Genomic DNA, 144,179 nt, shown 5'->3' with positions numbered 1-144,179 from the left:
TTTAGTAGTTTCTCAAGGGTTACAATATGCATCTTTAACTTATCACAGTCTGTTAGAGTTAATATTTACCATGTCTCATAAATGTAATAAATTTAAAACATTATAATTCTATTCTCCCCTCGCCATTGTGTGATCATGGTCATGTATTTTATTTCAACAATTATTATAGACCCCATAATTAAATTTTTTGCTTTAAATAATTAGTACTTTTTATAATTATTGGAAAATAAAAGATAGTCTTGCTGGGATTAAAAACTGAAGCATTAGTGGTTGTGCAGAACAATAGGTCACCAAAAACTAGGGGTTCAAGTAACCCTGAGGCAGCCTTGGGACCTCTCCTGTCATTCAATTACAGATTAAAAAGTAGCTTAGATTATCTAAGAGCCAGGTGCAATGGAGATGGAAAGAGATGAGGACATGGACTCAGTCCTCATCTATTATATACACTGTTCTGCAGGGAACTGATGTCACCTGCCTGGTACCTTGACTTATTTTTGTTTACTCCTTCGTATACCAACACCACTCGCAGAGGATTTAGGAGCGTCAAGGAAACACAAAAGATTAGAAATACAGCAAGACCAGAAGAAATTCACATGAGAACTGTCAAAGGGAATGTTGCTTGCCATTTCAATAAACAAAGGATGTTTCCTATCATTTCAGTTCTACAAGGATCAAGTCATCAGTCGCTGCAGCTGCCTCCTCACCCGTGACTGTAGGCCTTGAGAGGAATTCAGGATCTGGCCCTAGATATTCAAGATGAATATCTAAGGAATAATTTCAGTAAGCCCAGACTTTTGCATCTTCTCATACATAGAAAAGTGTTAAAATCATTAACTTGAGATGTCTGTTTTTGTGATTAGCAGTAATCTTTTGATGTTTGACTACAAGGGATTTTTTTGTTTGTTTGTTTGTTTTTAGCAAAATATCCTATATATTCTGGTTCCTCACTTACCTCTTTGGGGCAGTTCCTCAGAGATATCTAAGAGGCTGTCTCCCAGGCTATAGTCCTCAGTAAGGTCCCCAAATAAAACTTAACTCATAGCTTTTAGGTTGTGGGTTTTCTTCAATGGACAGAATAGAAGAATCAGCCTGGGAGGCTTTTATCTTGGAAGGTTCCTGATAAAGTCTTCCATTATTGGGGGTGTTCCAATGTGTACAGTTTCTCCAAAGTGAGAATATTTAAGACAAGAGATATAATGTTTCTGAAGAGAAGGTTTACTTACACAATAAAGTAAGGAAAAGTTCTATTGCTGTGAAATAAAATTCATATTTTATGGCAAGACAAGACAAATTTAAACATAAAAAGATTTTCTCTGCCCTTTGGCCTCGTCTCTCCCCTCTACTGTTTGCTGTGTATCTGCGTTATGCATCGACCAAACTTTCCCCAATGGCAGAAATATCTGCTCAGCCATAAAGATCAACATTCTTCTAGTACCAAGAAGTCAACTCCTTAAAAGATAACATTCTTTTTTGATCTTGTAAGGGGTCATAATGACCCACCACTTTGTACTTGCAGATCTGGATTGTGTAAACTGTCAATAATATGTCATTTGATGTACAGTTGTGCATCTCGAAAAAAAAAAACTTATATAACTGTGCTTTGACTTCTAATGGGCAGAACAGTTTTCAGAGCTTTCTGAGAGGCTGTTCCTGGGTTATAATCCTCAATTTGGCTCAAATAAAATTTTCCATTTCTTTCTTAGATTGATTGATTAATCAATCACGTGTATGTGATTGATCAATTCGTTGACGTGTACTTGATACAGCTGGCAGGATATCAGAGACACCCACCAGAGCACACCAAGCATGGGTCCATTGAGCCACCGGCTTCTTGGTATTCCTCAGGTGTTCTGGTGAGTTCTGATATCCAGATCGCATCATCTGAGTGATGATACTGAAAATTTTATTCCAGCTTCTTTACTCAAGACTTGGAGTCTTAAGGGGCACTGGTATATTTCCTAGTCAGGGAACTAGAGGGATCTGGGCAAGAAGCCCAGGGAAACATAGATGGTTGGGTTTTTGTTAAATTATACTTAAATTTTTAAAAGTGAGTTGATATATGCTCTGAACAAAACTTTTGCTAGTGAAATGAGAGACTGAATTATTCAGCGCTGAAGAATAAAGGAGACCCACTACAACAATTAGGTAAATACTGCTCATCCAGTGAGCATAACAGAGGCTGATAACCTAGTGCTCTGAGCACCCATGGTGGTTTTAGATTGTTGCAGGGAAAAACCAAGACACGTTAAAGAGTTGAACCAACCCAAGGGTAACTCCTTGGGGCGCTAGACTCAGAAGAAGCACACATTTGATCCACCACACTGCCTTCAGAAATTTGTTCAGATCATATTTTATATCTCATATTTTAATTAGGCTATGAAGTTAATAATGGGGAACTATTCCTCAAAGACGAAATAGCTCCTGTGCAAACAGCCACCTGTGGGAATACCAGCTGGGTTTGTGTATACTTGCAAGTACCTAATTGGGAATTAAAGGAAATCAGGCACTGAAATGGTCAAGATGGTGTTCTTTTGGCACTCCAAAACTGATTTTTTGTGTGTAAAGCCAGCAGCCTTCTGGATCTGTGCCTGCAGGGTCTATTGGAAACAACAGTGGTAAGAGTTTTCCTCTTTTCTAAAATTAGATTAGCAGGGAAAATATTTGTAGGGCTAGCTCCTTGGATCCTTTGAATTAGAAAACTTTTAAATTGTTAAAATTTTAGAGATCTCTCATCTTAAACTATTGTATCTATTTTAATTGATATGCAGAAGTCCCAACAGTCTACAAAATTTCCAAAATAACCTCATTGAAAGATTTGTTGTAGAAGGCTAATTAAAGATTAGTCATATAAAAGGTACCTGAAACTTTAACTACTGCTCCCCTCTATCCTCCTTATTTGAGTATTCATTCTAGTAATCTTCCGCCTGAATTACCTTTCCACTCTGAAGACATTATTAGATGGTTACCTTTAGAAATGGGAGCACCTGAAGCTGTAGGTGAGCCTCTTCAGATCAAAGGCTGAACTGAGGACCATAATTAAAGAATTTCTTAAGCCCAGGGAGGATCCACAAAAGTGTTTGTAAATGGATTACCAAGATGGGAGGGCATGGTCTGACTAACTTGACCATAGCTGATACTTGGAGCCTGATAGGAATATTGGGGGGGGGGGGGGCTTCTACACCTATGCTAAATGAGGGAAAGTAAAACATTCCAACATAGGCAAATGGGTATGTCAGTCCTTTGATATCATTGAGGTGGCCACCCAATTCTTCAAGGAAAAAACCAACTGTCCTTGTTTTATAAATCTAGGCTTTACAGGACGATTTCTGTGGCTCCAGAAATAATCAAAATCCACCAATCCTTTTACCACTCCCAAAACCTCCCCTATTTATCTTAAGAGGCTTGTAAATATTGAGGGAAAAAAATTCTGGCCTTAAGGAAACAAAGTTCTCCTAGAAGGAACTTGCCTTTCTTCTATGCCTTTGAGATGCAAATGTTCTACCTAGTATTCTCCAGAAAACTTTATGGCTGCCATCTTTTTAAAATGTAAATTTCAGGAAAGGGGATAAGTAATTTGGCACTTGACTTGTCAAGGACAAATAGAAATCATAAGGGTCTTCTCCATAAATATTAGTAAAAAGGGTTTAGCCATCTAGACAGGTGATCTTGATTTGTTCCATCTGCCAGAAACCCAATTTGAATCCAACTTCTTTTGAAACTGATGGGGTTTATATTATTGAACCTGATTCATGGCTGAAATTTTGGAATGGGAACTATGGGGTGTCTGTGTGTTTGTATGTATCTATATATGTGTGTTGTAGATGTGTGGTATTTGCAAAATTAATTTGTAAAACTCTTGAATTGGCTTAAAGAAAATTAAGTGCTCTAAAAAAAATGGTACTGATGAACCTAGTTGCAGGTCAGGAATAATGAGATAGACATAGAAAATGGACTTGAGGACATGGGGTTGGAGGCAAAGCTGGGGTGAAGTGAGAGTAGCATCGACATACATACACTACCGAATGTAAAATATTTGGCTGGTGGGAAGCAGCAGCATAGCACAGAGAGATCAGCTCGGTGCTTTGCAATGACCTAGAGGAGTGGGATAGGGAGGATGGGAGGGAGGCTCAAGAGGGAGGTGATATGGGGACATGTGTATGCATATGGCTGATTCGCTTTGCTGTGCAACAGAAACTAACACAGTATTGTGAAGCAACTATACTCCAATAAAGATCTATTGTAAAAAAATAAGCACTTATATAAGTACTCAGAAATATAGAAGAAACTGGCCAGAATGAATATTGGGTTCACGTGGTCTGGGAAATATTCAGTATTGAATTAATCTCTGGTATTAAATTTAGCCTAAGCTTGTTGATTTAATTAATACAGACATGTCTTTAGAGTCATCAACTTTAAGTATAATACTTTTATTGTACCTAGGTTTACTAGAAATCAAATAAGACTTTATTATTCCTGTTACAAAGTTTGTCAGCAAGAAAAGAATGATATGATGAAATTTTAAGTAAGTAAAATAGAGGTAAATGAGATAAGAGCTTTTAGGAAAACTCTTTAGGAATAATTATGCTTGGGGAATGTCTATCTAAAATAGTCTCTCCGGATTTTAGTAACTTGAAACTTTAGAGTTTTGCTAAATTAAGCTAAATGATGGAATCCACTGAATATCCAGATCATTTCCAAATAGGATACTGGAACATTAATTACTGAACATAGGCTTTCTTTTACAGAGAAGATATTTAGGACTATTAATGTTTTGTGCCATACTAAGACATTTTCTGCAAGAAAGCACCTGTTTTCTAGAAACCATAAATAGTATTTATAAGCTTGCCAATCTACAGAATGCTAATGTAAAGTACAGTTAACAAGTACTTACTTCCTAGTTTTTGCTAGAAACTAGGTTTTAAGATTAATAATTATAATATGTAACTAAAGCTACTAAGTAATAAAGGAAACATTTCAGTATGCAAGGAAAACAAGAAGCGTGTTTTCAGTAAAAGAATGTATGAGGAATGGAAATGCATTTTGCTAAAGGGGAGAAAAAGGGTGGTTTTATCGTAGAGTTGGTGGTTTCTGAATGGAGAAGAAAGTGAGGGACAGAATAATATAGATATGGAAAGTTATGGAAGGTTTGTGGAGGAGGAAAACAGAGAAGAGTTTTATGCATGGCTAAGATTGGCTAAAATTAGGTTGAATTTAATTAGGTAAATAAATCTCATTATTAAGAGTAGGCTGATGCAAGCCTGGAGTTTGTTTTTCTCTCTCTGCTGGGAAAACAGCATCCTTAAAATATTGAGCTGCTTTGGTAGTAGATTGTGTGATGTTCTTCGTCTTTAAGTGATTTATTACAACCTTTGAGATCTTTTATTGTCACATTGATTAAGTGAATGAGTATTATTTCACAGTGACCGATGATATAATTTGACCAGGTGTTTTAAAATTTTTGATATTTTTTACAAACTTTCCAAAGATCAAATTCTGAGTGAAATTCATTTGACCTCTAGCTAACTTTGAGGTTTTCCAAAGGGTCCATGGAACACCTCAAAATATTTGTTTTCTCTCCATCTCACAGAGAGAAATATTAAACCAGTTAGGCTTATTTGGTATGTCATTATCAATACATGGGAAGCATTTTCAAATGAGTGGTGATAAAACTTCTTAGGTTGTATCATATGGGTAAATGTTATTAATATAGATAGTCTAGAAATTATATGGAACTCCTAAAAATCTGGTATGTCCTGGTAAATTGTTATCAGTCATAATTCTAGTAATTATCTTAAATTGTTGTATGTCACATCAGTAACAAAATTTATTTGTCAATCGCATTGTAATTGACAAAGGTCTTTAACCTTGCATTTTTAAGTCTTTTGTTATTTATAGACAGTTATTGTTGTACTCTGATGCTTTTTCAAAAAATGCTTCATCTTCAAGAAGATTCATAGAAAGGACTTTTTGATAAGTATAGGTTTCTGATAACTCAGATCATACAGCTGAACTGGATAAGAAATTAAAGAATTCTAATGGAAAACCTGATAGCTTTATAAAACTGTTAACAGAAGATTAAGATCAAGGATTAGCCACATAGGACTGAGCAAACTGATGAGTATGGTTATAATTTTGGGGTTTTGTCTGAAATATTATTGGTTTTTAATCTGTGTTTTCCAGATATAAGGAAACCTTTCCCCTGCAGCTAATTATGACTTGTAGGAATTTGGTAAATTATACCTTTGTAAGTAAAATTGAGCATTTATTTTTTCTCTCTACCTGATCCCTCCAGAATTTGGAAATTCTTAGGTTTCCCGTTGCTTTATCAGGTAAATAAAGAAGGCCACCTCCTAACATGTGCATGAATCTAAAGGTATTTTGGGGGCCACAAGAAGAGAGGAATTCACCCAAACCTATAGATATCACAGGTGGAATCTGTGACACACCTTTGGCGTGGCCTTCCTGGCCTTGAGAGGTCTTTAAAAGTTCAATCTGAGATTCCTTATGAAGGGTTCCAGCAAAGACAATTTAAAAGAGCCTATGTGATCAATTAACCAGATTTATTTTGCAAACAAATTATCTTAATTTTGTTATATTTGGTAGAAACTAGTGTAATTTTAGACAGAAAAAGATTATGTTTCTGTGGATATAAATTCTAGTTTTTTTAATTGAGGTCTGTATTTACTGCTGAATACTTACTTCCCAGATAGGTCCTTGTTGTTATGCTATTATTGTAAAGTTTAATTAAATTATTAAAAGGACATTCTAAGTTTGTTTCCGATGTTTATCACAGTAATCTATCTTTGGATGAAGATCAGATTCGGCATGACCTGCAACCAGGAGATTATGCGTACTGGAAACAACATCAAATAAAGGACTTTTTACAGCCACATTGGAAGGGACCATATCAGGCCTCACCTGGATGGACTTCAGCTCCTGCTTCTGACACCTGACTATGACTAAATAAGGTCAGCACTACCAGAGTGGGACAAGAAGACAACAAACATCTGAAGTAGACAGATGACCCAAGATACTAGACCAGGCTTATATACTGATTACTTTGACAATTTGCTCACACTTTTGCTTATGAACCAAATGTATTGCTTCCTTGGGCTCAAACATTTCCAAGTTTCAAAAATCAATCCAATTGCTGGGTTTGTGGCCAATTACCTATGTCCAGTACTCCCAGGTTACCTTGGTAGATTTTTCCTCTCCAAGCAGAAATCTCTTAGAAATTTTATTTTAAAAGAAAGAAACTCTAGCAGTGTGCAAGCTAATGTTACCACCAATATCACAAACTGAGACGCCCTTACCCGGCCAGTTAATGATGCTTGTTCTGAACCTATCCATAAATACTTTCTTTTCACTAAATGTTAAATATTGGGTAGCTCTTAATGGGGCCCAATGGATTTGTGCAAAAAATTTTGGCCTTAGCTTCTCCCAGATTGGTTAGGGAGACGCACAATTGGTTTCCCTTGGGCCCAGGGTCACTTTTTAAAATTTTTATTTTATTTCATTTTAATTTTACCCTTTAAATGTTGCTGAATCCAAGGTTAACACACCAAAATCAATACCAGTCTGTAGTAAGCTTAATAATGGCCCCCAGTTATATCAGGTCCTAATCCCTGGAATCTAATAAAGGTTGCCTTATTTGAAAAAAGGATCTTTGCAGATGCGATTAAGTTAAGGATCTTGTGATGAGGGGACGATCCTGAATTATCCAGGTGGATCATTTTTTTATGTTTATTTTTTATTTATTTTTCCTTATTAGTCATCAATTTTATACACATCAGTGTATACATGTCAATGCCAATCTCCCAATTCATCACACCACAACCCCCACCCCCACCACTTTCCCTGCCTTGGTGTCCACACATTTTTTCTCTACTTCTGTGTCTCAATTTCTGCTCTGCAAACCGGTTCATCTGTACCATTTTCTAGGTTCCACATATATGCATTAACATACAATATTTGTTTTTCTCTTTCTGACTTACTTCACTTTGTATGACAGTCTCTAGATGCATCCACGTCTCTACAAATGACCCAATTTCGTTCCTTTTTATGGCTGAGTAATATTCCATTGTATATATGTACCACATCTTCTTTATCCATTTGTCTGTCGATGGGCATTTAGGTTGCGTCCATGACCTGACTATTGTAAATAGCGCTGCAGTGAACGTCAGGGTACATGTGTCTTTAAGAATTATGGTTTTCTCTGGGTATATGCCCAGTAGTGGGATTGCTGGGTCATATGGTAATTCTACTTTTAGTTCTTTAAGGAACCTCTATACAGTTCTCCATAGTGGCTGTATCAATTTACATTCCCACCAACAGTGCAAGAGGGTCCCCTTTTCTCCACACCCTCTCCAGCATTTGTTGTTTGTAGATTTTCTGATGATGGCCATTCTAACTGGTGTGAGGTGATACCTCACTGTAGTTTTGATTTGCATTTCTCTCATAATTAGTGATGTTGAGGAGCTTTTCATGTGCTTCTTGGCCATCTCTATGTCTTCTTTGGGAAAATGTCTATTTAGGCCTTCTGACCATTTTTGGAGTGGGTTGTTTGTTTTTTTAATATTGAGCTGCATGAGCTGTTTACATATTCTGGAGACTAATCTTTGTCTGATGATTCATTTGCAAACATTTTCTCCCATTCTGAGGGTTGCCTTTTTGTCTTGTTTATGGTTTCCTTTGCTGTGCAAAAGCTTTTAAGCTTCATTAGGTCCCATTTGGTTATTTTTGTTTTTATTTCCATTACTCTAGGAGGTGGATCAAAAAAGATCTTGCTGTGATTTATGTCAAAGAGTGTTCTTCCTATGTTTTCCTCTAAGAGTTTTATAGTGTCCAGTCTTACATTTAGGTCTCTAATCCCTTTTGAGTTTATTTTTGTGTATGGTGTTAGGGAGTGTTCTAATTTCATTCTTTTCCATGTAGCTGTCCAGTTTTACCAGTACCACTTATTGAAGAGACTGTCTTTTCTTCATTGTATATCCTTGCCTCCTTTTCATAGATTAGTTGACCATAGGTGTGTGGGTTTATCTCTGGGCTTTGTATCCTGTTCCATTGATCTATATTTCTGTTTTTGTGCCAGTACCATATTGTCTTGATTACTGTAGCTTTGTAGTACAGTCTGAAGTCAGGGAGCCTGATTCCTCCAGCTCCGTTTTTTTCCCTCACTACTGCTTTGGCTATTCGGGGTCTTTTGTGTCTCCATACAAATTTAAGATTTTTTGTTCTAGTTCTGTAAAAAATGCCATTGGTAGTTTGATAGGGATTGCATTGAATCTTTAGATTGCTTTGGGTAGTAGAGTCATTTTCACAATGTTGATTCTTCCAATCCAAGAACATGGTATATCTCTCCATCTGTTTGTATCATCTTTAATTTCTTTCATCAGTGTCTTATAGTTTTCTGCATACAGGTCTTTTGTCTCCCTAGGTAGATTTATTCCTAGGTATTTTATTCTCTTTGTTGCAATGGTAAATGGGAGTGTTTCCTTAATTTCTCTTTCAGATTTTTCATCATTAGTGTATAGGAATGCGAGAGATTTCTGTGCATTAATTTTGTATCCTGCTATTTTACCAAATTCATTGATTAGTTCTAGTAGTTTTCTGGTAGCATCTTTAGGATTCTCTATGTATAGTATCATGTCATCTGCAAACAGTGACAGTTTTACTTCTTCTTTTCCAATTTGTATTCATTTTATTTCTTTTTCTTCTCTGATTGCTGTGGCTAGGACTTCCAAAACTATGTTGAATAATAATGGTGATAGTGGACATCCTTGTCTTGTTCCTGATCTCAGAGGAACTGCTTTCAGTTTTTCACCATGGAGAATGATGTTTGCTGTGGGTTTGTCGTATATGGCCTTTATTATGTTGAAGTAACTTCCCTCTATGCCCACTTTCAGGAGAGTTTTTATCATAAATGTGTGTTGAATTTTGTCAAAAGCTTTTTCTTCATCTATTGAGATGAACGTATGTTTTTTCTTCTTCAATTTGTTAATATGGTGTATCACATTGATTGATTTGCATATATTGAAGAATCCTTGCATCTCTGGGGTAAATCTCACTTGATCATGGTGTATGATCCTTGTAATGTGTTGCTGGATTTTGTTTGCTAGTATTTTGTTGAGGAGTTTTGCATCTATATTCATCAGTGATATTGGTGTGTAATTTTCTTTCTTTGTGACATCTTTGGTTTTGGTATCAGAGTGATTGTGGCCTCATAGAATGAGTTTGGGAGTGTTCCTCCCTCTTGTATATTTTGGAAGAGTTTGAGAAGGATAGGTGTTACCTCTTATCTAAATGTTTGATAGAATTCACCTGTGAAGCCATCTGGTCCTGGACTTTTGTTTTGGAAGATTTTTAATCATAGTTTCAGTTTCATTACTTTTTATGGTCTGTTCATATTTTCTATTTCTTCCTGGTTCAGTCTTGGAAGGTTAGACCTTTCTAAGAATTTGTCCATTTCTTCCAGGTTGTCCATTTTATTGGCATAGAGTTGCTTGTAGTAGTCTCTTAGGATGCTTTGTATTTCTGCCATGTCTGTTGTAACTTCTCTTTTTTCATTTCTAATTTTATTGATTTGAGTCGTCTCTCTCTTTTTCTTGATGAGTCTGGCGAATGGTTTATCAATTTTTTTTATCTTCTCAAAGAACCAGATTTTAGTTTTATTGATCTTTGCTATTGTTTTCTTTGTTTCTATTTCATTTATTTCTGCTCTGATCTTTATGATTTCTTTCCTTCTGCTAACTTTGGGTTTTGTTTGTTCTTCTTTTTCTAGTTCCTTTAGGTGTAACATTAGATTTTTTATTTGAGATTTTTCTTGTTTCTTGAGGTAGGCTTGTATAGCTATAAACTTCCCTCTTACAACACTTCTGCTGCATCCCATAGGTTTTGGATCGTCGTGTTTTCATTGTCATTTGTCTCTAGATATTTTTTTTGATTTACTCTTTGATTTCTTCAGTGATCTCTTGGTTATTTAGGAATGTATTGTTTAGCCTCCCTGTGTTTGTGTTTTTTATGGTTTTTTCCCTGTAATTGATTTCTAATCTCATAGCATTGTGGTCAGAAAAGATGCTTGATATGACTTCAATTTTCTTAAGTTTACTGAGGCTTGATTTGTGGCCCAAGATGTGATCTACCCTGGAGAATGTTCCGTGTGCACTTGAGAAGAAAGTGTAATCTGCTGTTTTTGGATAGAATGTCCTGTAAATATCAATTAAATCTATCTTGTTTATTGTGTCATTTAAACTTGTGTTTCCTTATTAATATTCTGTTTGGATGATCTGTCCATTGGTGTAAGTGAGGTGTTAAAGTCCTCCACTATTATTGTGTTACTGTCAATTTCTTCTTTTATAGCTGTTAGCAGTTGCCTTATGTATTGAGGTGCTCCTATGTTGGGTGCATATATATTTATAATTGTTATATCTTCTTCTTGGATTGATCATTACATAGTGTCCTTCCTTGTCTCTTGTAACATTCTTTATTTTAAAGTCTATTTTATCTGATATGAGTATTGCTACTCCAGCTTTCTTTTGATTTCCGTTTGCATGGAATATCTTTTTCCATCCCCTCACTTTCAGTATGTATGTGTCCCTAGGCCTGAAGTGGGTCTCTTGTAGACAGCATATATATGGGTCTTGTTTTTGTATCCATTCAGCCAGTCTTTGCCTTTTGGTTGGAGCATTTAATCCATTCACATTTAAGATAATTATTGATATATATGTTCCTATTACCATTTTCTTAATTGTTTTCAGTTTGTTTTTGTAGGTCCTTTTCTTCTCTTGTGTTTCCCACTTAGAGAAGTTCCTTTATCATTTGTTGTAGAGCTGGTTTGGTGGTGCTGAATTCTCTTAGCTTTTGCTTGTCTGTAAAGCTTTTGATTTCTCCATTGAATCTGAATTAGATCCTTGCTGGGTAGAGTAATCTTTGTTGTAGGTTCTTCCCTTTCATCACTTTAATTATATCATGCCACTGCCTTTTGGCTTGTAGAGTTTCTGCTGAGAAATCAGCTGTTAACCTTATGGGAGTTCCCTTATGTTATTTGTCGTTTCTCCCTTGCTGCTTTCAATAATTTTTCTTTCTCTTTAATTTTTGCCAATTCGATTACTATGTGTCTTGGCATGTTTCTCCTTGGGTTTATCCTGTATGGGACTCTCAGCGCTTCCTGGACTTGGGTGGTTATTTCCTTTGCCATGTTAGGGAACTTTTTGACTATAATCTCTTCAAATATTTTCTTGGGTCCTTTCTCTCTGTCTTCTCCGTCTGGGACCCCTATTATGTGAATGTTGTTGCATTTAATGTTGTCCCAGAGGTCTCTTAGGCTGTCTTCATTTCTTTTCATTCTGTTTTCTGTATTCTGTTCCACAGCAGTGAAGTCCACCATTCTGCCTTCCAGGTCACTTATCTGTTCTTCTGCCTCAGTTATTCTGCGATTGATTTCTTCTAGTGTATTTTTCTTTTCAGTTATTGTATTGGTCATCTCTGTTTGTTTGTTCTTTAATTCTTCTAGATCTTTGTTAAACATTTCTTGCATCTTCTTCATCTTTGCCTCCATTCTTTTTCCGAGGTCCTGGATCATCTTCACTATCATTATTCTGAATTCTTTTTCTGGAAGATTGCCCATCTCCATTTCATTTAGTTGTTTTCCTGGGGTTTTTTTCTTGTTCCTTTATCTGGTACATAGCCCTCTGCTTTTTCATCTTGTCTATCTTTCTTTGAAAGTGGGTTTTTTTCCACAGGCTGCAGGATTGTAGTTCTTCTTGCTTCTCCTGTCTGCCCTCTCCCCAAGGTCACTTTTTAGTGATCTTGGAAACAGCCCCTGCCAAACTGCCTTTAATGTGGGCACATTGGATTTGATCAGTTTTCCAATGCTATGATCATTTGATCTGGATATCTGTTCCTCCACTTGGATAAAAAGGTTATTACTAACATAGAGGGTTTAACAAAATTCACTCAGCAAGCTTTGAATGATAGTAAGCCATTAGCTTGCAGAATTCAGAAGTCTCCATGATGTGAAAACCATTCCTACAGAATCGCATGGCCCTCAATATTTTAACTGCTTCCCATGGGGAACCTTGTGCTGTAATACGTACTTAATGTTATGTCTTTATACCTGATGAGTTTTCAAATGTAATCAATCTTATGACCCATGTGAAGAGTCAGATTATTGCTCTGAACAATCCTCTTCCCAGTTTAGGGGAAATACTAGGAAAACTATTTGGTTCAGTAGGATATTGGATTAAATCTTTGCTGATGATGTTGTTTGTCCTACTAGAAATTTTAATTATTTTTTGGAACTTCTAAGGTGATAGTTTCTTGCCTTTAATGCTGCGTGTCACCTGCTTGTAGTAAGATAATTATGTCTAAATGACTTGAAACTATAAATCAGATCTATAACTCTCTAGAAGATAATGGGCACACACAATGCACATGCAAGGAAAATTGTCTTATGTATCTTACTGGATAACCTAGAATTGACTGTCAGTTCTTGCCAAGCATTCTGCTAATATAATCCACCCAAAAAGAGAGACCTCGGGTATTAGGACCCAGCACTGAGTGTCATGATGCACCTAGAGGAGGCAAGCAACCACCCTGGCATTGGGGGATCAAGTATTTGATTTCTTAATGCTTTCTATAGAAAGATTAATAATCAAAAGTGGGAAATCATGGAATAAAATTCATATTTTATGGAAAAACAAGAAAAATTTAAACATAAAAAAATTTTCTCTGCCCTTTGGCCTTTTCTCTTCCCTCTACTGTGCATTGTATATCTGCACTGTGCATCCACCAAACCTCCCCCATCAGCAGAAATATCTGCTCAACCATAAAAAGCAACATTCTCCAAACATCAACAAGATAACTGCTTAAAAGATTACATTCCTTCTTGATCTTGTAAGAGGTCACAATTACCCACCACTTTGTACTTGCAGATCTGGATTGTGTAAACTCTCAATAATACATCATTTAATGTACAACCCTCTGTCTCAAAAATACTTACACAGTTGTGCTTTGACTTCTAATGGGTGGAAGAGTTTTCCGAGCTTTTTGAGAGGCCGTTCCCAAGTTATAACCCTCAATTTCGCTCAAATAAAATTTTCCATTTCATTCTTAGAGTGACTAATTAATTTTTTCATAAACATTGCTTAGCCCTCAACCCTTCCCAGAGCAGCACTACTTAGAGGGCTACCTTTCCTTCCTGACTCAAGAACAGCATCATTCTTCCCCCACAGGTTCCAGAGCAAATAACCATGGAGCACTGACAATTTAGCATAGACAAGCACCAAACTGTAGCAGCTGCAGGGAAGACAGAGCCATCAAATATAAGGCATGGCCCAGGACACTTAGGGGAGAAGGCATCAGTGACTTAGAGAAGGACAGAGAGTTCTGTGTTGCTGTGGGTGCCAAGTAAGAGGGGGTGGTGACTCTCAGGAGAATGGTGAGACAGGTGGGGCTGCTAGCGCAGTTTGGTCAAAACATAGAATGTTAAAAGTCACACGCCAAGGAGTTTTAACTTTATCCCACAGGTGATCATTGAAAGAATTTTAACAGCAGTGTAGTTTTACAAAACTCATGCTAATAGCAGTTGTAGGGAATGGGCAAGAGTGGTGGATGCCTCATCTCTCACATAGTGAGTAGCAAAAACTGCTGCATTTGTTATTGCTAAAATGTTTCTCTTGAGAATCTTTTGAATATTTCAGGATGAAGTATCCATACCCCTTTCTGAGACACTGGGATGTTATCTAGACCTTTCTATTAGCAAAATACTCACACTGGTATTCTTAATTCATTAGATAAAAATAAGTCTACTAAATAGGGAACTTACATTCAAGAGCCATGAACATGTTAGTCCTCTGGTATATATAAATATTATCAACTATGGCAATTAAACACCAAGGCAATCTTGGTGCAAGCTGTAAGATTGTGTTATATATTTCTCAAGTTATATGTTGGTTATAATTCACTATGAGCCAGTATTATTTTTTTTACTGGAGTATGGTTGCTTTACAATGTTGTAAAGTTTAGTTAGTTTCTACTCTACAGCGAAGTGAATCAACTATATGTATACATATATCCCCTTCCTCTTGGACCTCCCTCCCACTCCTCTCCATCCCACCCATCTAGGTCATCACAGAGCACCGAGCTGAGCTCCCTGTTGCTGTACAGCAGGTTCCCACTAGCTATTTTACACATGGTAGTGCATATATGTCAATCAATTAACACAGGATAATAAGAAGTCTTTTAGCCAAGATTTTCAGTATGCAGATAAACTGAAAGGCAAAAGTGCCTCCCATTCTGAAACCACTTTACTGCATCGAGCTTAGCTTCATCATTACATGTTCCATTCCCTTTCCTGAACATGTGTTAGGGAACACTTAGTTGATGATCATTCCATTAGGGCTGAATTTGAGTGACGGCACCATGTGATATGGGTGCGATCTCAGTGGTGGATTTATTTTGGGACACAGAGGAATGTAACTTTACCGGAGCCTATGGGAACAGAGAATTGATTTTCTAGTGGTGGGGAAACTGTTGTGTAATGGCAGTTTAGGGTGGATTATAGGGACTATACAGTAGACTCCACCTGCTTATGTGAAGGCATATTTGAAACCTGATCACCAAAGAAAATTTTATCTCATCCCATTTTGACTATGCTTATATTAATAGCTGGTATCAGCCTGTAAGTGTGAGACTTTTGTTCAAGGGAAATATATATTTGAAAGTGGTAGTGATGCTGCAGGACAAAATTTAAAATATATAATAGTGATAGCTAAAATGCATTTCTCATTATGTATTATCTATTTCAAGGCAATTGTAAAATGTGAGGTACATAAAGCAATAATTAGTTAGCTATGTGGACATAGTTACTGAAGATGAACTGATGTGTCTAATTTTTACTGTAATTAAGACAACTGAGAAACAGCAGAAACTAGTAAGTTGGCCTGGGATATGTTTTGCCAGTTTGAACAACTTAAATGTCAAGGTCAAACTACTGAGAGATGAAATGATGTCCAAATAAGGACAATCTGCTTATTGTGAAAACAGTTTAAGAACCAGAGCTCAGGAGGCCTTGACCAGTCCTCCTATCAACAGTCCTCCCACTCAGGTTATTGGTAGACCTGTCTTTATATTACCATCAGCCCTAGGAAGGCAGAAGGGTACTGAAGACATCCTGATATGAACCCAGAAAATGAAAGCAGGTGACAAAAAGGCCACATAGAATAGAATCACCAAAAGCATGAATGGGTAAAAAGCAGAAGAACAGGGAGGAAATAATGACTCTGCAAATCGTTGAAATAACTAAGAACTGCAGAAACTTACCTTGTCTTTTTATACATGGGGTCCACCAGCCATATCTGCAAACACCATGTGCTGGCCTCTGGATGAGAGCATGGCAACACCTGAGGGCATGTCTATTTGAATGTGTACCTGTGACATTTCAATGTGGGTTATGACTTTTGGGTGGATGTTTTCATGATCTGCAATAGAGTGTGAGGTTCCTAGTGAGAATCTGACTATATGAGGCTAGTATTTGTCCAGGGGACACAAGAATGCCTCACTCCCACCCTACATTGCCACTCTGCCCTCACCCATCTGCTCCCTAATGTGCAAGGTTGACAGAGCCCAAAATCTCCAGTGAGAAGAAAAGAGGAGAGAGTGACGTGGCAGCACCCAGCCTTTGCTAGTAGGCACTGGCTCAGCTTACCTACTGCTTAGTATCATGAGAGAGAGAAGGGCATAGACATGTCCTCCATATATGGGTGTCCCCTCACAGTGCACGGTGGTACTGCTCACAGTGCTCCAGAATCTAGCCCATCACATCAGTCTTCCCTCTAAGGGAGGAGTGAGGAAAGGGCTTGAAAGAAGGGGAGTTTCCCTGGGCTACGGAGCAGTTGTAAGAGAAATCCACCCCAACCCAGGGACATAGATCACTAATGCTTGAATAGAAAATAATCCGATCATAAACATATTAGGCTATGCATAAAAATTGATTGTGCTGTTAAAATTTCAAATGTACCAAACCTGGAAACTGTTAAAATGTGGACCTATTTACAAAAACAAATGTGAATTTTCAAAAGTAGAGACAAAGTGGGACACTACATAATGATAAAGTGTCAATCACCTGGAAGAAATTGTGAACTTAAATATGTGTGTATCAAACAGAGCTTCAAAATATATGAAGGAAAAACTGATATAAATGAAAAGAGAAGTAGACAAATCCAAAAATATAATACTATAAAACTTCAACAGCACACTCTCAGCAATTGATAAAACTATGAGACAGAATATCTGTAAGGATATAGAAGAACTGAATAATATAATAAACAAAAATAATGTAATGGATGTATATACAGAGAACTTTCCACTTAACAGCAGCAGAAAACACATTCTTTTCAAGTACCCGTGGAATTTTCAACAAGATGGCTCATACCTTGGAGACAAACCTCAACAACATTAAAAGAATTGACTTTATACAGAGTATGTTCACCAACCATAAAGGAATAAAATAATAATCAATAAAAGAAAAAGCAACAGAAAATGTATGCATACTTAGAAATCAAACAATATACTTCTACATAATCTGTGGATCAAAGAAGTCTCAAAGGAAAAATTTTAAATACATAGATGTGAAAGAAAATAAAAATGCAACATATCAACATTATGTGGGATACAACTAAAGTGATGATGAGAGGGAAATTTATAGCACTAAATGCTTACATTAGAAAGAGTGAAGGTCTAAAATCAGTGACCTAAGTTTCTATCTCCAGAAACTAGGAAAAGAAGAACAAAGTTAACACAAATAAGTGGAAGGAAGGAAATAATAAAGAAGAAAGTAGAAAACAGTAACAGTGAAAAGAGGGAAATTATACAGAAAATCAATGCAACAAGAAGTTGATTCATTGAAAATATCAATAAAATTGACAAAACTTTAGCAAAAGTGACACATATAAAAGGAGAGAAGATATGAATTTCTTATATCAAGAATAAAATAAGGGATAACACTATAGATCCTGCAAGCTTTATAAGGATAACAGGGAATGTGACAACTTAACACTCATAAAATCCACAACTTAGAAGAAATAGATCAATTCCTCAAAACTACAAGATGTCAAAATTAAACCAAGATTAAGGAGATATATAACTATTAAAGAACATTATTTGTAATGTAAAAGCTCCTGAAGAAGAAAACTATAAGCCCAGAGGGCTTCACATAAGAACATAACCAAATATTTAAACAATTAGTATTGATTTTATACAATCTCTTACAGAAAATGGAAGAAACAGTTCCAAACTAATTTTATGAGGCCAGTATTACTCTGGTACTAAATTCAGGCAAAAATATTACAAAACCAGAAAACTCTACATAAATAACTTTCATGAGAGTAGAGGCAAAAATTCTCCATGAAATAGTAGCAAATCAATTTCAGAGATGTATAAAGAGAATTCTACATTATAACCAAGTAGGATTTATTTCAAGTATTCAAGGTTGGTGCAGCATTCTGAAATCAACCAATAAAATCCACCATATCAAAAGCCTAAAGAAGAGAGAGTGATGTCAGCAAAAAGATTAACTAAGAAGCTCTAAGCATTCAGTCTTCCACAGAAACACTGAGTAAACCAAAATATATAAACCAAAATAACTTTGAGAACTCTAGAAACCAGGTGAGAAGCAGCAGCAACCAAACAAACATCTAAATAAGGAAAAGCCACAATTAAGATGGTAAGAAATTTCATGACATTTTGTTCACTCTTGCCCCATCTCCTCCTTAGCTCAGCACAGCATGGTCGGAAAGAAACTTCCCAATTCCCAGTTCCTCCCTCAGGAGGGAAGGAAAAGAGGTGTAACTTGCTTGCAGTGGTCTCTGTTCAGAGATGTCAAAGAGACTAGTTTTTGTGTCCTGTGACTGAGGGCACTAATATCTATTATGACATGGTTTGGAAAGTAATTTGGGAGACAGAGAGTAGTGATGTATGCAACAGAGCTTAGGGGACCCGCAGAACCACAGGCATCAGGGGGTAGATGTTATGAGCAGAGGAATACAATAGAAAACCAAGGCTTCTGAAAAGAAGCAGGGGTGAAACTCTTAAGGAAATCAAGCCATTTAAAAGCAGCTGTATACACTGAGAACTGGAATAAAAGTAAAACATAAGCCCAGTGTAGAAACATATCAAAAAAGACTTATCCCGGACTTCAGACTATACTACAAAGCTACAGTAATCAAGACAGTATGGTACTGGCACAAAAACAGAAATAGAGATCAATGGAACAGGATAGAAAGCCCAGAGATAAGCCCACGCACATATGGTCACCTTATCTTTGATAAAGGAGGCAAGCATATACAGTGGAGAAAAGACAGCCTCTTCAATAAGTGGTGCTGGGAAAACTGGACAGCTACATGTAAAAGAATGAAATTAGAACACTCCCTAACACCATACACAAATATAAACTCAAAATGGATTAAAGACCTAAATGTAAGACCAGACACTATCAAACTCTTGGAGGAAAATATAGGCAGAACACTCTATGACATAAATCACAGCAAGATCCTTTTTCACCCAGCTCCTAGAGAAATGGAAATAAAAACAAAAATAAACAAACAGGACCTAATGAAACTTAAAAGCTTTTGCACAGCAAAGGAAACCATAAACAAGATGAAAAGACAACCCTCAGAATGGGAGAAAATATTTGCAAATGAAGCAACTGACAAAGGATTAATCTCCAAAATTTACAAGCAACTCATGCAGCTCAATATCAAAAAAACAAACAACCCAATCCAAAAATGGGCAGAAGACCTAAATAGACATTTCTCCAAAGAAGATATACAGATTGCCCACAAACACATGAAAGAATGCTCAACATCATTAATCATTAGAGAAATGCAAATCAAAACAACAATGTGATATCATCGCACACTGGTCAGAATGGCCATCATCAAAAAATCTACAAACAGTAAATGCTGGAGAGGGTGTGGAGAAAAGGGAACCCTCTTGCACTGTTGGTAGGAATGTAAATTGATACAGCCACTATGGAGAACACTATGGAGGTTCCTTAAAAAACTAAAAATAGAACTACCATACGACCCAGCAATCCCACTACTGGGCATATATGTTGAGAGAACCATAATTCAATAAGAGTCATGTACCAAAATGTTCTCTGCAGCTCTATTTACAATAGCCAGGACATGGAAGCAACCTTAGTGTCCATCATCAGATGAATGGATAAAGAAGATGTGGCACATATATACAATGGAATATTACTCAGCCATAAAAAGAAATGAAATGGAGGTATTTGTAATGAGGTGGATGGAGTTAGAGTCTGTCATACAGAGTGAAGTAAGTCAGAAAGAGAAAAACAAATACAGTATGCTAACACATATATATGGAATCTAAGGGGAAAAAAAAGGTCATGAAGAACCTAGTGGCAAGACGGGAATAAAGACACAGACCTTCTAGAGAATGGACTTGAGGATATGGGGAGGGGGAGAGGTGAGATGTGACAGGTTGAGATAGTGGCATGGACATATATACACTACCAAACGTAAAATAGATAGCTAGTTGGAAGCAGCCGCATAGCACAGGGAGATCAGTTCAGTGCTTTGTGACCACCTAGAGGGGTGGGATAGGAGGGTAGGAGGGAGGGAGATGCAAGAGGGAAGAGATATGGGAACATATGTATATGTATAGCTGATTCATTTTGTTATAAAGCAGAATGTAACACATCATTGTAAAGCAATTATACTGCAATAAAGATGTTTAAAAAAAAATCTACAAACAATAAACGCTGGAGAGGGTGTGGAGAAAAGGGAACCCTCTTGCACTGTTGGTGAGAATGTAAATTGATACAGCCACTATGGAGAACAATATGGAGGTTCCTTAAAAAACTAAAAATAGAACTACCATACGACCCAGCAATCCCACTACTGGGCATATACCCAGAGAAAACCATAATTCAAAAAGAGTCAGGTACCACAATGTTCATTGCAGCACTATTTACAATAGCCAGGACATGAAGGCAACCTAAGTGTCCATCAACAGATGAATGGATAAAGAAGATGTGGCACATATATACAATGGAATATTACTCAGCCATACAAAGAAACGAAATTTAGTTATTTGTAGTGAGGTGGATGGACCTAGAGTCTCTCATACAGAGTGAAGTAAGTCAGAAAGAGAAAAACAAATACCGTATGCTAACATATATATACGGAATCTAAAAAAAAAAAAAAAGTTCATGAAGAACCTAGGGGCAAGACGGGAATAAAGATGCAGACTTACTAGAGAATGGACTTGAGGACATGGGGAGGGGGAAGGGTAAGCGGGGACAAAGTGAGAGAGTGGTAGTGTATATATGGACATATATACACTACCAAATGTAAAATAGATAGCTAGTGGGAAGCAGTCACATAGCACAGGGAGATCAGCTCAGTGCTTTGTGACCAGCTAGAATGGTGGGATAGGGAGGGTGGGAGGGAGGGAGACGCAAGAGGCAAGAAATATGGGGATATATGTATATGTATAACTGATTCACTTTGTTATAAAGCAGAAAATAACACACCATTGTAAAGCAATTATACTCCAATAAAAATGTTTTTAAAAAAAAGGCTTAAAAGAACATTGAGCCTTTAAGATGGACTGGTTAGTGAAGCTCTTCCCTTCCACAAAACTAGTCCATAAAGGTTTGGAGAGGTGGCAATTTTTTCAAATGCCAAAATCTCAACAAAATATCACAAAGCATTCAAAGAAACAGAAAAAGATGGCCCATTCAAAGGAACAAAGTTTCTAGAAATCAGCCTAAAGAAATGTAGGCCTCTGACTTACTTGACAAAAAATTTAAAACAACTGTTTAAAAAATACTCAATGAGGTAAAAGAGAACTCAGATAACTAAACAAAATCAGGAAAATGACACCAACAAAATGAGAATATCTATAAGGAGGTTAAAATTATTAAGAAGAACGAAACAGAAAATTTAGAAAAGAAGAATACAATAACTGAGTTGAAAAATCCACTAGAGGTGTTCAACAGCAGATTTGATCAGGTAGAAAAAAAATCAGTGAAGACAGGTCATTTGAAATTATTGAGTCAGAAGAGCAAAAGAAAAAAGAATGAAGAAAAGCAAATAGAGCCTAAAAAACTTATAAGAAACTATTGAATGGATCAGTATATGCTTTATGTGCATCCCAGCAGGAGAAGAGAGAGAAAAAGGAGCTGAGAGCTTTTTTAAAAAAATAATTGGTTAAAAACTTTCCAAATCTCAGGAAGGAAAAGGATATCCAAATACAAGAAGCTAAGTGAACTCTAAGTAGGATAAACTCAAAAAGACTCAATTGAGGCATATTATAATTAAACAGTCAAAATTCAAAGACAAAGAGAGAATCTTAAAAACAGCAAGAAAAAACTGACTCATCACATACAATGAAGCCTCTGTAAGATTATCAATGCAAATCTCAGCAGAAGCCTTGCAGACTAGAAGGAAGTGAGTTAATACATTCAAAGTGCTGAAAGGAAAAAACTATCAACCAAGAATACTATATACAGGGCTTCCCTGGTGGTGCAGTGGTTGAGAGTCTGCCTGCCAATGCAGGGGACACGGGTTCGAGCCCTGGTCTGGGAGGATCCCACATGCCGCGGAGCAACTGGGCCCGTGAGCCACAGTTGCTGAGCCTGCGCGGCTGGAGCCTGTGCTCCGCAACGGGAGAGGCCGCGATGGTGAGAGGCCCACACACCGCGATGAAGAGTGGCCCCCACTTGCCACAATTAGAGAAAGCCCTCGCACAGAAACGAAGACCCAACACTGCCATAAATAAATATCCCTGAGCAAATCTTGTCCTCACAGTGAATATAGATGAGGACCTCTATTTGTTTGGAGGCAGCCTGAGTGTCTGACACTAGTGGACAAACACTGTGAAAGACTAGGTAGTATGGATGGATCTTGAAAACACACGCTTCACAAAACAGAAAGAGTCCAACTAACTGTATGACCAACACCATTTGCATTAATCTTTTAATTAATAAACTTTTTTTTTGCAGTTTTACGTTTGTAGAAAATTGATCACATCATACAGAGTTCCCATATACCTTGTCTCTCCATGGCTCACGGTTTCCCCTGTCGACAAAAATTCAATTAACAGCTAAGTTAAAAAGAAAAAAGGGGCTTCCCTGGTGGCGCAGTGGTTGAGAGTCTGCCTGCCAATGCAGGGGACACGGGTTCGAGCCCTGGTCTGGGAGGATCCCACATGCCGCGGAGCAACTAGGCCCGTGCGCCACAACTACTGAGCCTGTGCGTCTGGAGCCTGTGCCCCGCAACGAGAGAGGCCGCGATGGTGAGAGGCCTGCGCACCGCGATGAGGAGTGGCCCCCGCTTGCCGCAACTGGAGAGGGCTCTCGCACAGAAACGAAGACCCAACACAGCCATAAATAAATAAATTAATTAATTAATTAAAACAGTTGTTTAAAAAAAAAAGAATACTGTATACAGCAACTCCGTCCTTCAAAAATGAAGGACTAATTAAGACTTTCTCACATAAACAAAAACTGAGGGATTTCATTACCACTAGAAATGACCTACAAGAAATGCCAAAAGGAGTCCTTTAAAGTAGAAATGAAAAGAGGCTAGACAGTAACCTGAAGCCATACAAAAACATAAAGTGCTCCATCAAGGATATATATATATATATACACACACACACAAATACAAAAATGCATATATATGCAAATATAAAAATCTGTAATGCTGTAATTTTGGTTCATAAATCCAGTATTAATTCTTTTATAAGATTTAAAAGATTAAAGTATAAAAAGCAACTATATATCTATGTTAATGGGTTCCCAACATGTACAGATGTAAATTTTGACATGAATAACATAAAGTGGGGATGGAGTTGTAAAGGAGTAGAGTTTTTTATACCACTGAAGTTAAGTTGTTATCAGCTTAGATAGTTATAACTTTAAGATGTTTATATAATCCCTACGGTAATCACAAAGAAAATATCTATAGAATATACACAAAAGGAAATGAAGGTAATGCAAGCATGTCACTACAAAAACAGAAACTAGTCAAGTGGTTGCCAGGGTACAAAGGAAATGGGGAATGGGAAATGACTGCTGATGGCTTTCTTTTTGGGGTGATGAAAATTTTTTGGAAAAGTTAGTGGTGATGAATACATAACTTTGTGAATATACTAAAAACTACTCAACTGTACACTATAAAATGAAATCTATTATATGTGAGTGTAACTCAGTGAATATATCTAAATCTGCAACTATCATATGACTCAGAAATTCCACACTTGGGCATTTATCCAAGGGAATTGGAAATTTAGGATAATGCAAAAACCTGTACATGCATGTTCATAGAAACTTTATTCATAGTAGCTAAAAATTGGACATGACTCTGATGTCCTTCAATGGGTGAATGGGTAAACAAATGGTGGTACATCCATACCATGCAATACTACTCAGCAATAAAAACGAGCTAACAATTTATAAGCAACGACATGTATGAATCTTAAAAGCATTATGCTGAAAGAAAAAAAAGCATTATGCTGAATTTTTAAAAAGCAAATCTAAAAATCTTACTTTATGAGCATCTACAGTCACCTCAAAATTAAAAGTTTAATTTAAAAAATTCACTGATACATATTTCTTTTCACGTGTGAAATAAAAGTATAGATTAATATGTGGATAGCTAGAAAGAAAGATAACTTGACAGAAATGAATTTGACAACAATAGGCTTATAGCCTACATAGCCTACATTCTATTTAGAATCAAATGTATTAAAGTAACATTTTAAGACTATAATAAAATAAATGGAAGTGAAACAAGAAAGAGAAGAAATTTGTTTAAATATTTTTTAACTTGGGAGATATTAGATCCTGAAATAGCCCTCTAAGTTTTTAAAACAATAGATTTTCAGAAACATTATGGGTTTAGAGTCATTGGATATGAATTTGTATGCTAGCGTTCAAAGTTTCTCAACTTATTGTGCATAAAAATCTTGGACTTGGGCTATAGAACATTGTGCATACTTTGACAGCATTTTGCACCTTCTGGTTTGCCCCTCTGATTATTGTTATTATATATTTAGACCAGTATTGAATAGCTCCCATCTGCTTTATTTGGGGCTACAACTCAGGTGGTATAACATTTTTAATTTATTTTATTTTAAAAATCATCATACATTGAAATTGATCTCTTCCCTTTGTCCTATGAATTTTAAAACATGCACTCATTTACATAACCACTGCCACAGTCAGAATAGACAACTGTGCCATCATTTCCAAAACTTCCTTGTGCCATTTCTTCATAGCAGAATTTCTCAATCTTGGCACTATTGATATATTGGGCTGGATACTTCTTTGTTGTGGAGAGTTTTTCTGTGCACTGTAGGATGCTTAGAAGCATCCTTGGCCTATGCCCACGAAGTGCGAGTAGCAGCCACCACCTCCCCCCTGCACCGGGTTGTGACAATCAAAATTGTCTGGAGTCATTGCCAAATAAGTGTTCCCTTTCCATCACCACAGAAATCTCTATCATACAGTGTACGAGAGAACCATTTTCTCCACATCCTTGACATTCAGGCAAGTAGTAGTAGTTCATCGCGGTTTTAATTTGCATTTACCTAATGATGTTGTATATCTTTTCACATTCTTATTTGTCTTTGTTGAAGTGTCTGTTCAAGTCTCTTGCCCATTTTCAAATGTTCTTGTTTGTTTTAGTATTGAATTTTGAGGGTTTTAAAAATATATTCTGGATACAAGCTCTTTGTTAAATATGTGATTTGTATATTTTCTCTCAGTCTGTAGCCTGTGTTTTAATTCTCTTAAGAGTGGCTTTTGCAAAGCATAATTTTAAAATTTTAATGAAGTTCAATTTATCAAATGATGCTTTTGCTGTTATATCTAAGAACTCTTTGCCTAATTCAAGCAACAATTTATTCTATGTTCTCTCCTTTTTATAATATTACATTGATATTTAGATTTATAATCTATATTAACTTAAATATTGTATAAGGTGAGTGGTTTAATTCAAGGTTCAATTTTTTTTTTGCACATGGATGTCTAATTGCTCCAACAACATTTTTTGAAAATACTGTCCTCTCTTATTTATTTGTTTTGCACTGTTGTTAAAATCAGATGCCCATATTTGTGTGGATCTGTTTCTCAGCTTATCAAATCTCTATTCTCTTCCATTGGTCTATATGTCTATATATTTGCCAATACCACACTGTCTTTATTACTATACTAAGTGGTTCTTGATGAGAGATAATATTGCTCCTAAGAGACATTTAGCAATAGCTGGAGATATTTTGGTTGTCACAATTGGAGGTGGTGGTGGGGTTGCTAAACATCAGTTGGCCTAAATGTCAATGGTACTGAGATTGAGAAACACTTCATAGTCATTCTTAAAATCAGATTGTCTTATTCCTCAAACTTTATTCTTTGTTCAAAATTATTTTTGATATTCTAATGCCTTTCCATATTAATTTAGAATCTGCTTGTCTATATCTACAAAATATCCTGCTGAGATTTTTATAGGAATTGCATTAAACCTATAGACCGACATGAGAAGAAATGCTATCTTTATCATATTGAGTCTTTGTTGGCATATAACTGTTCATAGTATTCTCTTATGATTTTTTGTATCTCTGTAGTATCAGTTGTTATTTCTTCTCTTTCCTTTCTTATTTTGTTTATTTGGGTGCTCTCTTTTCTTCTTGGTGATCCTGGCTAGAAGTTTGTTGATTTTGTTTATCCTTTCAAAAAAATACCTCTTTGCAGGTGGGGTGGTGGTGGTGTGATGAACTGGGAGATTGGGATTGACATATATACACTAATATGTATAAAATGGATAACTAATAAGAACCTGCTGTATAAAAAAAATAAATTAAATTAAATTTAAAAAACCCCTTAAATCCATTGTAGTTGAAGAACCCCTCCTGTTCAATATCAACCTTTGGAAATTTGTTGAAATTTTTCTAATAGACAAGTTGTTTGCAATTGTTATGTATATGCATCATGGAAGAATATGTGTTTTGCGTTTGTTGGATGCAAGATTTAGAGACATCTATTAGTACAAAATTTAAAACAAATTTATAAAATGTTTATTAAAAATATCTCTTGGTTTCATCAATCTTTTCTGTTTTTTAAATTTCTATTGTATTTATTTTCTCTCTGAGCTTTATTATTTCTTTCCTTCTGCTGACTTTGGGGTTTGTTTGTTCTTCTTTTTCTAATTCTTTTAGGTGGTAGTTTAGGTTGTTTATTTGAGATTTTTCTTGTTTCTTGAGGAAGGCCTATATCTCTATGAACTTCCCTCCTAGAACTGCTTTTGCTGCATTCCAGAAATTTTGGAAAGTTGTGTTTCAATTTTCATTTGTCTTGAGGTATTTTCTGATTTCTTCTTTCATTTCATCATTGACTGTTGGTTTTTTAGTAGCGTGTATTTTAGTCTCCACATGTTTGTTCTTCTCCCATTTTTCTTTCTGTAATTGATTTCTAGTTTTATACTGTCATGGTCAGAAATAATGCTTGATATAATTTCTATCCTCTTAAATTTGTTGAGGCTTGTTTTGAGACCTAGTATGTGATCTATCTTGGAGAACATTCCATGTGCGTTTGAAAAGATTATGTATTCTGCTTTTTGTTTTTAGATGTAATGTCTTGATATAAATTAAGTCCAAATGGTCTACTGTGTCATTTAAGACCACTGTTGCCTTATGGATTTTCTGTCTGGGCGATCTGTCCATTAGTGTCAGTGGGATGTTCAATTTTCCTACTATTATTGTATTATTGTCAGTTTCTCCCTTTACGTCTGTTAGTATTTGCTTTATATATTTAGGTGCTCCTTATTGGGTGTGTATATGTTAACAAGTGTAATATTCTCTTCTTGTATTTATCCCTTTATCATTATATAATGCCCTTCTTTGTCTTTCATTATAGCCTTTGTTTTAAAGTCTATTTTGTCTGAGTATTGGTACCTCTGCTTCCTTGTCATTTGTTTGCATAAAATATGTTTTTCCATCCCCTTTTAGTCTGTGTGTCTTTCACCTTGAAGTGAGTTTCTTGTAGGCAGCATATTGAAGGGTCTAGTTTTCTTATCCAATCAGCCCACTCTATGTCTTTTGATCAGAGTATTTAGTCCACTGACATTTAAAGTAATTATTGATAGTTATGTACTTATTGCCATTTTATTACTTGTTTTCCAGTTGTTTTTGTAGTTCCTCTCTTCATTTCTTCATCTTTTTCTCCTCCCATTGTGGTTTAATGCTTTTCTTTTGTAGTATGATTGAGTTTCTTTCTTTGTGGTTATTGTGTATCTATTGTAAGTTTCTGATTTGTGGTTACCATGGGGTTCACATATGTTGACCCATAATTATAGGTACTTGCTTTAAACTGATAGTATTTAAGTTCAAACACAGTCTAAAAGATCTACACTTTTTACTCCCCTCCACCACATTTTGTGTTTTTGATGTCATATTTTACATCTTCATGCTTATACCTTTACTTTTTGTTATAGTTATATTTACTTTTGCAATTTTTTTGTCTTTTAATCTATGTTCTGGTTTAAGTGATCTTCTATTCTTACTATATATTTGCCTTTCCTACTGGGATTTTCCCTTTTCTATAGATTCTTACTTCTTTTCCATTTAGAGAAGATCCTGCAATATTTATTTTAGGGTAGATTTAGTATTGCTGAATTCTTTAATTGTTGCTTGTCTGAGAAGTTCTTTATCTCTCCTTCTATTCTAACTGATCATCTTGCTAAGTAGGGTATCCTAGGTTGTAAGTTTTTCCATTTCAGGAATTTGAATATATCATGCCACTCCCTTCTGCTCTGCAAAGTTTCTGCAGAGAAATCAGCTGATAGCCTTATGGGGATTCCCTTGTATATGACTCTTTGTTCTTCTCTTGCTACCTTCAGAACCTCTCTTTATCTTTAAATTTTGCCATTCTAATTATGATATGACTTGGTGTAGGTTTGTTTGGGTTCACCTTTTTTTGAAACCCTCTGTGCTTCCTGTATCTGGGTATCTGTTTCCTTCTTTAAGTTTGGGAAGTTTTCAGCCATAATTTCTTCAAATACATTTTTGATCCCCTTCTCTCTTCTCCTTTGGAACTCTTATGATGCAAACGTTGGCACGTTTTATGTTATCCCATAGATGTCATATGTTGCTTTCATTTTTTAAAATTTGTCTTTCTGTCTGCTGTTCTGATTGGGTGATTCCCATTATTCTATCTTCCAGATCACTTATGCATTCTTCTGTGTCATTTAGTCTGCCATTCATTGCTTCTAGTGTGCTTTTTATCTCAGAAATTGAATTATCTATTTTTGATTGGGTCTTCTTTATAGTTTCTAGTTGTTTGTTAAAATGACCTGTGCTCAGATCAATTCTCTTTCTTAATTCACTTAGCATTTTTATTATCAGTGTTTTCAATATATTGTCTGGTAGGCAGATTATCTCTATTTCACTATTTATTTTTTCAAGGATTTTCTCTTGCTCTTTCAATTGAGAGTAGTTCCTCTGACTTTTTATTCTACTTAACTTTCTCTGTCTCTAAGAATTTAGCTGAAAGAGTTATCTATTGTGGTCTTGAAGGGTTGTTCTTAGGTGGACATGTCCCTATGTAGACTGTATATGCCCAATGCCCCTGGTGTGAGGGATGGATTTGATGTGGACACCAGTCATGTCTTTCCTCATCATGTCCTGGCCACCACCACTTTGGTAGGGGGTGTGGCTTTTGATGGAGGAGCTAGAGTCTGTGCAGGGTGTGAGGCAGGATTTCCTCTCTGCTCAGTGGCCATTACCACCCTGTCAGGGGCAGGGTCTGCTCCCAAATTGCTAGAGTGGAAGCCTTGAGGATCAGGCTCAAACTGGCTCTGTTTCCTTTGTGTGTTTTTCCTTCTTCCTGCACTGTGGCCTTTGCCCCAAAGGAGGGGAGTGCTTACTGAGGTCTGATGGTCTGCCTGTATAGGCATCTGTAGCTATGCTCAGACACAGCCTTCTCCCCTGTTGTGGTCATCCTAGCTCTAGTGTTAGGTTGCGGCATGGAGTGGCCTTGACTGGAGCACTTGCTTGGCTGGGGCTGGGGAACGGGCATGGTGATTGTGGGAATTCAAGTGGCAGTCAGAAGTCTGGGCTGCTTCTGTAATGCTGTCTGAGCTAGTGCCAACAATGGCCACTGATGCCTCACTTGGACCACACCTTGGTCCCCCAGGTTACCTCTGTTCCTAGATTGAGTATTTTCCCAGGTCCTGGCCACCATAGATTCAGTTCCAACCTATGGCATGGAGTGAGTGTTCGCTCAGTTTGGATTGAGGAGTGCAGTGAGGTGGCAGCCACTAGGACACACCTTTCTCCATCCTGTCTGGTGGCAAGCCAGCACCTACACACTCCTCATAAGTGGAGTCTACGCATCTCCAGCTTTTCTACCTATCCCAGTGATTCTACAAGCAGCCAAGAGGGCTTGTCTCCTATGCATAGGTCCCCAGGACTGGGACACCCAGTCTGTGGCTTAACCCACTCACTCTCCAGGGTGAGTGTCCACCTGTGCAATCTCCCTTTTCCTCTTAGTCCCCTCCCAGGGGCATAGGTCCTGACCCAATGTTTTTCTTTTCATCCTACCCAATTACGTGTGTATCTTTCTTATAGCCTTGGTTGTATAAGAGTTACTTTTCCAGTTTCCAGTTAGTTTCTCATAAGAATTGTTACACATGTAAATGTATTTTTGATGTGTTCGTGGAGGGAGGTGAGTCCCACATCCTCTTACTCTGCCATCTTAATCCCCCTCTTAGTGTCCAGTTTTTAAGTCTGCCACTCAAATCACCTAGCTCTGAAATCCAATAGGGCTCAGCATTTATGAGTCTCATAGGATCATAGCAAAGAAAAAAGAAGTTGTTAAATGGGCATATGAACACATCCTGCAGCTATCGCCTCCCCAAACTCAGTGCAGATTGAGCAGGAAAAAAAATGCCAATCTCCTAGTTTTTCCCTGGAAGAGTTATGACTGCGTCTTTTCCCAGCTGCAGCCTGAGGATCCAGCTTCTTCTCAGCCTGTATCTGACAGCTGACTGAGATCCTCCCTGAAGCCTGAAAGAGCTGGTGAGCATATCCGCTACCTTCTCTCTCCAGTTCATTCCAACAAAACTAAGTCACTAGCTTTTTCCTGGAAGGAGCTTGTGCACACAGCAAGCATCCCCACTTTTACAGCTTCCACCCAATGGATGAGTCTTCTTAGCTTTGATAGCCAATGGGGCTTGGTACTCACTAGTGCCACAGGACCATATTAATCATATTAAACAAAGAATCAGTTTTTAAGTGGGTGCATAAGCACTTCCTGAAGCTATATCCCCAGGCTCAGCACAGAAGGAACAACAAAAACACCCATTTCCCAAGTTCTCCCTGGAAGAAGTTTGACTGCATACTTTCCCAGCTGTTGCCTGAAGGTCTGGCTTCTCATCAGCCTGCATGTGAGAGCTGATTGTGATCCTCCCAGGAGCCAGAAAGAGCTGGTGGCCATGTTCCCCACCTTCTCCCACTGGCTCACTCCAACAGTACAATCAAATATCCAGCTTCTTTTTGGAAGGAATTTTCCCATAAATCTAGCACCCTAACTGTTATGGCTGCCACCTGGGGAATGAGCTCCCAAATTACTTATTTCTGGGAGATGATGGGGCTTGGCATTCACGAATCCCCTAGGAATACACACAAAAAGAGGTGGTTCTATAAGAGTGCATAAGCACTCCAATGTCTATTCCCTCTGGCTCAAGACTAAGTGAGTAGGTACAAACACCCAGCTCTTGGTTTCTCCCTGACAGAGGCCAAACTGCATATCTAAGTTTCTGACATTCCCACCTGCATCCTAAAAGTTGAACTTCTAATTAATCTGCATCAGGAAGCTGAAGGGGTAGTCAATTAGTAGTCCTTTAGGAGCCTGAACAAGAATGTAGGCATTCCCAAGCATTTGGGACCCTGAAAGGTCTTGGTAATCTTAATCTACTGGGAGCCACTAAGAACAAAGATGGCAGCTTGGACAAACAGAAAGGTTTGAAAAGCAACCAGGAGCTCAGGCTGGGCTGATTGATGAAGTTCATCACCTACATGAGGCCAGTCTGTCAAAATTAGGAGATATCGCTGTTTCACCTAATGTGCAAAACCCAACACAGTCAAGGAAAATAAAGAAGTGGGAGAGTATGTTCCAAACAAAAGAACAAGATAAATCTCCAGAAACCAACCTTAATGAAATAGAAATAAGTGATTTACTTGACAGAGAGTTCAAAATAATGGTCATAAATATACTCACCAGGTCAGGAGAACAATGCATGAACAAAGTGAGAATTTCAACAAAGAGAAAATATTTAAAAGTACCAAACAGAAATCATAGAGTTGAAAACAGTAACTAAACTGAAAATTTCAATTGAAGGATTCAAAATCAGATTAGATCAAGTGGAAGAAAAGATCAGAGAACTAAAAGACAGGCCAGGAGAAATCTTCCAATCAGAGGAGCAAAAAGAAAAAAGAATGAAAATAGTGAAGATAGTTTAAGGGACTTATGAGACACTATCAAGTGGATCAATATATGAATTATAAGTGTCTCAGAAGAGAAGAGAGAGACAGAAAGGGTTATGAAGCTTATTCAATCCTGGGGAAAGAAACAAAAATCCAGATGCAGGAAACCCAAATGATAACAAAAATATAAATCAAACGAGACCCATGCTGAGACATATTGAAATTGTCCAAAGTTAAAGACACAGGTAATCTTAGAAGCAACAAGAGAAAACTGACTTGTTATATACAAGGGAACCCCCTTAAGGACATCAGTGGATTTTTCAGCAGAAATCTTGCAGGTCAAAAGGGAGTACTGAAAGAAAAAAAAAAGCCAAACAAGAATACTTTACCCGGCAAAGCTGTCTTTGGAATTGAAGAAGAGATAAAAATTTTGCCAAACAAAGTATGAAAGAGTTCACCATAACTAAACCAGCCTTATAAGAAAGGTTAAAGGGAGTTTTTCCAGCTGAAATGAAAGGAAGTTAATAAGTGTCATGAAAATATATGAAAGTATAAACTCACTGGTAAAGGTAGATGTATAGTTAAATTCAGAATACTCTAATATTCTAATGGTGGTGTGTAAATTAGTTATAATTGTAGTATAAAACTTATAAGGCAGAAGTATTCAATACAGCTTTAATAACTTCTTAATGAATATACTATATTAAAGATTTAAATGGTGACATCAAATGCAGAAAATGTGGGGAGGGAGACTAAAATGTAGAACTTTAGGGTGTGTTCAAATTTAAGTTTTTTGTTTTGTTTTGTTTTTCTGTTTTTTTTTAACATCTTTATTGGAGTATAATTGTTTTAAAATGGTGTGTTAGTTTCTGCTTTATAACAAAGTGAATCAGCTATACATATACATATATTCCCATATCTCGTGCCTCTTGCATCTCCCTCCCACTCTCCTTATCCCACCCCTCTATGTGATCACAAAGCCCTGAGCTGATCTCCCTGTGCTATCCGGCTGCTTCCCACTAGCTGGCTATTTTATAATTAAAAAGTAGTAGTACATATAAGTAGTACATATAAGTCCATGCCACTCTCTCACTTCGTCCCAGCTTACCCTTCCCCCTCCCTGTGTCCACAGCCCATTCTCTAGGTCTGCATCGTTATTCCTATCCTTCCCCTACGTTCTTCAGAAACTTTTATTTTTTTTTAAGATTCCATATATATGTGTTAGCATACGGTATTTGATTTTCTCTTTCTGACTTACTTCACTCTGTATGACAGACTCTAGGTCCATCCACATCACTACAAATAACTCAATTTCGTTTCATTGTATGGCTGAGTAATATTCCATTGTATATATGTGCCACATCCTCTTTATCCATTCATCTGATGATGGACACTTAGGTTGCTTCCATGTCCTGGCTATTGTAAATAGAGCTGCAGAGAACATTGTGGTACATGACTCTTTTTGAATTACGCTTTTCTCAGGGTATATGCCCAGTAGTGGGATTGTTGGGTGGTATGGTAGTTCTATTTTTAGTTTTTAAGGAACCTCCATACTGTTCTCCATAATGGCTGTATCAATTTACATTCCCACCAACAGTGCAAGAGGGTTCCCTTTTCTCCACACCCTCTCCAGCATTTATTGTTTGTAGATATTATGAGGATGGCCATTCTGACTGGTGTGAGGTCATACCTCACTGTTGTTTTGATTTGCATTTCTCTAATGATTAGGGATGTTGAGCATCCTTTCATGTGTTTGCTGGCAATCTGTATATCTTCTTTGGAGAAATGTCTATTTAGGTCTTTTGCCCATTTTTGGATTGGGTTGTTTGTTTGTTTGTTTGATTTTTAAACATGTTTATTGGAGTATAATTGCTTTACAATGGTGGTTAGTTTCTGCTTTATAACAAAGTGAATCAGTTATACATACACATATGTCCCCATATCTCTTCTCTCTTGAATCTCCCTCCTTCCCACTCTCCCTATCCCACCCCTCCAGGCGGTCACAAGGAACCGAGCTGATCTCCCTGTGCTATCCGGCTGCTTCCCACTAGCTATCTATTTTACGTTTGGTAGTGTATGTATGTCCATGCCACTCTCTCACTTTGTCCCAGCTTACCCTTCCCCCTCCACGTATCCTCAAGTCCATTCTCTAGTAGGTCTGGGTCTTTGCTCCCATCTTGCCCCTAGGTTCTTCACGACCATTTTTTTTCTAGATTCCATATATATGTGTTAGCATACGATATTTTTTTCTCTTTCTGAATTACTTCACTCTGTATGACAGACTCTAGGTCCACCAACCTCACTACAAATAACTCAATTTCGTTTCTTTGCATGGCTGAGTAATATTCCATTGTACATATGTGCCACATCTTCTTTATCCATTCATCTGTCGATGGACACTTAGGTTGCTTCCATATCCTGGCTACTGTAAATAGAGCTGCAGTGAACATTGTGGTATGTGACTCTTTTTGAATTATGGTTTTCTCAAGGTATATGCCCAGTAGTGGGATTCCTGGGTCATATAGTAGTTCTATTTTTAACTTTTTAAGGAATCTCCATACTGTTCTCCATAGTGGCTGTATCAATTTACATTCCCACCAACAGTGCAAGAGGGTTGCCTTTTCTCCACACCCTCTCCAGCATTTACTGTTTGTAGATTTTTTGATGATGACCATTCTGACCGGTGTGAGATGATATCTCATTGTAGTTTTGATTTTCATTTCTGTAATGATTAATGATGTTGAGCATTCTTTCATGTGTTTGTTGGCAATCTGTATATCTTCTTTGGAGAAATGTCTATTTAGGTCATCTGCCCATTTTTGGATTGGGTTGTTTGTTTATTTGATATTGAGCTGCATGTGCTGCTTGTATATTTTGGAGACTAACCCTTTGTCAGTCGCTTCATTTGCAAATATTTTCTCCCATTCTGAGGGTTGTCTTTTCATCTTGTTTATGGTTTCCTTTGCTATGCAAAAGTTTTGAAGTTTCATTAGGTCCCATTTGTTTATTTTTGGTTTTATTTCCATTTCTCTAGGAGATGGGTCAAAAAGGATCTTGCTGTGATTTATGTCATAGAGTGTTCTGCCTATGTTTTCCTCTAAGACTTTTATAGTGTCTGGCCTTACACTTAGGTCTTTAATCCATTTTGAGTTTATTTTCTGTATGGTGTTAGGGAGTGTTCTAATTTCATTCTTTTCCATGTAGCTGTGCAGTTTTCCTGGCAACAATTATTGAAGAGACTGTCTTTTCTCCATTGTATATTCTTGCCTCCTTTATCAAACATAAGGTGACCATATGTGCGTGGGTTTATCTCTGGGCTTTCTATCCTGTTCCTTTGATCTCTATTTCTGTTTTTGTGCCAGTACCCTACTGTGTTGATTACTGTAGCTTTGCAGCATACTCTGAAGTCTGGGAGCCTGATTCGTCCAGCTCCGTTTCTCTTTCTCAAGATTGCTTTGGCTATTCAGAGTCTTTTGTGCTTCCATACAAATTGTGAACTTTTTTGTTCTAGTTCTGTGAAAAATGCCATTGGTAGTTTGATAGGGATTTCATTGCATCCATAGATTGCTTTGGGTAGTATAGTCATTTTCACAATGTTGATTCTTCCAATCCATGAACATGGTAAATCTCTCCATCTGTTTGTTTCATCTTTAATTTCTTTAATCAGTGTATTATACTTTTCTGCATACAGTTCTTTCGTCTCCTTAGGTAGGTTTATTCCTAGGTATTTTATTCTTTTTGTTGCAATGGTAAATGGGAGTGTTTCCTTCATATCTGTTTCAGATTTTTCATCATTAGGGTATAGGAATGCAAGAGATTTCTGTGCATTAATTTTGTATCCTGCAACTTTACCAAACTCATTGATTAGTTCTAGCAGTTTTCTGGTAGCATCTTTAGGATTCTCTACGTATAGTATCATGACATCTGCAAACAGTGACAGCTTTACTCCTTCTTTTCTGATTTGGATTACTTTTATTTCTGTTTTTTCTCTGATTGCTGCAGCTAAAACTTCCAAGACTATGTTGAATAATAGTGGTGAGAGTGGGCAATCCTGTCTTGTTCCTGATCTTAGTGGAAATGGTTTCAGTTTTTCACCATTGAGAACAATGTGGGCTCTGGGTTTGTCATATATGGCCTTTATTATGTTGAGGTTAGTTCCCTGTATCCCTAATTTCTGGAGGATTTTTTTCGTAAATTGGTGTTGAATATTGTCCAAAGCTTTTTCTGCATCTTTTGAGAAGATCATATGGTTTTTATCCTTCAATTTGTTAATATGGTGTATCACATTGATTGATTTGCGTATATTGAAGATTCCTTGCATTCCTGGGATAAACCCCACGTGAGCATGGTGCATAATCCTTTTAATGTGTTATTGGATTGTGTTTGCTAGTATTTTGTTGAGGATTTCTGCATCTATGTTCATCAGTGATATTGGCCGGTAATTTTCTTTCTTTGTGACATCTTTGTCTGGTTTTGGTATCAGGGTGATGGAAGCCTCGTAAAATGCGTTTGGGAGTGTTCCTCCCTCTGCTATATTTCGGAAGAGATTAAGAAGGATAGGTGTTAGCTCTTTTCTAAATGATTGATAGAATTCAACTGTGAAGCCATCTGGTCCTGGGCTTTTGTTTGTTGGAAGATTTTAAATCACAGTCTCAATTTCAGTGCTTGTGATTGGTCTGTTTATTTTTTCTATTTCTTCCTGGTTCAGTCTCGGAAGGTTGTGCTTTTCTAAGAATTTGTGCATTTCCTCCATGTTGTCCATTTTACTGGCATATAGTTGCTTGTAGTAAACTCTCATGATTCTTTGTATTTCTGCAGTGTCAGTTGTTACATCTCCCTTTTCATTTCTACTTCTATTGATCTGTGTCTCCTCCTTTTTTTTCCTGATGAGGCTGGTTAATGGTTTATCAATTTTGTTTATCTTCTCAAAGAATCACCTTTTAGTGTTACTGATCTTTGTTATTGTTTCCTTCATTTCTTTTTCATTTATTTCTGATCTGATCTTTATGATTTCTTTCCTTCTGCTAACTTTGGGGCTTTTTTGTTCTTCTGTCTGTAATTGCTGTAGGTGTAAGTTTCGGTTGTTTATTTGAGATGTTTCTTGTGTCTTGAGGTAGGATTGTATTGCAATAAACTTCCCTCTTAGAAGTGCTTTTGCTGCCTCCCAAACGTTTTGGGTCGTTGTGTTTTCATTGTCATTTATTTCTAGGTATTTTTTGATTTCCTCTGATTTCTTCAGTGATCTCTTGGTTATTAAGTAGTATATTGTTTAGCCTCCATGTTTTTGTATATTTTACAGATATTTTCTTGTAGTTGATATCTAGTCTCATAGCGTTGTAGTTGGAAAAGTTACTTGATACAATTTCAAATTTCGTAAATATACCAAGGCTTGATTTGTGACCCAAGATGTGATATATCCTGGAGAATGTCCATGAGCACTTGAGAAGAAAGTGTATTCTGTTGATTTTGGATGGAATGTCCTATAAATATCAATTAAGTCCATCTTCTTTAATGTATCATTTAAATGCTGAATTCTCTTAGCTTTTGCTTGGCTGCCAAGGTTTTAACTTCTCTGTCAAATCTGAATGAGATCCTTGCTGAGTAGAGTAATCTTGGTTGTAGCTTTTTCCCTTTCATCAGTTTAAATATGTCCTGCCACTCCCTTCTGCCTTACAGAGTTTCTGCTGAAAGATGAACTGTTAAGCTTATGGGGATTCCCTTGTATGTTATTTGCTGTTTTTCCATTTGTTTTTTTAATATTTTTTCTTTTTTCATAATTCTTGATAGTTTGATTAATATGTGTCTTGGCGTGTTTCTCCTTGGATTTACCCTGTATGGGACTCTCTGCACTTCCTGGACTTGGTAGACTATTTCCTTTCCCATGTTAGGGAAGTTTTCAACTATAACCTCTTCAAATATTTTCTCAGACCCTTTCTTTTTCTCTTCTTCTTCTGAGACCCCTATAATTCCAATGTTGGTGTTGTCCCAGATGTCTCTGAGACTGTCCTCAATTCTTTTCATTCTTTTTTCTTTATTCTACCCTGTGGTAGTTATTTCCACTATTTTGTCTTCCATGTCACTTACCCGTTCTTCTGCCTCAGTTATTCTGCTATTGATTACTTTGAGAGAATTTTTAATTTTAGTTATTGTGTTGTACATCATTGTTTCTTCATGCTTTAGTTCTTCTAGGTCCTGGTTAAACGTTTCTTGTATTTTCTCCATTCTATTTCAAAGATTTTGGATCATCTTTACTATCATTGCTCTGAATTCTTTTTCAGGTAGACTGCCTATTTCCTCTTAATTTGTTTGGTCTGGTGAGTTTTTACCTTGCTCCTTCATCTGCTGTGTGTTTCTCTGTCTTCTCATTTTGCTTAACGTACTGTGTTAACTTAGTATGACTTTAGACAGCCTCTCTGCTAATGGGTGGAATTGTGTTCATATCTTGCTCGTTGTTTGGCATGGGGCATCCAGTATTTGAGCTTGCTGGCCGTTGGGTGTAGCTGGGTCTTAATGTTGAGATGGAGATCTCTGGGAGAGCTCTCGCTAATTGATATTATGTGTGGCTGGGAAGTCTCTGGTGGGCCAATGTCTTGGACTCGCCTCTCCCACCTCCGAGGCTCAGGCCTGACACCAGGCTGGAGCACCAAGACCCTGCCAGCCACCAGGCTCAGAAGTAAAGGCAGAAAGTAAAGGCAAAATTGTAATAATAAAGTTTAAAAAATTAAAAAAAGAAGAGAGTAACCAAACCAGTAAACAAATCCACCAATGATAACAAGCGCTAAAAACTAAACTAAGATAAATGTAAAACTCAGAAACAAATCCATCGCAGAAAGCAAACCCCAAGTCTACTGTTGCCGCCAAAGTCCACTGCTTCAATTTTTGAAACATTCCTTGTCTGTTCAGTTATTCCACAGATGCAGGGTTTATCAAGTTGATTGCAGAGATTTAATCCACTGCTCCTGAGACTGCACGGAGAAATATCCCTTTCTCTTCTTTGTTTGCCCAGCTCCTAGGGTTCAGCTTCGATTTTGGTCCTGCCTCTGCATGTAGGTCCCCTTCAGGCATCTGTTCCCCAACCAGACAGGAAGGTGTTAAGGCAGCGTCTAATTAGGGCTCTCTTGCTCACTCAGGCTGTGGAATGGGAGGGGTACAGTAGTCATAATTGAGAAGCGGGGCAAGCCTGCGGTGACAGAGGCTGGCGTGACATTGCCACAGCCTGAGATGTGCTGTGTATTCTCCCCAGGACCCAGGCAGCAGTGTGCTACACAGGCTCCCGGAGGGGTGTGGGTAGTGACCTGTGCTTGCACACAGGATTATTGGTGGCAGTGGCAGCAGCATTAGCGTTTCATGCCTGTTTCTGTGATCTGAGCTGATAGCTGTGGCTCATGCCCGTCTGTGAAGCTCACTTAGGCGGTACTCTGCCTTCTGTGGGCACATGTGGAAGGAATCCCTTTTTTTTGTGCACCCCAGAACAATGGTCTCTTGCCTCTTCAGCAGGTCCAGACTTTTTTCCGGTCTCCCTCCAGCTAGTTGTGGCACACTGGCCCCCTTCAGGCTGTCTTCACACAGCGAACCCCAGTAGTCTCCCTGGGATCTGACTTCCAAAGCTGGACCCTCAGCACCCATCGCTCACCCACCACAGTGGGTGAGCAGACAAGTGTCTCAGTTTGATGAGTGCTGGTTGACACTGATCCTCTGTGCAGGAATCTCTCCACTTTGCCCTCTGCACCCCTGTTGCTGAGTCCCAGGGAGACTACTGGGGTTGGCTGTGTGATGACAGCCTGAAGGGGGCTAGTGTGCCACAACTACCTGGGAGGGAGTCCCGAGATCCAGGGACAACTTCCCTGGGAGAATACCTGGCACACCTCAGGCTGTGGCAATGTCACGCCAGCCTCTGTCACTGCAGGCTTGCCCCGCATCTCAATTATGACTACTGTACCCCTCCCTCTCCACAGCCTGATTGAGCAAGAGAGCCCTAATTAGACGCTGCTTTAAACCCTTCCTGTCTGGGTGGGGAACAGATGCCTGAAGGGGACCTACATGCAGAGGCAGGACCAAAATCGAAGCTGAACCCTAGGAGCTGGGCAAACAAAGAAGAGAAAGGGATATTTCTCCGTGCAGTCTCAGGAGCAGTGGATTAAATCTCTGCAATCAACTTGATAAACCCTGCATCTGTGGAATAACTGAACAGACAAGGAATGTTTCAAAAATTGAAGCAGTGGACTTTGGCGGCAACAGTAGACTTGGGGCTTGCTTTCTGTGATGAATTTGTTTCTGAGTTTTACATTTATCTTAGTTTAGATTTTAGTGCTTGTTATCATTGGTGGATTTGTTTATTGGTTTGGTTGCTCTCTTTTTTTATTTTATTATTACTATTTTGCCATTTCTTTCTTCCCTTTCTTCTGAGCCTGGTGGCTGGTAGGGTCTTGGTGCTCCAACCAGGTGTCAGGCCTGAGCCTCAGAGGTGGGAGAGCCGAGTCCAGGACATTGGACCACCAGAGACCTCCCCGCCAAACATAATATCAATCGGTGACAGCTCTCCCAGAGATCTCCATCTCAACACTAAGACCCAGCTCCACCCAGCGGCCAACAAGTTCCAATGCTGGATGCCCCATACCAAAAAACTAGCAAGATATGAACACAATCCCACCCATTAGCAGAGAGGCTGCCTAAATTCACACTAAGTTCACAGACAGCCCAAAACACCACTGGACACGTCCTTGCCCACCAGAAAGACAAGATCCAGCCCCACCTACCAGAACACAGGCACTAGTCCCCTCCACCAGGAAGCCTACACAACCCAGTGAACCAACCTCAGCCACTGGGCGCAGATGCCTAAAACAACGGGAACTACGAACCTGCAGCCTGCGAAAAGGAGACCTCAAACACAGTAAGTTAAGCAAAATGAGAAGACAGAGAAAAACACAGCAGATGAAGGAGCAAGGTAAAAACCCACCAGACCAAACAAATGAAGAGGAAATTGGCAGTCTACCTGAAAATAATTCAGAATAATGATAGTAAAGATGATCCAAAATCTTGGAAATAGAATGGAGAAAATACAAGAAATGATTAACCAGGACCTAGACGAACTAAAGCGCAAACAAACAATGATGAACAACACAATAAATGAAATTAAAAATTCTCTAGAAGGAATCAATAGCAGAATAACTGAGGCAGAAGAAAGGATAAGTGACATGGAAGAAAAATAGTGGAAATAACTACCACAGAGCAGAATAAAGAAAAAAGAATGAAAAGAATTGAGGACACTTTCAGACACCTCTAGGACAACATTAAATGCACCAACATTCGAATTATAGGGGTCCCAGAAGAAGAAGAGAAAAAGAAAGGGACTGAGAAAATATTTGAAGAGATTATAGTGGAAAACTTCCCTAATATGGGAAAGGAACTAGTTAATCAAGTCCAAGAATCACAGAGAGTCCCATACAGGATAAATCCCAGGAGAAACACGCCAAGACACATATTAATGAAACTATCAAAAATTAAATACAAAGAACAAATATTAAAAGCAGCAAGGGAAAAACAACAAATAACACATAAGCGAACCTCCATAAGGTTAACAGCTGATCTTTCAGCAGAAACTCTGCAAGCCAGAAGGGAGTGGCAGGAAATATATAAAATGATGAAGGAGAAAAACCTACAACCAAGATTACTCTACCCAGCAAGGATCTCATTCAGATTTGATAGAGAAATTAAAACCTTTACAGATAAGCAAAAGCTAAGAGAATTCAGCATTTAAGAGACACATTAAACAAGATGGACTTAATTGATATTTATAGGACATTCCATCCAAAATCAACAGAATACACTTTCTTCTCAAGTGCTCATGGTATATTCTCCAGAATATATCACATCTTGGGTCACAAATCAAGCCTTGGTATATTTAAGAAAATTGAAACCATATCAAGTATCTTTTCTGACCACAATGCTATGAGACTAGATATCAATTACAGGAAGAAATCTGTAAACAATACAAACACATGGAGGCTAAACAATACACTATTTACTAATCAAGAGATCACTGAAGAAATCAAAGAGGAAATCAAAAAATACCTAGAAACAATTGACAGTGAAATCACGATGACCCAAAACCTATGGGATGCAGCAAAAGCAATTCTAAGAGGGAAGTATATAGCAATACAATCCTATGTCGAGAAACAAGAAACATCTGAAATAAACAACCTAACCTTACACCTAAAGCAATAAGAGAAAGAAGAACAAAAAAACCCCAAAGCTAGCAGAAGGCAAGAAATCATAAATATCATATCAGAAGTAAATGAAAAAGAAATGAAGGAAACAAGAGCAAAAATCAATATAACTAAAAGGTGATTCTTTGAGAAGATAAACAAAATTGATAAACTATTAGCCAGACTTATCAAGAAAAAAAGGGAGAAGACTCAAATCAATAGAATTAGAAACGAAAAAGGAGAAGTAAGAACTGACACTTCAGAAATATAAAGGATCATGAGAGATTACTACAAGCAAGTATATGCCAATAAAATGGACAACCTGGAAGAAATGGACAAATTCTTAGAAAAGAACAACCTTCTGAGACTGAAGCAGAAAGAAATAGAAAAAAAAAAAAAAAGACCCATCACAAGCACTGAAATTGAGACTGTGATTAACAATTTTCCAACAAAAAAAAAGCCCAGGACTAGATGGCTTCACAGGCAAATTCTATCAAACATTTAAGAAGAGCTAACACCTATCCTTCTCAAACTCTTCCAAAATATAGCACAGGGAGGAACACTCCCAAACTCATTCTACAAGGCCACCATCAGCCTGATACCAAAACCAGACAAAGATATCACAAAGAGAGAAAGCTACAGGTCAATATCACTGATGAACATAGATGCAAAAATCCTCAGCAAACTACTAGCAAACAGAATCCAACAACACATTAAAAGGATCATGCACCATGATCAAGTGTTGTTTATCCCAGGAATGCAAGGATTCTTCAATATATGCAAATCAATCAATGTGATACACCATATTAACCAATTGAAGGATAAAATCCATATGATCTTCTCAATAGATGCAGAAAAAGTTTTCGACAAAATTCAACGCCGATTTATGAAAAAAACCCTCCAGAAAGTAGGCGTAGAGGGAACTTACCTCAACATAATAAAGACCATATATGACAAACCCACAGCCAACATCGTTCTCTATGGTGAAAAATTGAAACCATTTCCACTGAGATCAGGAACAAGACAAGGTTTCCCACATTCACGAATATTATTCAACATAGTTTTGGAAGTTTTAGCCACAGCAATCAGAGAAGAAAAAGACATAAAATGAATCCAAATTGGAAAAGAAGGACTAAAGCTGTCACTGTTTGCAGATGACATGATAACTATACATAGAGAATCCTAAAGATGTTACCAGAAAACTACTAAAGCTAATCAGTGAGTTTGGTAAAGTCGCAGAATACAAATTTAATGCATACAAATCTCTTGCGTTCCTATATACTTTTAACGAAAAATCTGAAAGAGAAATTAAGGAAACACTCCCATTTACCATTGCAACAAAAAGAATAGAATACCTAGGAATAAACCTACCTAGGGAGACAAAAGACCTGTATGCAGTAAACTATAAGACACTGATGAAAGAAATTAAAGATGAAACAAATAGATAGATTGATATACCATGTTCTTGGATTTGAAGAATCAACATTGTGAAAATGACTATACTACCCAAAGCAATTGACAGATTCAATGCAGTACCTATCAAACTACCGCTGGCATTTTTCACAGATCTAGAACAAAATGTTTCACAACTTGTTTGGAAACACAGAAGACCCCGAATAGCCAAAGCAATCTTGAGAAAGAAAAATGGAGGTGGAGGAATCAGGCTCCCTGACATCAGACTATACTACAAAGCTACAGTAATCAAGACAGTGTGGCACTGGCACAAAAACAAAAATATAGATCAATGCAACAGGATAGAAAGACCAGAGATAAACCCATACACATATGGTCACCTTATCTTTGATAAAGGAGGCAAGAATATACAATGGAGAAAAGACAACCTCTTCAGTAAGTGGTGCTGGGAAAATTAGATAGCTACATGTAAAGGAATGAAATTAGAAGACTTCCTAACACCATACACAAAAATAAACTTGAAATGGATTAAAGCACTAAATGAAAGGTCAGACACTATAAAACTATTAGAGGAAAACATAGTCACACCACTCTATGACATAAATCACAGCAAGATGCCTTTTGACTCACCTCCTAGAGAAATGGAAATAAATACAAAAATAAACAAGTGGGACCTAATGAAACTTAAAAGCTTTTACACAGCAAAGGAATCCATAAACAAGACGAAAAGACAGCCCTCAGAATGGGGGAAAATATTTGCACACGAAGCAACTGACAAAGGATTAATCTCCAAAATATAGAAGCAGCTCATGCAGCTCAAAATAAAAAAAAAACCCAATCCAAAAATGGGCAGAAGACCTAAATAGACATTTCTCCAAAGTAGATATACAGATTGCCAACAAACACACAAAAGGTTGCTCAACATCTCTAATCATTAGAGAAATACAAGTCAAAACAACAGTGAGGTATCACCTCACACTGGTCAGAATGACCATCATCAAAATATCTACAAATAATAACTGCTGGAGAGAGTGTGGAGAAAAGGGAACCCTCTTGCACTGTTGGTGGGAATGTAAATTGATACAGCCACTATGGAGAACATTATGGATGTTCCTTAAAAAACTAAAAACAGAACTACCATATGACCCAGAAATCCCACTACTGGGCATATACCCTGAGAAAACCATAGTTCAAAAAGAGACATGTACCACAATGTTCATTGCAGCAGTATTTACAGTAGCCAGGACTTGGAATCAACCTAAGTGTCCGTCAACAGATAAATGGATAAAGAAGATCTGGCACATATATACAATGGAAGATTACTCAGCCATAAAAAACAAAATTGAGTTATTTGTAGTGAGGTGGATGGACCTAGAGTCTGTCATACAGAGTGAAGTAGGTTAGAAAGAGAAAAACAAATACCATATGCTAACACATATATGGAATATTAAAAAAAATTTTCTGATGAAACTATGGGCAGGACAGGAATAAAGTTGCAGACGTAGAAAATGGACTTGAGGACACAGGGAGGGGTAAGTGTAAGCTGGGACGAAGAGAGAGAGTAGTATTCACATATATACACTACCATATATAAAGTAGATAGCTAGTGGGAAGCAGCTGAATAGCACAGGGAGATCAGCTCGGTGCTTTAGACCACTTAGAAGGGTGGCATAGTAAGGGTGGGAGGGAGGTGCAATAGGGAGTGGATATGGGGATATATGTATACATATAGCTGATTCACTTTGTTATACAGCAGAAACTAATACAACATTGTAAAGCAATTATACTCCAATAAAGATGTTTTTTTTAAAAAAAAGATGAATGAGGTACTTCTCTGGTGGTCCAGTGGGTAGGACTGTGCGCTCCCTATGCTGCGGGCCTGGGTTCGATCCCTCTTCAGGGAACTAGATCCTGCATGCATGCTGCAACTGAGAGTTCACATGCCACAACTAAAGTTCCTGCATGTCACAGTGGATATCCTGTGTGCCACAACTATGACCCAGCACAGCCTAAGTAAATAAATAAATATTTTTTAAAAAACTTAAGATGGATGAAATCATATCATGTATTTTGTCAGACCACAGTGGTATGACACTAAATAACAGAAGGAAAACAGAAAAATTTAAAAATATGTAGAGATTAAACAACATATTTATGAACAACCAATAGATCAAAGAAGAAATTAAAAGCAAACAAAAAATATGTATAAAAAAAAACACTAATGGAAGCACAACATTCCAAATTTTATAGGATGCAGCAAAAGCCGTTCTAAGAGGGACTTAGGAAAAAAGAAAATCTGAAATAAACAACCTAACTTTACACCTCAATGAAATAGAAAAAGAATAAACTAAGCCCAAAGTTATCAGAAGGAAGAAGATAACAAAGATCAGAACACAAATAAATGAAAAAGAGACCAAAAAACACAATATAAAAGATGAATGAAACTGAGTCTTTTTTTTTCACACCTCCTCTTCTTTTCCAGCAATACACAAGTTAACACTGATTTACCATCATCTTTAGCTGTGTTCATGATGAGTCTCATTGTAGTCCAGGACACAGAGACGTCCAACATTGTCCAGGTGTGGGGGAGATGGGTGCAGGCCATCTAGATTCAGGGGAGTCTTGGTTTCCATACCTGAATCTTTGCCCAGCTCTGTCTTTAGGGTCTCAGAAAGGCTACTGATGATCATGCGATCCTCATTGCATTGGCTCTCACTCTTATTATGAAATAACTCCCGAGCCTTCATGCCCAGGAAGCTTTCTGAACTGGGACCAAGAGTTGGTTTTTTTGAAAACATAAACAAAACTGACAAACTTTTAATTATACTAAGAAAAAAAGAGAGAACACTTTTATGCCATCATATTAGATATTCTAAAAGAAATGGATAAATTTATGGAAACATACAACCTACCAAGTCTGCATCATGAAGAAATAAAAAAGCTGACCAGACCAATGACTAAGAAGATTGAATCAGTAATTAAAACCAAACAAAAAAAACTCCCACAAAAGAAAAGCCCATGATCAGATGACTTCACAGGTGAATTCTACCAAACATTCAATGAAGAATTAATACCAATCCTTCTCAAGCTCTTCCAAAAAAATTGAAGAGAAGGAAACACTCCCAAACTCACTTTATGAGGCCAGCATTACCCTAAGAGCAAAGCCAGATAAAGACATACAAGAAAAAAAAACCATAGGCCAATATCCCTGATGAATATATTTATAAAAATTCCCAGCAAAATACTAGCAAACCAAATTTAACAGCAGATTCAAAGGATCATACACCATGATCAAGTGGGATTTATCCCTGTGATGCAAGGATGGGTCTAAATATGCAAATCAACAAATGTAACACACATTAATAGAATGAAATACAAAAATCATATCATAATCTCAATGTATGCAGAAGAATCATTTAACAAGATTCAGCATCCTTTCATAATAAAAACTTTCAACAACTTGGCTGTAGTAGGAATGTACCTCAACATAATAAAGGCCATATATGACAAATTCACAGCTAACCTCATAATGGTGAAACTATGAAAGCTTTTCTGCTAAGGCCAGGAATAAGAAAAGGTTGCCCACTCTCACCATTCCCATTAAACATAGTACTGGAAGTTCTTGTAGCAATTAGGCAAGAAAAAAGAAATAAAAGGCACACAAATCAGAATGGAAGAATAAAATTGTCTCCGTTTGCAGATGACATGATAGAAAACCCTAAAGACTCCACAAAAAATCTTTTAGAACTGATAAACAAACTCACTAAATTTGCAGGATACAAAGTCAACATACAAAAATCACTTGTGTTTCTAACAACAAATTATCTGAAAAGATGAAGAAAATAATCCCATTTACAATACCATAAAAACAATAAAATACTTAGGAATAAATTTAATGAAAGAGGTGAAAGATGTGTACACTGAATCCTATGAAACATTGATGAAAGACATTGAGGAAGACACAAACAAGTGGAAAGATATTCCACGTTCATGTATGGGAAGAATTTATATTGTTAAAATATCCATACTACCCAAAACCATCTATAGATTCAGTGAAATCCATATCAATATGCCAATGGTATTTTTCACAGATGAAGAAAAAATAATCCTAAAACTTGTATGGAACCACAAAAGACCCCGAATAGTCAAAGCAATCCCTGAGATAGAAGAACAAAGCAGAGGCATCACACTTCCTGAATTCAAATTTTATTACAAATTTATAGTAATCAGAACCATACGGTACTGGCATAAAAACAGACACATAGGCCAAAGGAATAGAATCAAGAGCCCAGAAATAAACCCATGCGTATATGGTCAACTAATATTTGATAAGAGAGCCAAGAATATTCAATGGGGAAAAGATAGTCTCTTCAGCAAATGGTGTTGGGAAAACTGTATATTCACATGCAAAAGAATGAAATCAGACCTCTATCTTACATCACTCACAAAAAGTTTACTCAAAGTGGATAAAGACTTAAACATAGGACTCAAAACTGTAAAATTACTAAAAGAAAACATAGGTAAAAACCTCCTTGAAACTGGTCTTAGCAATGATTTTTTTGGATATGACAACAAAAGCACAAGTAAGAAAAGCAAAAGTAAACAAGTGGCATTGCATGGAACAAAAAAAGCTTCTGCACAGAAAAAGAAGCAATCCATACAATAAAAAGGTACACTACAGACTGGGAGAAAATACTTACAAACCATCTATCTGATAAGAGGTTAATATCCAAACGTATGAAGAATGCATACAACTGAATAGCGAAAAAATAAACAATCCTATTAAAAAATGGGCAAAGGACTTGAACAGACATTTCCCCAAAGACATACAAATGGCCTGCAGGCAGATGAAAAGATGCTCAACTTCACTAATTATCAAGGAAATACAAATCAAAACTACAATGTGCTATCACCTCACACCTGTTTGAATGGCTATCATCAAAAAGACAAGCAACAACAAGTGTTGGAGAGACTGTGAAGAAAAGGGAACTTTTACGCACTCTTGGTGGGAAAGTAAACTGGTACAGCCACTATGGAAAACAGTATGAACATTCCTCAAGAAACTAAAAATAGAATTAACATATGATTCAGCAATCCCACTTCTAGGTATATATCTGAAGAAAATGCAATCAACTATCTCAAAGAGATCAGCACCCCCATGTTCATTACAGCATTATTCACGATAGCCAATTATATATGATGGAATATTACTCAGTCATAAAAAGAAGGTAATCCTGCCATTTGTGACAATATGGATGGACCTTAAGGGCATTATGCTAAGTGAAATAAGTCAGAGAAAGACAAATACTACATGATTTCACTTATATGTAGAATATAATAAAAACAAACGAACAAAAAACCTGAACTTGTAGTAACAAAGAGTAGAGCGGTGATTACCAGAGGCTGGGTCATGTGGAGTTATCATTTAATGGTACAGAGTTTCAGTTTTGCAAGATGAAGAATTCTGGAGATGGATGATGGTGGTGGTTGCACAATATGGATGTACTTAATACCACTGAACTGTACACTTTAAAATGCTTGATAGTAAGTTTTATGTTATGTGTATTTTGCCATAATAAAAAAAAAATTGAACTAAGATATTTAAAACACAAATTGAGTTTTACTATGATGAGTGATTTCATATTGAAATTTGGAAATTTGGTGTATTTTGTGATGGGACTCGATATCTTATTTAAATTTATGTTTTAGCAAGCATCTTCTGGCACTGCTCCAGCTGTTGAAAGGTGGCATTGCCTCATTCCTGTTAGGTAGGAGTTGAAGTGCAGGTTCTCCACTTGGCCTCTGTTGATACCCAGAGTGCAAGAGGTACTCCTTATTACCACTGTGCAGGGGCAGGCATTCAGGCTCCTCTTTAGGCTTCTGCTGATATCACCCTGGCTGGTAGAGGCAGAAGTGTTTTGTTACTGCACCCCATGTGGTTTCTACTGACACAGTGGTATGGTGGCCTTGTTAAGGATAAGGGGTAGTGATAGTCATGGCTCTCTACAGACCTTCTCTGTCACCATCCCAGTGGGGATGGAGGAGTCCTTCATTATTTCTGGGTAGGTGTAGAAGTCCAGGCTCCTCACATTGCCTTCACTGACGCTTCCAGAGACGATGGTAGACTCCTTACCCTAGAGGTGGTGAAATTTCTGACTCTCTACTTAGGTATTCTCTGACAGCACCACAATCAGAAGGGGGAAGGACTACTCATTACTGCTGCACATGGTCTTGACATCTGAGGTGAGGAGTGGAACTAGTTGCCACCCAGACAGGACAAAAGTTCTGGATCCCCATTTACCTTTCTCTGACACCATCCTGGCAAGGTCAGAGTCTGGAGTGCCTGTCTACACCCATGCGAAGGTAGACATCTAGGCTCTCCATTTGACCTTCACTGGGGGTGAGGGTGTTGGAGTGCACTGCAGTTTTTTCATGATGTTTTGCAGTTACTGTCTAAAGGTTTTATTTCTGGAAGGAATTTTTTTTAAGTACGTCTACTCCATATTTCTGGAAGCAAGAGTCCCCCAAAGTGACTTTTGAAAAGTGCATTGTATGCCTTAGGACTAACAACAAAAACCAACTTAAATATTGACCTCTAAGTATTGGTTTTATTGTCGTTTTTGTTGTTGATTTGATTTTTCTTTAAGAAGTATGGGTTAAAAATTCTGAAACTAAATTTTGTGTAGACTAGCATTGAACAAATAAATAAATTAGTGGATAATGAGAGCCAGGTTTCTCACTGTTGGAGAAGGAGATTACAATTATTGAAAGGGAGAAGGTTGAAATGAATCCTGTGTTGGACTGGAAGTGGGGTAACAGTATGAACTCATTGTTTTTAAAATGGATGTAAAATATCAATAGATTAAAATGTGGATGCACACACACACACACACACAATTCTCCTAGATCTGTCTTCTGAGATGGTCTGTAGCAATGATACCTCAATAGCAGTGAGCACACTTAGCACACAGGTCTTGGTTTATAAACACCATTTCCCACTGAAGGAAAAAAAGTAAGAGCTCCATGGTGAAATGTATGATGGCTGAGGCAGGAAACATACAAAATGAGTCTGTATTTTCTTGCTGTGCCAAATGTAAGAAATGCTCAATAAATGATGGGGATGCATCAAATGAACTGAAGAGTCAACTAGAAGGGGTTCCTACTGATCAAATCTGTAAGTATTTGCATATCTAAATAAATAATCTTAGTAAAGGTTTATACTGTATTGAATAGAATAATAATGAGTCAACACTGATATACATACACACACACATACATACATACATATGTATATACATTCTTACATGAGAAGAGAAAGAAATTTCTTTATAGCAGAGAATTCAATAGTAGAAATCCAACTTTTAAAAAGTAGAAAAAGTGATGAAAATAGAAAGTCATCTATGGACAATAAGCATGGTAATAACTGAATGAGGCAAGAATCATCAATGATACTAAAATTAGTGGGTGAAAAAATTGGCATCATGTGCGTGGATGACTAATACCCCAGAAGAGAGTCTAAGCTGGCCAGGGTGGTCTATGGGGATTTTCTTTAATCTGGTCCCAGCTTACACTTGTTCCTCTGTTTCCCTTTGGACTGGGACCCCCCAATCCAGTCTGTCTATGTCATTCACTTGCACCTCTCCATAACAAACCAAATTACTAAAATCAACTACTTCTGCATGTGAACCTTTTTGTACTTCAGTGGTCTGGCAGAGATAGAGAAAGTTGGGGCCAGACCCCGGATTTAGAGGCCACCCCAGTCCTTCCATGTTCTCATTCTACTACTATCAGTTCCACTTCCACCATGACATCCAACTACCCATGTAGGGAACCTCCTCCAGGAGTCTGCTGGTTACACATTATTTCAAAGATATATGGGTTCTTAGGTGTTGTCCTGGAAATGCACATATTACTTTTATCCATTGGCTAGACATAGTCAGATGATCCCAACAAAATTGCAAACGTGCCTGGGAAAAGTAAGCACTAAGTGGTTTTGGTGAGTTTTTTTGTTGGTTGGTTTGTTTTTTGCTTTGTTGCCAAATACTGAATTTTCCTCATATACTTTCTTTTTTTTTAATTAATTTTTTTATTGGAGTATAGCTGATTTACAGCTGAGTATAGCTGATTTAGTTTCTGCTGTACAGCAAAGTGACTCAGCCATACATATACATATATCCACTCTCTTCTAGACTCCATTCCCATATAGGTCATTACAGAGCACCGAATAGAGTTCCCTGTGCTATGCAGTAGGTTTTAATTAGTTATCTTTTATATATAGTAGCGTCTATATGTCACTATCCCCCCACCCTTTCCCCCTTGGTAACCATAAGTTTGTTTTCTACATCTGTGACTCAATTTCCATTCTGTAAATAAGTTCATTTGTACCATTTTTTTTAGATTCCATATATAAAGGATATCATATGATACTTGTCTTTCTCTGTCTGACTTACTCCACTCAGTATGACCATCTCTAGGTCCATCCATGTTGCTGTAAATGGCATTATTTCATTCTTTTTATGGCTGAGTAATATTCCATGGTATATATGTACCACATCTTCTTCATCCATTCCTCCATCAATGGACATTTAAGTTGCTTCCATGTCCTGGGTATTGTAAATAGTGCTGCAATGAACATTGGGGTGCATGTATCCTTCCGAATTATGGTTTTCTTTGGGTATATGCCCAGGAGTGGGATTGCTGAATCATATGGTAGCTCTATTTTTACTTTTTAAGGAATCTCCATACTGTTCTCCATAGTGGCTGTACCAATTTACATTCCCACCAACTGTATAGGAGCGTTCCCTTTTCCCCACACCCTCTCCAGCATTTCTTGTTTGTAGATATTTTTAAATGATGGCCATTCTAACCGGTGTGAGGTGATACCTCATTGTAGTTTTGATTTGAATTTCTCTAATAATTAGTGATGCTGAACATCTTTTCATGTGCCTCTTGGCCATCTGTATGTCTTCTTTGGAGAAATGTCTATTTAGACCTTCTGCCCATTTTTTTAAATTGGGTTGTTTGTTTTTTTGATATTGAGCTGCATAAGCTGTTTGTATATTTTGGAGATTAATCCCTTGTCGATTGCTTCATTCTCAAATATTTTCTCCCATTCTGTGGGTTTTCTTTTCATTTTGCTGATGGTTTCCTTTGCTGTGCAAAAGCTTTTAAGTGTCATTAGGTCCCATTTGTTTATTTTTGTTTTTATTTTCATTACTCTCAGAGGTGGATCAAAAAAGATCAGGCAGAGAGTGTCCTGCCTATGTTTTCCTCTAAGACTTTTATAGTATCTGGTCTTACATTTAGGTCTTTAATCCATTTTGAGTTTACTTTTGTGTATAGTGTTAGAGAATGTTCTAATTTCATTCCTTTACATGTAGCTGTCCAGTTTTCCCAGCACCTCTTATTGAAGAGACTGTCTTTTCTCCATTGTATATTCTTTCCTCCTTTGTCATAGATTAGGTGACCATAGGTATGTGGGTTTATTTGGGCTTTCTATCCTGTTCTATTGATCTATATTTCTGTTTTTGTGCCAGTACCATACTGTCGTGACTACTGTAGCTTTGTAGTATAGTCTGAAGTCAGGGAGCCTGATTCCTCCAGCTCCATTTTTCTTTCTCAAGATTGCCTTGGCTGCAGAAATAGAGACACAGATGTAGAGAGCAAACGTATGGACACGAAGGGGGAAAAGCGTGGAGGGAGGGGGTGGTGGTGGAATGAACTGGGAGGTTGGGATTGACATATATACACTACTATGTATAAAATAGATAACTAATAAGAACCTGCTGTATAAAAAATGAAATTAAATTTAAAAAATAAACAAAAAAAATCGATTGCCTTGGCTATTCCGGGTCTTTTGCGTTTCCATAAAAATTGTAAAAGTTTTTGTTCTAATTCTGTGAAAAATGCTATTGCTAATTTGATAGGGATTGCATTGAATCTGTAGATTACTTTGGGTTGTATAGTCATTTTGACATTATTGATTCTTTCAATGCAAGAACATGGTATATCTCTCCATCTGTTTGTGACATCTTCGATTTCTTTCATCAGTATCTTATAGTTTTCTGAGTTCAGGTCTTTTGCCTCCTTAGGTAGGTTTATTCCTAGGTATTTTATTCTTTTTGATGAGATGGTAAATGGGATTGTTTCCTTGATTTCTCTTTCTGATCTTTCATTGTTAGCATATAGGAATGCAAGAGATTTCTGTGTATTAATTTTGTATCTTAAAACTTTACCAAATTCATTGATTAGCTCTAGTAGTTTTCTGGTAGCATCTTTAGGATTTTCTACATGTAGTATCATGTCATCTGCAAACAGTGACAGTTTTACTTCTTCTCCAATTTGGATTCCTTTTATTTCTTTTTCTTCTCTGATTGCCGTGGCTAGGACTTCCAAAACTATGTTGAATAAAAGTGGCAAGAGTGGACATCCTTGTCTTGTTCCTGATCTTAGAGGAAATGCTTTCAGTTTTTCACCATTGAAAATGATGTTTGCTGTGGGTTTGTCGTATATGGGCTATCTCATATACTTTCATAGATAAGTAAGCTAAAACACAGAGAAGAGAAAATACTTGCCCCAAGTGACACCACTGGGGGAGGCAGAATTAGAAGCTAGGGCTCTCTGATGGCAAAGTCCAAGTTCTTTCTACAACATCCTGCTGTCTCAGCCCTCCTAGAGCTCACAGTATCCCAGCCCTTTTCCACGCACTCACATGTTCTATCATTTAAGACTTTTATTGTAAGCAATGGTATGCTGGTAAATGGTTAACAACTGGCTCTCAAAACAAAACAAAAATATCCCTGATTGGTAGTCTTTGCCACTTTTCATAGAGTACATAATCCCACCATGGTCAACTTCAAGTTACCAGTTTCACTGAATGTAAAGGCAGGATGAAGTGCACACAGGGGCAAGCTGGCCCCAGCACATCATTGCTCATAAGCAATAGGAAGTCTTTCTTGCCAAAGTAAATAAGTAGCCTTTATTAGAAAGGTATCAGAGACTCACAGAACTGGAGGGAGACTGGAGAAAGGAACTTAAGAACTGGATAGGGAGCACAAAGACAGAAATAGTCTGATAAGAATGCTGCCCTGGGGATAAAAATCCCATAAACCATTTTTTTTACTCTTGTGTCAATCATTTAAGTTTCAAAGTCCAAGGAAAGGACATGTGATTGAGAAGAGTAGGTTGCATGCCGGTCCTTTGACAATACCAGGACAGGGAGAGGAAGAATCTGGCTTATAACATTTCAGTGGGAGGAGGCACACATGTGAACATGTCATCCCACAAAGACTATGTATCAGTTTTCTATTAATGAAAAACAAATGACCACAATTTGAGTGGAAAACAACATCCATTTATTATCTCATAGTAATTGTAGGTCAGAAGTCCAGGCATGGCTTGCCTGGGTTCTCTGTTCAGGCAAGCCCGAAATCAAGGTGTCAGCAGGGCTACATTCCTTTCTGGAACCTCTGGGGAAGAATCCATTTCCATGTACATTCAGATTATTAGCAGAACTCCTGTCTTTGAGCTGTAGGTCTGAGGTCCTCGTTTCTTTGCTGGCTATCAGCTGAAGGCCTTACTTAGTTCATAGAGGCCACCCATTTTCTTTGCCATATAGCCCCTCAATCTTCAAATCCAGGAATGGATAATTTCCATGTATTAAATCCCTCTCAGTCTTCAAATATCTCTTAACAGGAAGAGTGCAGGCCCCATTAAGACCTCACCTGATTAGGTCTGGCCCACCCAGGATGATCGTCCTGTTTTAAGGTCAACTGATTTGGGACCTTATTACATGTGGAAAATCCCTTCACAGCAGTGTCTAGATTAGTGTTTTATTGAATAACGGTGAGAAGGTGTATGTACACCAGGGGTGGGGATCTTGTGAGTCATCGTAGAATTCTTTCTACCACAAAAATGGGGGAACTCTATTATCTTAAAAGGAAATTGAGTGCCATTAGGAAAATGAATGTATACCAACAAGACAGATATTCTCTACAGTCCATTTGTCCAACATCTACACATACTTTTTGCCATCTTATACTTTGGAAAATGGCAACATGCAACTATTCCTCATACAAGAAGAAATGTATTCACTCATCCCCAAAGGGAGCCAAACCTGAAGTGTTATCAGTCATAGTATCCATGTGCAAGTTCAGGGTCTTCAGATGGCATCCATTCTTCCTCTAGTTCAATACAATACTGCATCAATATTCTGTAATAAGATGGATAAATAAAAAATAAAACTACCACCAACTCACCATGTATAAAATAGTAAAAAAAGAGAGTAATGGTAAAAAGAAAGTAATAAAAAGGGGCACAGTAAAATATATACATATATGCATATTTTTGCAAAGAATCAAATATGGTAACTACTGCAACCTTCATTTCTAAAACTGGTTACAAGGTCAAAGTTGATATAAACTTTCTTTCTTCACTCTTCCTGTTATGTTTCTTTTCATCCAGTCAGCATGGGTTGACTGGGTTGGATGGGTTATCTAGAAGAATGATTCAAACATTTATTTATGTGCAGTCTGAGAGATTGGTAGCCTTGCCTGTATGGGATTGCTGTAGCTGTCTAATAATTTTAACCATGTTGGGACATGATAAGGCACACTAGAAGATCTCCTGGTCTCCAGATACACTCCTTTCTGCGCCCATTATGTAGCAGCAACCCTACTTCCCCTTGAAGATTGAAATCAGTCATCTTAGCACTTGACAGCACCATTTGTCACTAACTTTATCCGGTAATTGGGGTGACCATCTGCGTCAGCTAATTGGCTTTATACAGAGGAAAAGCAAACTTTCATCTCTTTATGACTGAAGGTAGCTATACAGCTTGGAGCCAGGTGCGCACAGAAGTTAGGCTCCTACCCCCACCTCCCAGAAAATGGGAGTTAGGGGTGCTATCTGTCTGGACATTTGCATTTTAAAGAGATGGAGCCCAGTCTTTGAGAAAGGCATTTCTGGGTTGTATAGCTGACAAGACTTATCTAGTTCTCGAAAGGATTTGTCTACATTTCAAAGAGAGGAACAATTACAACTTTAGGGTTTCTAAAGTAAATGAAAAAAAGAAGGGAGGGGAATCTTTTCCTTTACATTCTACAAGGAGAATTATACCTCTAATTTTAAATAAAATCCTTACACTCTGAAAAAAAAAGAAAGAAAATAAATCAGTCATCTTAGCCAATTCGAAAGCCCCAATTTTTGCCTATTTGTCTATCGGCATGAGGATTCCAAAATCGCCAGGTGGCCATCTAAACTTCCAAATCAATGGAGTCATTGTTGAATAATCTGATAGGAACATGCCTTCCTTGGATACTAAAAATTCTAAACCAGTAGAGTCCAAAGTTGCAGGGACCAGAAACATTTTGTGAATAGGTCTTTAGGAGCAACTCTAAATTCCATTCTTCAGTTCTTAGACCTAGGAATTCTGGTTGTTGACTAGATGACATTATATATTGTATACTGGTGGCTAGTTCAAGACACATAGTATATATTGTAGGACAGCACCTCTAACACACAAGGTGTTGTCTCTCAACTTGTGGCATAACTGTCTTCAATAGAGTCATTATTCCACTGTATAAGGACAACTTTTTTTTATGAGTAATGGAGTGCATGATAAAACAATGAATTCCATAGGTATAAGCCAATCACCACACTTTTTTGGTTTTAAAATGTCCCTTGATCAGAAGCAAGTCTGCATAAAATTTCACAACTATGGATAAAACATTCTGTAAGATCACAGATGGTGGTACTGACAGAAGTACTGCAGGCAGTGAAGGTAAATCCATGTCTAGAATACTCACTTATTCCAGAGAAATTATAAAGCCAACTAACTCCTCCATGATATAATGGCTCCAAATTAATTAACTTACCCCCAGGTACCTAGCTGGTCCCCTTGAGATTGGTATGTAACAGGAATTCAGTACAGTGTTGACAAGTTGGGCATTCAGCAGCGGGGGTGGTCACATCAGCCTTTGTAAAGTGAAACCATGTTGCTGAGGTCATGTATAGCCTCTGTTCATGCCACCATGACCACTTTCTACAGGTGCCCATTAAGAAAGCACAGGAGTGGCTGAGAAAAGAGGTTTACTGACCTCCACTGAATGGGTCATATTGCCCACCTGATTACTGAAAGCATATTGATGTGAGTGGTCACATCTAACACTAATAGCCTCATGCTCCTGACCGGTTCCAAGAAGTCCATATACCGCTTCCCTAGATCTGTTTTGTGTCCATTTTCCCAAATGTCCTCATTCAAAATCTCTGCTAATTAGGATGAACCATTATCCCTGGACTTAGATCTGGATGCAATATCCTATATATTCATATTATATATACATACATATTTCCAAAGGGTGCAATGGCAAGGAGTGTGTGTAGATGTTGGATAAGTGAACTTCAGTAAATATTAGTTAAAGTAAAAATAATTTTTTAACTTTTTATTCTGATAAGACTTACAAAAAAGTTGCAAGGATAGTAAAAAGAATTCCCGTATACACTTAACCTAGATTCTCCAATGTAAATATTTTACTATATTTGTATTATTCTCCTGGTCTCTCACACTCTATACACACATACATGTGGACACAAATTTTAAAATATTTTGAGAATAAGTTACAAACACATTCTTTTATAGAAAACAGTATAAAAATCAAAATCAGACCACTAACATTGATACTAACAGACCACTAACTGACCTTATTCAGATTTTGCCAACTGTCCAAATTGCACCAGAATTTCATGAGCAGTGAAGGGAAAGAATTAAATCTCTTCTGGGGTATGAACAGGGCAGATGGTGTACTGAAGCCTGGATTAGGGTTCAATCCACAGGGATGGAGCTAAGGGGGCTTCCATAGGCACTGGGCCTCCTCTGCCAGCTCCAGGCCCCAATGATACCACCCTCCTCTTTCTTCAGGCTCCCTAGAACTCCCTTGTGACCTTCCACACCTCTGATGTTGCCATAACCGCATAGTTCTGGAAATAAACTTTACCTGGGACTGGTCGCCGCAAGGCAGAGGCCCCAGGACTCTTCCACCACTTTAGCACCTAACACAGCTGGGAGGATGCACAGAGCTCCATTGTTATTATTAGGTTTCTGTCTCACAGACAGGAGCTGGGGAGGGGTACAGAAATCATCTCTTGCCATCTCTCATTCCCACTGACAACTGGGCAAGGGAGGCTCAGAGAAGTCTGAGACTATTAGGGGCAGAGCTGGGGGGATGCCCCGTTCCTGTCTCTTAGGCCTAGTGTCTTCCCCTGACATCACACACGTGGTCTAAATTCCCCTCCCTAAAGGGCAGTCACAGTCTGCACACAGCGTGGAGCTGGGGGTGTGGGTGGTGACGGGTGGAGGAGGGAATGACACCTCAGGGAAGACCTGTGCTTACCCGGGTGGCTTATGGATGAACGGGTTGTTCTTTTCTGAGGCTGCAAAGTGGAGTCCATCTACCTGAACGTGGAGGCTGTAAACACACATCGGGAGAACCCTGAGGTAGGTGAGGGACTCTGTGGCCTAAGCTGGCACGTGGTGAAAGCACCCTCCCCTGCAGAAAGGCAGCCCCAGTCCCACAGAGCTTGGGTGTTTCCGCCAACAGGTAGAATAACCAGCACCCAGAAATGCAGGAACCGCAGCCCAGACCCGAGGCACCACAGACACGCACAGCTAGAGCAACCCTGCCTAAAAGGCCTCTGGCTGAGGTTCCCCCAGGCTTGCCTGAGAAGAGGGTCAGGATCCAGGCCTGGCTGAAAGAGGGGAGCCTGGCAGTGAGGACAAGAGGCAGGGAGGGGCGGGGGCTCCACACTGCTGGCTGCTTCCTGCTAATACTGGGTTCTCTCCTCTCAGAATGTGGACGTCACCCGGGAACCTGAGGAAGCCCTGGACGCTGTCCCTGCCCACTACTGAGCCCTTCCCAGGAGGCTAAATTGCCTTTGCTCCTGCTTTCTTCTACCCCAGGAGCTCCTGCGTCTGCCCTTGCCCATATGCTTAGGTAACACTAAACCTCTGAGGAAGTTATGGCCTCTAAGTTGATCCTCCGCGACAGAGCTCTGCTTCCAGCAAGACCTCAGCAGCTCAAGCCATCCCCGTTCACAGTCACAGCCAAAAGACTGTCTGGCTCTGCATGGAGCTTTGTCTTACTTTCTCAATTCTTGTTCCCTGAGCAACAAAGGTTCCTCTTTCTCCCTGCAGGAGGGGGAGAAGTGGCTATTGTGAGGCCTCCTTCACTATGCATGAGACCTTGTCTCTGTGATGAGGCCCTGTTCCTGTGGGGGTGGGGATTGTGAAGGCTTTCTAGAGGCAGATTCCTGGGCAGCATTTCCAGAGGTAAGGGGCGCCAGTGGGACTGCCCCTTTATGGGCAATGTGACTAGGGGTATGAGATCTTCCTTCTCACACAGGAAACTCTGGCACCTGGCTCATCATGTTCTCTGCTCCTATTCCTGCCCCCATCCTGGGGTCATTTCACTTTCCACATGGATAATACAACCAACACCCTGGAGTCCCCAGAACATTATCTCCAGGAACAGTTATCTTCCCTCACCTTCAACCACCCACTCTCCGAACTTTATTATTATTACCTGGAGTTCTACCTCCTCCGTCTTCTTAAATGCAACTGTCTGACCACCTACACCCTCTCTCATTATTTCATCTTTCAATGTCACTTCAAAACACCTAGCAGCATATCTATCACATATGAGTCACTTCAGTGATATTTAATACCATACTTTTTTTTAGACCTCATTAACATTCGTGTTCATCAATCCCTCCTTTGTTTCCCTATCCATTAGTCAGAAAGCTGATCCGCCCTTCAGGCTAGAACTGAGGCCCCATCTCCCCCATATAAACATGTTGATCTCTCCCTAAACACAGAAAAAACAGGGAGCACATCTAATTCACTTTGCAGTTTCAACGTTTATTTCTGATACCAAAACTTGACAGCACACAAGGGGGGAAGAAAGCAATAGACAAGGAACAGCAAATAAATTTATCTTGCATGCCACTTTCAGTCAACAGGATGTGGCTCTCTAGATAGCTGTGTTTAGAAGGATTCTGAGGCTTCAGCCTCACTCAGGGGAAAGACTATTGCAACTGATTAGCAATATCTGTGAATATAAAAAAGAAAAAAAAATGTAAAAATCAATGCTATATACCAAATAGTAAGGAACATAAATAAATACTGCTTCCCCATACTTCCCTCAGCTCCCCACCATGTGTTTCCTAGGACTCCCAGCTAGAGCACATAAATACATTCCCATGGATTCTGTATCTCCCAATGACCTTAAGGGCCCAATCCAAAGTGATATACCTACCCAACATCTCACTCAACCCAGAAGAAACCGATGGCACCAAAGTTGGCAGCAAAGTTGGCACTGGCTGTACCACCAGGGCCAATAATGGGGCCGGCGAAGGTCTGAGGAAATCTGGAGCGAGCATTCTGGTGGTATCTGGCCCAGAAGGTAAATGGGATTCTGGACCAGGGATCTCCAAAATCTCCTTCCTCGTCCCAGGTCAGCAGCTCAAACTCAATGTCATCCCAGCTCCAGGGCCCAGATACGGCCTCATCTCCAATCCCCATGCGGGTTCTTGCCTCAGCCCGGGCCTCAGCCTCAGCTGCAGCAGCATCCAGAGCATCCAAGGCCTCATCTGCGGCCTCCATGAACTGTGCAGTCCAGTCACGAGGGTCTCTCTTCTGAACCTGAGATGAGGAGTAGAAAATAAAACCCATAATAGTATTAGTTAATATTTATGAAGCACCTACTATATATTTAGCATCCTACTTTGTGATACTGTTTATGTAGTAACAACAAATACCACCAATAATGTGGTACCTACCATGTGCGGTACCTAAAATCTCATTCCTGCTCTGGACTTTTCCCAGCCAGTCATACTTCATCCCTTAACCTATCGAGTCTTGCAGTTCCTCTATTACCTCTGCAATGAATCGCAGCACTTTCATCTTGCTAGTCTCATGGTAGGAACGGAGGCCCCAGAGGAACTCATACTCAGGAGGGTTGCTGTTGGGCACTCGTCTGTAGTCTAGGTACCTTAGAAAGAGGAGAAAGGCCTTTGTTTCTACCCAGGCAGAATGATAGTCCATCAATGCATAATAATCTGAGATTCTGACATCCCAGATTTCAGGTAGCAACTCGCCCCAGTCTCACTCCTAAACACAGATTTACCCTCTAATAATCAGGCCTCTGAATTCCTGTGCCAGTGCTTCTACACAAAGCAGTCACCTAGGCCTGGAGGGTGGCTTGTGTAGGGTCATAGAAAGGACAACACTTAATTTCACCCCCTCTGTTATAACTCTAGCTCCAAGTTCTTATAATCTTGTCATTGAACCACAGATAGGCCCATTGCAAAGCCTCAGCTAAGCCCAGCCTTTGGAATATCTACTGTGGGCGTGGTGGACAGGCTCCACTTGCAAGATCACTATACTGCAGGAAAATCCAACCACAAGGAGTATACTCAATAAATACTCCTGCGTACATATGTGTGTGTATATGCATAGGCATAGGTATAGTTAGTATAAGAAATGAGCATGGAAAGGGCTTTCTGAGGCTGACCAGCACACAGAATTCATGAAGACCAGACAAAGCTGCTTAGGCATCACTTACTTTTGCTTTACAAACTCGTAAGTAAGAAGTTTCCTCAGATCTCCAAGGAGGGGATGTCTTACCCTGATAGTAACAAAAAAAAAAAAGGGATCCATAATCAGAGACTATGACATTGCAAGGAAAGAAAAGAGTTTTCCAGCACAGAGGTCAGAGACAAGAGAAGAGGCAGAGAGGTCAGGACTATTTCCCCATCCACCCAGGTCACATCCTTGGGCTCTGTACCTCCCCAAACCAATTCCCTTAGACCACCAGGCTGATGCAATCCTGGGACCATCCTCTGTTGCCAAAGGATGATATAAACAGGCAAGAGATGAGAGAGCCCAATCATACCCAGGACGCAGTCCCATCTTGCGTAGTGCCTCCCAGAGGACAGCTGCAATGGGAGGCAAGGGGAGACAAGGGACGGAAAATGAGCGTGGAAATCAGTCAGTAGCCAACCCCCAGCTGCTGGCCCAGCCACTCACCTTCACTGGCACGGTTGCCATTCATGAAGATGACACCCAAAATCACTAAGAGGAGACCCAGCTTGGGTGTGTCTTTGGTCCTAAAGAAGTACAAAAAGAATATATTTTCAGCAGTCATTTGCATGAGACACCCCAGGCAGCTTACCCATCTAGCTTCCCCAGTATTCCTCAGCCTAGGGGATAATTCTACCCCAGGTCTGTCCATGACCTGCTATGTGACCCTGAATCCTGGACCCTGACCTACTCAAAACTCCAGGAAAAAAGCATCACTGAGAAAGGCAATGTTCCACCTCCTTTCCCATCTTACGTTCCCAGTATGCCAGCCAGGGACTCAGGGGTACTGATGAGAATATACAGGTGTTCTTCCTTGTCAATTTCCTTCAGCTGAATTCCAAATTTCTACAGGGACAAGAAAAAAGACTATGAAATTACAAAATCTAGCATAAGCTACCCACACTCAGTACTACCCACACTCAGCTACTCCTTCGCCTCCCTGTGAGACTTGCCCTAAACTCCCAGTAGGAATCCCATGAATCTTTTAAATCAAGACTTTCCCGTGATATCTATCAAAAACAAAAACCAGAAACCTTTCCCCATCATTCTTTTCCTCAGGGCTGCCTTCTCACCTTCTCCAGGACAAAGCATGCACGTTCAATGATTTCTGGATACACATCAGTGTATTCACGGATGATATCCCTCAGCATTTCTGTAGGAGAGAGGAGGGAGCACCTGAGCTGAGCAGGGGTCACAGAGCTGCGACCTCTTTGCCAGACCTGCCCAGGGGAGCACAGTCAGTGAAAAAGGAAGACTCAACCATGGAAGGAGGGGATTGAAGAGGAGGGGACATATAAGCAAAGAGATGTCCACAGAGCACAGGGTGAGGGGAAGAGCAGAGCTCCAGGAGAGGGCACTGGATACCTACCTGAGCGCTTGATGGGCACCTTTGTGTAATCTTTAAGCATCAGGTACTTGACCAACTTATTCGCCTGGGAGGGAAAAAGGAAATCATTAAAGTTATAAGATATTTACAGAACACTTGGTTGAATTATAGATGGAAAGACAACAATGAAAAGAGCAAGGGGTGGGGGGAGAAGTGACTGGGGAGTTACAGTTCTTACTCTTTCCTGAAGAAGGGCCACATCTCGGGGCTGTGAGGCACCCAGGTTCTGTGAGGCACGCGAGTTGGGAGAGGGGCGCAGGTTTGGTGAGGGGCGCAGGTTCTGCCAGTCAGGTGGAACTGGCCAATCGGTGGGGATCCAGTCAGGTGGGAGCGGCCAGTCAGTGGGAAGCGGCCAATCGGGTGGCAGTGGCCAATCGGGGGGTAGTGGCCAGTCGGGAGGGCCTTGCCAATCTGGAGGACCCTGCCAGCCTGGTGGAGTCTGCCATCCAGGTGGAGTCTGCCATCCAGGTGGATTCTGCCAGGCCAATGGGTTCGGCCAGACAACTGGACCAGGCCAGACAATGGGGTTCGGCCAGATCACAGGGTTCTGCCAGATCACTGGGTTTGGCCAGATCACTGGGTTCTGCCAAGCAACTGGGTTTTGCCAGGCTGGGGGGGTCTGCCTAGCTGGGGGGCTCTGACGTGCTGGTGGGGTCTGCCTGGCTGGCTGGTTTTGCCAGCCTGATGGGTTCTGCCAAGCCAATGGGGTCTGCCAGAGCACATTGGGGGGTGCGCCAGGTGGGCTCTGAGTGGTAACTGGAACTGGTGCAGACCTCCAGGTCCCTGGAGCCAGTGGGGCCCGCCTCTGATCCCCACTGCTGCTCTCTTCCACATTCAAGTTATTAATCTGCATCATCAGAGAAAAGGAAGGTCAGGGTCACCAACTGTTTCTATGTCCTCACCATATCTATTCCAGGAAGGCCCCCTAAAACCCTCACCTGTAGTGACAGCCTGACCCACTAGCCAATGGTCACCCTGAGTCCTGGGCTTGTCTTTCACTGTCTTCCAGGCAGGAGTTTCATCTCTGAACCAGGCCAGGAGCAACCCAAGGGTGGGGCCTGAGGCTTCTCCTCTTCCCATGTCCACCACTGGCTCTGCTTGTACCACCCTGGACAAATCACTCAAGTCACTTCACCTCTCTGGGACTTAGTTTCCTTCTTATAAAACTGAAACTATGATCCCTAGCTGGTATGAGGTACCTTGAAGATTTAGTGAGTGAGATAACCTGTGTGAATGTGCCTAGGCCAAGACCTAACACATGGTGGCTACTTTCAAAATGTAAAGTGAATTACATACAGGCTGTATATATTATGTGTCCATGTCTCATCTCCCCATTAGTCTGTGGACACTCAGAGAACAGGAATTAACACCTACAACCTGGTCAAATACAGACAGTTATATATATTCAGTTTTGTTTTGTTTAGAACAAATGAACAACCTCAGAGAAGAAAAGAGAGCCCCCAAAGCAAAGCGGGACTAGCAGGGATCTCACCTTGCGGGTCCTCTTGCCCCGAATTATAGTCCTGGACTCCAGATTCTGAGCCTGGGAACCATCTGCTGATGTCTGTGCAGCTGCACCATCAGATTCACAGATACTTGGGCATGGGTCAGCCTCTATGTCAGCCTGGGAAGTGGCTATCTTGGCTTGGTTAACATTCTGGGTCTGGGTATCAGCTACTGGGGCCTTAGTGGTGTCATTCCAAGCCTTGAAGGCTGTCTTGGGATGAGTGTTGACCATCTCACTGGCACTGAGAGACTGAGAGAAATTGTAGGTGGCATTTGGGCCCACCGTAGTAGTGGTATTCTGGGCCTTAAAGGCCATCTCCGACTTGTTGGCAGTTAACTCACTGGTGGTTGCTGCCTGGGAAAAATCATAGGCAGCATTTGGGCCCTTTGGGGGGGCATTCTGGGACTTAAAGGCTGCTGTAGGCGGCGTGTTGGGAGTCTCCTTGGCATTAAGAGCCTGAGAGAAATCATAGGCAGCATTTGGGCCTTTTGTGGTGGCATTCTGGGCCTTAAAAGCTGTCTTAGGCTTAGTGGCAGCTGTTAAAGCCTGCATATCAGCTATCTCATTGGCTGTTGGGGACTGTGAACTCTGAGGACTAGCATTCGGCGCGCTGGCAGCTGCTGTGGCCTGGTTGGTAGGCGGAGCCTCTGAGATCTGGATGGCCTCCATCAGGGTCTGCATAAGCAAGGTGCTGTCTTCCACGGAGGCCTCAGCCTGCAAATACAGGGGGAAAAAAATTAAATCTCTGGGTCTGCGAAGTGGGGTTGGGAGGATACGGGAGAGAACACGCAGGGGAGGTGCAGGCGAGCGGTTGGTGCAAAAAGAGGAAGGCTGAGGAAGAAATCTAGCGGCCTGCGTGGGTTAAGGGATAACAAACCTTTTGGTAGGGGCTGAGTGGGGCAGGGGCTAAACAAGGGGTGGGGCCAAAGTGGAGGGGGGGTGCTGATCTAGGAGTGAGGTTAGAACAGGGCAATGCAGAGTGAGGTAGGAGCTCAGGAGGAGGAGGCAGAGCAAGAGTGCCGCCTTGAGGAGTTGAGGAGAATAAGGGGGTCGCAGGGGGTGGGGAATGCTGGAGAAAGGGAGGGTGGAGGCGGGAGGTTGGGGGAGGGGGCGGCAGAGAACTCTACAAGCCTCAGGACTATGGAAAAAAAAGGTTCCTTACCCAACCAGCATTCTCTGGGCAGATTGCCCTGACTACTAACAGGGTCTCCCCTTTCTCTGAGCAGGGACTGATGGCTGAAAAGGGACGACCCCCCCCACCCCCACCCCGCGCCCTTAAACCATGGGAATTTGAAAAATGACGGAATCTAGGCACCAAGAAGGCAAAATCGGATCCGGGCGTCTGGACAGCCAAAGGGGCCCGGGGGGAACTGTCGGCTAGGGAAATGGTGGGGAGGGGAGTGGAGATCTCACCTGGAAGCCGAGGAGGCCCGCACCACAGTCCATTTTCTGAGACATGGTTCTTGTCCCTCTGGCAAGAGCAGAGCCTGGGGGGTGTGGAGGAGGAGTTCGGCGTTATACTACAGAGGGCAAATGCGAAGGAACAAATTTGGGGTGATGGTGGTGTTTGAGGTTTGATTGTGGGGGCGGATGAGGTGCTGAATGTGAGGGGAACGGGCCAGATCGGAGTGCGAAAAGTGAATGGGTGTCCGGATGGAGGTTCTGAATCCCGAGAAGCTACGACGGGGAGAAGCTTCAAATCGGGGTTGATATAAGAGTTCTGAATCCAGGCAGATTGCGTTGGGATTCGCATTTGGGAAATTGAATGGAGTTTTCGAATCAGGAGGAATCGTATAACAGTACAGATCGAGGTCGAGAAATCTGTAGAGATTCTGAACGATGGGAGGGGTTCAGAGAGCGAACAGGGATTCTGAATAAGGGAGGATCAGGTGAGGGGTGTGTGAATCGGGGTTCGGGGAGTGGAAGAGGGATCAGAATCCGGGGTAAAGGGATCGGGATGAAAAATGGGGGGCCCGCACCAGGGGGCAAGATGCCCTGTCTGGGGGCTAATTCTCACCTTGCCTCAGGCCCCAACCCCAACCCCCTCGTTGCCTCCCTTCTTCACGACTCAGAGGATCGGGATTGCAGTGTTCTGCTCTCAGCAGCCGCACCCTCTCCTTGTCCAGGAGAAAATGCCAGCGCGGCAGCTAGGACGACCCCGCCTCTTCGCCTAATATACCTCCCACCGCCTCACATGGTTGTACGCATGCGCAAGAACTGACCGACCAAATAAGAGTCCCTCCCGTTTCCCCAACAAAAGCTTCGCCCTGAAGACTATGCTGCGCATGTGCAGCGGGAAGCAGTCCCGCCCCTTTGCCAACACACCACCCCACCACCAACCAGGTGGACAGTTTACAGCGGTCCCTCCCCTTCCTCTATATCCCCTCCCCCAAACAGATGCGCTGTGCCTCTAGATCCCACCCCTTGCCCCACACACCGGCCCCCTACCTTTTCCGCAATGCGTCTCTGTTCTATCCCTCCCTCTCAAGGCCTCTCCTGTCAGGTGGGCATGCAACTCCACCCTCTCGTCTAGCAGCACTTAGGTCACTATTAAGGAGGTCTCTGTGTGGGGTCTCTAATTGCAACAAGTTCTAGGCTGCTGCTGAAAATAAGCTCATCCACTTAGGGGGCCTAGGAAAAGGAATGGCCAGAGAGGATACATTAATGGAGGTAGAAAAAGTCTGTGCCTGCCACGTGACTCTACATGATCTTCCCCCCCACCCAACAGCTTCCAGACTCATAAACATTAGCTTCTTTCCTGCCCTTTTGCAGCTCCAGCTATTTATTTTGTGTGTGGAGGCGGGGAGGAGGGGAGGGAAGGGCACAACGTGTACTTCACAGCACGATCTACGCTGGAGCTTGTTTTCCTCTCACAGCAGCCCTGGGAGGTGGATGTCAGCATCTCCATTGTACAGATAAAGACGCTGAGCTACAGACATTACATGAACTAGACAAGGACACTGAGCCAGTAAACAGAAAATGCAAAATGTGGGCCTGGGTCTTCCAGACCCTAAAACCCCTGTTGCACCATCGCTGGCCCGGGGACTGAGGCACCCTCCCTTCTCCAGTTTGAGCAACAGATCCGCCCCACCTCCCCTGCTCTGTCAACACCTGTCCCAAACAAGCAAGGGTTCTGTTCCCTGAGACCTAAGCTCACGCTCTGCATCCCGGAGGGCACAGGTGGAAGTCCCCCGCGCCCTCCTCCCCGCCTGCTCTACGTGGGTCCATCCCGGTGTGCAAATTGCTCCTTGGGGTCCACTCCCTGCTCCGTCAGGCCTCTTTGCTATGAGTGGCACAAACGCTGTCCCTGAGGCCTTCCTGGTGCCTGCTGGAGCAGCCAGGACAATCAGGCACCTGTATGTATGAGCCATGGCAAGCCTTGATTGAGAGTAAACGTTTGCCCTCCTTACTTCCAGGGCTGGGCCTCAATTCGTGGGATGGAGTGCTGGACCAGTGTGTCACTAGCTGCATGAGCCCACTCAGGCCACTGGAATTCTCTGAGCCCGGCTTCTCAATGGGAAGCACAAGTAGCACTTACTGGGGTCCTACCCAACAACAAACATGCTGCACTTCCAGAATGACTGGAGAGGCTCAAAAAGGCAGAAAATGATATACAGATGTGAAATGATGCAAATTGAACTGATACTCTCCAAAAATCCAAGGTAGATCTTTGTACACTTCACATTTGTTCTTGCATCAGCTCCTGCCAGGAGCCAACATATGAAAGGAAGCTAATGCTGGGAAGAACTGCAGCGTTTGGTCCCTAAGGGCCAACATCAATTCTGCCTGGCTGGATGACTTTCCTCATCTGTTGCATAGCAACCTCCCCTGTCAGCTGCCTGTTTTTCCTCAGCACTTCCTCTGTAAAGTGTCTGCAGTGGGACGTGATCAGACTCAGGAAAGGTCTGAAACACCATGTTATATGCTTTCTGCTCCCAAATCTGTATCTCCAGTTCTTGACTTGGCTTATGAGTTCTAGATCTATAATCCAACAGCCTACCTCACTTCTGCAATTGTCTCGGTACTTTTACAATTAACAGGTTCCATATATCCTCCTCCTCAGCACATTGTGTTTCTCCTTTAGTCATGCCCTTCTCTCTCTTTTAGAGAGATGGATTTTTGTTTGTTTTATTCATTGCTGTATCCCTAGCACCTAAAATGATGCCTGGCATATTTTATATGCTCAAAAATGAATGAATGAATCCCACCATCCACCCTACTGCTTACGCAAGAAACCTGAGAGGCACTCTTTTTTCTTTCCTGTGATGAATTCACTTACTTTTACTCATTACACAAATAATATTCATATTATTATTCATCATTAAAAATTCAAACATTACCCAAATATTTTAGAAATTAAGTAGCCATCACTCCAAATCTCACCACCTTGAGATAACTGCTATTAAGATTTTGATGCTACCTTTTCATACAACACTTTATGCATATATATTCTTACATAAATAGGATTACATTATATATGCCATACTTTAAATTGCATTCTTTTACTTACTGCCTCCCACTTTCTTTCACCTCTATACCCTCATCTGAGACATGCATTTTTAACAGCCATTTTAATATCCTTTCATGTTCAAACATGTTCCATGTGTTTTGTTTTACAAAAATTAAGATCATATTATACACTTTAATGCATCTGATTTATCTTAGTTAATGCTAATCTACCTCTGATTCATTCTTTTACATTGCTGCATAATATCCCATAATAGGGATGGACCACAATGTATTCAACCATTTCCTCACTGATGGTAATTCATTTTGGTTTCAGGTGTTTCGGCGGAGGGAGGGAGCATATACCAACAACATTGCAATAAAATACTTGTACATATATCCTTATATTTTAATGCTCAATATTTATTCCTATGACATCAGATGCCCAGGAGTAAGACTGATATACTCTACGTTTGGTGTCATAAGACTTTTCCAATTTTTTTCCAATCTTATGTGTATTTTATTGGTATCTTCTTGTGGTTTTAATTTGCATTTCTGATAAGTAAGTAGTGGACCACATATTCATATAAGAATGGACCTACTGGATTTCTTTTGGAAAGTACTTATGCAAGTCTTTTACCTATTTTTCTTGTGTTGTCTTTGTCTTAATTATTTTGGGGACTTCTTTGTACAGTCCTACAGATGCTTATTGAAATCCCTTAGAGCTAGACGTATTGCAAATGTTTTTTTCACATTTTAGTAAGTGTGTATACTCTATACTATGTAACAATTCCAACTGCAAGAGCCACAAAGGCCAGATATATTCACTTTTGCACATTCCCTTAGCAGCTAAGAGAATGTGATCTAGGATTTACCAGTGTGGTGGGGTCCTGAAGACCACCATCGGGTTCATTGATTCACTAGAAGCACTCACAGAACTCAGGATAGGTGTTACATTCATGGCTATGGTTTATTACAATGAAAGGATACCGATTTAAATCCACAAAGCTAAAAGGTGCATAAGTCAAAGTCCAGGAGAGAACAGGGATGAGCTTCCAGTTGTCCTCTCTCAGTGGAGTTGTATGGCCAGTGCTTAATTCTCCCAGCAAGATGTGTGATAACCAGGGAAGCTCACCTGAGCCTTGGCACCTGGGATTTTACTGGAGGTCAGTCACGTAGGCATGGAACACCTGGGTGGCTAACCTTAGTTTACTCAGTCTTCAGCCTGTGCAGAGGTCAAACTAATGCCGCAAGGCTCAAGGCCCCACTATAAATCATACTCTTAACATAACCATCTGTTGGCCCAAAGTCCCGGGTGAACAAAGAGACTCTAATCAGGCACGATATGCCAAAGGCTTAGAGGTTATCTCCCAGGGGTTTGTCAAGAGCTGGACCTTTCTTTGGAATGTGCAGACATTTTTCGGAATGCACAGGGTTTGAACACCCCAGACCTGCCGAGTCAAGTCTTCTACTGCACAGTCATAATTCCAACCTAACACTTGATCTGAAAGGAGTGATTCAAAGATTCAATGATGGAATTCAATGCCATATCTGTGATGGTGGGAGCAGGAACCACAAGAAAATCCAGTTTCTAGGCACAGCATTGGTAGCAGGGCCAAGGGCAGCATCCAGTATACAGTATTCAGTGGTGACAGTAATAGTATCCAACCATGCCAATACTTATGGCATGATTTTTGAAATACTGCTGGGCCAGCTGCTCTTAGCAAATTATTTTATTAATTCTACCACTTTAACATACTTAAGAATTTTAAAAAATTTTTAATTAATTATGGATACACTGAAAATTGCAAAGATAGTACAGAGAAGTCTTATGTACCCTTTAGCTGCTTCCCTCAGTGAGCACATCTATATAAGTATAATACAATATCAAAACCAGGAAATTGACATTGGTATCACATGTGTGTATAGTTCTATGTCACTTTATCACATGTGGAGGTTTCCACAGTAATCACAACAGCCAAGATACAGAACTATTCTGTCACCACAAAGATTTCCCTGCACTACCCCTTTATAGTCACACTTACCTCCATTCCCGCCACTATCCCTAACCCTTGGAAGCCATTAATGTGTTCTCCATCTCTGTAATTTTAACATTTCAAGAAGGTTATAAAATTGGAATCACACTTTTTTCACTCAGCATAATGCCTGTGAGATAGATCCAAGTTGTGTGTTTTTCTCCTTTTTATTGCTGAGTACTATTCAGTGGTATAGATGTGCCACAGTTGGTTTAACCATTCACCCACTGAAGCACATCTGTGTGGTTTCCAGTTTGGGCTAGTAGAATAAAGCTGCTATAAACATTTTTGTACAGTTTTTTTCTGTGAACATAAGTTCTCATTTCTCTGGGATAAATGCCCAAGAGGGCAATTGCTGGATTGTGTAATAAGAGCATGTTAGGTTTATAAGAAACTTGCCAAACTTTCCCAGAGTGATTGTATCATTTTACATTCCCACCAACAATATGTGAGTGGATCTATTTTCTCCAAATCCTTGGCAGCATGTGTTGTATTTTTTTAGGAATTCTGATAAATGTGAAATATTAACTCATTGTGGTTATAATTTACATTTCCCTAATGGCTAATGATGTTGAACATTTTTAACATGTGCCTATTTGCCATCAATATATCCTCTTTGGCGAAATGTTTCTTCATGTCTTTTGTCCATTTTTAAATTGATTGTTTGTTTTCTTTCTTTTTTTTTAAGTGTTGAACCTTGAGAATTTATATATTTTATGTATGAGTCCTTTGTCAGATATATGGTTCGCAAACTGGTTTCTCCCAGTTTGTAGCTTGTGTTTTCATCCTCTTAACAGAGTCACATGGCAAACTTTTTAGAAGTCCAATTTATTGATTTTTTTCCTTTCAAAGACTGTGGTTTTTGTGGCATTTCTAAGAACTCTTCAACAAGCCCTAAGGATCTGAAGATTTTATCCTATATTATATTCTAAAAGTCTTATGGTTTTAACTTTTATATGGGAGTCTATCATCCATTTGGATTTAAATTTTGAATGAGATGTGAGGTCTAGGTCGAGTTTTATTTGGGGGGATGGGAGAGGCAGAGCTACAGAAATCCATCCGATCATTCCAGCACAGTTTGTTTAAAAGATAATCCTTCCATTGAGTTATCTTTGCACCTTTGTCAAAAATCAGTTGGCCATACTTGCATGAGGCTATTTCTGAGTTCTCTATTCTGTTCCATTGGTCTATGTGTCTACTCATCCATCAATACTGCAATAGTCTTGATTACTGTAGTTATACAATAGCCTTGAAGTTGGATAGAATTTTATTCTTCTTTTTCAAAATTATTTTATCTATTATTCTAGTTCTGTCTTTCCATACATTTTGGAATAATTTATATCTACAAAGCATCTTACTGTAATTTTGATAGCAACTGCATTCAACTTGTATACCAATTTAGGGAGAATTAACATCTTTCCTATGTTGATTGTTCTAATCCATGAATACAGTATGTCTCTCCTTTTATTTTGATCTTCTTTGATTTTTTCATCAGAGTTTTGTGTATTCTGCTGTTGTTGGGTGGAGTGTTCTATACATATCAATTAGATCCTGTTGGTTGATGATGTTGAGTCTATCTGATTATGCTTTTCTCCAAATTTGGGAAGTTTTCAGCCGCTTTTTCAGCCCTTCCTCCTTCTCTCCTTCTGTGACTATGATGACAACTATGTTAGATCTTTTGCAATAGTCCAACAAATACCTGAAGGCTCTACTTATTTTTGTTTTTCAGTCTATTTTTCTCTGTCAGATATAATTTCTATCATTTCGCCTTCAAGTTCACTAATTCATTCTTCTGTCATCTTATTCTGCTGTTGAGTTCATCTATTGATTAAGTTCATTTATTGGATTTTTCAGTTCCTAAATTTCTTTTTAATTCTTCTTTATATCTTCTATTCTTTTGGAGATTTTCTATTTCTTTGCTGAGACTTTCTATTCTTTCATGTGTCCTATGAACAATTGCTCATTGAAACATTTTTATCAAGGCTGTTTAAAAACCCTTGTAGATGATTCTAATATCTGTCATCTTGGTGTCGGTGTGTGTTGACTGTCTTTTCTCATTCCAGTTGTGATTATCATAGTTCTTGATATGACAATTGATTTTCAATTGTATCCAGGATATTTTGCATCTTATAAGGATCTGAATCTTATTTAAACCTTCTGGTTTACCACATGTGGGTGGAAGTCCACATTCCTACTCAGCCTCAACTGATACCTGGGAGAGAGGGGCTTCTTGTTACTGAGGGCTAAGTGAGAGTTCCAGCTCCATATTAAACTTTTACTGATACCACCCTGATTGGGAGAGACTGGGTGCCTAATTACATAGCCAGGGAACTCACCACCACGTCATTGCTTGGGATCCAAGTTCCCTAGAGAGCATGCCATCTTATCGCCTGCTTTCAGGGTCATCTCATGTTTGGTTTATATATAATGCTCAGGGACAAATAGGGAAGAGTACATTTATACCATTTACCTTTTCCTGCTGGAAGCAGAAGTCCCCAATTCTAGTTGGGGACTTTTAAAAAAATTATAACTATTGAGATTTCTAATGTAAAATCATATTATAAGAAAAAAATAATTTGATCACTTAATTAACAATATATATTGCAGTCATTTCGATGTCTTATATGACTTGCTGAAATAACAAAAACAATATTGGGCAATAATCTGAAACATCAAAAACAATATTGGGTAATAATCTCAAAAAGTAACATCCCTTTCTTTTTCTTGAAATGATTTTACCATTTCACCATTTAGAATGTTTGTTGCTTTTTTATAAGTAGCTTTCAAACAACATATTTAGTAGTTTATTTCTCTTCCTATTTTACTTAGTTACTCATGTTTCCTTCTGCCTTGTTCCCAAATCTAATCCATCACCTATTCCTGTTGATTCTACCATTTTAAGTACACCTCGATTCCATTCTATTCTCTCACTTTTCATCATCCTGTTGCTAGAAGGACGCATGAAGAGAGGGAGAAATGGAGAGAAAAAAGTTGAAAAGAGAGGGGATGAAGAGAAAGAGAAGGGAGGAAGGAAAGAAGAAAAAAGAAAATGGTAATAAAAGAAAGAATGAGTGACAATAGCAGTTGCAAGTAAATGGAATTATTAAGATAAGGAGAAATAAGAGAATGGAGAAGGAATGGATACTAAGTTGAAATAGACAAAGCAGGAGGAAAGAGAATGAGGAAGTAGAATGCATAAGGGAGAAGAGATGTAGGATGGAAGAGTGTGAAAGGGAGGTGGAAGAAGAGAGAGATTAAGGGGTAAATGAAAAAGAAAGGAAAATAAACAAGGGTAAGGAAGAAAAAGAGGAAGGAGAGTGTAGAGGAAATAACTAGGGAGAAAAGAGAAGTGTCTGAAGTAAGAGGGGCAGGGTGGAGGAGGAGGAGGAAGGGGGATGGGGGGAGAGGGAGAAGGAGGAATGATGTGGAATCACACCTCACTATTAGCAGATTTCACTCTGCAGAGAGAAGAATGCTTAATGTTAGAACTTCTTTTGTTTTCTCCTCAAATACCTAGTTCCCTTTATATTTGGTACCCATCAAAGTGCCAGAGGTCATTTCTCACAGGACGTCACTCTTGCCTGGAGGTAAGACCACTGTGGTTTTCAACCAGTAAGAGCCACGTGCTCCACGTTTTGAATAGATAAATTTGTGTGTCATACTCAGCATTTATCACATACTTTCTGCTGCTCGTTATTCATCAGGTATGGATATTATCTGACAAATTTAGGTATGCAGGAAATGTAAGTTTTCTTTTTCGCTGCAACTCAACTTGAATTCTGTCAAGTTCCCGATCTATTGAGTGGTTGAAACTCAACTCCAGTGGTGTGAAGTTCTCCTCACCCCATTCTTTGGGATTGTGTGTAAGTTATGGTATCTTAGTGGCAAAACATCAGGATGGGTGATATATGTTGAGTATCACATATCCATGCCAGCATGACATGATGTCATATCTGGTTTACCAATGTTTGTCCAAGCAGGTAGCTGTTGAGTTGAGCCTCATTCTTTACCACAAAGCCCCTTTTGGGGTCTAACTCTCTCTGAGGGTGTCATATCCCGCTCATATACATGGGAAATATTCTGCTAACTCTTATCATATGCTGAGGCTTGTTCATCTCTGTGAGTCTGTCTTTGATTAACATATTCTTCTTATACTCCCATGATATCCTGAGTTGAGAGAAACTATGTGAGGAAGCCCAAAGCTCAGAAAGCATATAGATACCACACAACCATTTTTATTTTGTAGTCTTGTCCTTGTCCTCTTCCTGGCCTTACCCAAGAAGTGAGGCACAAGGCCACATTGCTAGAGGATCTTACAAACCTATCTTGGGTTTCTTCCCATCCCTGGAACACAGGGTCTAGGTTTCTCCTTTTTTCAGTAACCCACAATATCTACTGACTTCTTACTTCTTCTTTGCTTTTCTTCCCAAAAGAATGAATATGAGGCTAAAGATAGTCTTGAAAAGAAGTGCTAACAAGAACAAAAAGCTAGACAAACTAAAAGTCAATGACTTTTCTTGGACTTGAAAGAGAAACAAGGTTTCAGAGCAAACCACCATCCTGAAATATTGAGGGACAGGCAAATCAAGAGTCACAGACAAGATCTGCTTACCTAAGGCAGAAGCCACTAGAGCCATAAACTTGTAGGAACTCTTAAATGAAAATTTTGACAAACTGCCAGAGGCTGAATATGGACTAGAATGAGAGTGAGAAACTCCTGGGAGTGGTAGTCTTGTTGAGAAAGCACATTTTCATGGGCTTTATTTCCAGGAATCTCACCAGGTTCTCACAGTAAAGATCCGAGAAAGACACCTTGGCAGCCCCAGCAGGAGGAGGCTAAGAGTCTTCGTGATTATCCTTGTGAAATATGCCCAGAGCCTTATCCATAACAACGTCCTACTTTCCAGGAGGAAGGACTACCAGAGCCCTGTCCCAGAGCCATGAAGGTAGGACATTATTTTTCTCACTCCAGCCCCTCTCTAGCTTTCTTGTCTCACCTAAGGTGTGTGTGTGGCAGAGGGGGAGTTGTGTGGGTGGAGGTGTGGGGACTATACAAGAAGAAGTACTTGTAAGGGTCACAGGCCCACTAAAACACTGAAATTTAATTGGAATATTACAAAACACTCCCTTTCCCCCACACCATACCACCATACCAACAGGGCTCCACTATATTATAGTGGATTATAGCTGAATGAGCTGCAAGACAGAGACTTTCTAAGGAAGCCCAAAGTCAAGAGAGGAGACAATATCAAGGACGCTAGAGGAATATGAAGCCTCTGCCACCTGCTGCTAAAGTAAATTTTAAACAAAGCCCAACTCCTAGCAAGATTAACATAAATCTTCACAATAGAGGCCTCTCTCTCTCTCAGTTCCTATTACTTGTCCAGCTTTCAACAAAAAATTACAAGGCACACCAAAAGGCAGGAAGAAAAAGTCTGAAGAGACAAAGCAAGCAACAGACTCAAATATGACAGAGCTATTGGAATTATTAGGGAATTTAACATACTATAATTAATATGTTAAAGGCTCTAATGAAAAAAGCAAACAACATGCAAGAACAGATGGGTAATGTAAGCAGAGAGATGGAAATCCTAAGAAAGAATCAAAAGGAAATGCTAGAAATAAAAAAATCTCATGACAGAAATAAAGACTGCATTTGATGGGCTCATTAGTAGACTGGACACAGCTGAGGAAAGAATTTGTGAACTTGAAGACAGGGCAAGAGATACTTCCCAAACTGATATAAATAGAAAGAAGAATGAAAAAAACAGAACAGAACATTCAAGAATTGTGAGACAATTTCAAAGGATACAACTATGTCATAACTGGAACACTAGAAGGAGAAAAGAGAGAGAATGGAACAAAAGAATATTGCAAATAATAATGGCTAAGACTTTTCCAAAATTAATGAAGACAACAAATCACAGGTCCAAGAAACTCAGAGAACACCAAGCAGGTAAATACTAAAAAATTTACACTGAGGAACATCATATTCTAACTGCAGAAAACCAAAAACAAAGAAAAAATATTGAAAGAATACAGAGGAAAAAAAATTCTAAGTATCTTTATATCAGAACAAGGATAAGAATTACAGAAGAAAAAAAAAAAGAATTACAGAAGACTTCATCAGAAACCATGCATGCAAGAAGAGGGTGGAGTGAAATATTTAAAATGTTAAAAGAATAAAATCCAGTGACCTAGATTTCTATGTCTAGCAAAAGTATCCTTTAAAAGTGAAGGAGATATAAAGACTTTCTCAGACAAACAAAGACTGAAGCAATTCATCACCAGTAGATCTGCCCTGCAAGAAGTGTCAAAAGATTTTTCAGGCACAAGGAAAATTATATAGGGCAGAAGTGTAGAACTACAGAAAGACAGGAAAAGCATCAGAGAGGGAATAAATGAAGCTTTCCTTCAAAGAGGAAATCAAAACTACAACTATACATATTCTGGGATGCTTTAATCAAAGGAAATTTATGCAATACATTTTTCCATTATTAAACAACTACATGCAATTCACAATAGAAATATTTCAACCATAAACATATAGCAAGGATAAAATAAAAGGATGAATTAAGTTATGGCACACAATTAATAAACAAAAGAAGATGTATTAATATTAGACATAGTACTTTAAGGCAAAACATTCTAGATTAAAAGTTCACTGCATAATGTAAACAGAATAATATACAAATCATAATTTAATAGATGTACAAGAAGGAATAAAACCAAAATCATATCATGCTATTATAACACCCCTTTCTAAGTGAATGATAGACTAGTCATTCAAAATATGATTCTTAAAACTCTTACAAAGATACTGTTCATTGAGGCCCAAACATAAAACATTATGGTGCCTCAAAATGAGCATTATGGAATTCTTAAATCCCTCTTCCATGTTTTCTGGAATGGAGGTAACTTGATTTCATCTCTTTCATTTACATATGTGTAAGAATGTAGAAAGAAATTTTAAAGTACTGTATGCTTAAGAGGTGCTATGTATTGTGGTAAGTGCTGGGGAAATAATGATGAGCAAAAACACACATATTACCTGCTTTCAAGGACTAATGGATCTCAGTCTAATGTAAACAAACTGAGCCCAGTCACACTCACACAATTTTAAGAAACCTTACTGAGTTTTTCATGCCAATTTGTATCACGGGATCAGCCAAACTGACATCTCGAGGTTACATCAAATGATTTTTTTATAAACTTAAATAGGTTACACCTTCCTTCATACTCCACATTTCCCTTCCAGTTAATTCCTCCCTCCCACCACCTAGCAATTAATATTCCATTAATAAGCAGAGGGTTACCAGAAGAGACAAGAGGAAGAAGCCTGCAAGTAGAACTTCCACACAGTTTGAGGATATTTGATATTTTACCAGATGATCTTGCCATAAGGGCTCTTGGTATCTTGTGACACACAGGCCCTCTATCATTTGCATTGGCAAATCCAGAGGTATATCTGAATGTTCTCATATACCTGGGATATGATTTAGCTCCATATGTGTCTTTTAATGTTCAGCATCAATATAAAACTTCTAAACCGCCTAATTTGAGAATCACAAAGCTTTAACGACAACTATAACAGGGAGCTGGGCTTAGACAAGTCATCACATACTTCAGCTTTATGGCATTTCCTGATTTCATTTTATGAAACAAGGATAATCTGAAAAGCACTGGGATACCATACCAACTCCAACACTGTACACACACACACACATGCACAATGGTAAATGATATATTCCATCTGAGACTGTTTTTTAGTACATGATGTTACATCACAATTATTTTGACATAACATTTTCCATGACATTAAAAAGCCTTTGCAAACTTCCTTTATAATAACTATGCAATATCCAATGATATGAATTTACCTATGACTAATTAACAAAAGTATTATTTCTATTTATTTTTGTTCATTAAATTATCATTGTGGTGATTTTTTTCCCCACAAACTTCGGTGCATATTTCAAATTATTTTCTCATGGTATATTATTAGAAATGGAATTACTAGGTCAAAGGTGTATGAACTATTTTAAGGTTGCTATTCAGTAATACCAAAACGCTTTCCAGAAAGATTTTGATCAATACTAGTAATGTAGAAGAGGTCACATGTACCTCTGATAGTGTTGAGTGTTTGCTTGAAAAATATTTTCCAGTTTGATAGACAAAATGATATTTAATTGATTTAAATTGTATTTCTTTCATGATTAATGAAGTGGAACACACTTTCAGTGTTTATTAGACATTTGTACTTCTGCTGTGAGAGTTCTTTAAATATTAAGATTATTAACCTTATATCTAGCTCATTTGCTGCAATTTATTTTTTAGTTTGTGGCTTGCCTCTTAATTTTGTTTATGAATTCTTGATCTAGGAAAAAATGTAAACCATTACTTTCTTTTCCATTGTCATTTACTCTATATTTTTAATGCTACAGATGTCCTTCCCAATCCAAAAGCCAAATAAATATTCATTTTTCTGGAAATTAATTTGGAAATGTGTATTTAGGGCCTAAAAATACTTTCTCAGTAACTTACCTTTCAAGACTATGCTCTAATTGGGAAATGATAAAAATCTGAATTATTTTGATGATTTTCATGACAGAACCATGAAGTATAAAGTAAGAAAACACAATACAAATTCAGCAGCATATTCACTGGGACTTTTACAGTTGCCTCAGAATTTTGGTTAAAGCCACATAGCTAAAAAAAAAAAAAAAAAAAGCCAAGTATCCCCATATTCTAAAGAGAGCCACCAAGGAGTCCTGAACACAATCCAACAGGGCTTAGGCAGGGGTGGCAGACTACTCATGCTACTGATACTTATTCCATTCCTTCTCAGCCCAAATGTACTTAGAGACTAGAAAGAATTAGAGAACAATTTACAGTGTTGTGAGTCCTTGGCTTGGGAAAGAGTGTCTTTCCCTCCCTTGAGGAAGGGAAGGGCATGCGACTCCCTTGCCAAAGCCATGTGAAGAGGGATCCAAAGAACCACATATAGAGATTGGGGGAATCTGCATGAGATAAGAAGAGAGGGGAGTATTTTATCACATTTTGGAGAGTCAACAGTTTCCCTCCAGATTGGAATTTGCTGATTACTAAGGTTTGACTTGCTCCTAAAGCCCTCTCTACGTTGAGTGCATTTCTATGGCTTCTCTTCACCATGTATTCAACTACACTTAATAACTTTTTTTTTATATTGAAGTATAGTTGATTTACAATATTATATTAGTTTAAGGTATACAACATAGTGGTTCAATATTTTTATAGATTATATTCATTTAAAGTTATTATAAAATAATGGCTATATTTCCCTGTGCTGTAGAATATATCCTTGTGGTTTATTTATTTTATACATGGTAGTTCATACCTCTTAATCCCCTACCCCTCCCTCCTTCCCTCTCCCCACTGGTAACCACTAGCTTGTTCTCTGTATCTGGGAGTCTGTTTCTGTTTTGTTATATTCATTCGTTTGTTTTATTTTTTAGATTCCACATATAAGTGATAACATACAGTATTTGTCTTTCTCTGTCTGACATTTCAATAAGCATAATACCTTCTAGGTCCATCCATGTTATTGCAAATGGCAGACTTTCATTTGTTTTTATGGTTAATATTCCATTGTATTTATATACCACATCTTCTTTATGCATTCATCTGTTGATGAACACTTAGGTTGCTTCCTTATCTTGACTATTGTAAATAATGTTGCTATGAACACTGGGGTGCACATATCTTTTTGAATTAGTGTTTTTGGTTTTTTTTTGAATATATACCCAGGAGTAGAATTGCTGGATCACATGGTAGTTCTATTTTTAGTTTTTGTTTTTTTTTTAATTTATTTATGGCTGTGTTGGGTCTTCGTTTCTGTGCGAGGGCTTTCTCTAGTTGCAGCAAGTGGGGGCCACTCTTCATCACGGTGCGCGGGCCTCTCACCATCGTGGCCTCTCCTGTTGCGGAGCACAGGCTCCAGACGCGCAGGCTCAGTAACTGTGGCTCACGGGCCCAGCTGCTCCGTGGCACGTGGGATCTTCCCAGACCAGGGTTTGAACCCGTGTCCCCTGCATTGGCCGGCAGACTCTCAACCACTGTGCCACCAGGGAAGCCCTATTTTTAGTTTTTTGAGGAGCCTCCAGACTGTTTTCCATAGTGGCTGCACAAACTTACATTCCCACCAACAGTGTAGAGGGTTCCTTCTCCTCCACATCCTTGCCAACATTTGTTATTTGTGTTCTTTCTGATGATAGCCATTCTGTCAGGTGTAAGGTGATACCTCACTGTGTTTTTGATTTGCATTTCTCTGATGATTAGCGATGTTGAGTAACTTGAACTCTGGTTGAAAGATCATCCATGATCACTACATACATAGGGTTTATCTCTGCTGATGAATTTTCTGATGTTAACAAGATCTGAAGCCTGGTTAAAGGCTCTTCAATACTCTTTGCACATGTTTTCTCACCATAATGACCTTCTTGGTGACTTATGATCTCTGAAGTTGGACTGAAGCTATGATCATGTGACCCACATCATGGGCTGTCTGTCCTATGTACAGATTCATCCTAATGTAGGACAGTGTCTAAGATTAGAGCACAGTTACTCTAATACTTACTATAGTCTTGGAAGCTCCCTGGCTGGGAGCCAATTCTGTGAGTATCTATCCTAAGGCTTAAACATCTATCCTTTGAAGGGAGGTTAATCTGTCTCTTTAACCTGTCTTTACACTCAGAAGTTTCTTAAACTCAGAGTCATGAAGAGCTATCCTTGGAATATGTGGTCACATTCCCCATGATCCAAAATCTTCCTCAAATCCTTGATTTTGAATAAATTTCTTGTTCTTTTTCAGGCTCTTTCTCCTCATCTGATAACACAAATTTTTAAAGTACAGCTATCACTTATATCTGATACTTGGCAGTAATGAGGAAACCAACCAGCTCAAAGGAGAGGAGAGGAAGAGTAAAGAAGAAGAGAAAAAGGAAATGGAAACGAAAATGGAAAGAAAAGAAAGGAAAGAATTCTTAAACAAGTCTCCACCATATAGCTTCCTAAAAGGCAAGCTGGAGACTCGATTTACCCTCCAACCTGACAAAAATACTAAAAAAAGGGAGGACAAAAAATGTGAAATAACTGTTTTCAAGACACTGGACATCTGGGAATGAAAACCAGTGATCCCTGAGAGATGAGGGAAAATGAGGTGAACCTTTAAAACTTGGGGGAGTTTCCAGTTTGTGGTGCAATGAGGGAGAATGCAGTCAAAGTCCAGAGGATTCACTCAGTTTAGGTGACAGAGATGAGACCAGAAAGACCAAGGTGGCTGGAGTTCAGAGAACAGAATACCAAAAAGGAGAGCACTGCACTTAGGGAGAACTCCAGAGACCTTTGAAGGATTGCCATAAAATATTCAGGAGAGTACTGATTAGTGAATGCATATAAAGAAATTATCCAAGGCTGGGAAAAGAACCACCTGAAAGTGTTAGAGGGAACCAGTGTCAGAAGCTCAGACAGGTCTGGGGATCATGCCTGTTCCCACCACCCAGAGCAGAAAAACTCAATTCCTGAGGCATGGGGTATTCAGATGGACTTGCCTCAGTAGGCTGGGATCATTTAGCAGAACAATGCTGTGGTCCTGCCTAATAAATCTTAAAAGCAAGGCCTGAAAAAGATTTAACTGCTTCCAAGTAACTGCTTCTCTCATAATAAAGCTCAAGAAGATGTATAATAATACAATAATAGCACCAAAAGGTAAACCTTTACACCAAAATTTTACCAAAAAGTAAAGTTCATAATGCCTGGCATGCAATTAAAAAAAAAAAAAAAAACTCAGGCATACAAAGAAACAGAAAAATGGGACCCATCGTGAGGAGGAAAAAAAAAGTCAATCAATCCAAACTGACCCAGAACTTACACAGATGCTATATTTAGCAGACAAGCACATTAAAAAAGTTATTATAACTATGTTCCATATGTCCAAAAGGCTAGAAAAAAGAATGGTCATGTTAAGTAGAGAAATGAGATATATTTAATAAGGTGCAAATCACAGGCTTAGTGATAAAAGCAGAATAATTGAAAGAAAAAATACACTGGATGGAATTAACTAGAAAAGATTAGTGAACTTGAAGACATAACAATAGCAAATATTCTAAATTAAATAAAAATAAAAATTTAAAAACAAACAGCACATAAATGCTCTTGTTTATGCTGTTTCCTCTTTTGGGAACACTTTCCCCCCATCCCAACCATCCATCCATCCTTCATCCAGTTAACTCTGAATCTGCCTTCAAGTCTCAGCTCAATCATCACTTCCTCCATCTTTCACCTCCCTGAGTAGATCAAATCCTCTTTAAACCTACTCACAAAACCCCATACTTCCCCTCCACAGCAGTGTCAACTTCACAAAAATTTGGTCTGTGATTAATGTCTGTCTTCTTCACAAGACAGGAAGTTCCATGAAGGCAGAGAAAACATGTTTATTTTTGCCTACTATGATATCCCCAGCAACTCAAACTGTGCCAATCATATAGTGTTCCTGTACCCTGAATACTGTGTCTCTCACCTCTGGGATTTTAATCTATTAATTATACCCTCTCTCCCATATCTTCAACCTGTTTCTCTACTGGCTATATCCTACCCAACATCCCTTTTTCTTAGTAAATAAAACTTGATTTTTATTATGGGTGATAATGTTCCCAATTGTAAACATATTTCCCAGACACCCTTGCAGACAGTGGTGGTCATGTGTCACAGTTCTGTCCACTGGATGTAGATGAAAGTTGTTGGGTAGGATTTGGGGGAAAGCTCTGTATAAAGGAGATGAATTCTACTGACAAGGTATTTTGCCCTCTCCTCTTCCTCATCTTCCTACCTGGAACATATAAATGATGGCTAGAGTTGCAGCAGCCATCCTGCAACCGATGGGAGCCACATGCTAAAGATCATGGAATAACAACAAAAAAATATGTGGTACCTGAGACACTGATGAAATCATGGAAGTCCTGGGCTTTATACCATTGGATTTGTTTTAGTAAGATAAAGATATCCCCTAGTCATTTTAAGCAACTTACTTTTCAGATCTCTGTTACTCATATCCAAATGCAATTCCAAATGCCTATCACAAAACATGAAATCTCTCTCTCTCTCTCTGACAAACACACACACAGAATCTTTAATACACTATCTCATTCATACATGATTCCCTCTATGACTTATATGATAATGACTATGATTTATGATCTCCACACACTGTCCCAATTCTCCAAACCATCACACTAACCCGCACACTGTCTTTATTACTCCCATTTCTGCACATACATTATCCTATCCTGTACTATCATACACACAAGTGTCCATACAGTACCATGACACCCACTGTCAAATACAAGTACCTCTAATCAACCTCCATTATCACACACACCATCTCCATCACTCAGTCACATCTACCATTACTCAATCCCTACACTATCACACAGTGCCTATCCATACCCACTAACATACATACAGTCCACATCCCCACTATAAAACCTCCATCATCCTCCAAAATCCCCTTCCCACATGCTCATGCCATCTCCATATCATACACACTCACAATCAATAACCACATCACCTCCATTCTCACACATTCTTTTGCCATTCCTCAGTGACACTCAGAAACTGCATTTACCCATCACATACTTTATTCAACAACTCCACTCAGACACTCATGATTTCCATGCTCTAAGTTATCATAAGTATTACCATTCCCCATTGTCATGCATGCTCACTGTACCTATCTGCCCCCCACTAATTGATACACTTCTTATTGCCCCCAGCATCACACACTCAAACATACAAACACACTAACCCTATCACTTCCACCATGTACCTATCTTCTACCATCACACTACATTTTCCCCATTCCACCCACTGTCTACGTCCTCCTATTATTGCTTGAAATGCCCCATCCACATTTTCAAACACACAAGCATCCCAGTGTCTCATTAACATCGTGTCCTTTCTCACTATTTTCTCTCCCTCCCTACTCTTTCACACAACCATACATATGCACAATTCTCATCTTCCACAGTATGACATACACTGCATCCCTATCATTATCACATACTTTCTGATCTTGTCCTGTCACTATCATTCACATTGCCCCTGACTTCATTTTCAGTGATTTCATACCATCCTCCACTATTATTCACACCGTCCCCATTGCCACCATGATCACACATACCTTGCTCACATCACCCCCACTATCCCACTGTCACTCAATACTCTCCCCATCTCTGCATCAAATACACAGCTATCACCCACAATTTTACACATGGTGCCCATCCCCTGCAATCTTTCTCATTTTCTCTCTCTTTTTTCCCTTCCCTTCTCTTCTCTCCTGCCCCCATACCACATACTTTCCCAATATGTGGGTATTACATGAATGCAGATATAGTAGGGAAATTTCTTACTTGAAGCTTCATTTCAGAGCTTTAGTAAGTAGAGGAACAGACCATGCTCAAAAGTTACAATATTTTGTGTTCGCACTTTAGCTAGTTGTAAATGGATTCCTTTTGGTACATTTGCCTTTAAGAAGCATTTCTTCATGTTTTGTTACTGCATTTAGATGGAGTTTTTAAATATTCCATTGATATGACTTTAATATGAAACTATGCAGTTATGTGCACTATACTTAAGTCTTCCTTAAATATCCCAACAGTTTTTTTGTGAAGCTAAAAGCAAAATTGTGATATTTTTGGTACTGAAGAGGATAGACAGGTTCAAGCAAATGGCAATACTGAAGATATCACTGAGCTATGTTAGATGGAATGCTTAATCTTTACTTCTCATGTTTCCATGTGGAAGAACTTCAACTAGACTAACACTCCTGCTTTTCTGTCCATGGGAAAAGAAATGAGTTATATGACTAGTATGTTTAGGAGAAATATCTGAGTAGGCTTGGCTTGGGCCCTTGCTCTCTGCTTCCCTTTCAGGAATCTGTGTGCCTATAGTGAACATGCATTCTGACTGGCTCCCTGCCATACAATAAGGCGCCTACTTTGGCCTGGAGTCTTGTGGTTTTGCAGTTGTCTGGGTAAATTTGCCTAATTCTGTGGTCCACACTAATTGGAGCTCCACACTAAAACCATCTTCTCCAACCAGCTTTATTAGTAATGAAGATGATGTTTTGATCTCCATCTATCTGATTCCTACATTTATATTTTAATTGGTTTTGAACCTAGGCAGGGAAGACAAGTGTTATTTATTGATCCCTTACAATTCCCACACGATGTAGACCACTGAAATCATGTAAATTCACTTTACTGGCTTTATCCGTCTTTTAACACAAACAAGTTTCTAGGTGGAGTTTGTTTTTGATTAGCACTTAAGATTGCTTAGAACTCTTTCATGGGATAGGGTGGCAAATCTTTATGTGAAATACTAGAAAGGAGTTAGATATTCATCCAGATGTACGGAAGCCTTACTAGAGAAAGACAGATTATACATCGGTGAACCATTTCTTAAGGGGTAAAAAACCCTTTTAATAAAAAACTAGAATTTAGTCTGATCGGATGTTCTTGTTAACAAGTTTTCTGGAAATTTATACTCTAACAGTCATTTTGGCTATTTCTTTTTTTTTCTTTTTGCTAGCTAGCTTTGTGCTAGCTTTTGAGCCCTTGCATACAAACTTAAATACTGTGCTTGTCTGCTTATTAGTGAAATAACACCATTTCAGAGTACAATTTGTGTCCAAGGTAACTAGGCCCAAATATTGGAATTTTCAGTTTTTACCCTAGGACAATTTGTGTTGTACAGAAATGCCAACTGTTCTCTGGAAATAAAGCAGTGTGAGAACTGGACTTCACATGTGACCTCTTTTGCATAAGAACACTTTTCATACTTGCACATAGTTGGGTGTTCTAGTGGTACTGACCCAAATACAACAAGGTCAATACTGCTAATCCATTAGCAGTACTATTTACAATTACCAAGATATGGAAGCAACCTAAGTGTTCATCAACAGATGAATGGATAAAGAAGATGTGACATATACATTCAATGAAACACTGCTCAGCCATAAAAAAAGAATGAAATTTTGCCATTTGCAGCAACATGGATGGACTTGGAGGGTATTATGCTAAGTGAAATAAGTTAGACAGAGAAAGATAAACACTCTATGATATCACTTATACGTGGAATCTGAAAGATAAAACAAACTTGTGAATATAGCAAAAAAGAAACAGACTCACAGATATAGAGAACAAATTAGTGGTTACTGGTGGGGAGAGGGAAAGGGGGAGGGGCGAGACAGAGGTAGGCGTTTAAGAGGCAGAAACTACTAGGTATAAAGTGAATAAGCTACAAGGATATACGGTACAACACAGGGAATATAGCCAATATTTTATAATAACTATAAATGGAATATAACCTTTAAAAATTGTGAATTAGCATATTGTACATCTGAAACATATATTGTACAGCAACTCTACCTCAATTTAAAAAAAAACACAATGAGATATCACCTCACACCTGTCAGAATGGCTATCATCAAAAAGTCTACAAATAACAAATGTTGGTAACGATGTGGAGAAAAGAGAACCCTTGTACACTGTTGGTGGGGATGTAAATTGCCACTATGGAAAACAGTATGGAAGCTCTTCAAAAAACTAAAAATGGAACTACCATATGATCCCTCTGAATTCCAGACAAGATTGATTCATTGACTAATTCATTTATCCATTCACCTATCCATTCATTACTTTATGGTGCTATATGTTAATCTAATCAATACATTTAATAAGGACCTGTTACGTGTCTGGCACTGTTCTAAGGCCCTTGAGATATATCAGTGAACAAAACAGACAAAAATCCCTGCCTTCATGAAGCTTACATTATAAAACATACTTAGGCATACCCTGATCAAATTCCTGAACTCAAAGAATAAAGAAAACATTTTAGGGCTTCCCTGGTGGCACAGTGGTTGAGAATCTGCCTGCCAATGCAGGGAACGCGGGTTCGAGCCCTGGTCTGGGAAGATCCCACATGCCGCGGAGCAACTAGGCCCGTGAGCCACAACGACTGAGCCTGCGCATCTGGAGCCTGTGCTCCGCAACAAGAGAGGCCGCGATAGTGAGAGGCCCGCGCACCGCGATGAAGAGTGGCCCCCGCTTGCCGCAACTAGAGAAAGCCCTCGCACAGAAACGAAGACCCAACACAGCCAAAAATAAATTAATTTAAAAAAAAAAACAAAAATAGCTATGTGTTCCAGTGAACCAACAAAAAAAAAAAAAAAAAAGAAAACATTTTACAAGCTTACAGATTGAAAGAAAAATTATCTACAATAGAAAAATTAAAGCCAGACAGGCAAAGAACTTTACACGAAACTTCATGATCTCAATCACTAATTTTCCCAGAAATGGCTTTACTAAATTCTCAGGGACGCTGAAGTCAGTCTTTGACTCAGAACCTATGTTTTCCTAGGACACATTATCTAACAGGGGCAATACTACCCTTTTCTCATGCAATTAGATGTGTGCTTTTCAATTTTTTAAAAATTAACAATATATTGTTTAGGGACATACATATAAGGTGATAAAACTATAAGAAAACCAAGGGGATTGTTAATACAAAAGTCAGGGAGAAGTGTTATCTCTAGATGGAGGTAGATGGGAGGGGTGATTGGAGAAGGGCACATGGGAGGGGGGGCACTAAGGTATGGCTAATGTTCTATTTCTTGTCCTGGCTGGTGGGTTTACTGGCATTATTTTATTCATATTATTTTAAATGTAAATAATAATTCATTCATTCAACAAATAATAAGTGCCTATCATGTATCAGGCATTATTCCAGGCACTGCGGACACAGAAATAAATTAGATAAAAATCTCCGTCCTTATGGAGCTTGCAATAAAATTTTCCAGAGCTTAAGCACAAGAACATACACACTGAAAGAGTCTACCAAGTGTCCAGTACAATAGATACACAAATATCCACACATCACCATGAAATTTCAGAATATCAGTGATAAAGTAGAAATTCTAAAAGTTTCCAGGAGCTGGGGGGTGGAAATAGTCCAGATTGGAACAGGAAAGAAAGCTCTAGAAAGGGGATTTCCAGAAAATAAATTTTCTGGATAACCTAACTTACTTGAGCATGTTGCAAAAACCCAAACAAAAACAAAAACTAAACAACAGACATACAGATTAGATGGAAAAGATAGTAATATATAAAAAATGCAGGTGAAAAGCAATTATTAAATCTAGAATTGATAAAAATGTGTACAAGAAAAATGTAATCACAATTCACTATTGGTCTCTTTAGTGAACAATGCACACACAATAATGTAAACGTTATCATTAAAAATGTATGCTATAACTATATTAAAAGGATGGAGAAGGGAAGTAGGAGAGGAAAAGTGAAAGTTTAATCTTCATCTACCATAATGGGAAGTCAACAGCTAATACCTGAAATAAGTAACTCAAGAAGTAATAGTATAGCCATATTGTTTAGAATTATTGAGATAAAAACCAAAATAAATAGCTAACACATTTCAAAGTTGGTTACTTCAGGCATTTGAGCCTGGTGAGTGTGGGGAGGTGAAGCTAAATACTGCTATTTTTTGTTATGACTATATATTTTTAAGCCATATATAGGCCTTATTATAATATAGAATATATTGTATCTAAACATTATACTTACTATAATAAAACTACAAAATACTTTCATTATAAAGGGAGCTAGTTAATTATAAAGGAAAGGGATATGATGAGAACTGGGACTTACTGAAATTAATATGGCCAACAGAATAGATCAAGAGGTGAGGAGCATATAAATGTAGAAAGTGAAGGGCCCCTTCACTTCATTCACTACATGAATGTTTGCCTTTTATTCTTTTGCAACTTATGGAAGTGGGCGTTCCAAATTGTTCTTAAATTGTAGCAATAGTCAAAGGGGAGTTTTACACTTGAGAAGTGACCACCAGAGGACCTGGTAGCCCCAGTCTCACAGGTAGAGTAGAATTGGAAATTATGGGTCCAAGATAGTCAGAGACAGGGGAGACTGAAGACAGGAGAGGGGAAATTTATTCTGGGAAAGAAACTCAGACTGCCACAAGAGGGCACAAGAAGAATGTAGTATTTCCCCTGGTTCCCCTCCTACCTTTCCTGCTGCTCATTCTTAGCTTTTTGCCCCATCCCCACTCCCAAATGCCTGTATTTCTGAGATTCTGCCCCGCCCCCACCTTTTCTCACTCCACACACTCTCCTGGGGCAAGCTCATTCATACCTTAATTAAAACCACCACTTCTACGCTTGATGACCTCCAAATCTATCTGTAACCCTACTTGCTTCACAGCAGAATAAATTCCTGACTGCTTACTGGATACTTCCTCTTGGGCATTCCAAAGGTGCTTCAGACTTTGACTGTTCAAAATTGAACTCATCATTTTTTCCCCTCAAACCTGTTCCTTATTCTGAGTTCTCCAGCTCATGGAATGGCTTTTATATTTCAACCACCCAAGGCAGAAAGAAAACTGAAGATCATCCTAGATTCCTTCCTCTCATCGGCCTCCCTATATCCTCCAGTCAGCCACTGAGTTCTTAATTTTTCACATACATGTATTCTAATTTCATTCCCACTGCCTTAACTCAGGCTTCAACATCTCTCCTCTTTTGTAATAGCCTCTGAACTGGTCTCCCTGTACCCAGTTCTGTCTTCTCCAGTCTATCCATCAAAATCTCATCCACTAGACAACTGATGAGGACATACTGTATGTATAGCACAGGGAACTCTACTTAATGCACGGTGGTGACCTAAATGGGAAGGAAATCCAAAAAAGAGGGGATATATGTATGTGTGTGGCTGATTCATTTTGCTGTACAGTAGAAATGGACACAGCATTGTAAAGCAACTATACTCCAATAAAAATTAATTTAAAAAAACTCATCCACTGGATATTTCTAAAATGCAAAACTGATCCTGTTAATCCCTTGACTAAAATCCCAATATCTCCCCACTGTTCTTAGTATAGCATTCAAGGCTCTCAATGATCTGGCCACTATCTTCGTCTCATTAAGTATCTTCTTACTTTCTATGTTTCAAGTATACTAACCATCTTGAATATACCATAAATATACTGAAAACATTGAGTTATTTCATATAATGTGTCTTTGCTCATACCACCACCGCTTGGAATGACTCTCTTCTATTTCTCAGCCCCAACAGTTAAAACTGACAACATCTACACACCTTTCAGGACTTAAGCATTAATTTCTTTCTGGAATGCTCTTCCACCCAACAGAATTAACTATGTCCTCCTCTGTGTCTCTAATGTATTCTATATAGACTTTTATCAAGCATCTGTGATATTTCGCTGTGTAGATTTGTTTATGTGTCTCTTCTACTAATATCAGCTTCTCTAGGACCAGGAACATATCTTTTTCATCTCTCTATTCAAAATATATATCACAGTGCCTGGTATAAAGAAGATGCTTAACAAATGTTTCTGAATAAATAAAAGAATCATCATAAGGATGTAATATATGAGGCCAGCCTGATGCCAATCTCCTATCTATGGCAGACATCCGTAATCTACCATAGAATTGTCCCCTTGCACCTCAGAATCATTGTCAAGCCAGCATATTATGAAAACCGATTTCAATCAATTGGAATTGGCACAAGATATAAAATTTATTTCTTATCCTGGAATGTAGGCTGTCACAATGGAGTGCCTCAGTAATTACTGGAGTTGATCTAAGAGAATTAACATGGGAGAATTAACATAACTAATGGCAGAGTATCTCCTAAACACTCTTTGCAACAAACAGTATGTTGTAGCAAAAACTGGTATCAGGAGGTAAATTCTGTCTGTATACATCCAGCACTACCCATTGAAGAGACATCTTGTCATCCGACGAGACAAAACCCCATATATTGGTATTCTGATTTATACTTCAATTTCACCTCAATTGATTCAGAAAATATTCCTCTCTAAGGATCAGAAATCTGATAACAAGCAAAGTGCTGCACCTGGGCTACCAGGCATATCACACTTGGAGAAACAATGGATCAACTTATCTTCATTCCTTCTGCATCCAGAACCCCTGGGAAAGTACAGAAGAGAAAAACTCCTTTCTCAAATGGAACAACAATCTATTGGAGCACTGTTTCCAAATCTTAAGACCATAACACATATACAAAATGATAACATAGGTACAGACATGGGGCTATACTGGGCAAGACTGTTCATTGCCAGAAGTAACTGGCCTGGAAGCTCCAGGCAAATTGGGCTGCCTGTACAGTGTATTAGTTTCCTATTGTCACTACAAATTACCACAAACTTAGTGGCTTAAAGCAACATAAGTTTATTCTTTTACAGTTCTAGAAGTCGAAAGTCTAAAATGGGTTCACAAGGTTGCATTCCTTCTGGAAGCTCTAGGGGAGAATCCATTTCCTTGCTTTTTCTAGCTTCTAGAGAGTCTACAGTTTTTGGCTCATGGTCCCTTTCTTCAACATCAAAGCCATCAGCTTAGCATCTTCTTTCCTCTCTGACCCCTGCTTCTGCCCACATATCTTCTCTCTATAACTCTGACCCTCTTGCCTATCTCTTATAAAGAGCCTTGTGATTATACTGGGCCCTCCCTAATCATCTAGGACAATCTCCATATCTCAAAATCCTTAACCTTTTACCATTTCAAGTAACATATCAGGTTCATATTCAGGTTCTGGGAATTAAGACAGACATCTTTGGAGGTCCACTATTTAGCCTACCATTTGCAGATTGTGCAAGCTTTGCATCACATGATTCTGCAGGGTATCATTCACACTGTGCACATCATAGATATTTGCATTTATTATGACAATTTTCTGGCAGGTATTAATAAAATGTTTTGAGGAAGAGATACCATATTCCAATTCACACAAAGGTACCATATGACTTAGCAGAAGCTCATGGTCTAAAGTGATTAATATCTCAACACAGCTGTAAAACACTGGGGTCGGGGAGCTCTGTATTATAGAGGGTTGAGGCCCTGGCAGAACTAAAAAAATTATAGCAAACATTCATTAAGTGTATACTATGTGCCAGGCACTACACTAGACACTTTATAACCCTTAAAATCCCTTGAATCTTTACAACTTGTTGTGGTATTAATATTCTGACCTAAAAAATGAGCAACATGAGACTCAGAGAGATTTATTAAATATAACCAAGGTCACACAGCTAGAAGGTGGTTAAGCTGGTAAATAAACCCAGGTATAGCTGATTCTAGAACATAAATACTTTTCTGCTGTACCATGCTGCCTCTTTTTTTTTTATTCTTTTGGCCGTGCCACGCGGCATGTGGGATCTTATTTCCCCAACCAGGGATTGAACCCATGCCCCCTGCAGTGGAAGCGCAGAGTCTTAACCACTGGACCACCAGGGAAATCCCCATGCTGCCTTCTTAAAGTGAGAGGATATAAAAATCAATGTATTAGAGTTCTTATACCTTGGGTTTCTGGAAGTCACACTGATCTGTCAATGCTAAGGCACTGAATATTCCTATGGCAATTTCAAGCAGTAGTTCCTCTGAATACTAGGTGACAGACAAGCAACCTATGTCTATACCCATACCGGGAGGAAAATCATTCCATATACCCTAGTTTCTCCACTTCTTATCGGCTAGATTTTCTCAGTTTATTTTGGCTTTTCTGGTTATAATTCCTAAAATGATCTGGAACCTTTCCTGAAGCTTCCAGCACACACATCTGTCTGGCCTCCATTCTTACTCAGTCTTTTTTAGAACTGGACGATTCTCCCGTATTTCGTGATGATGAAACTGACCTAGCCAATTTCAGAGCCTACACCATGAGAAGTGGTTATGGTGAACATTTGAGAAGAGAATCCAGTTATTAATGAAATCTTTCAAGTTTGGAGGTGATCCCTATTCAAAGCGATAAACTCTTTATAACCTTTACTCCATTTTCTGGAGCTCAATGTGGAGTTTCCGGGAGTATTTACCAGATTCCAAAACTGACTGAAGGCTACCAAAACTCACTGCACTGAAGAGTGAATTGTGATTTCTGGAATGAATCACTTAATGATGAATAAAGGCTAACAAATCTCTGAAGATTTACACATTGCCAGTATAAACCCAGAATAATTAAACTGTCTAGGATTCAAACCCTGGCTCTTCCAGTGATAGCTGTGTGACCTTGGGAAAATTCTTCCATCTCTTTTTCTTGGTTTCTTCACATGTAAAACAAGGATGAGAGTTCCTATATTATACGATTGTTCCAAGAATTAAATGATTAAACTATGTGAAGTTCTTATAGTAGTAGTATACATGGTAGGTGTATAATTATATGCAATAAATGGAAAGTATTTTAATTAACTTTTATTATGAATCTTTTTTTCATTTTTACCAAGATCTGATTTTTCTCACAAAGACCTTTCCCCAGCATTACATTAATCAGATACCTGTACTGTCTAATGCTGAGCAAGATTACACTTCAAATTGAAGGCCTTTCTACATTCACTGCACTATGAACTCACTGATACCAAATAAGGCTAAATCCTAAGGAAAGCATACTCATATTTTTTACATACATTGAGGGTCTTGCCTTTATGAATCACTTAATGATAGATAAGACTTAGCCTCTAATTGAAGGCTTATTCATTCTAGTAGTTTCTCTCCACTATGAATTTGCAGATGATAAACAAGGCTCTCCTTCCATCTCCACTATGAATTTTCTGATATTCTATAAGGACTCATATCAACAAAACCCCTTTCCCACATTCATTACATGTTTAAGCTTTCTTTGCACCATGAATTCTTTTTTGGCTTAATAAGATCTGAGCTAGATCTGAAAAGCCTTCCACACAGGCATTGCAACCATAGAGGTTTTTCTTCCCTTGGAACTCTCTCATATTTCAAAAGAAAATGTCTGAGCTTGTCCTGAAGTCTCTCCCAGTTAATACCCTCATAGGGTTTCTCTTCACTATGCATTTTCATATGGTGGAAAAACCTTGATTATTCACTGCAATTTCTTTCACATTGGGAAAGTTTCCCCACCCTATGAAACTTCTGGTGTTGAAAGAGAACCGAGTTCTGCCTGAAGGCCTTCCCACATTTTTACAGCCATATTAATAAGTTCTCAGGTGTGAATCCTCAGATGTCAAATTAAGATTGGCCTCATGACTAAAAATTCCTTTATATTCATTACCTTCACAGGATTTCTCTCTACTAGAGTACTATGAGGCATCAACCTTGAACACTAACAAAAGACTTTTAGACACTAATCATACATGTAGGGCTTCTGTGCATCAAAAATTTCCCAGTGTCTCACACATTCTAAAAACTTTGCAGAGTCATAGTCCTATGAACCATATCTCTATGCTCTTTCTCCTAGGGGCTTTCCTCATATAACAGACATCTAGCTCAGCCTTTTCTCAGCCAATGCACTCTCAGCCTTTCTCTTCAGTAGGATTATTTTTATAAGTGGCAGTATTGTGCCCGCAACAGACTTGCCTGGAGAAAGGAATATGTTAGATTCTTCCCTGCCAAGCCTTCTTGCAGCCTATGTCATCACATGCCAAGTCTTCTCCACAGAAAAGACTCTGACCAATTGTTCTTGGATTCTGGATCCATAATATTCTTCGGAATTTGGCTTTTTCTGAGATTTCCCTCATTGAAATAGATCCTACTCTTAGTCATAACCTTATCATCTAAAATGATAGATCCTCAAACATAAATGGGCAAAAAACATAAGTAAACCAGTCACAAAAAAGGAAATATAAAAAATAAATACATGAAATATTTTACCTTATCAGTCATCAATAACTGTAAATTGAAACAACCATGTGAGATTAACTGTTCCTCTCATTCTCACCAAGCAGTTTATATGAGTGCATGTTTGACTGTTGTCCTTGCTGGTATGAATGTAAACTGGTAAAAACTTCTAGAAAACAACTTTCCGGTGTGTAATTATGAGCCAGAGAATAGTTGTACCTTTTGAGCCAGTAATTACTCTTTAAACAATCTACCGAACAAAATGGTCAGATATGCAAATAAAGATTCATGTACAAAACGATTCATTGAAGCATTTATATTAGTGAAAAAATGGAAACACACAAAAAATATCCAAAAACATGGGAATGGTTAAATAAATTGCAGTATACTCTTATGATGGGATATTACGCAGGCAACAAAAATGTTGCCCAAAATTGTTACTGACAAGGGAGATTCTCATGTGAGATAATTTTTAAAGAAAGCAGGTTTTAGAGGAGAAAGCATGGGTTGAATTGTGTCCCTTTAAAATTCACATGTTGAAGTCCTAACCTCCAGTAACTCAGAATGTGACTGTATCTGGATATAGGACCTTTAAAGAGGTAATTTAGTTAAGATGAGATCATTAGGGTAGGCCTTTATCCAATATGACTGGTGTCCTTATAAGAAGAAGTTAGAACATAGAGACACAAAGAGGGAAGACCATGTGAAGACACAGGGAGGAAAAGATAGCCATCTACGAGCCAAGGAGAGAGGACTGAGAAGAAACCAACCCAGTCAACACCTTGATCTTAGACTTCTAGGCCTCAGAATTCTGAGGAAATAAATTTCTGCCATTTAAGATACCCAGCCTGTGGTACTTTGTTATGGCAGTCCTAGCAAACTAATACAGCAGGATACAAAATTGTATATACTCAAAAGAAATATATCAATTAGTTAATACAATTTATATCTGGGTAATGAAATGGACAATTTTTATTTCCTTCCTTATAAAGTTTTGTTGTTCTCCAAAATCCTCACGATGAGCATGTGTCTACCTTTATAATACAAAGTATGTAAAAAAAAAGATAAAGATATCCATAAGCAAACAAAGAATAGACAGAAAAAACACATATAACTTTTACCTGATGAAATGAAGCTGCCAAAATGAGGTAGAAAGAAAATTAGTCAGAAAACTAAGGTCTAGGGACTTCATGGCTTTGTCTCATTTTTAGGTGGCCTCCCAACTCAGGGAGAGAGGGACTTGGAGAAGCAAAGTGATGTGAGGATGACTAGTTTGTTTGGAGGCTAATGGCAGAGACAACGAAAGAGATTCAACTGAGTGGAAATGGGAAGATGACCTGAACAAAGGAGGTGTTGAATGTGTAGAACTAAGAGAGAAAAGCAAGGATTTGGAAGAAGGGAGACAGCAAGAGATTCATTTTCAGGGCACTGAAGAAGGGGAAGCAATAGAGATGGGAGAAGTAACTGGGCATGCTAACAAAAAGGTAACCAAAAAGAAAATAGGAAAAGAAAGATTCTCTTTTGCCTGATTTTATGGCACCCACCAGATGGAGAGTTTGAGAGGAGTATAGGGGTTTAGAATATGTCACCCCAAAATATGCCATGTTGGCATATTGATTATTTTGAATTAAAGGTACTTGAGAACCAGCTGGTGCAAGAAAAATACTCTGACACTCCTTTGTCCCCCTGAAAGCAGGAGAAAACTTTCTCAAGAGAAAGATATCCTCCCTGTACCAGAAGGGTAGAAGGCATCCTTATCACCAGAGATAGGGAATTTAGGGCCCGAGAAGGCTGTACAAACAAACCTTGTTAATTCTTTACTATTTACTATTTCTAGGCCAAACCCCTTTGTCTTGTTGATTCTTCACAAATACATTGTTTTTTTAATCTACAAGGTATAACAGCTCTCTGCTCTGATCACTTGAGTCTCACATTTTTGTGGGACTCCTGTACATACAAAATTAAATTTGTTTTTCTCCTGTTAATCTGTCTTATGTCAGTTTAATTATTAGACCAGTCAAGGGACCTATAAAGGAAGAAGGGAAAATTTTCCCGCCCCTACAGTTGCAACAATAAAGACAACAACTACTACAACTGTTTAGTAAGCATATACCAAGCACAAACACTCACTGAAATACTATATTTCACATGGAAACCTTGAGAGATGGGTATTATTATTACAAATGTATAGATGAAGAAACTGATGGTCAGAGAGGGAAACTGAGTTACTCAATATTTTAGAATTAGTAAGTAGGGGAACTGACAGCCAATTCAAGTATGCCTGGCTCTTAAGCTCCTGTGTTTTCCACCATGCAAAGGGGCCTTGTGGGCATTCACCAACCAAAATTCCAAAACTATCCTAACACTATCTAATAAAGCTGTAAGTTCACAAGTCCCTCCCTACCCCAGTTTCCTTCCTTTGCTCACCTAAGAGGATTTCTTTCTGGGTTCTTTTGTCCTTAGCTCTTTCCAAATTCAGCTGGGAATTTATTTTGGTCTTTTGATGTGGAAAATCCTGCAGTTGAAAAGGAAATAAAAGTTTGTGGTTAGAGCTGGGGTACTGCATGTCCCTAAATTCAGTTCTGAAGGGTACGGGGGCGGGGGGGGGGGGGTGGTGATGGAAGGGGGTTTCTTACTTATTAGATGTTTTAGAACCAGGCAAAGGTCTTGTGAAAGAGGCATAGAAACGCTTGTGTTCCCAAGAGCCACGGAGAGGGCGCTGACCTTGAGGGATGAAAACCTGATAAGAAAAACACAAGTCATTTACTCTCCATGGATTTGTTCCATAATCCAGGAACAAAAAACACTGGAATCCAAAGGTTACAGTGCACTGAATTGGTTAAGCACATAGGCTTCAGGGTTGAATAGAGCAAGGCTAAAATCCCAATGTTACTTCTTACTTGCTATTGGACCTTGGGCAAATATCCTTACTTTTCTGAGCACTGGATGTGTGCAAAGGGAGTGTTGCCTGCCATTCCAGTAAACAACAAATGTTGCCAGCCATCAAGTCAGCAGCCACTGCAGCCGCCCCCCACCCCTCCCGCATGGTGCGCCCTGAAGGGAATTCACGATGGAGAAAAACAGGAAGCATTCTGTGCTGGGGATACTGGCCCTAGACAGTTATAAGATGCGTATCTAAGGAATAATTTGAGCCCAGACTCTTGCATCTTCCCATACACAGAAAAGTACTAAAATCGTTAACTTGAGATGTCTATTTTTGTGATTAGCAGTAATATTTTGATGTTCGACTACATTTTTTTCCAGCAAAGAACTCCTATATACCCTGTCTCCTCCCTTAGTAAGGTCCCCGAATCAAACTTAACTCCCTACTTTTAGGTTGTACATATTTCCTCAGCCAACAGACCTTTCCTCTATAAAATAAAGAAAATAAAAACCCAAAAGGTAATGAGACGTTCTGAGCCTAAACCTAATCTCAAAAGAAAATGAAAGAGTTCTAGGAAAATTTGCTAGTTCTGCCCCCCAGCTTGTTTGGACAAACCCTCATGATAAAACAACTAAAAAAAATCTTGGTGAAAAAGAAGTAACAACTACTTGAAAACAACAAAAAGACAGGGCAATAAAAATATGGAAATATCAGAGCAACACCATGGGAAAAGGGGAACCTAGAGAAGTAAATATAAGCAGAGAGGCAATCCCCCCAAAATTTAACTTTCTATATTTCAGTTGCGTTGAAAGGCAAAGGAAACAGATAAAGCCCAGAACTACACAGAGTAGGAAAACTATCAGGAGACCCTCCCTACAATAAGCTGGGACCCCAAAGACTACCATCTCGGGGTAGGATGAATGGGAAGCAGGTCATTTTGTAGCTCAGGTTGAACTATAGGACTTGCCCTGGGATCCTTGAACCTTGAATTAGACAAAGAAGCAAATCAACAGGATCAGCTGATAACAGAAAAGACTTCAAACACTGGGATTAGCAAACACAAACCATAAAATCAGTATTTTACCATGGATAAAGAAATAAGTAACAAACTTAAAGATATTTCCAAGCAACAGGAAACTCTAACAAGTGGTATATCATAATTAAACCTAATCAACTTAAAAAAGAAATACAATACCCCAAATGAAAAACTCAAGGGATAGCTTTAATCAGGAGATTAGGAAAATAATTTGTGAAAATTTAAAACAAGTCAGAGGAAATTAATAAGAGACAAAAGATGGAAAGTACAGAAGAGTGTAAGAGACTCAAACTGCTCTCACTCACTGAAGCAGGTGTCAGGATTTTGTAAAAGTGATCACACTGAATCTTAACAACTACTTTACGAGGCACAAAATATATAATTTCACTGATAATACAGAAAATCCTTTTCAGACCTTTCTCCATTTCTACAAGCAAAATTGGGCTCCAGACCTGCTTTTTCTTTAAAAATAGCTAGTGAAATTCCAGAGCCTAACTTTACAAATGCAAATGTTCACAATCAACAAAAGGAAATTCAAAAAGAGATGTGGGCTCTGTACTCTCTCCCTACAGCCTTGGAGGGGTGGAAACCATTTTGCTTCACAATTATTTCAAATAATCTAAATTTGAAAGATGTTAAATTGAGAATTTTAATGAGAATGTCAATCTTGTTCTCTTTTACAATATGGAGACTTATGAATATTCATAACTGCTACCAACTAATTCTATTCTCTGTTAATACATATCTTTCCTTAGAAGTATTATTTAAAGAAAAGCATTTTATAAGACTCCTGCAACTTTAGAAATTGATGCTTATTTCTATGAAAATAATCCACAAAAGAAATGTGTAATTCTAATTAAGTATCTTATTTGGTAATTCATTAACCTGGTGTGGTAGACTGAATAATGGCCTTCCCAAGATGTCCACATCCTGATCCTGTGAGTATGTCACCTTACACGGCAAATGGGACTTTGCATGTGTGATTAAGGATCTTGAGATGGAGAGATTATTCTAAATTATACTGGTGGGCTCAATGTAATTACAAGAGTCTATAAGAAGGAAGCAGGAGGATGAGAGTCAGAGAAGGAGATATGATCATGAAAATAGAAGGTCAGAGTCAGAGAGTTGAAGATGATATACTGGTAGATCTGAAGATAGGGAAAAGGACCATTAACCAAGGGAACGCCGGCAGCCTTTAAGAAGCCGGAAAAAGCAAGGAAACCGATTTCCCCCTAGAGCCTCTGGAGGGAGCTCGGCCCTGCCAACACCTTGATTTTAGGACTGCTGACCTCCAGACAGAACTACAAGATAATAAATCTGTGTTTATTATCTATGTTTGCCACAATTTATTACAGCAGTAATAGGAAACTAATACATCTGATAAAGCTGAAATTGCCATCTCTATATTTAAAAACAGATTAATACTTCTAAGACCATTCTGACAAATTAGGAAAAGATCATTGGCACTTTCCTCTCTACCCATAGGCATGGATAAACAAATATAAATCCATGATTCTGCTGGATTTACTATATAACAAATACTTTGAGAGGATATATTTCTTTTAAATGAACAGTGTCATGATTTCTATTTCATCAGTGAGAAAAATGAAACCCCTAAGGTCAGTACACTATAAGCTAGGATTTAAACCCCTGTCTACTGGCTACAAAGTCCAGTATTATTTCACTACATCTTGCTGTCTCTCAAGCTGCTTGGGGTGTGATGAAGACAGGGTAGAACATCTAAATGTATTCCTCAAACAACCCAGAGCTGCACAAAAGACTCCATGTTTGTGAGATACTCTACCTTTTTTGCTTTAACTCGATGCTCTCACAGTAAGCAACATGCTGTTTTCTTAGTTTGACTTCCCAAGTACCCCAAATGACATACCCTAGAGAGAGGACCTGAGTGTTCTCGCCACAAGAAAATATTAGTGTGAGACGTGTGTGCTTTTCTCTCTGAACCTATCTTAGTCTCAGTAAGTTAATTTGTATTTGTTCATCACCAAGTTTCATTTTAGCATTTCACAAATGCTAAAGACCAAATCCTGGACAGTAGTCAATTAACTGAAATACTACCACCCTGTAGACTCTTTTATTAAGTACTGTTAAAATTTCCAAATAAAGGTAATTTCCTTTCTTTGATGACTTCTAAAGTATTTACGTGTCAAACACAGCTCATTAGAGCATGAGGCCTCAGAGATGCTCAAGTGAAATTGTTTCAGAAAAGAATTCTACTTTACTTTATACACAATGATATCAACTTACAGAGGTATAAGGACTGAAAGGGAAAAATAATTAGTTATTCACAAATTACATTAACAAACCAAAACCACTTTGTGATAATTCACTGAGCTGTACAGGTATAATTCATGTACTTTTAAGTATGATTTACATAAATGTTATATAAAAACTCAATAAAATCTACAAACAAACAATTGGATCTAGAGAAAGAGGTTAGTAAGGTGAATGGATCTAAAAACTATACACCAGAAATAAGCATTCCCATATACCACTCACAATGAATTACAAAATGTAATTTAAAAATATTAGTGAGAGCAACAAAAACTATCAGTACACAGAAATATACCTAACAAAATATGCATGAGACCCTTGCAGAGAAAATTATAATAAACTTTTTTCAAAGACGTTAAAAATACCTAGATAGGGCTTCCCTGGTGGCGCAGTGGTTGAGAATCTGCCTGCCGATGCAGGGGACACGGGTTCGAGCCCTGGTCAGGGAAGATCCCACATGCCGCAGAGCGGCTGGGCCCATGAGCCACAGCTACTGAGCCTGCACGTCTGGAGCCTGTGCTCCGCAACAAGAGAGGCCACGATAGTGAGAGGCCCGTGCACCGCGATGAAGAGTGGCCCCCTCTTGCCACAACTGGAGAAAGCCCTCGCACAGAAACGAAGACCCAACACAGCCAAAAATAAATAAGTAAATAAATTTTTTAAAAAACCTAGATAAAAGGAGAGAGAAACCACGTTCATTGTTGTAAAGATGCCATTTCTGTATCTATAATATATAACTAAAATGCAGTTCTAATCAAAATTTCAGTTTCTTAGAGACCATATTAAGCTTATCTCAAAATTCATATGGAAAAGTAAAAGGCAAAGAATATACTTTTTTTTTTCAAAGAATATACTTTTGAGGAAGAGTTAAGGAAGGGGTCTCTCCCTACCAAATATTAAGATGCATTACAAAACTATAGTAATTAACAGTGCAATACTAGTATAGAAATAGACAAATAGAACAGTGGAAGAGAACAGAAAGCCTAGAAACAGATATATACATACATTACAACTTGGTATATTATAGAGACAGCATTATAAATCTGTGGAGAAAGAACAGACAACTCAGTAAATAGTCCTTGAACCACCAATTAATCATTCAGAAAAAAAAAAATTAAGATCTCTACATCATACAGTACATAAAAATAAATTCCAAGTGAATCATAAACCTGATTGTGAAAAGAAAATTATAAAAATTTTACAGGAAGATACTGTAAAACACCTTTATGAAATCAAGGTGAGAAAGTATTCCCTAAACAAGATGCAAAAAACATGTCATAAAGAGAAACTGATAATTTCATGGGGAAATGGAAGTAGCTGCTCTTCCATGAAGGCTAAGGTGATCAATATTATAGCATAATGAAACATTATAGCATTTATGAAACTATTTCTATTTGCCCCCTTTCCCTAGCTCTTCTAGACCAGAGTGGCCTCTCAACTGCTCATTTCTTCAGGTACTTCCCAAGCTCAAGGCTAGATGACAGACCCAGGCAGCTACCATACATGGTCTAAATGACCACCTGCTCTCTGGTCCCCACACTCAGAGGATTCTCAGCCACTGCCAGATTAACTGCTACTTCTATGGAAAATTAAGTTCTTACCATGGTGCCTTCCAGGAGGCCTTCTCTGAGCCCCGGGGTTAGAGATACCCTCCTCCATATTTCTAATGAAAGCACCACACCCTGGTCTCTCTGTCATAACACTCCCTGTTGTAATGTCTGTGTCTATCTCACCCACCAGACTCAGTAGAAAATATATCTAATTCAACAACATGTCCTCATTATGCAGCAAAGAATCTATATCACTACATTTTTTACTTATTTTCTTGATTGATTAATTAATTAATGGTCTAGCTAACTTTTCTAAGGCTTGAAATCAATCTATCTTCCCCACGGGTATCCTAGCACTTCTGACATTCTCAGACTATGTATGTTTTCCTCTCTCACCTGCTATAACTTCCCTCCTTCTTCACTCATACTTCGTGTCTACCAGGGCCCTGGGAAAATATTTTTCTGATAACCAAGAAAACAGAGGAAATGAAAAGTAGCAAGCCACGCTCATTGCCTCTTGAAGCTGTCAGTTCACTATTCTCCTTCCCACCTAGAATCTTTCCTTTGTGACCTCCAGGATCCCCCTCCTTGAAAAATAAGCTTACCACACCCTTCAGTGATGTATAGAACACCTCATTCACCTTCTAGCCATAAATGAAATAGTTCTCTCCTGAGCCTGCTGGTTCTCCCACATCCCTGGCCTCAAAATTCCCAACTGGTAAACGACACACACTGGTATGTGAAGCCTCTGCATAACATGCTACTCAAGCAGTATCTGTCAGATGGACATCCTCAGGTGGCTTGCCCTGTGATACAGGGCAGAGCCCAACATGTTGTAAAAGATAACAGGGTCCTATACTAACTGTATTGTAGGACTACACTGTAGTGTTCAACTGGTAGTAAAGAAGGATGATGTTTTCTAGAATAACTCTGCCTTGTGAGTATGTATGGAAATGCAGCCAAGAGCATTAAACAGATTGACACAAATAGAAGCCAAAGGATGAAAGGACATCAAGTGGAGAACCACAATAAATATGCCACTGTTTTCAATATCTTGAAAATTCAAATTCTCAACATGCATAGAGAAAGCAAAAATAATAACAGTAGTAAAAAGTAAAGAAACAGCAAACTAAAATACGAAATAAGCATCTCTTAATTTTAAATATGCTCTAATATAAGTGAAATAAATCAGGTCCAAGAAGTACATTAAATACTAATTTTAATTAAGGTTTGGAATTATTTATTATTCCATTACTAGTTTTAAAATTAAAAAACAATACATATGTATAATATTTCACACCTTCATATAAAACATTTTGTCAATTTTCTGAAAGTTGATAAACTCATATGCAATTTTTGATCACTACAAGTGTATTTCTACAAAATTCAGGAAATTAAAGGTGTGCCATAAACAAACAAACATAAGATGAGACTCTAGGAAGCAATCCAAATGCCTACCCAGCCATCTTCACTTCTAACTGGCCACAGAAATAAACCAACCAAGGTTCTCAATCTTTGAGATTTTGGGAAAGAAACAAACAAGCCAGGGCCCTCCCTAAGGAAAAGACTCCCTAAGGGACAGACTGTGGAAAAGAAAGGAACAAGCCAGCTCCCTCCTTGGAGATGGCTAAAGATGGTTGTTCAAGGATCCTCCGAAGACATAGGGTCATCTAAGCCACTACCCCAGTCTTCATATTCTGCTATCCATAGATGCTAATTATCTCTGATCATTTCCTGGTTCTGGTTCTTGACCCTTGAGTTTGAGGAAGAGTTAACTGAGTCAGAGCCCATCCACAGAACCGCTGGCTAATTGCTAAGATCAATTGTTTGGACCATCCAAGAAAGAGGAGCATTGTAGGATGCTAACCCAGCCGTCTTCATTCTCAAATGGCCTCAAAGGCTGAGCAACCACACTCAATTCTAGGGCCCAATTCTTGGGCCTAGAAATTCTGGAAAAGATAGGACCAAACCAAGGTTCTCCTACTGAAGCAGCTAAGGGCAACTGTTCCAAGAGAAATGTGAAATAGTAACCAAGACCCCCATATCCACAGCAAATTACAAGTCCTGGCTATCCCTGATCATCTCTGAGCCATAGTTTTCTGGCCTCAAGACTGGGGGAGAAAAGAACCAAGGTATATATCCTCATATACTTTAAGTGGGAGCTAAAATTGATGCAATCCTTTTGAAAATCAATTTCCCATTATCTAGTAAAGCTGAAAATATGCATAAACTAATACCAGATAATCCCTCTCCCAGATATATATCTTAGAGAAACTCAAGCACATGTGGAACAGGAGACATATATAAGAACAGCAGTACCGTTCACAATACCCAAAAACTGAAAGCAATCCAAATGTCCATAAACAGTAGAATGTATAGACAGATGTGTGTGTGCACATGTGTCTGTATACACAGGCAAAGAAATGATTACCATAAAAGGCAAGTCAGGATAAATGGTTACCTCTGGGAGAGAAACAGGGATAAGACGAGGCTTCTGGATAACTTGCAATGCTCTATATTTGGTCCTGGAAGGTTCTTTTATGGGTGTTTACTTTATAATTATTCATTTTAGTGTACATTTACATTTTATGCAACTTTTGGTATTTTTGTTATATTGCACAATTCGAAAAACATTAAAAAAAAAAAGAAAAGAAAGAATTCAGGCCTCCCTATGGAACTCCCTTAAAGCATCCCCTAAGAGCACGTGTTCTCAACCTTTCTGAGATAAGGAATGACATAAAAAGCATCCACCCCTCTGTAAAAGCTATGGGGACTGGTTATCCACATTCATTTACAATAGGATTCTTGGAAAGGGAAGCCTGGGCAGGCCAGGGTCTTACCAGCAGTGCCATTTCCCTTAAAGTTGCTAAGGGAAGTTGTTCAAGTCCCTCCAGGTACAGGAATCAGTGAATAGAATGCTATCTTAGCTCCCCTTACATTCAAGATTGTACCACCAGTCCTTTCTTGGCCCTGGTTATTGGCAAAAATAAAAAATAAAATAAGGTTTGTGAAGTAACGACAAAGTTGAAACAAAGCCAGGACTATCCAAGGGATCTGCTGCAAAGCTGGTTAAGAGCAACTACTTACGCTGGCCATTTCTGCTTCCATTCCCTAACTCTTCCTCCCTTCTGTAAAAATCCTCACTCCTTTGTCATGCCATGTGCCTCTTAGCTACACTCACCCCTTCTTCCACAAAAGAGCATCTTTCTCACCTTCCTCTCTACTCTTACACCCTAAACCTTTCCTACTATCTTTGATGATCTCATGGCTAACTTGTCCATCACCCCAGCTTCACAGTTCCTTGACCTCCTCTACTCCAACTCACCCACCCACGGAACCTTCTCATCATCCAGAACTACTTTCCCTCTGAAATCTTAAGCTCCTGTATCTTACTCTGACCATGATTTCTTGTCTGCCATTCCACCTCTATCTAACATCCACTCTGAGCTTTGAAATCTCCACACAGCTTCACTGACACCCACCCACATATTCACACAGCTTCTCCTCTGGTTCTACAGAATCCTCCTGAGAACACACTTTTTCCTGATGATACTAAATCCCATGGTCTATAACCTGAAGTTATCTCATCGGTAACCTCAATAATCTACTTAGCCCCTCAAACCTCCCACCACCCAAAATCATCATCACACATTCACAAGTCTAAAATCAAACCCAATGTTTCCCTTCCTTGCTCCCACTTTTTGGCAGCCAAACACACCTGGAAAAAAGGACAAGACTAAAAACATTTTATTTCCAGCTCAGAGAGGTGTTCATTACTACCCATCAATCTTCGCTCATTCCCCAAAGAAGGGTGCAACCTTCTTCCTCTTTCCTCTGGCTCCTGGTCATCCCCTCTCACACTCCAGAATGCCCTTACTGCCTTATTCAGAGAGACTATATTGGGGCAAGAAAGAAACTCCCTTAATCTCTTGCCTTTCCAAAACCTCACAAACAAGCCTTTCTGACCCTCTTTAACTCTGATATCAGAAGTGATGCCCTTTCTCTTGTTCATGGCCAGTCCTTCCACGTATTCTCTATACCACATCTTTTCCACATTTGCTTCTCCAGTTACCCCCTTTCTCTCCTGTATTTTCAATAACCTCTGTTTTTATTAGCTCCTCCTCTGCAGAACATATAAACATGCTCAAATCTCTCATCCTAAAAATATATATATACCATTTGTTATCTATTCTACTTTTCACAGACAAGAGTCTTGACACAGTAGTCTACATTCACTTCATCAACACTTTCGCCAATTACACTACTGGCTTGCTGTATTTTAGCCTTCATCAATGCACTGATCCATACACGCTCACTGCCCTGGTTTCCCCTAAATCCTTAACCTAACAGAACCCTCTCAAATCCACATGTTATATATCCATGTAGATAAATTTCACATTTTATATTTTTAAAAGTTTAAGATAGTAGTTTTAAAAAAGAAGTGCAATACATGTTCATTAGTGTACAACAGTGCCTGGCACAGAGAAACACATAAAAGGAGATAAGCATCTTCAATCATCATTCCACCCTCCCAGAGATAACTGTTAAAGCTACATTCTAACCTCTGGGAGAAGCTGAAAAAAAATCACCTCACTCCCCCTCATACCCTTAAATCCCAGGAAGGAGAGGAGGAAGAGGAATTCTCAGATTACTCAAGGATACACAACTGGGCCTCGGTGCCAACTGGTGGAGCTTTGAAGAGGAAGAGCACAATAGGCAAAAGTTTTGGTGTGGCCTGTTAAAGAAAAAATTATTCTGACACTTGTTAAAACGGTAAGAAAGACTTTATTGAGGACTATTGTGATAGGTGTCAAGATTATTCCTATAGGGGAGAGAGATTGGACTCAACTCTGAGTACAGTAAAGACAGCTGGGGATATATAGCCAAGGAGCTATAGAAAATTACTAAAAGGAAACGTCAAGACCAAGGTGATGGTTGCTAAACTGACTTGGGATTCTTGCTGAAGGCAGACCAGAGTGTTGAAATATCAAGCAAGGGTTGGGGGATTCTGGCTAAATCGAATTAGCAGGATCCTTTCTAAAACTGAGCTAAGCAGGCCAAAGACAATGCCCAAGGATGAGGTTTAGTTGAAAAGAGGGCTCAAAGGAACATGACTAAAGTTTGGTCAAGGAGACGGTCTTTGCTAGCCCTTTCCCACTCTTCAGCTTTCCTTGGGGGATGTTTCTCCACTGAAATATTCTCTGTTTTAGACCTGTGGCAATGAGACGGCCCCTGGATATACATGAGCAAACAGAATTATAGACACACAACACTACATCCATGTATATGCACAGATCTATTTTGTATATATTATATATTATTCTATACATGTGTGTGGTATGTGGGAAAGTTATGTGTATGTATATATGTATATACATTATATATTATGTGTTTTATACATAACCGGTTGTATACAACCGTATATATAATATATATAACCTATTGTGTGTGTATATATAACCTATGGTATGTATATTATAACCTATTGTAACACACACACACAATTCTCCCACATATCACACACACATCTAAAGTGCACTGTAACATGACATTATCTCTCTCCTGACAGTTACACCTCTCTCCTCCTTACCATTCTCATACTGCCCCACTCCCATCCACCACCCAATGCATCATCAGTACATCACAGGGGTGATTATATATCTCATCTGCTTAAGACAACTGCATTACTTCTCCCTCATACCCTTCAGAATGAAATCCCAGTTCTCTGACCTGACCTCTGCGGCTCTCAATGTCCTGGCCCCCATCCATGTCTCCAGTTTTGTCTTTCCTCCCCTACATAAAATTTATGTTCCACTTATAACTAACTACATACATACCTCTCCTTGAATACATCAAGATCCCACTGCCTCTTCCAGCTTCCTCTGACTGGAACATCCTTCATGGCTCCTCCACCTTCATACTTCTTCTACTCATCCAATATCAGCCATTATCTCCCCTTTCCAAAGCATTTTCAGATGCCCGCTCTGTGCTCCCACAGACTGTCAATCCCACTTGCCTATGTCCACCATAGTACTGATCATAGTCTTTAGACATTGCCTGTTTATTTACTCATATCCCCACAATAATGAATCTTCATCAAGGACTGGAAACCAGTCAGGTTTACCTTCACATCTCCTGCACTGAACATAAGACCATATACCTGGTTGTAAGTGTTCCATACATTTTTGCTGAATGAATGAGTACATAAACAAATAAAAGTCATGCTCAGCAAATTTTCAATGGAATGCTGATGGAGTCATTCAAATGTGTTCAAAATAGTGAGGAAAACGGCATAAAAAAAGGTCAGGCAGCAGGACTGAAAAACAAAAACAAATCCCCTGAGAATTCACGTCTTGTTTTCTAAGTACCAATCCCTACTGAAAGAATACACAATTCCTTGCAAAATGACTGATTCCAGGGCTGGAGCAGGGAGTATACATGATGAGTTGAAAATATATCAGAGAGCAGTGAAGTCAAGATCTAATGAAATCATGTGAAAATGACACAGGAACCAAACAAAAAGGACTCGTAATTTCTAAAAAGGCACAATTTCTACAACCAAGATTACTCTACCCAGCAAGGATCTCATTCAGATTCGACGGATAAATTAAAAACTTTACAGACAAACAAAAGCTAACAGAATTCAGCACCACCAAACCAGCTTTACAACAAATGCTAAAGGAACTTCCCTAAGAGTGAAACACAAGAGAAGAAAAAAGACCTATAAAAACAAACCCAAAGCAATTAAGAAAATGGTAATAAGGATATACATATTGATAATTACCTTAAGTGCAAATGGATAAAATGCTCCAATCAAAAGACACAGACGGGCTGAATGGATACAAAAACAAGACCCGTATGTATGCTGTCTACAAGAGACCCACTTCAGACCTAGGGACACATACAGACTGAAACTAAGGGGAGGGAAAAAGCTATTCCATGCAAATGGAAATCAAAAGAAAGCTGGAGTAGCAATACTCATATCAGACAAAATAGAGTTTAAAATGAAGACTGTTACAAGAGACAAGGAAGGACACTACATAATGATCACAGGATCAATCCAAAAAGAATATATAAAAATTGTAAATATTTATGCACCCAACATAGGAGGACCTCAATACATAAGGCAAATGCTAACAACCATAAAAGGGGAAATCGACAGTAACACAATAATAGCGGAAGACTTTAACACCCCACTTACACCAATGGACAGATCATCCAGACAGAAAATTAATAAGGAAACACAAGCCTTAAATGACACATTAGACCACATAGACTTAATTGATATTAATAGGACATTCCATCTGAAAGCAGCAGAATACACTTTCTTCTCAACTGCACACAGAACATTCTCCAGGATAGATCACATCTTGAGCCACAAATCAAGCCTTGGTAAATTTAAGAAAATTGAAATCGTATCAAGCATCTTTTCTGACCATAACACTATGAGATTAGAAATCAATTACAGGGAAAAAAAAACTGTAAAAAAAAAAACAAACACATGGAAGCTAACCAATATGCTACTAAATAACCAGGAGATCACTGAAAAAATCAAAGAGGAAATCAAAAAATACCTAGAAACAAATGACAATGAAAACATGACGACCCAAAACCTATGGGATGCAGCAAAAGCAGTTCTAACATGGAACTTTATAGCAATCCACGCCTACCTCAGGAAACAAGAAAAATCTCAAATAAACAACCTACAGACCTCCCTGATGGCACAGTGGTTAAGAATCTGCCTGCCAATGCAGGGGACACAGGTTTGATCCCTGGTCCAGGAAGATCCCACATGCCGTGGAGCAACAAAGCCCGTGTGCCACAACTACTGAGCCTGTGTGTTAGAGCCCGTGAGCAACAAAGACTGAGCCCGTGTGCCACAACTACTGAAGCCCATGGGCCTAGAGCCGGTGCTCTGCAATAAAGAGAACCCACTGCAATGAGAAGCCCGCGCACTGCAACGAAGAGTATTCCCCCCTCACCGCAACTAGAGAAAGCCCGCACACAGCAATGAACGCCCAAAACAGTCAAAAAAAAAAATCTTCCAAAAAACAAAACTCCACGACCAGACAGCTTCACAGGAGAATTCTATCAAACATTTAGAGATGAGCTAACACGTATCCTTCTCAAACTCTGCTAAAAATTGCAGAAGGAGGAATACTCCCAAACTCATTCTATGAGGCACCATCACCCTGATACCAAAACCAAACAAAGATATCACAAAAAAAGAAAATTACAAGCCAATATCACTGATGAACATAGATGCAAAAATCCTCAACAAAATACTAGCAAACAAAATCCAACAACACATTAAAAGGATCATACACCATGATCAAGAGGGATTTATCCAGGGATGCAAGGATTCTTCAACATACAGCAATCAATCTGATAAAACCATATTAACAAACTGAAGAATAAAAACCATGTGATCATCTCATTAGATGCAGAAAAAGCTTCTGACAAAATTCAACACCCATTTATGATAAAAACTCTCCAGAAAGTGGGCATAGAGGGACCCTACGTCAACATAACACAGGCCATACATGACAAAAGCACAGCAAACATTATGCTGAATGGTGAAAAACTGAAAGCGTTTCCTCTAAGTTCAGGAGCAAGACAAGGATGTCTCTCCACTCTCACCACTAATATTCAACATAGTCTTGGAAAGGCTAGCCACACATTCAAAGAAGAAAAAGAAATAAAAGGAATCCAAATTGGAAAAGAAGAAGTAAAACTATCACTGTTAGCAGATGACATGAAACTATCCATAAAAAATCCTAAAGATGCCACCAGAAAACTACTAGAGCTAATCAATGAATTTGGTAAAGTCACAGGATACAAAATTAATGCACAGAAATCTCTTGCACTCCTATACACTAACATCGAAAGATCAGAAGGAAAAATTAAGGAAAAAATCCCACTTGCAACTGAAACAAAAATTTAAAAATACCTAGGAATAAACCTACCTAAGGAGGCAAAAGACCTGTATGCAGAAAACTATAAGATACTGATGAAAGAAATCAAAGATGACACAAAGAGATGGAGAGATATACCATGTTCTTGGATGGGAAGAATCAATATTGAGAAAATGATGATCAAGTGGGGTTTATTCAAGGAATGCAAGGATTCTTCAATATACGCAAATCAATCAATGTGATACACCATATTAACAAATTGAAGGAGAAAAACCATATGATCATCTCAATAGATGCAGAAAAAGCTTTTGACAAAATTCAACACCCATTTATGATAAAAACCTTCCAGAAACTAGGCATAGAGGGAACTAATCTCAACATAAATAAGATCATATGTGACAAACCCACAGCCAACATCGTTCTCAATGTTGGAAAACTGAAACCATTTCCTCTAAGATAAGGAACAAGACGAGGTGGTCCACTCTCACCACTATTATTCAACATAGTTTTGGAAGTTGTAGCCACAGCAATCAGAGAAGACAAAGAAATAAAAGGAATCCAAATCGAAAAAGAAGAAGTAAAGCTGTCACTGTTTGCAGATGACATGATACTATACATAGAGAATCCTAAAGATGCTACCAGAAAACTGCTAGAGCTAATCAATGAATTTGGTAAAGTAGCAGGATACAAAATTAATGCACGGAATTCTCTTGCATTCCTATACACTAATGATGAAAAATCTGAAAGAGAAATTAAGGAAACACTCCCATTTACCACTGCAACAAAAAGAATAAAATACCTAGGAATAAACCTACCTAAGGAAACAAAAGACCTGTATGCAGAAAACTATAAGACACTGATGAAAGAAATTAAAAATGATACAAACAGATGGAGAGATATACCATGTTCTTGGATTGGAAGAATCAACATTGTGAAAATGACTATACTACCTAAAGCAATCTATGGATGCAGTGCAATCCCTATCAAACTACCAACGGCATTTTTCACAGAAGTAGAACATAAAATTTCACAGTTTGTATGGAAATACAAAATACCCTGAATAGCCAAAGCAATCTTGAGAAATAAAAACAGAGCTGGAGGAATGAGGCTCCCTGACTTCAGACTATACTACAAAGCTACAGTAATCAACAGTATGGTACTGGCACAAAAACAGAAATATAGATCAATGGAAAAGGATAGAAAGCCCAGAGATAAACCCACGCACATATGGTCACCTTATTTTGATAAAAGAGGCAAGAATATACAATGGATAAAAGACAGCCTCTTCAATAAGTGGTGCTGAGGAAACTGGACAGCTACATGTAAAAGAATGAAATTAGAACACTCCCTAACACCATACACAAAAATAAACTCAAAATGGCTTAAAGACCTAAATGTAAGGCCAAACACTGTAAAACTCTTAGAGGAAAACATAGGCAGAACACTATATGACATAAATCACAGCAAGATTCTTTTGGACCCACCTCCTAGACAAATGGAAATAAAAACAAAAATAAACAAATGGGACCTAGTGAAACTTAAAAGCTTTTGCATAGCAAAGGAAACCATAAACGAGACAAAAAAAAAAACCCTCAGAATGGGAGAAAATATTTGCAAACGAAGCAAGTGACAAAGGATTAATCTCCAAAATATACAAGCAGCTCATGCAGCTCAATATCAAAAAAACAAACAACCCAATCCAGAAATGGAAAAAGACCTAAACAGACATTTCTCCAAAGAAGATATACAGATTGCCAACACATGAAAGGATGCTCAACATCAATAATCATTAGAGAAATGTAAATCAAAACTACAAAGAGGTATCACCTCACACCACTCAGAATGGCCATTATAAAAAAATCTACAGACAATAAATGCTGGAGAGGGTGTGGAGAAAAGGGAACACTCTTGCACTGTTGGTGGGAATGTAAATTGATACAGCCACTATGGAGAACAGTATGGAGGTTCCTTAAGAAACTAAAAATAGAACTACCATACGACCCAGCAATCCCACTACTGGGCATATACGTTGAGAGAACCATAATTCAAAAAGAGACATGTACCACAGTGTTCATTGCAGCTCTATTTACAATAGCCAGGACAGGGAAGCAACCTATGTGTTCATCGACAGATTAATGCATAAAGAATATGTGGCACATATATACAATGGAATATTACTCAGCCATAAAAAGGAACGAAATTGAGTTATTTGTAGTGAGGTGGATGGACCTAGAGACTGTCTAACAGAGTGAAGTAAGTCAGAAAAAGAAAAACAAATACCGTATGGTAACACATATATATGGAATCTCAAAAAAAAAATGGTCCTCAAATACCTAGGGGCAGGACAGGAAAAACAACGCAGACGTAGAGAATGGATTGAGGACACAGGGAGGGTGAAGGGTAACCTGGGAGGAAGTGAGAGAGTGGCATGGACTTATATATGCTACGAAATGTAAAATAGATAGCTAGTGGGAAGCAGCCACATAGCACAGGGAGATCGGCTCGGTGTTTTGTGACCACCTAGAGTGGTGGGATATGGCGGGTGGGAGGGAGAATCAAGAGGGAGGAGAGATGGGGATATATGTATATGTATAGCTGATTCACTTTGTTATTAAGCAGAAACTAACACACCATTGTAAACAATTAATACTCCAATAAAGGTGTTAAAAAAATAACTGAGAAAATGACTACCCTACTCATAGTAATCTACAGATTCAATGCAATCCCTATGAAATTAGTAATGGCATTTTTCAAAGAACTAGAACAGAAAATTTTATACCTTGTATGGAAACACAAAAGAAGCCGAATAGCCAAAGCAATTTTGCGAAAGAAAAATAGAGCCAGAGGAATCAGGATCGCTGACTTCAGACTATACTACAAAGCTACAGTAATCAAGACAGTATGGTATTGGCACAAAAAAACATATATAGACGAATGGAACAGGATAGAAAGCCCAGAGATAAACCCACATGCCTATGGTCGCCTAATCTATGACAAAGGACGTAGGAATACACAATGGAGAAAAGACAGCCTCTTCAACAAGTGGTGCTGGGAAAACTGGACAGCTACATGTAAAACAATGAAATTAGAAAACTCCCTAACATCTTACACAAAAATAAACTCAAAATGGATTAAAGACCTGAATGTAAGGCCAGACACTGTAAAACTCTTAGCAGAAAACATAGGCAAACACTGCTTGATGTAAAATGCAACAAGATCTTTTTTGACCCACCACCTAGAGTAATGAAAATAAAAATAAAAATAAACAAATGGGACCTAATTAAACTTAAAAGCTTTTGCACAGCAAGAGAAACCATAAATAGGACAAATGGACAACCCTCAGAATGGGAGAAAATATTTGCAAACAAAGCAACTTACAAAGGATTAATCTCCAAAATATACAAACAGCTCATGCAGCTAAATACCAAAAAAAAAACAACCAAATCAAAAAATGGGCAGAAGACATAAATAGACATTTCTCCAAAGAAGGCATACAGATGGTCAACAAACACATGACAAGGTGCTCAACATCATTAAGTATTAGAGAAATGCAAATCAAAACTACACTGAGGTATCATCTCACACCAGTCAGAATGGCCATCATCAAAAAATATCTACAAACAATAAATGCTGGAGAGGGTGTGGAGAAAAGGGAACCTTGCACTGTTGGTGGGAATGTAAATTGACACGGCCACTATGGAGAACAGTCTGGAGGTTCCTTAAAAAACTAAAAAATAGAACTAACATATGACCCAGCAATCCCACTACTGGGCATATACCCAGAGAAAAGCCATAACTCAAAAAATACATGCACCCCAATGTTCATTGCAGCACTATTTACAATAGCCAGGACATGGAAGCAACCTAAATGTCCATCAACAGAGGAATGGATAAAGAAGATGTGGTATGTATATACAATGGAATATTACTAAGCCATAAAAAGGAGTAAATTGGGTCACTTGTAGAGATATGGATGGACCTAGAGATTGTCATACAGAGTGAAGTAAGTCTGAAGGAGAAAAACAAATATCGTATATTTATGGGGAATCGAGAAAGATGGTATAGATGATCTTATTTGCAAAGGAGAAATAGAGACACAGATGTAGAGGACAAATGTATTGACACCAAGGGGGGTGTGAGATGAACTGGGAGATTGGGATTGACATATGTACACTGTTGACACTATGTATAAAATAGGTAACTAATAAGAACCTACTGTATAGCTCAGGGAACTCTACTCAATGCTCTGTGGTAACCTAAATGGGAAAGAAATCCAAAAGAGAGGGGATATATGTATACGTATAGCTGATTCACTTTGCTGTACAGTAGAAGCTAACACAACATTGTAAAGCAACTATACTCCAATAAAAATTAATTTAAGAAAATAAATAAATAGGACTTCCCTGGTGGCGCAGTTGTTAAGAATCCACCTGACAATGCAGGAGACACGCGTTCGATCCCTGGTCCAGGAAGATCCCACATGCTGCAGAGCAACTGAGGCCGTGTGCCATGACTACTGAGCCTGCTCTCTACAGCCCGTGAGCCACAACTGCTGAGCCCACATGCCACAACTACTGATACCCGCGTGCCTAGAGCCCATGCTCCGCAACAAGAGAAGCCAGTGCAATAAGAAGCCTATGCGCCAAAACAAAGAGTAGCCCGACTCGCCACAACTAGAGAAAGCCCAAGTGCAGCAATGAAGACCCAACACAGCCAAATAAATAAAATAAATAAAAATATAATTAAAAAAATAAAAATAAAAAAATTTTTAAATAAATAAATTAAATTAAATTAAATGGCACAATTTGAGCATCAAAAAAAATCATAATGCTACAAATAATCAGTACTGGAGAGGGTGTGGAGAAAAGGGAACCCTCCTATACAGTTGGTGGGAATGTAAATTGGTGCAGCCACTATGGAAAATAGTACAGAGGTTCCTTAAAAAACTAAAAATAGAACTAACCTATGATCCAGTAATCCCACTCCTGGGCATGTATCTGGAAAAGACGAAAACTCTAATTCAAAAAAATATATGCATGCCAATGCTTATATCAGCACTATTTACAATAGCCAAGACATGGAAGCAACCCAAGTGCCCATCAACAGACCACTGGCTTAAGAGATGTGGTATTTATATACAATGGAATACTGCTCAGACTTAAAAAATGAAATATTGCCACCGGAACATGGATGGACCTAAAGAATATCATACTAAGTGAAGTAAGTCAGGCAGAGAAAGACAAATATCATATGATATCACTTATAGGTGGAATCTAAAAAATAATACAAATGAATCTATTTACAAAACAGAAACAGGGCTTCCCTGGTGGCACAGCGGTTAAGAATCCACCTGCCAATGCAGGGGACATGGGTTCGAGCCCTGGTCTGGGAAGATCCCACATGCTGTGGAGCAACTAAGCCCGTGCGCCACAACTACTGAGCCTGTGCTCTAGAGCCCGCGAGCCACAACTACTGAAGCCCGCATGCCTAGAGCCCATGCTCCCCAACAAGAGAAGCCACTGCAATCAGAAACCCACGCACCGCAACGAAGAGTAGCCCCCACTCGCCCAACTAAAGCCCACACTCAGCAACAAAGATCCAATGCAGCCAAAAATAAAAATAAAAATAAATAAATTAAAAAAAACAGAAACAGACTCACAGACATAGAAAACAAACTTAAAATTACCACAGGGGAAAGGGGTGGGGGGAGGAGGGATAAATTAGGAGTATGGGATTAATAGATACACACTACTATATATAAAATAGATAAGTAACAAGGATTTACTGTATAGCACAGGGAACTATATTCACTATCTTGTAATAACCTATAATGGAAAATAATCTGAATAAAAATGTAACTGAATCACTTTGCTGTACATGAAACTAACACAATATTGTAAACCACAGTAAAAAAACATTTTTTAATCACAATGGATACACATTAAATACATACAAATCCATGTATTCCTAATGATATTAAACAATGAAGGTCTCTAGCAAACCAATTCTCTGAAAATTAATAAATGATAAAAAAAGTATTTATCCTTTTGTTTCTTAACGTTAACTCATTTTTTAACTGAAGTATAGTTAATTTACAATATTGTGTTAGTTTCAAGTGTATGGCAAAGCGATTCATTTACACACACGTATGTGTAAGTGTATATATATATATATTATATACATAATTTTTCAGATTCTTTTCCATTATAGGTTTTTTTTTTATTATAGGTTTTTATAAGATATTGAGTATGGTTCCCTGTGCTATACAGTAGGTCCTTGTTGTTTACTTATTTTATATATAGTAGTATGCATACATTAATCCCAAACTCCTAATTTATCTCTCCCTCCCCCCAACCCTGCTATCCCCTTTGGTAACCATAAGTTAGTTTTCTATGTCTGTGAGTCTATTTCTGTTTGTAACTCTTGACTTTCTTTTCATGAAACATATTTCAGGATGAAAAAGATACCTGGTAAGGAAAAGGTCTCCTTTATAAAATAATCCCAGCTAACAAATGCAGAATGAGTGCTAGAATTAGACCACTACTTTCCAACCACTACTGAAATAATGAATTAGACAATTATCTTCAATGGCTGCTAAAATCAACAGGAGAGAGGGTGGTAGGAAATGCTACAGTGGAGGTATCAGGCTGAGATCACCTGCAAACACAAATCAATCCCAGCATCAGTTAAAAAGATAAAATGACACATGATGAAATGCAAAAGTGTGTAACACTGCCTGAAATGATTCTTTCCCTTAAAAAATAATTAAACTGAATCTACTCAAGCCTCTAGCTCTAAATGCCAGTGAACAGGAAATATGGGGAGGGGGAAACACAATAAAAACCACCTCAAAGAAGCAATCATCTAAATCCATTTGTCAATCAGACAAATGATTTCGTTTCTCCAATAAATCAATGGTCTTTAAAATTGGGGGGGTGGGGTGTATAGAGGATTTACAGGAAAGGAGACTCAAGAGAAAAACATCCAGTAGCAATAAATGGCCTTTGGATATATATTTAACAGAGCTACTGTAAATAGACATTTTTAAGACAATCATGGAAATTTGAATATGGACTGAGCATTAGATAATATAAAGAATTATTGTTAATCTTATTAGGTAAATATAATGGCCTACTGGTTCCTTATATAACGCACCTATGAGTTAGGGATACAGAATGAGTTATTTATCTGTGCAATGACAGGATGTCTGGGATTGCTTTAATATGTCCCAGTGAAAAAAGTGGGTGAGGAGAAAAGATCAAACAAAATTGGCAAAATAGTATTAATTGTTGAAGCTTAGGAATAGAGTCAGGCACGGTTTTTCTGTGTGTGTGTGTGTTTTACTATTTTCTACTTTAAATCTATTTGAAAATTTCAACAATAAAAAAAAAACACAAGCCAATGTGAAAGAGTTCCAACTGGCTCCTTCCAAACTCGACAGTTTGAGCAATAGAAGAAATAATGACTGCAATGAATTGAAAAGTACTACACATATAACAAGTTTAATAAAATATAGAAAATGATGACAATAAAATCTTAAGAAATATAAAAACACGTTAGGACACTGCATCATCACCCCTGACCTCTCCCACACTCTCCGTCTGCCAGCAATGGAGGGTGTGGGCCCCACGCTCCAGTGCCATCCATTTTCAGGGCTAGTTGATTCAGCAGCCGTGTGGCTGACAAGGTCTTGGTGCTCTGGCCTGGTGTCAGGCCTAAGCCTCTGAGGTGGGAGAGCCGAGTTCAGGACATTAGACCACCAAAATCCTCCCGGCTCCATGTAATATCAATCAGCAAGAGCTCTCCCAGAGATCTCTGTCTCAAAGCTAAGACCCAGCTCCATCCAACGGCCAGCAAACTCCAGTGCTGGATGCCCCATGCCAAACAACTAGCAAGACAGGAACACAACCCCAACCATTAGCAGAGAGGCTGCCTAAAATCATACTAAGTTCACAGACACCCCAAAACACACCACCGGACGCAACACTGCAGAAAGACAAGATCCAGCCGCCCCCACAAGAACAAAGGCACTAGTCCCAGCCACCAGGAAGCCTACACAAGCCACTGAATCAACCTCACCCACTGCGGGCAGACACCAAAAACAACAGGAACTATGAACCTGCAGCATGCAAAAAGAAGACCCCAAACACAGCAAGTTAAGTAAAATGAGAAGACAAAGAAACACACAGCACATGAAGGAGCAAGGTAAAAACCCACCAGACCAAACAAATGAAGAGGAAATAGGCATTCTACCTGAAAAAGAATTCAAGAAATGATAGTAAAAATAATCCAAAATCTTAGAAATAGAATGGAGAAAATACAAGAAACGTTTAACAAGGACCTAGGAGAACTGAAGAGTAAACAAACAATGATGAACAACACAATAAATGAAATTAAAAATTCTCTAGAAGGAATCAATAGCAGAATAACTGAGGGAGAAGAAAGGATAAGTGACCTGGAAGATAAAATAGTGGAAATAACAACAGCAGAGCAGAATAAAGAAAATAGAATGAAAAGAATTGAGGACAGTCTCACAGACCTCTGGGACAACATTAAATACACCAACATTTGAATTATAGGGGTCCCAGAAGAAGAAGAGAAAACGAAAAGGACTGAGAAAATATTTGAAGAGATTATAGTTGAAAACTTCCCTAATATGGGAAAGGAAATAGGCAATCAAGTCCAGGAAGTGCAAAGAGTCCCATAGAGGATAAATTCAGGAGAAACACGCCAAAACACATATTAATCAAACTATCAAAAATTAAATACAAAGAAAAACTATTCAAAGCAGCAAGGGAAAAGCAACAAATAACATACAAGGGAACCCCAATAAAGTTAACAGCTGATCTTACAGTAGAAACTCTAAGCCAGAAGGGACTAGCAGGACATATTTAAAGTGATGAAAGGGAAAAAACTACAACCAAGATTACTCTACCCAGCAAGGATCTCATTCAGATTTGACGGTTAAATTAAAACCTTTACAGACAGGCAAAGGTTAAGAGACTTCAGCACCACCAAACCAGCTTTACAACAAATGCTAAAGGAACTTCTCTAGGCAGGAAACACAAGAGAAGAAAAAGACATACAAAAACAAACACAAAACAATGAAGAAAATGGTAATAGGAACATATATATCAATAATTACCTTAAATTTAAATGGATTAAATGCTCCTGTCAAAAGACATAAACTGGCTGAATTGATACAAAAACAAGACCTGCATATATGCTGTCTACAAGCGACCCACTTCAGACCTAGGGACACATAAAGACTGAAACTAAGGGGAGGGAAAAAGATATTCCATGCAAATGGAAATCAAAAAAAAAGCTGGAGGAGCAATTCTTATATCAGACAAAATAGACTTTAAAATAAAGACAACTACAAGAGACAAACAAGGACACTACATAATGATCAAGGGATCAATCCAAAATGATATAACACTTGTAAGTTTTTATGCACCCAACATAGGAGCACCTCAATACATAAGGCAAATGCTAACAACCATAAAAAAGGAAATCAACAGTAACACAATAATAGTAGGGGATTTAACACCCCACTTTCACCAATGGACAGATCATCCAAAATGAAAATAAATAAGGAAACACAAGCTTTAAATAACACATGAAACAAGATGGATTTAATTGATATTTATAGGACATTCCACCCCAAAACAACAGAATACACATTCTTCTCAATTGCTCATGGAACATTCTCCAGGATAGATCATATCTTGGGTCACAAATCAAGCCTTGGTAAATTTAAGAAAATTGAAATCGTATCAAGTATCTTTTCTGACCACAACGCTATGAGACTAGATGCCAATTACAGGAAAAAATGTGAAAAATTACAAACACATGGAGGCTAAACAATACACTACTAAATAACCAGGAGATCACTGAAGATTCAAAGAGGAAATCAAAAAATACCTAGAAACAAATGACGATGAAAACACGACGACCCAAAACCTATGGGATGCAGCAAAAGCAGTTCTAAGAGGGAAGTTTATACCAATACAATCCTACCTCAAGAAACTACAAACATCTCAAATAAACAACCTAACCTTACACCTAAAGCAATTAGAGAAAGAAGAAAAAAAAAAAACCCAAAAGTTAGCAGAAAGAAAGAAATCATAAAGACCAGATCAGACATAAATGAAAAAGAAATGAAGGAAATGATAGCAAAGATCAATAAAACTAAAATCTGGTTCTTAAAGAAGATAAAATTGATAAACGATTAGCCAGACTCATCAAGAAAAAAAGGGAGAAGACTCAAATCAACAGAATTGGAAATGAAAAAGGAAAAGTAACAACTGACACTGCTGAAATACAAAGGACCATGAGAGATAACTACAAGCAACTAAATGCCAATAAAATGGACAACCTGGAAGAAATGGACAAATTCTTAGAAAAGCACAACGTTCTGAGACTGAATCAGGAAGAAATAGAAAATATAAACAGACCAATCACAAGCACTGAAATTGAGATTGTGATTAAAAATCTTCCAACAAACAAAAAACCAGGACCAGATGGCTTCACAGGCGAATTCTATCAAACATTTAAAGAACAGCTAACACCTATAATTCCTCCAAAATATAGCAGAGGGAGGAACACTCCTAAACCAAACAAAGATGTCACAAAAAACGAAAACTACAGGCCAATATCACTGATGAACATAGATACAAAAATCCTCAACAAAATACTAGCAAACAGAATCCAACAGCACCTTAAAAGAATCGTACACCATAATCAAGTGGGGTTTATCCCAGGAATGCAAGGATTCTTCAATATATACAAATCAATCAATGCAATACACCATATTAACAAATTGAAGGATAAAAACCATATGATCATCTGAATACATGAAGAAAAAGCTTTTGACAAAATTCAACACCCATTTACTATAAAAAGCCCCCAGAAGGTAGGCATAGAGGGAACTTACCTCAACATAATGAAGGCCATATAATACAAACCCACAGCCAACATCATTCTCAATGGTGAAAAACTGAAACCATTTCCTGTAAGATCAGGAACAACACAAGGTTGTCCACTCTCACCACTATTATTCAACATAGTTTTGGAAGTTTTAGCCACAGCAATCAGAGAAGAAAAAGAAATAAAAGGAATCCAAATCAGAAAAGAAGAAGTAAACCTGTCACTGTTTGCAGATGACATGATACTATACATAGAGAATCCTAAAGATGCTACCAGAAAACTACTACAGCTAATAAATGAATTTGGTAAAGCAGCAGGATACAAAACTAATGCACAGAAATCTCTTGCATTCCTATACACTAATGATGAAAAATCTGAAAGAGAAATTAAAGAAACACTCCCATTTATCACTGCAACAAAAAGAATAAAACACCTAAGAATAAACCTACCTAAGGAGACAAAAGACCTGTATGCAGAAAACTATAAGACACTGGTGATAGAAATTAAAGACGCTACAAACAGATGGAGAGATATACCATGTTTTTGGATTGGAAGAATCAACATTGTGAAACCGACTATACTACCCAAAGCAATCTATAGAATCAGTGCAATCCCTATCAAACTAACAATGGCATTTTTCACAGAACTAGAACAAAAAATTTCACGATTAGTATGGAAACACAAAAGATCCCGAATAGCCAAAGCAATCTGGAGAAAGAAAAACAGAGCTGGAGAAGTCAGGCTCCCTGACTTCAGACTATACTACAAAGCTACAGTAATCAAGACAATATGGTACTGGCATAAAAACAGAAATATAGATCAATGGAACAGGATAGAAAGCCCAGAGATAAACCCATGCACATATGGTCACCTTATTTTTGATAAAGGAGGCAAGAATATACCATGGAGAAAAGACAGCCTCTTCAATAAGTGGTGCTGGGAAAACTGGACAGCTACATGTGAAAGAATGAAATTAGAATACTCCCTAACAACATATACAAAAATAAACTCAAAATGGATTAAAGACCTAAATGTAAGGCCAGACACTATCAAACTCTTAGAGGAAAACACAGGCAGAACACTCTATGACATAAATCACAGCAAGATCCTTTCTGAGGCACTTCCTAGAGAAATGGAAATAAAAACAAAAATAAACAAATGGGACCTAATGGAACTTAAAAGCTTTTGCACAGCAAAGGAAACTATAAACAAGACGAAAAGACAACCCTCAGAATGGGAGAAAATATTTGCAAACGAAGCAACTGACAAAGGATTAATCTCCAAAACATACAAGCAGCTCATGCAGCTCAATATCAAAAAAACAAACAAGCCAATCCAAAAATGGGCGGAAGACCTAAATAGACATTTCTCCAAAGAAGATATACAGATTGCCAACAAACACATGAAAGGATGCTCAACATCATTAATCATTAGAGAAATGCAAATCAAAACTACAATGAGGTATCACCTCACACCAGTCAGAATGGCCATCATCAAAAAATCTACAAACAATAAATGCTGGAGAGGCTATGGAGAAAAGGGAACCCTCTTGCACTGTTGGTGGGAATGTAAATTGATACAGCCACTATGGAGAACAGTATGGAGGTTCCTTAAAAAACTATAAATAGAACTACCATATGACCCAGTAATCCCACTACTGGGCATATACCCTGAGAAAACCATAATTCAAAAAGAGTCATGTACCACAATGTTCATTGCAGCACTATTTACAATAGCCAGGACATGGAAGCAACCTAAGTGTCCTCTGACATGTGAATGGATAAAGAAGATGTGGCACATATATACAATGGAATATTACTCAGCCATAAAAAGAAACGAAATTGAGTTATTTGTAGTGAGGTGGATGGACATAGAGTCTGTCATACAGAGTGAAGTAAGTCAGAAAGAAAAAACAAATACCGTATGCTAACACATGTACATGGAATCTAAAAAAAATGGTTCTCATGAAACTAGGGGCAGGACAGGAATAAAGACGCATAAGTACAGAATGGACTTGATGACACGGGGAGGGGGAAGGGTAAGCTGGGACGAAGTGAGAGAGCAGCACTGATATATATACACTACCAAATGTAAAATAGATAGTGGGAAGCAGCTGCACAGCACAGGGAGATCAGCTCGCTGTTTTGTGACCACCTAGAGGGGTGGGTTAGGGAAGGTGGGAGGGAGATGCAAGCGGGAACGGATATGGTGATATATGTATACATATAGTTGATTCACTTTGTTATACAGCAGAAACTAACACAACATTGTAAAGCAATTATACTCCAATAAAGATGTTAAAAAAAAAAAAACACGTTACGTTGGCTGATGGTTTTAAATACCAAGTACAAAATAGTTGTGTGGAAAAAAATTAATTTGAAAATGGAGTAGGTAGGTATTAGATGATATTAGGGAATTATTGTTAATTTTTCTTAGTGAGATAATGGCAATTAAATTATTTACAAAATGTTCCTAATATTAGGAGATGAACACTGAGATATTTATGGGGAAAGTGCCATATGTGCTCTTCAAACTCATCTATTAAAGTGGTATCTCAATCATAATGCCAAGAAGGATTTTTGTGAAAATTCACAAGCTGATTCTACAATCTATATTGGAATTCAAAAGGCGAAGAATAACCAAAGCATTATTGAAGAAAAAGAGCTAAACTGTAGGACTTGCTGACCATATATAAGATACATTATAAAGTTACATTAATTATGACAGTGGTACTCACACAAGAATAGAGAAACCAAAATGAACAGAATCCAGAAACAAACCCTCACATAAAACCTAACCATTTGATTTATGAAAAAGGTGATGACACTATAGGAGGGAAAGGATGATCTTTTCAATAAGTGGTATTGGATTGACTGTATGTCCGTTTCAACAACAACAACAAAACAATGGGCCTTTACCCATATCCACAACTCATACTGGCAACATACAATAAAATGAATATCAAATGAATTGGAAATATAAATGAGATTAAACAATAACACCACATAGAAAAATATCTTCATGACCTTGGGAAAGGCAAAGATTTCTTAACCAGGACAAACAAGCACTACTCATGAAGGGGAAAAATTATAAATTGAACAATATGAAAATTGAGATACAGGCATATCTTGTTTTAGTGCGCCTCACAGATATTGCATTTTTTACAAATTAAAGGTTTGTGGCAACCCTGTGTTGTCAGATGGCGGTTAACTTTTTTTAGTAATAAAGTATCTTTTAATTAAGGTATGTACACTGTTTTTTAGACAACGCTATTGCATACTTACTATACTACAGCATAGTGCAAAATTAACTTTTATATGTACTTGGGAACCAAAAATTTCATATGACTTGCTTTATTGTGATATTCACTTTATTGCAATGGTCTAGAACCAAACCAAGGTGTGCCTGTATTCAGTTCATCAAAAGACAGCATTAAGAGACTGAAAATGCAAGCAACTGAGATTTGCAATAGAGCTAACAAAGTATTCACATCCTTAATATAGAAAGATCTCCTACAAATCAATAAGAAAAGGATAGTCCAAGAGAAAAAGTGGTGAAAAGACTTGAACAGGCACCTCAAAAAAAAGATACCCAGGCCAACAAACATGAAAAGACACACATTTATCACCAGAGATATGCAAATTAAAACCACAATGAGGTACCATTAATAACCACTAGAATGGCTACTTATTTTTTTCCTTAGAAAGACAACACAATGACAAGTGTTGGCAATATTCTAGAGTAAATGGAACTCTTAAAATTTTCTATTAGGAGTTTTTTAGTACAGCCAATTTGGAAAACCAATTGGCAGTATCTACTAAAGCTAATCTTATCCATAACCTGTGATTCATCAATTCTACTCTTAGGTGTATGCTCAACAGAAAGCTGTACATATTATCACCAAAAGACATGTTCTAGAATGTTTACAGTACTATTTGCAGGCCAAAGATGTAAAAAAACAAAATGCCCATCAATTGTGGTATGTTCACACAATGGAATACACAGCAATAAGAATGAAGGAATTACTACTATACCCAATAACCTGGATCAATCTCAAAAACAAAATCTTAAGCCAAAGAGGTCAAACACCAAAAAATACATACTATACTATTATATTTTTATAGAGTCCAAAAACAGGCAAAATTATTATACAGTGATAGAAGCCAAGATGTGATTAATTTGGAGTTTAGTTTGTGACTGGTAGGGAATACATTCAAGGGATTTCAAATACTGATCATTTTCTATTTTTTTTAAATGAAGTATAGTTGACTTACAATATTATATTAGTTTCAGGTGTACAGCATAGTGACTCAATATTTTTATAGATTATACTCCATTAAAAATTATTACAAGATTATGGCTATAATTCCCTGTGCTATACAACATATCCTCCTTGCTTATCTATTTTATACATAGTAGTTTGTATCTGTTAATCCCATACCTGTAATTTGCCCCTCTCCCTTCTGGTAACCACTAGTTTGTTTTCTATATCTCTGAGTCTGTTTCTGTTTGGCTATATACATTCATTTGTATTATTTTTTAGATTCCACATATAAGTGATACCATAACGTATTCGTCTTTATGTCTCACTTATTTCACTAAGCATAATATTCTCCAGGTCCATACACAGTGCTGCAAATGGCAGAATTTCATTCATTTCTATGGCTGAGTAATATTCCATTGTATATATACAGCACATCTTTATCCATTCATCTGTTGATGGATACTTGAGTTGCTTCCATATCCTGGCTATTGTAATTAGTGGTGCTATGGACACTGGGGTGCATGCATCTTTTCGAACTAGTGTTTTCATTTTTTCTGGATATATACCCAGGAGTGGAATTGATAGATCATATGGTAGGTTACACAGGGGTGAAAATGCTTTGAGCTGTACACTTGTATGTGCACCTTTCTGCATGTATTTAAGTTTACTTAAAAATAATGCCTGCAAATCTCAAATGGTTCAGCCAAAATAGATCAAAAAATAGATGAAACATTATACTTCAATTTTAAAAAAATTGGATGGATGAATAGTGAGCAAGTCAGTGAATAATGAGCTAATATGGCAAAAGTTAACAACTGTTGAATCTAGGTTCAGAGTATAAAAGTATTCATTGTACTCTTCTTTCAACTTATGCTCGTTTAAATATTTTATTAAAAAATATTCAAGTAAAAAGAGTAATCACACCTCTCAGTTCTTAATATTTATAACTAGGAAGTAAATCAAGCACCTGATATAATCTGACTTGTGAAAGGAAACTTACAAAATGAAATTTTTATACCCAGACTATTTCTAATAAAATAAAATATTCTGTGTATTTTCTATTTCTCATTAATGAAAAGAGACAGAGGAAGAGAGGACCAGGCCAGGACTGAGTGTCTGACAGACCTTAACTCCATTAACTCCACTACCAAGTTACTATCCACCTGAGTCCTGGTTTTATTAGTTAGCAAGTTACTAACTTGGTTTTATTAGTTAGCAAGTTACTATCCACCTGAGTCTTGGTTTTATCATCAGGAAAATGACAATGATGATACTGACTTTAGAGAGTGGTTTTGAACATTAATTAGGGAGCCACTAAATTCATTTCAATTTACCATACCAAACATTTATGGGCAACATATTATGAACACACAGTGATAAGAGCAGTGAGAGAGGAAAGCAAGTATGCTGTAGGACAGCACACAATGCACCACAAATAAACAGATTGAGGAAGAGGTGAGGATAGAGACAGAGATACGTCTTCCTAGAGGGGCTGATAACTGACAATTCACTTAAATGGTAGGAAGAAGCTAGCCAAGCAGAAGAGAATATGGGGAATTTACGTGGACAGATTAGATCATCTGAGTATGCAGAGTGGTGCATTAATGCTATGCAGTAAAGTGACCACAAGCAGAGGGGAGGAGAGGGAATGTTGGAAGCAGAGTGACCAACAAATGCAGAGACACTGTCACAGATATACCCTATTTTTCCACTAATAACTGTATAGTTTGTGCTCTCTCTTCCTTTAGGTTTCTGCTCAAATGTCACGATACCAGGGAGGCCTTCCTGACCATCCTATCTAACATAGTACAGCCTCCCCATCACAACCTATTATATATTTATTATATACTCACTTATTGTCTCTCGAGTAGTTTAAAGGACTTTGTTCTTGTTTTTATTTTCCATTGTTGTATCCTCAGTGCTTAAAACACTGTCTGGCATATAACAGCTATTCAATAAAAAAACTCTTGAATGAATGGATGGATGGATGCACACCCAGTGGGTTAAAGCTAGTGTGATATTTAAATGCTGTGTAATTATGATTTGAATAGAGAATAAACAGACATCAGCAATACCCTTTGAAAAAGTTCCTAAGTGTTTTGGTGTCATGAAACCTCAGTCTCCTTGTTAAAGAACTGAATATTATACCTGGCCTAGAAAAAAGAATCATCTCTTATTTTGGCAAGCCTAACACATTAGCTACAGGAGGAAGAGGGAATAAGTTGCTTGTTCAAGGAGATGTCTGGTTAAATTCCTCTTTAGAGCCTGAAAAATCCCTGACACTCATTATAAATTTAATGATCATTTCCTCTCCCTTGGGTAAAGAATTGAAATAATAAATTGTGATAATTAATGAATATTCTCGCAAGACAAATTACACATGATAAACGGAGCAGAAAAATATATTTCACATTGCAACAAATGAAAAAAAAAGACAAAGTTCATACTGCACCAAATAGACAATACATGCGAAGCTCCTAGAAAAAAATCTCTGTCTGAAAATTCTGCCAACTTGCTCTTCAATGTTGCTACTGGACACCAGAAAAAGATTTACATAATAAACCGAACTCATATGAAACGATAAATTTGTGATTGGATGTCATATCTGTCAACCATTTCTGCTCTGTGAGAAATTCTAAAGGGGATGGGAAAGCTTCCACCCTCTAAAGCTGACACCAAATTATAGGCAAAATCCACTATGTTTGCCACTCTAAAAATTTGGGGATTCAATTGTATACCAAAATTTTTTTAAATATCATGAGTGGAGGGCTGAAACCAGTGCAATACCTGATATGTGATTTCGTTTTGGGTAAAAAATAAATAAATAAAAGGACATAATTTGAACAAGTTCCTGTCTCTGAGAGCTCTAAAATTTCTGCTCCTTTTCTTATTTTTAAAAAGAACAAAAAACAGCCTTGCCCTTGAAATTGAAGTCACGTCTGATTTTAGAAAGTATATAATTCACCGGCCTCTGCAGGAGTGGCACAGAAGAGATCATAAGTCTTCAGGGCGAGTAAAATACTGGGGTCGAAAGTAAAAAGAAGGAAGAATGTAGGTTCAGAGTGGGGGAAGGAGGTAGCAAAAGTTCTGAGGCTAAGAGCGGGGCGGGGTGGAAGGTGGGAGTAAGAGGTAGGAAAGAAATCGGTGGTAGAGGGAATGACCCAAGCTCAGAAAGATTGGTTAGAGGATTCGGGATAAAGAGGAGAAGTGAAGAATAATCAGGGATAAAAGGACCACGAGAGTCAGAAGGGGGAGGGGATGACGGCCAGCCATCTCTCGAGGCGTAAGAGAGAGGAGAGAGTGCGCGATCGGAACCACAAGCGTCAGAAACATCCTTCAATGTACCCTGGGGATAAATTCTTTCCACCTCGTGTTGAAGCAAGGAGGAAACCGTCCCTGAGGTGTCTGCGGACTCACTTGTGAAAATTACCAGTCCCTTTCTTTACACTCACCTTGATGAAGAACGCCGCGACGCGACGATGGCGTGACCGGAAGTGCTATTTTCTTTTGTTTGGAGGAAGCTTTAGCCCGGGCAGCCACACCCTCCCCCCGCCTTCACTCCAGACAACTTCCTGTTCCTCTCTAGCAAGCTCTTGAAATACTGTATCTCAATGGTTCTCTCACCAGATGGGAACCCGGATAGTGACGTCAAATGTCTGGAAGAGGGAATCAGTAACTTTCTACAAATCCTAGCCCTAGTCATCCCAGGAACTGCAGCATCTCCGCCAAACTCTACGTATCCAATTTGTCACCTCGCCTTCCTGATTCAGACTTTCAAATACCTCCCTTACCCTTAGTCCCTTAACTCTCGGATGTCTACAGTTACGTATTTACGATACTGATTTACTGCTTCCTGGCATTAAAAAAATAATAATAAATTCATGTTTATTAGTGGCATACTTCGATTTCAAGATTTTTAAAAATTCTTAATCTGAATCATTTTTGTCTTGGAATGGTATCCAGAGAGTTACGTGCCATACTCAAATTTCCAAATAAATAAAAGTGAACTCATTTAGAAAGCGTTCTTGTATACTTGTATATTCCCCCCGAAAATGAAGACAATGATAATTTGATAAAAAGTTTCAATAATAAGAATAATCCTTACTCTGGTTAAAAGTTCAATATTGAGTTAACTATTGTCATTACCACTAGAAAGCTCTTCTGGGCCCAAAATCTGTACCCCAGGCCTCCTCTTTTGTGGTTATTTTCAATAAACCCACAAGTGTACCAAACACTATTCTATACCCAGAGGCATCACACTAGAAGCCCACAGCCTAGGGGCTAAAGGCGACATTTAAACACATAAGAGTATAGCATAAAATAGGTGATTATAAATGTTTGTGGAATGAGTAAATGACCAAAATGTGGTCAAGGCAATGACGGGGGATGGCACAAGGTCCTTACTTTTGCTAGTATTTGTATAGTTCATTTCAACATTTGACTCATATTTTGTCATTCAGCCAACAGATTTTGAACAACCACTCAGTGTAAGGTTCTGTTCCTGATATTGTCCATATAAAGAAGAATAAGACATAGTCCTGGATTTCAAGACCCTCCAACCAGTGGGGGAAATGAACACATAAACAACTAGCAGCACTATAATGTGACAATAATAATCAGTAAAGAGAAGACAGTGTTGCAACTATGGCTATCCAATTGACTGGTGAATACTAAAAACCTAAAATAGACCTTATCTCCTAGAGGGTGCTCAATAAAGGCTGGTTTAATGTTGAATAAATGATTGAATGGATGAATGAAAAGGAAGAATGACAGTGGATTTGAAGTGTGGTGTGAAAGAAGCAGTGATGAGAGATGAAGCCTGGATGCAAGAAGAGACCAGACAAAGAAGGACCTTGCATGCCATGTTATGGAGTTTGAGCTTATTATGAGGAAAACTGAAAGCCAAAAATGAGTTTTAAGCAAGAAAGCATCTAGTCAAGATGGTTTCCTGGGGACTCTAGTCTGCCATCTTCTCCATCTGCTGGCTTTCCAAATAAAGTCTCTATCTCTTGCCTCAACAACAACAACAGCAACAAAAAGCATCTAGTAATGTTTCAAACCAAAATATAGAAAATGGGTTGTACCAGTGCAACCTGGAGGCAGAGAGGTTGGTTTAGAGGCTATTGTGGTAATCAATGACCAAATACAGAAAATGAGGGGTTTATGCTATTAAGAATTAATTGTATTTGGAACTGAGCTGGAAAAAAATAGTCAGTGGATTATCAGAAATCCGGAGGCAGTGAAACCTGAGCATTTTCCTTGATGCCCTCCACAACCAAAATTTTGATTATTTCATGCAACAAATATTTATTGAGTAGTTTAATATGCACCAGGCCCTGAGGATAGAACCATGACCAAAATGGACAAAAATTTCTGCCCTCACAGAACTTACATTCTTGTTTCACGGATAATAAAATATTTAAGAAAACACATGCTAAATGGTGACAAGCACTACATAGAAATAAACCAGGTAAATGGGAGAGCAATGTACTATGGGGATTACACTATGTGGGGGACGGGAAGAGGGTTGCCATTACAGAAGAGCTCACTGAACATTTATAAACTTTATCCACTTCTCTCAGTAACCAGGATCACTATCTTAGTTCAGACCTTCTATATTACTCCCCAAATGCCAACTATGGTATACAAAAGCCTTGGTTGTCTAACTCTGTCTCTTTCTCTCATCCCATCTCTCATCATTCAGCCTCTCCCACCCTAAATCCAAGTCTTACACAACTGTTTATAATTTGGAAAGTGCACCAAGATCTCAAATCTCTGTGCGTTCACACTCTGCTAACTCATATTCATCTTTCAAAGGTCAGCTCACATTTTATCTCTCATGAAACCTTGCTGATGTTTCGTTTCACTCCTTAACCAAAACCAGACAACTGCTCCCCTTCTCTGCCATGTTTAGTATTCTTAGCACTTTCTTTCATTCACTCAACAAACGTTTGTTGGTCAACTTCTGTGTAATTGTCACTGTTCAAGGCAGTAGAGATACATGCATAAATAAAAAGTGAAAAAAATCCCTGCACTTTTGTAACTTACATTTTAGTTAGGAAGACAAGCAATAAACAAAATAACATAAATATGGACCTTATAAAGCAGTAGTTCTCAACTCTGGGTGCCCATTAGAATCACTAGGAGAGCTTTCGTCTTTCTTCTTTTTTTAAATACCAATGCCTGATCCCCATCCCAGCCAAAATTAATCTAAAGCTTAGGAGTGAGGTCAGGCATTTACACACATTTTTAAACCTCCTTTAAAGCTTCTTTCTGATGCACAGAGAAGATTGAAAACTACTGCACTACAGGCTATGGAAAATGATACCAGAAGGACAGTCTGAAAAGCTAAGGAATTAAGAGCAAATAAAATGATAAACATGTATGTCAATCTAAAACAACATGGTGTGTATAAAAACATAATAATCATACTGATTGCTGGGGTTGAAAAAAATGGTGATTCAAAGATTCTGAACAAAAATATCATACAACTCAGGAGGAGGTGGACATCAGAATTCATTTGTTTGGGAGAGAGGTTAATATATTTTTAAAGTTCAGACGTTGTTAAGTTAAATAATTATAAGAAATATTCAAAAGTTACCACTAAAATAACAGAATCACAGTGAGAGTAAAAAGTAGAATAAGGAAAAATGCATACATTTAAACCTGTAGAGGGATTAAATGGAATAGGATAAAAAATTTCAATAGATTTTTAAAAAGGAAACACATGCCTATATGAACAGAAAGACATGGATTGATGGATAGGGTAGGTGATGAGAGGCAGAGGAGGACTGCATAGCCCAAGGAAATTTATTAATAATGATCTTGGTTGAGAGATGGTTCAGATCCCATAACCCCCAAAAGTCCCTATGATATTCTGTTTTAGTCACACAGTCTTCCCTACCCCTAATGTTCTCTTTCAATCTAGTTTCTTCTTTTCTAAAATGTCACATAAATGGAAGCATAGAATATGTAACCTTTTGAGCCAGGCTTCTTTTACCTAGGATAACACCTTTGAGATTCATCCAAGTTGATGCATATATCAACCATTCATTAGTCTTTATTTATGAAGTGTATTTCATCATATGGATGTGTTGCAAATTGTTTATCAATTCACCAGTTGAAAAACATTTGGGTGGTTTCCACTTTTGAAGATGATGAATTAAGCAGCTATAGCATTCATATGCAGTCTTCTGTGTGAACATCAATTTTAATTTCTCAAAAGAAATGCCTAGAAATAGGACTGCTCATAAATGGTTATGATGTGTAGATGTTTAACTTTATAAGAGACTGCCAAAATGTTTTCCAAAGTGACTATACCATTTTGTGTTCCCACCATCAATGTGTGAGAATTATAGCTGCTCTACATCCTTGCCAGCACTTGGTATTCTTTACACTATTTTTATGTTAGCCTTCTAATAGATATGTAGTAGAATCTCTTTGTGATTTTAGTATGCACACAATTTGTTAAAAGGACAATTATTTCTCCATTGAATCTGTACCTTTGTTAAAAAAATCAATTCACTATATTTGTATTGGTCTATTTCTGAACGCTCTATTCCTTTCCACTGATCTATGTGTTATCCCTTCACCAATACCATGCTATCCCGATAACTGTAGTTTTAAAGGAAATCTTAATCTCAAGTAGTGTGATTCCTCCAAATATATTCTTCTTTTTCAAAGTTGGCTTGGTGATTCTAATTCCTTTGATTTTCCCTATAAATTAAGGAATCAGGTTTCCTATAACTACCAAAAACCCTGTTGTGATTTGATTGAAATTGTGTTAAACCTATAGATTAACTAGAGATAATTGTCATCTTATAAAGAGGACTCTACAAATCCATGAGCACTAGATCTGTCTCCATTTCTTTAGATCTTCATAGTTTCCTTTAATCAGTGTCCTACAGTTTTCAATATGCAGATCCTGTTTGTTTTGTTGTTGTTGTTGTTAAATTCACACCTAATTGCTTCCCTTTTTAAGCTATCATAAATTGTGTTGTTTCTTCAATTTTGTATAAATATTGGAGTTAGTATAATTTTTTTTTAATTTCATTACTAGTATTTAGATATATGATTGATTTTGTGTGTTGACTGATATCCTGAGTTTTTGTTAAACTCACTTGATACTTCTAGGGTTTTTTTTTTAAACATCTTTATTGGGTATAATTGCTTTACAATGGTGTGTTAGTTTCTGCTTTATAACAAAGTGAATCAGTTACACATATACATATGTCCCCATATCTCTTCCCTCTTGCGTCTCCCTCCCACTAGATCGCTTGGGAATTTTTTTCTAGACAATTATGTCTGCAAATAGGGAACTTTTTTCCCCCCTTTTCAATTAGTGTAAATTTTATTTATTTTTCATGCTTAATTGCACTGTTTAGGACTTCCAATACAATGTTGAATAGAAGAGGTAAGAATAGTTTCTTTGTCTTGTTCCAGAAATTAGGGGGAAAGCATTCAGCTTTTCACTATTAGGTATAAAACCTGGAGTGACAACAACAATATTAGAAAAAAATAGACTTTAAAACAAAAATGTTTATTATAAATAAAGAAAAAATTTATAAGGATAAAAGAGTATATCCATCTGTAAGATATTAAATTTGTAAATATATATGCACCCCAAAACAGAGCTTCAAATGAAAGAAGCAGAAAGTTGCAGAATTGAAGAGAGTTGTGGAGAATTCAACAATAATAGTTGGAAACTTTCACACTCTACTTTCAGGAATGTATAGAAAAATAAAGCAGAAGATCAACAAGGAGCTAGAAGACCTGAACAACATTATAAAGAAACTAGACTTAATAGACATCTATAGAACGCTCCACCTAAAAAAGGCAGACTATATATTCTTGTCCAGTACACGTGGAACATTCTCCAGGTTAGACAATATGCTAGGCCATAAAACAACAAGTTGAAAATCAACAAAACAAAAAAGTCAATTCTCTGAAAAGAGCAACAAAATTCATAACTCTTTATCTAGAATGGCCAAGAGAAAAAAGGCAGAAGACTCAAATTACTAAAATGAGGAACGACAGAGTGAGTGTTACTACTGACATTAAAGAAACAAGAAAGAATATAAGAGAATGCTATGAGCAACTGTTCCCAATAAATTAGAATACTTTGATTCTTTCTAGGAATTTGTCCATTTCATCTAACTACTGAAACTAACTCAAGAAGTGTAGAATCAAAATACACCTATAACAACTATAGAGATTGAATTTGTAATTTATAAAACTTCCTACAAGAAAAGTCCAGGTCCAGACACACTGATAAATTCTACCAAACTTTTAAATGATTAATTAGAATCAATACCAATTCTTTACAAATTGTTACAGAAAATATAAGAAAAGAAATATTTCCCAAATTCTACAAGGCCAGTATTTTCCTATTAACAAAAGCAGACAAAGCCATGACAAGAAAAGAAAACAACAGACCTCTATGCAAAGGTCCGCAAAAAAATACTACCAAACCAAACCTACCAGCATATACAAGGGGTAATGTTATGACTAAGTAGAATATATCCTATAAATGCAAAGTTGGTATGAAATCTGAAAATCTATTGAAGTAAGTCACCAAATCAATAGAATAAAGGACAAAAACCACAAATCATCTGAACAGACACAGAAAGAGCATTTGACAAAATCCAATACCCCTTCATGATTAAAAAAAAAGCCAAATTAGAAATAGAGCGGAACTTCCTCAACCTTATAAAGGTCTTCTATGAAAAATGCACGGCTATTATCATATTTAATAATTAAAGATTGAATGCTTTCTCCATAAGATAAACAATAAGGCAAGGATATACACTTTCACCACTTCTATTCAACATTGTACTAGAGCATTGTACTAGAGGTTCTAGAGAGGGCAGTTATGCAACAAGATTAAAAAAAAAAGAAATCTTGATTGAAAAGTACGAAGTAAAACTATCTCTATTTGCAGAAGACGTGATCTCATTTATAGAAAATCCTAAGAATCTCCAAAAGAAAACTTATTAGAACTAATAAATGACTTTAGCAACCTTGTAAAGTACAAGATCAATATACAAAACTCAGTTGTATTTTTATACATTAGCATTGAACAATTCAAAAATGAAATCAAGGAAATAATTCCACTAACCATAGAATCAGAAAACATAATTAGGAATAAATTTTTTTAACATCTTTATTGGAGTACAATTGCTTTACAATGATGTGTTAGTTTCTGCTTTATAACAAAGTGAATCAGTTATACATATACATATGTTCCCATATCTCTTCCCTCTTGCATCTCCCTCCCTCCCAACCTCCATATCCCACCCCTCTAGGTGGTCAAAAGCACCGAGCTGATCTCCCTGTGCTATGCGGCTGCTTCCCACTAGCTATCTATTTTACCTTTGGTGGTGTATATATGTCCATGCCACTCTCTGACTATGTCACAGCTTACCCTTCCCCCTCCCCATATTCTCAAGTACATTCTCTACTAGGTCTGTGTCTTTATTCCCATCTTACCACTAGGTTCTTCGTGACCTTTTTTTTCCCCCTTAGGTTCTATATATATGTCTTAGCATACTGTATTTGTTTTTCTCTTCCTGACATACTTCACTCTATATGACACACTCTAGGTCCATCCACCTCACTACAAATAACTCTATTTCGTTTCCTTTTATGGCTGAGTAATATTCCATTGTATATATGCGCCACATCTTCTTTATCCATTCCTCCGTTGTGGACACTTAGGTTGCTTCCATGTCCTGGCTATTGTAAATAGAGCTGCAATGAATATTTTGGTACATGACTCTTTTTGAATTATGGTTCTCTCAACGTATATGTCCAGTAGTGGGATTGCTGGGTCGTATAGTAGTTCTATTTTTAGTTTTTTAAGGAACCTCCATACTGTTCTCCATAGTGGCTGTATCAATTTACATTCCCACCAACAGTGCAACAGGGTTCCATTTTCTCCCAACCCTCTCCAGCATTTATTGTTTCTAGATTTTTTGATGATGGCCACTCTGACCGGTGTGAGATGATATCTCATTGTAGTTTTGATTTGCATTTCTCTAATGATTAATGATGTTAAGCATTCTTTCATGTGTCTATTTGCAATCTGTATATATTCTTTGGAGAAATGTCTATTTAGGTCTTCTGCCCATTTTTGGATTGGGTTGTTCGTTTTTCTGTTATTGAGCTTCATGAGCTGCTTGTAAATCTTGGAGATTAATTCTTTGTCATTTGCTCCATTTGCAAATATTTTCTCCCATTCTGAGGGTTGTCTTCTGGTCTTGTTTATGGTTTCCTTTGCTGTGCAAAAGCTTTTAAGTTTCATTAGGTCCCATTTGTTTACTTTTGTTTTTATTTACATTTCCCAAGGAGGTGGGTCAAAAAGGATCTTGCTGTGATTTATGTCATAGAGTGTTCTGCCTATGTTTTCCTCTAAGAGTTTGATAGTGTCTGGCCTTACATTTAGGTCTTTAATCCATTTTGAGTTTATTTTTGTGTATGGTGTTAGGGAGTGTTCTAATTTCATCCTTTTACATGTACCTGTCCAGTTTTCCCAGCACCACTTATTGAAGAGGCTGTCACTTCTCCACTGTATATGCTTGCCTCCTTTATCAAAGATAAGGTGACCATATGTGCGTGGGTTTATCTCTGGGCTTTCTATCCTGTTCCATTGATCTATGTTTCTGTTTTTGTGCCAGTACCAAACTGTCTTGATTACTGTAGCTTTGTAATATAATCTGAAGTCAGGGAGCCTGATTCCTCCAGCTCCATTTTTCGTTCTCAAGATTGCTTTGGCTATTCGGGGTCTTTTGTGTTTCCATAAAACTTGTGGAATTTTTTGTTCTAGTTCTGTGAAAAATGCCAGTGGTAGTTTGGTAGGGATTGTATTGAATCTGTAGATTGCTTTGGGTAGTAGAGTCATTTTCACAATGTTGATTCTTCCAATCCAAGAACTTGGTATATCTCTCCATCTATTTGTATCATCTTTATTTCTTTCATCAGTGTCTTATAATTTTCTGCATACAGGTCTTTTGTCTCCTTAGGTAGGTTTATTCCTAGATATTTTATTCTTTTCATTGCAATGGTAAATGGGAGTGTTTTCTTCATTTCACTTTCAGATTTTTCATCATTCGTGTATAGGAATGCAAGAGATTTCTGTGCATTAATTTTGTATCCTGCTACTTTACCAGATTCATTGATTAGCTCTAGTAGTTTTCTGGTAGCATCTTTAGGATTCTCTATGTATAGTATCATGTCATCTGCAAACAGTGACAGCTTTACTTCTTCTTTTCCGATTAGGATTCTTTTATTTCTTTGTCTTCTCTGATTGCTGTGGCTAACACTTCCAAAACTATGTTGAACAATAGTGGTGAGAGTGGGCAACCTTGTCTTGTTCCTGATCTTAGTGGAAATGGTTTCAGTTTTTCAACATTGAGGACGATACTGGCTGTGGGTTTATCATATATGGCCTTTATTATGTTGAGGAAATTTCCCTCTATGCCTACTTTCTGCACGGCTTTTATCATAAATGGGTGTTGAATTTTGTCAAAAGATTTCTCTGCATCTACTGAGATGATCATATGGTTTTTCTCCTTCAATTTGTTAATATGGTGTATCACGTTGATTGATTTGAGTATATTGAAGAATCCTTGCATTCCTGGAATAAACCCCACTTGATCATGGTGTATGATCCTTTTAATGTGCTGTTGGATTCTGTTTGCTCGTATTTTGTTGAGGATTTTTGCATCTATTTTCATCAGTGATATTGGCCTGTAGTTTTCTTTCGTTGTGACATCTTTGTCTGGTTTTGGTATCAGGGTGATGGTGACCTCGTAGAATGAGTTGGGGAGTGTTCCTCCCTCTGCAATATTTCGGAAGAGTTTGAGAAGGATAGGTGTTAGCTCTTCTCTAAATGTTTGATAGAATTTGCCTGTAAAGCCATCTGACCCTGGGCTTTTGTTTGTTGGAAGGTTTTTAATCACAGTTTCAATTTCAGTGCTTGTGATTGGTCTGTTCAAATTTTCTATTTCTTCCTGGTTCAGTCTTGGCAGGTTGTGCATTTCTAAGAATTTGTCCATTTCTTCCAGGTTGTCCATATTATTGGCATAGAGTTGCTTGTAATAATCTCTCATGATCGTTTGTATTTCTGCAGTGTCAGTGGTTACTTCTCCTTTTTCATTTCTAATTCTATTGATTTGAGTCTTATCCCTTTTTCTCCTGATGAGTCTGGCTAATGGTTTATCAATTTTGTTTATCTTCTCAAAGAATCAGCTTTTAGCTTTATTGAACTTTGCTATCGTTTTCTTCCTTTGTTTTTCATTTATTTCTGATCTGATCTTTATGATTTCTTTCCTTCTGCTAACTTTGGGCTTTTTTTCTTCTTCTTTCTCTAATTGCTTCAGGTGCAAGGTTAGGTTGTTTATTTGAGATGTTTCCTGTTTCTTAAGGTAGGATTGTATTGCTATAAACTTCCCTCTTAGCACTGCTTTTCATGCATCCCACTGGTTTTGGGTCATCGTGTCTCCATTGTTATTTGTTTCTAGGTATTTTTTTATTTCCCCTTTGATTTCGTCATTGATCACTTCATTATTAAGTAGTGTATTGTGTAGCCACCATGTGTTTGTATATTTTACAGATCGTTTCCTGTAGTTGATATCTAGTCACATAGCATTGTGGTTGGAAAAGATACTTGATACGATTTCAATTTTCTTAAATTTACCAAGGCTTGATTTGTGACCCAGGATATGATCTATCCTGGAGATGTTCCATGAGCACTTGAGAAAAATGTGTATTCTGTTGTTTTGGGGTGGAATGTCCTATAAATATCAATTAAGTCCATCTTTTTTAATGTATCATTTAAAGATTGTGTTTCCTTATTTATTTTCATTTTGGATCATCTGTCCATTTGTGAAAGTAGGGTGTTAAAGTCCCCCAGTATGATACTGTTACTGTCGATTTCCCCTTTTATGGCTGTTAGTATTTGCCTTATGTATTGAGGTGCTCCTATGTTGGGTGCATAAATATTTACAATTGTTATACCTTCTTCTTGTATTGATCCCTTGATCATTATATAGTGTCCTTCTTTGTCTCTTGTAACAGTCTTTATTTTAAAGTCTATTTTGTCTGATATGAGAATTGCTACTCCAGCTTTCTTTTGATTTCCATTTGCATGGAATATCTTTTTCCATCCCCTCACTTTCAGTTTGCAAGTGTCCCTAGGTCTGAAGTGGGTCTCTTGTAGACAGCATATATACGGGTCTTGTTTTTGTATCCATTCAGCCAGTCTGTGTCTTTTCTGGGAGCATTTAATCCATTTACATTTAAGGTAATTTTTGATATGTATGTTCCTATTCCCATTTTCTTAAATGTTTTGGGTTTGTTATTGTAGGTGTTTTCCTTCTCTTGTGTTTCTTGCCTAGAGAAGTTCCTTTAGCATTTGTTGTAAAGCTGGTTTGGTGGTGCTGAACTTTCTCAGCTTTTGCTTGTCTGTAAAGGTTTTAATTTCTCCAACAAATCTGAATGAGGTCCTTGCTGGGTAGAGTAATCTTGGTTGTAGGTTTTTCTCCTTCATCACTTTAATTATGTCCTGCCACTCCCTTCTGGCTTGCAGAGTTTCTGCTGAAAGATCAGCTGTTAACCTTATGGGGATTCCCTTGTGTGTTATTTGTTGTTTTTCCCTTGCTGCTTTTAATATGTTTTCTTTATATTTAATTTTTGATAGTTTGATTAATATGTGTCTTGGCGTGTTTCTCCTTGGATTTATCCTGTATGGGACTCTCTGTGCTTCCAGGACTTGATTAACTATTTCCTTTCCCATATTAGGGAAGTTTTCAACTATAATCTCTTCAAATATTTTCTCAGTCCCTTTCTTTTTCTCTTCTTCTTCTGGGACCCCTATAATTCGAATGTTGCTGCGTTTAATGTTGTCCAAGAGGTCTCTGAGACTGTCCTCAATTCTTTTCATTCTTTTTCCTTTATTCTGCTCTGCAGTAGTTATTTGCACTATTTTGTCTTCCAGGTCACTTATCCATTCTTCTGCCTCAGTTATTCTGCTATTGATCCCTTCTAGAGTATTTTTAATTTCATTTATTGTGCTTTTCATCGTTGCTTGGTTCCTCTTTAGTTCTTCTACGTCCTTGTTAAATGTTTCTTGCATTTTGTCTGTTTTATTTCCAAGATTTTGGATCATCTTTATTATCATTATTCTGATTTCTTTTACAGGTAGCCTGACTATTTCCTCTTCATTTGTTAGGTCTGGTGTGTTTTGACCCTGCTCCTTCATCTGCTGTGTGTTTTTGTCTTCTCATTTTGCTTATCTTACTGTGTTTGGGGTCTCCTTTTCACAGGCTGCAGGTTCGTAGTTCCCGTTGTTTTTGGTATCTGTCCCCAGTGGCTAAGGTTGGTTCTGTGGGTTGTGTAGGCTTCCTGGTGGAGGGAGCTAGTGCCTGTGTTCT

General features: G+C 38.3%; 1 protein-coding gene across 3 annotated transcripts; it reads right to left on the bottom strand.

The window, feature by feature from the left end:
- Positions 1-61,017: 61,017 nt before the first annotated feature.
- MAGED1 (MAGE family member D1) lies at positions 61,018-132,270 on the bottom strand. 3 transcript variants are annotated; one of them, XM_068532995.1, is made up of 15 exons: positions 132,201-132,270; positions 99,515-99,618; positions 99,306-99,393; positions 67,068-67,141; positions 65,640-66,368; positions 64,326-64,994; positions 64,130-64,193; positions 63,834-63,913; positions 63,515-63,606; positions 63,208-63,287; positions 63,074-63,116; positions 62,744-62,806; positions 62,056-62,170; positions 61,436-61,821; positions 61,018-61,228 (listed from the first exon to the last, which is right to left on the bottom strand). In XM_068532995.1, exons 4-14 carry the CDS (start codon positions 67,110-67,112, stop codon positions 61,444-61,446), a joined length of 2,358 nt encoding a protein of 785 aa, XP_068389096.1. In that variant the 5' UTR covers positions 67,113-67,141; positions 99,306-99,393; positions 99,515-99,618; positions 132,201-132,270; the 3' UTR covers positions 61,018-61,228; positions 61,436-61,443. The 3 variants fall into 3 exon arrangements, with proteins under 3 accessions (XP_068389096.1, XP_068389097.1, XP_068389095.1); XM_068532996.1 differs by lacking the exons at positions 99,306-99,393; positions 99,515-99,618 and having other exon boundaries at positions 132,201-132,223; XM_068532994.1 differs by lacking the exons at positions 99,306-99,393; positions 99,515-99,618; positions 132,201-132,270 and adding an exon at positions 67,672-67,799.
- Positions 132,271-144,179: the final 11,909 nt, after the last annotated feature.

This window comes from Eschrichtius robustus, chromosome X (genome assembly GCF_028021215.1).
Source record: "Eschrichtius robustus isolate mEscRob2 chromosome X, mEscRob2.pri, whole genome shotgun sequence".
Taxonomy (NCBI): domain Eukaryota; kingdom Metazoa; phylum Chordata; class Mammalia; order Artiodactyla; family Eschrichtiidae; genus Eschrichtius; species Eschrichtius robustus.
The sequence above is the reverse complement of the archived record's forward strand: the minus strand, read 5'-3'. Positions and strand labels throughout refer to the sequence as shown.

Bases quoted from the DNA above. Each gene is read 5' to 3' on its own strand.
- MAGED1 (XM_068532995.1), bottom strand. From the start codon at position 67,112: ATGTCTCAGAAAATGGACTGTGGTGCGGGCCTCCTCGGCTTCCAG. The intron at 64,194-64,325 runs GTAAGAACTGTA...TTTCCCTCCCAG, and splicing joins TGGCCCTTCTTCAGGAAAGA to GCGAATAAGTTGGTCAAGTA. The intron at 62,171-62,743 runs GTAAGTGATGCC...CCTCTTTCTAAG, and splicing joins TACGAGTTTGTAAAGCAAAA to GTACCTAGACTACAGACGAG.